The 109,182-nt window shown below is 36.6% G+C and overlaps 2 protein-coding genes across 2 annotated transcripts; both read right to left on the bottom strand.

Annotated features, from left to right (window-relative positions):
• Positions 1-14,215: 14,215 nt before the first annotated feature.
• On the bottom strand, positions 14,216-48,636 carry LOC100889133 (neurogenic locus notch homolog protein 1). The gene is made up of 25 exons (XM_030972285.1): positions 48,269-48,636; positions 44,194-44,360; positions 42,994-43,144; positions 40,885-41,039; positions 40,229-40,379; positions 39,741-39,837; positions 39,154-39,281; positions 36,526-36,692; positions 35,748-35,898; positions 33,635-33,789; positions 32,979-33,129; positions 32,054-32,150; positions 31,466-31,593; positions 29,718-29,884; positions 28,938-29,088; positions 26,696-26,850; positions 26,041-26,191; positions 25,553-25,649; positions 24,515-24,642; positions 19,445-19,611; positions 18,667-18,817; positions 16,549-16,703; positions 15,893-16,043; positions 15,405-15,501; positions 14,216-14,491 (listed from the first exon to the last, which is right to left on the bottom strand). The coding sequence occupies exons 1-25, from the start codon at positions 48,302-48,304 to the stop codon at positions 14,346-14,348; spliced, it is 3,450 nt and encodes a 1,149-aa protein (XP_030828145.1). The 5' UTR covers positions 48,305-48,636; the 3' UTR covers positions 14,216-14,345.
• An 8,396-nt stretch (positions 48,637-57,032) lies between these two features.
• LOC581820 (atrial natriuretic peptide receptor 1-like) lies at positions 57,033-104,703 on the bottom strand. The gene is made up of 22 exons (XM_011681471.2): positions 104,031-104,703; positions 78,229-78,374; positions 77,374-77,529; positions 75,622-75,757; positions 74,917-75,011; positions 72,802-72,952; positions 72,184-72,268; positions 71,631-71,742; positions 69,804-69,869; positions 69,263-69,340; positions 68,143-68,247; positions 67,774-67,845; positions 67,047-67,209; positions 66,196-66,345; positions 64,919-65,087; positions 64,287-64,436; positions 63,614-63,737; positions 62,275-62,343; positions 61,443-61,617; positions 59,719-59,817; positions 58,654-58,745; positions 57,033-57,717 (listed from the first exon to the last, which is right to left on the bottom strand). The coding sequence occupies exons 1-22, from the start codon at positions 104,680-104,682 to the stop codon at positions 57,631-57,633; spliced, it is 3,132 nt and encodes a 1,043-aa protein (XP_011679773.2). The 5' UTR covers positions 104,683-104,703; the 3' UTR covers positions 57,033-57,630.
• Between the last annotated feature and the right edge of the window lie 4,479 nt (positions 104,704-109,182).

The following is a 109,182-nucleotide window of genomic DNA, read 5'->3' as shown; positions in this document are numbered from 1 at the left end:
GTAGGTTAAAATGCAGCTTGTTTTGTTTTGTTTTGTTTTGTTAGGCTTTCTTGTGTCTGTCTGTTTGTTTTCTTTTTTGCTACTACTTAAAGAGCAATGGAAGGGAAGTAGATGCGTGAACATAGTGAAACAAATATTGATTTCAAAATAGTTGACGCCGAAGTGAATACAGCAAAAAAAATTGATACAGAACTTCTTTTTAAATCTGATGATTTTGAGATGAAGCAACGCGGTAATGCAATTCAGGGTTTCTCGCATTATTATGAAACTAAATTGAAAAGGAAATCTCACGATGTCCATTTTTTCATTCGCAGTTAATGCACAAACATCGACTTTCAAGGGACTGTTATTAAGATTTCACAGGTAATATTCAGTACACACGTTTGTAAACGAATCATATTTTAGATTATGACAAAGCTGCCCTCAAATACCCTCGAGACCGTACTGTCCACTCGATTATGTGCCTTATTGCAAAATCGTTATAATCTTAAATATAGCATTTGAGAAAATTGTAAAGTTCATATTTAGACTCAGGCTCAGATTAAAAAATATTCTACTGCCTTCGTTGATTAAAACAAACTTACAAAGTTAACCTCTGCTGTCATGAGAATATGAATTGCACATCACAAAATACACGTACACCAACCAATAAACAACCATAGGATTGCACGATTACACAAAATACAGTGGAAACCAATATAAGGGAATGGAGAGAGCTAGAGATCGAGTATACAATGGTTGAATGATTACCAGAGGAAAGCAGACGAGAGAAAGCGTGAAAGCAGAGTTTGGGATAATTAAATGAAATTTCCGGCACATCATCACTACAAATTGACAAACAAAACTTCTGGCAGAGCAATGGACCATTTCTATTTAAATTTAAATTATGTACGACATTGGGTCAATGCTTTTTTTAATAGCAAAATTCTTCGACTCTCGCTTGAATTAACAACATTTAAATGACCAGGATGAATTGATGAACACTATTTTCCGCCCAGTCAAATAAGAGATAGGCCTAGTAACATTTTTATTTTGTAATTTAATGTAAATGGGTGTAGGCATCAGACACGTCAGAGATCAGAAGAAAACATTAACCTACATAAGTTGCATAAGCCATTAGCTGCCGCACCAGGTTGAACTATAATATGGAAATAATAATTTTATTTTTATGACACTGACATCAGAACATGACGATAGTGAAGGCTGGTAGATTTGCCTCTCAGCTTAAATGAAATGAATATTATTTAACTCGTCTCCTCATGTATGATTTGTCAGAATTGAGCGTAACATTTTGGGGGTTAAATATTTTTTTTAAAATTATTTTATTTATTGAAACAATTTGCAAACATGAAAATAACATGTTCGTATAGACAAAGAAAGTAAAATACAGTGTACTACTCCTAGTTAACTCATCAACAAAAATACTTAACAAGATATCTGCCATTTCTTATTATGAAGATCGAGACGTTTTTTCTCCAGTGCAATTAAACGTTACATATTTTCTAAATGTTTGAGAGCTCGTAGAAAAGAAGGAAATAGTAGAATAACGTTTTGCATTTTACAAGTAAATATAAAATACTTTGCAAAAAGAATAACTGTATTGGCGAAACAGAAATGATTGGTTATAAGAGTACTAAAAAAATATTTCTCATCTGTGAGCAAAACATTTCGTATATTTTTTCTTTTAATCATAAGAATATAATATTCCAAAGTGATCTTACTTTTTCACAATTAAGAAATAAATAAACTAACTTCTGTTCATGATTTTCACAAAAATACACATTGAAGAAGTTCTTAGTCCTATACCTATCTTATAAATGAGATGCAATTTATATATTTACAAATAAAGATGCAATCTATGAAGATGCAATTATAATGCCGCAATTTTTCTATGAATAAGTTTAAAATGGACATTTCTCATCTTATAATCTATATGCTGTTGTAGCTGCTTTTATAATTTTTTATTTAACCATTCAGTTTTAGTGAGTATGAATATGTCGAATTATCTAAACCCTAGAAGAAAAAACGTCTACCTATGGAGGTCTTCTCATAATAATTGGCCAATAGCGACTGGTGTAGTTTGCTTACTAACATTTTCTTCTTAGCTGACATTTTATCAGTCTGGTTCGATGTTGTATACTACCTATCAATCTTGATGGCCGACTTTCCCCTTTCATTTGGATCTCTCTTTCAAAAATGTCAACAAACTACTCTATTCTGTTTGCGAACCGATTAGTTTGTAGGGCGAATGTAATATACCTGCCGGGGTGTGTAATTTTTCCCACTTGAGCTCCGGACCCCAGTATGAACTCATTTGCATACAGCCAATCAGAGCTCATCTTGTCAATGACAAGCTATACGCGTGCTAAAGATTTTACGGATGCGAAATTCGAAACGGTGATGTGAAGCTCTAGTTGCACACACACAGCGCATGATGGGCGTGCATAGGCATAGGCTTGCAAATGTTTCATTTGTGCTCTAGCATGTATATGCATAGCAAATTCATTATAGATCTACACCCCTAATGATATCAGCTAATGTAATTGCTGTGTAAAATTATAAATTAGCAGGAAGTTAAAGTTACTCTATAGCAATCATGTAAGCCTTATCGTCATCGTAGCCACTATATAGGGACTCATTTCTTAATATTTGAGAATGTATTATACATCTAGACTATATACACCTCTAAAAGGCTCTAAAAATATCAGCTTTATTTTGTTACTTCTTTTATTGCAGGAATTCTTACCTGAGAACTATGAACATCACAGCAATTTCTTAAGCTGATATTATTAGAGAATTTTGGAGGTGTAGATCTATACTTTCTCAACCGTCAAGTCTTTAGAAATGAGTCCCTATAATATATAGCGGCTTTGATGACGATAAGGCCTATCATTGATTGCCAGAATAATTTTAAATTCGTGCTAAGTAATAATTTTTTTCAGCAATTACATTAGCTGATATCATTAGAGGTGTAGATCTATAATAAATCTGCTAAAGGTAGACATGCTAGAGCATAACATTTCCAAGCCTAGCTGTGCCATGGCTATGCACGCACACCATGCATGCTGACTTAGGCAAGGGGGATGTTTGTGTGTGTGAGGAGCTTCGCATCATACCCTTTCGCATCTGTAAAATCTTTACAAGCTAGTTATTGAAAAGATGAGATCTAATTGGCTGTATGCAAATGAGTTCATACTGGGGTCCGGAGCTCAAGTGGGAAAAAATTACGCTGCCGGGATTAAGACAAAGTACATTTTTCTTCGAGAGAGAACACTTCAGGATTCGTTACAATTACCAGTATAATGAAAACACCGTAGAACATCTTTGTATGGCTTTCACATCATAGTACATGATTTGCACTTTATTCTAACCATCTTTATTTCACCGACTCGAAGTTCAGCAGCCTGCCATGTACGCTAACGCAATATTAAAGCTATAGCATCAATCAAACAAACAAACCTTTAATATCCATCTATCAACCCCAGATAATGACCTTATCGTAAGACATTTCGTTCTTGATGTTTCATTATCATGATGACGAGCAGTTGACAGGTCTGGAGTATTCATGGAGCGCAGTAAGTTATAAAAAGCAATAGTTCCGTATGTGTCTCATGAATACAGTAGCATTATCATGAAAGACTCTCATCATTGGTAGCAAATACATTTGAATAGTATTAAGTACTGTTGAATATTTGATTGTCTACATTTGAAAGCTTGTCGATATCACGCTTTGGTTCTGATTGTTAATGACCTTGAGGGCTCACATGCCTCTGGGCAACAGTGATTTCACTTTTGCCAACCCTGGCCCATACTAACCATTTCTTTCCTCTTCTCCTTGCTTCTCATGTCCTTCTCTTTCTCTATTATTTCCAAGATAATTGTATTTATTATGTTGACTATGTATAAACTGTGAATTCTGATTTTTATGGCCAAATAAATATTAATTTACAACAAAAATCTATACGTAAATCTTAATGTTCAATTTTGACAAAGACGCCACCCAATAGTCCGAAAAAGTTTATATCAATTTTGCATTTGATCGGAAACGACCAAACATAGTAGTCCATGTCTTGATACAATAATGCTGCTATTGCTTTGCACTCCTTCGGAAAGAAAATGTTACTTTATTAATCATGAATTATGTTTTCTTCCTCAGATTTACCCTAAACCACTGTCTTTGAGAAGCCTTACATGACATGTAATTTTCCGGACATGCACATGACTATTGTACAAAAATCGAATGTCAAACACTGTTTAAAAATGCAAGATCATCAGAACGCTAAAGATTAAAGCAAAAGATTCCGTTGCCAGCGCCTCGAGAGGAATCCGTGAATATGTAACCTTCCTGTATACCATATCACAGCAGTAAGCTGAGTTCTGATTAAATTGTAGATCTACCTGAGATATGAAAACAGTGTATATCTCATTGAAATCATGTCCGAATTGCGTAAGACGTCATTGTAATGTACAACTGACAAAGCTATTGCAATTGCCTAACGTTTACTTTTCGAAAGTTTTTGCGATCGTGCGTGTTATAGTTTAACCTAACTCTATAGAGTTAATAATGATACCATACTGATAGCATGGACTTAATATGGATGGACATTCAACGTGATTCTTTCTTTGATCCAATCATAGTCGCCGCCTTCTGATTATGTGCATCTTAATGAGAACATTCAGCTGTTTTAACAATAACGACTGCGTAAGCATTTTCGGTCATTGACATTGACAAAGGAGCAGTTTCCCTCTCTTGGGTTTTGTTTGGATGATGTGCTCTGTAAGAGTGTGTCTTAAATAAAAGCATCCTCAATGGGGAGCAGCAAAGTTGAAAAGCAGACGATATTGGTGATATGAAATGTATTATTACTGATTCGCAAACTTTCGCACACACCTATGACCTTATAAAACAATTAGAAGGCCATGATCTGTATCAGCCCTGTGCGTTGTAACTCTGGAATATTATGAGGAAATAGGGGGAAACGGGATTTTAAATCACAACCAAAAAATCCAAAAATAACCTCTATCTGGTAATATCAACACGTTTTTCCAAAAAAATGCATGTACAGTACACGGAACAACAATTTCCGATTATAAGCCAGAACTGCACATCTATTTTCCATGATTTAGGCGAGTAATTATCTTCTGCGCATGTAGATAAACATGTATAATCACTATCTTGATTCTGTCCCGGCTTTTTTCCGGCGACCATGATGAGACCAAAGGGAGGAAACATGTACGGAATGTTATTGAGACGACATTGACAGAGACAATCACAATGAATTCGTTAAGAAAACGATGAATGTCCATCCGTAATAGGTCAATGCTGATAGTGAAGGCTAAACCATTCTTAGCATGCTTATTAATAATATTTTGATATATCGTTGAACGCTAAAAGATATCTTATTTTTAAAATCAGACCAATTAGTTGAACAACTAGAATGATACGAAAACAAGGATGGCCACTAAATCGGATGTGAATTTTATGAGATTCTACGGGAACGGAAACGAATTTACAATTGTTTTTAACCCACCTCTTGCAGACGTAATGGCGTTTTCCAGTGCTAATTTCGTGCTCTCAAAGTTTTGCATGATAATCTCTCGATATATAAATCCGATCTCATCAAAACGATTTTTACCAGCTGAAACATGAACACTCTGAAACCCCGTTCCTAACCATAACCAGGCCACAGTAATTTCTCCACTGAAACTGATTAACTAGCGACTCAACTACTCGGCCATATCCATCACTAAGGATCATCGTAGATCTGGTCAACGTCTTGAAGAATCGTTTTTCCGACACTGAAATTGAAGTGGTCAATCCTGACAACACAGGGATGCCCCATACGGCACTCAGTTCTGCAACACCCTTCATCAAATCGCCACATGAGGGTCCAAGAAATGCCGCAACTCGGCCGTCTTTTTGGATATGGGTGTAGTACTCTTCGGCAACAATCGCTCCGGCCAGTCGAGCGTAGTGACATGGAGTGGTGTGGGGGTGGGTGTGAATAGAGAAATTACTATACTCGTGATCATCGACGCGGCGGTTAATCTCCTCGATGGCGATTTCCACTGCAGGGGCGATGTTAGAGGCACTCATTTGAGGAATGACGCCATAAATTGCATGGATTTCAATTTCAGTGGTTTTTGCGAAAGGAAAGAGGAAGGGGGTGATGAAAAGCACAAAGGTACCGAACAGCTGCATATTGTTTTTCTTTTTTAATGCCAAGATTAAGATCGTCTATTTGAAAAATACAGTGGAATCCAATCTAAGGAAATGGATAGAACTAGATGTCGAGTATAGAATGATTGACCAGAGGAAAGAAGACGAGAGAAGGTGTGAAAGTGAAGTTTGGAAGAATTAAGAGAAAATTCCGGCACATCATCACTACAAATTGACAAGAAATAGTAATAACTGGCGGAGAAGTAGACCATTTCTATTTCACTCTAAATTATGTACAATATTGGGTCAATGCAATTTTAATAACAAGAATATTTCGATTCTCGTTTGAATTAACGGCATTTATTTGACCAGGATGTATTGATGAACGCTATTTTCCACCCAGTCATATCAGAGATAGTAAAAGTTTTATTTTGTAATTTAATGTAAATGATTGTAGGCATCAGACACGTCAGAGATCAGGTCGATCAGGAGAAAACATAAACCTACATACGCTGCAGAAGCTATTAGACGCTGCACCAGGTTGAAATATAATATGGAAATAATCCCTAATTTCATGACACCGATTTTAGCACATGAAGATAGTGAAGGCTGGTAGATTTGCTTTTTAAGCTTAAATGAAATTAATATTATTTAACTCATCTCCTCATGTATGATTGTTCAGAATCGAGCGTAACATTTTGGGGGTAAAACAAAAGTATTTTATTTATATTTTGTATTTATTGAATCAATTCTCAAACATAAAAATAACATGTTCGAATAGACAAAGAAAGTAAAATACAGTGTACTACTACTAGTTAACTCATTAACAAAAATTACTTAACAAAATATCTGCCATTTCGTATAATGAAGATCCAGGTGGTTTTTCTTGAAAGTAATTAAACGTTCCATATTTTCTAAATGTTTGACAGCTCGTAGAAAAGAAGTAAATAGTGGAATAACGTTTTATATTTTACAAGTAAATATAAAATACTTTGCAAAAAGAATAACTGTATTGGCGAAACAGAAATAATTGGTTATAAGAGTACTAAAAAAATATTTCTCATCTGTGAACAAAACATTTCGTATATTTTTTCTTTTAATCATAAGAATATAATATTCCAAAGTAATCTTACTTTTTCACAATTAAGAAATAAATAAACTAACTTCTGTTCATGATTTTCACAACAATACACATTGAAGAAGTACTTAGCCCTATACCTATCTTATAAATGAGATGCAATTTATATATTTACAAATAAAGATGCAATCTATGAAGATGCAATTATAATGCCGCAATTTTTCTTTGAATAAGTTTTAAATGGAAATTTCTCATTTTATAATCTATTTGCTTTTGTAGCTGCTTTTATAACTTTTATTTTAATCATTCAGTTTTAGTGAGCATGAATATGTCCAATTATCTAAGCCCTAGAAGAAAAAGGTCTACCTATGGAGCTCTTCTCATAATAATTGGCCAATAGCGACTGGTGTAGTTTGCTTACTAACATTTTCTTCTTAGCTGACATTTTATCAGTCTGGTTCGATGTTGCATACTACCTATCAATCTTGATGGCCGACTTTCCCCTTTCATTTGGATCTCTCTTGCAAAAATGTCAACAAACTACTCTATTCTGTTTGCGAACCGATTAGTTTGTAGTGCGAATGTAATATACTTGCCGGGGTGTGTAATTTTTTTCCCACTTGAGCTCCGGACCCCAGTTGAACTCATTTGCATACAGCCAATCAGAGCTTATCTTGTCAATGACAAGCTATACGCGTGCTAAAGATTTTACGGATGCGAAATTCGAAACGGTGATGTGAAGCTGTAGTTGCACACACCCAGCGCATGGTGGGTGTGCATAGGCATGGGCTTGCAAATGTTTCATTTGTGCTCTAGCATGTATATACATAGCAAATTCATTATAGATCTACACCTCTAATGATATCAGCTAATGAAATTGCTGTGAAAAATTATAAATTAGCACGAAGTTAAAGTTACTCTATAGCAATCAAAGGTAAGCCTTATCGTCATCATAGCCACTATATACGGACTCATTTCTTAATATTTACTGTTGAGAATTTATTATACATCTAGACTATGTACACCTCTAAAAGGCTCTAAAAATATCAGCTTTATTTTGTTAGTTCTTTTATTGCAGGAATTCTTACCTGAGAACTATGAACATCACAGCAATTTCTTAAGCTGATACTATTATCCTTTTAGAGGTGTAGATCTATACTTTCTCAACCGTAACATCTTTAGAAATGAGTCCCTATAATATATAGCGGCTTTGATGACGATAAGGTCTATCATTGATTACCAGAATAATTTTAAATTCGTGCTAAGTAATATTTTTTCACAGCAAATTCATAAGCTGATATTATTATTAAAGGTGTAGATCTATAATAAATTTGCTAGAGGTAGACATGCTAGAGCACAACATTTCAAAGCCTAGCTGTGCCATGGCTATGCACGCACACCATGCAGGCAAGGGGCTGTTTGGTGTGTGAGGAGCTTCGCATCGTACCCTTTCGCATCCGTAAAATCTTTACAAGCTAGTTATTGACAAGATGAGATCTAATTGGCTGTATGCAAATGAGTTCGTACTGGGGTCCGGAGCTCAAGTGGGAAAAAATTACGCTGCCGGGATGAAGACAAAGTACATTTTTCTTCGAGAGAGAACACTTCAGAATTCGTTACAATTACCAGTATACTGAAAACACCCTAGAACATCTTTGTATGGCTTTCGCATTCACTGTACATGATTCACACTTTAATTTAACCATCTTTTTTCGCCAACTCGAAGTTCATCAGCCTGCTATGTACACAAACGCAATAAGCTAGCATCAATCAAACAAACCTTTAATATCAATCTATGAACCTCAAATAATGACCTTATCGTAAGAAATTTCGTTCTTGATGTTTCATTATCATGATGACGAGCAGTTGACAGGAGTATTCATGGAGCGCAGATATAAAAAGCAATAGTTCCGTATGTGTCTCATGAATACAGTAGCATTATCATGAAAGGCTCTCATCATTGGTAGCAAATACATTTGAATAGTATTGAGTACTGTTGAATATTTGATTGTCTGCATTTGAAAGCTTGTCCAGATCACGCTTTGGTTCTGGTTGTTAATGACCTTGAGGGCTCGCATGCCTCTGAGCAACAGTGAAGCATTTCACTTTTGCGAAACCTAGCCCACATGTAACCACTCTTCTCTTTGATTCTCATCTCCTTCTCTTTCTCTATTATTTCTAAGATAATTGTATTTATTATGTTGACTTTGTATATACTATAAATTTTAGATTTTAATGGCAAAATATATAATTTAAAAAAATTAAATCTATCCGTAAATCTTAATGTTCCATTTTTACAAAGACGCCACCAAATAGTTCAATAAAGTTCATATCAATTGCATTTGATCGGTAACGACCAAACGTAGTAGTCTATATGTCTCGATACAATAATGCTGATTTTTTTTCTTCTATTTATCCTCTTTCGAGGGACTTTATTTGTTCATATCATAAAATAACAGCTATTTACAACAGTGTTTAAATACAAAATTCATGCAATTGTAACATATCATACATAGTACAGAACATGAAACTAACGTGACATAATCACTAACTAAAATAATGAAAACATTTTTGTAACTTTTGTAACTTGGTTTGTATCGAATTTCTTTTGATTACATTTCATATTGAGATAGGTGCGAATTTCCACCTTTTAATTCTTTTATCAAATATACAGCATGTTTCCTGTGCTTTTCACTTCCAAAACATTCTCTACTATAGTTTCTATAGATAATAAACTGAGCGAAGTTTAAAATGAGATTGACAAGATTCATTTTTCTTCTCTCTATTTCATGACCTATTAAAAGAATTTCTCCGTTCAAAAAGATTTTAAAATTAAACAAAGTATCAATTAATTTGGATACAATCTTCCAAAAAAGCGAAACCTTCTTGCAAGCCAGGAGAAGGTGGTTAGTTGTGTCTGGAATCTTACATATATCACATAGATTATTATTTGTAATCTTCCATTTACATAAATTGTCTTTACTGGGCAATATTCTATGAAGATATTTAAAATTAAACTGCTTAATTCTGTTGTCATTTATAAAGTAAAATTTATAATGGAGCAACGTTTTCCAGTTAAAGTCATTGGGTAAATCAAAATATGCGTTCCAAAAATAAATGCACGGCAGATCCTGTCTATTTTTTTCTAACATCAAATTATAATAATGTTTGGCTTTCATGACCGCTACATCAATGGAGTCACCTGTTACTATTTCTATTGTACTGGATTCCACTGCAGACAGTGGACTATTTACATATTGTAACCTATTACGTAATTTCTGCAACCAAAAATTCGGAAATGCACTTTTTAACTTTGCCAATTTGAAGGCGGAAAGTAATTCATTTTCTTGAAAATTAATACAAATAGAATGAACTTCTTTCCAGATACCGTTTACTAAGACTTGTTTCACTTTAAAAATATTGTTTCTCATCCAGTTTGGAAAATACAATAACTCATTCATATCTTTAATATTGCTATTATACCAAATCATTTCATTTTCAATATCTGTTACTTTAAACATATCAATATATTTTAATTCAGCCCAAGAACAAAACAGGTCAACATAAAAGTTAGGCAACGGTTTTTTTCTACAAATACGATACATATCACTCTTTTTGCAATTAAAATGCAAACAAAGTGGCAAATCCCCAATTTTCTTGATCCAATATTTAAACAAAATTTTCCAAGCACTTTTTTCATCTCTCAAATATTTATGAATCCATGAAAGACGGAGTGACCGGCATTTTGATTTTAAGTCGATCATTCCCAACCCCCCTTCTACTCCAGGATTGTGACGGATGTTTCGTTTTACCTTTTCTGTTTTAGAATTCCATAAAAATGTGTAAGCCAGTTTATTTATACGTTTAATTATTTTAGAAGGGATGGGAACTGGCAGTATGTACTATCTGAGACATAACTAAATGTTTAATCACAACAACTTTTCCGTACATTGTAAGTTTTCTCATTTTCCATAAATCCAAGGTATTCTTTATTTTCTCTACTTTAATTTCCCAGTTTAAATTTTGAACGTCAAAAGAATTTTTACCTACATAAATACCAAGACATTTTATAGGGTCTTCGGTGAAATGTAAATCTTCAACTTCATCGTCATTTATATTCAGTTTCATAAGATTTGATTTGGTCCAGTTTATTTTTGGTCCCGCATGTGCTCCAAACAGTTCTATTTCTTTCATTATTTCTTTAACAAATTTAACAGATCTAGTAATAATCGTCGTATCGTCTGCATATTCAACGATACGTATATCTTTAAAATCAGCTTGATCTTCATTGAAGTCTGGGACTTGGATTCCCTCTATTTTGGCGTTTTGTTTAATTCTTTTCCCTAAAACCTCTGCAATTATTATAAATAAAAGTGGAGAAAGTGGGCAACCTTGCCTAACGCCTCTTTCTATTGCGAATTTGTCGGATATCCAACCAAAATTTAAGACACGACCATGAGCACCATTATATAACGTTTCAATCCATCTTAAAAACGAATCTTTAAATTTAAGTTCCCGTAACAAGGACAATAAAAAAACATGACCAATGGTATCAAACGCTTTTTTGAAATCTAAGAACATCATAACAACTGGTTTGTTTGCTAAAAGACAATAATCAATAGTATCCTGAATTAGTCTGGTACATTCAGATGCAGAGCGGTTTTTTAAAAAACCAGCCTGATCCTGTGATACAAGTTTATATATAACTTTCTGTAATCGTATTGAAAGAATGCGAGCTGCAAGTTTATAATCAATGTTTAACAGCGAAATAGGTCGCCAATTATCTAAAACATTTTTGTTACCTTTCTTATATAATAGAGTAAGGATAGCTTGACTTTGTGTGCACGACAATTGTTGTTTGTCGTAACCCTCATTCAGACTGTCAATTACCATATGTTTTATATCCCCCCAGAAGCATTTATAAAATTTAACACTGAGTCCATCGCTTCCAGGTGATTTGTTCATCTTCATTGACTACAATGCTTCCCAGCATTCATTCTCTGTGATTTTCCCCTCACATAAATTTGCATCTTCTTCATTCAAAACATTTAAGTTGATATCAGATACGTATTCTTTAAATCCAGCCTCGGAATTATTTCCCTTATAGAGTTTACAATAAAATTCTCGTATACCTGTCAACATTTTCTGTTCATCTTTGATAATTTTTCCGTTACTTTCAAGACAATCTATTTCTTTTTTTTCCCTTTAGCTTTTTCAAGCTGAAGAAAATATCTTGTTGACTTTTCCCCAAATTCAAGCCACCTTGCCCGAGATCTCACAAATGCACCTTTGCACTGATATTCATACCACTTGTCTATCTTTTGTCTCAAACACTTCATTCTATCTATATCATATGCACATGAACCCTCATCTATTTTCTTACACAAGTTATCATATTCACTTTCCATATTAGCAATATATTTCTTTTTTCTTGTATTAACATCAGCTGTATATTTTGTACTAAATTCTTTAATTTTAATTTTACACATTTCCCACCTTAGCTGTTTATCAAATTGACTAAATTCAATATTAACCTTACGAATAATACGTTTAACATTTTCTTTAAACACTTCATCCTTCAGGATAGAATTATTCAGTTTCCAACAACCCTTTCCCTACTCTGTGCTAATATTTTAAGTTTCATGGATACCCCGTCAGATCGCATTTCAATACTGGTTTTATGTCGATTGAATAAATATATGAAAAATGCTCTTTCGACATGAGCCAATAATCTAGTCTTGAGTAAATGTTTAGTGACAGCTGCCTCCACGGAAACTGTTTCCTCTCTGGAAACATTTTTCTCCACACATCTACTTAGTTATTATTTTACCGAAATTTAACAAAATTCTGTTTTGGTAAATATGCATATGAGACTCCACTTGTGTCTAGTTTTTTGTTTTGTACACAATTCCAGTCTCCACCTGCGATCATAACGTCATTTAGTTTTTTAATCTTTTTCACCCATATACATAAAGATGAATAGAAATGTTCTTTCAGTGTGTTTTTTTCTGGAGCATACACATTTATACATGAATACATTCGATCTTGATACGAAAATCTCAGTGCAATAGCCCTACCATCACCTTTGAAATGTTTGTCGATGACCGTAATAGGGAGACCTTCCTTGACTAAGATTGCTACACCTTTGGAATGGTTTGTACCATGATCAAACAAGCAAAGTCCTTTCCATTCTTTAGATACTATATTTTCTACGTTTCTTGACAAAAAAGGTCTCTTGCAAAAACGCTATGTCGCACTTTTGGCGATGGAGCCAAAGGAATATTTTCTTTCGCTTCATCACTTCACGTATCCCTCGCACATTTAACGTAACAAAGTGAACATTGTTATCAATTTTATTTTTTACAGTTTCACAGTTGCTTTGTCCTTCGTTCATGTTGCTTCAGTGTCAATTTTCTGATTTATTTTTTGTAGTCACATTGTACTAGTATTTATTTCTTTTTCTTTGGTGATTTCTTCTTTCGTTTCAGAGGTATTCTTCCTTTAGTGGTCGAGTTTTCAGGGGGAGACTCAGGTGACAGAGATGAGTCATCCCCACCACTTGACTGTTTCTTGCGCGTGCTTGATTTCATCGCGAGTCTTGCTTTGCGGTTTCGCGTAATGGATCGCTCCATCTGATGCGTAGGTGGAAGATGATTCAATGCGTGAGGCCGATCGTGTTCTTCTTGGTGATCGCAGATCCAAGACATCGGCCGAGGCCGAGTCAGCATTGCTATTCTGCGCTGGCTACAATAATGCTGATATTGCTTTGAACACATTCGGAAAGAAAATGTTTGACCCAAAACCACTGTTTCTGTGAAGCCTTACATGACGTGTAATTTTCCGGACATGCACATGACTATTGTACAAAAATCGAATGTCAAACACTATTTAAAAATTATAAAACAATTAGAAGGCCATGATCTGTATCAGCCCTGTGCGTTGTAACTCTGGAATATTATGAGGAAATAGGGGGAAACGGGATTTTAAATCACAACCAAAAAATCCAAAAATAACCTCTATCTGGTAATATCAACATGTTTTTCCAAAAAAAAATGCATGTACAGTACACGAAACAACAATTTCAGATTATAAGCCAGAACTGCACATCTATTTTCCTCGCAGGACCTCGCAGAAACGACCTTGGAAATTCTCAGTACAGGTGCACTGAAAGTCATTGAGTTGATCTTGGCAAGTGCCGCCGTTCTGACATTCTACACTGGTACAGTCGTTATGGTTGTTTTCACACAGAGCACCTGAAATAGAATCATGGGAAACAAGAAATTGGTGAAATGGCAATGCAAAATACATCAACTACTCCTTACAACTCCAATAGTCCTTTCCGTTATTTTTTTTAATGTGGGAACATTACAATGACGTGATCATGCATGTCAGGTTATCAGGGACAATTTAATTTTGAAGTACCTGATGTAATCCGAACATTATTTCCATTCTAAAATTAGGCAATATCATGGGTCAGGCGCTTACGCAAGATTTTTTCAAGAGGAGGGGGGGGGGGGGTTTAAAATTTCGCATCGACTCAGCCAGTCGCTGAATAAGCGAGGGGGGGGAGGTAAAAAATCGCAACGACTCAGCCGGCCGCTGAATAAGCGGGGGCGGGGGGGGGGGGGGGGGGGGGGGGTAAGAGGACACTTTTTTTTTTGGTCTCGAAATTTGAAAATTTGACATTTTGCTCCGTTGGGGGGGGGGGGTACGTCGCCTTTTTTAAGTCAGCCATGGTAATAATTTTTTTTTTTAATTATTATTATTAAAAAAAAAAAAAAAAAAAAACAAAACAAAGGGGGGGGGGGGGTTTGGGGTTGTTTTTAGGGGGGTTTATACACATAAAAATATCAAAGGGGGGGGGGGGTTTAACCCCCTAAACCCCCCCCCCCCCCCCCCCCCCCTGCGTACGCGCCTGTCATGGGTATTGAAATTGCCCCGTGAGTTGATGTCTTGAAATCCTTTCCTTGTGTGATATGAGGAGGATTCGATCGTTGTAGTTTACCTGTAACGGATGTAGAAGCAGTTATACTGCTATCAACATTCTTAAATTGCCCTTTTCCTCATCGTGTTAATACTTTTTGAATAATTTTAGCCCCTCCAGGTTATTCTACTCTTGAAACAATGAAAGTAAGTATAAAAAAAGATAAATAAGATACCACTTACCAAAGGTCCCTGGAATACATTCGCAACGGTAACTGTTTACAAGGTCGATGCATGCACCTCCTTGCTGGCACGGGGATGATGCACATTCAGCTCTGTCCTATAGAAGATATGAAGAGAAAGAAATAGTGAGAGCGAGCGAGAGAGAGGGAGATCATAATATTAAACGAGTTTACCACTTTCATTAATTAACGACAAAAAAAATACTAAAGTTTGAAACATAATGTTTCTGTAGTCATTGTTACCATGTATTTTTCACATTTTTCATATTCGTTTTTATACATATCATACCAATGTTTTTAAAACAAAATATTCATATACCAATATGAATGACGTTTCCTGATAGATACATGTACAATTACAAACGTCATGTATATCCCTGATTAAAAGCAGATTCAAATGTTCATCAACTTGTTGCCATGCCTGATATTGAAACATAGGCTATACATGTAAATTTCGATTCCTAATGATACCAATGATTATTTTCTTACCTCGTCACACTCTATGCCGCCCCAACCTGGTACACAGAGCTTCTTACCCGTGAATTGTTCACAGGTGTATGTAGCACTATCCGCACAGTAGATATGACACCGAGGGCCAAAGTACCCATCCCCACAGTAGACTCTCATTCCTGTCTTCAACCTGTTCAAAAACATAGTATTACGGTTAAAAGTTGGAATTAAACCCGGACATCTGGGACGGCATTGTATTTATTAAAAAGATTAATGTGTTGCCAAAAGCCATATTGTTAAATATATAATGCTTTGTTGATTCAGCATGGAATATATGAATAAAAGCAACCCATGAAGCTGTGCGATGTCGGGGCCCGAACCCACAACCTTCCCATCTCCAATCGAGTGTTCAAACCACTCTATTACAAATCAAATTTTATTAATAGGTCAAAATACTGCATTGTTTAAACTATCACGTGCGGGATTTTACTTTATTTTATAGAAAGCTTTCATCAAATTTATTCTTTTTACATTTTCTTTATAATTCCTATTCATTCATCTCACATCAGCCGTTTCTTCATGCATTGCTCGCATAAGTTGATGGTAATAATCATCCCTTTTGTTCCATTTTTTAATAGAGAGAAACAAAAAATGCAGGAAGAAGGAAGGAGTAATTCGAAAGGAGGACACCTTACTTTCTATCGCCTGTTCCAGACAGATTGGGTTTCCATTGGATGGTGTACGCAAGGTTGGGGTCTGGGTAATAATTGATATTTTTCGTCAAAATATCCACTTCTTGCTCACCCACTACGTCGACGTCCCAGACGCGCACCTTGAATCGAACACCTCCCTGAGATAAACACACATACAACATTGGCATATTATATGTAAATTATCTTTTGATATAAGGCATCCATATGCACATAACTTACGAAGTACACACTCAGGACAGGCTGCATTTAAATCTACCTTACACAAACACAACAAATAACTGTTGGAGATTGAAATTTATTTTCTTTCTTTTTCTGTAATGTAAAAAAGGTCCAGCTGCTTAATCAAACTTCTGCACGGGAAGAAACGGAGGCATAGAAAATGGTCAATGCGGTCAACGGTCCATCCCATCTACGACTGTAAAGTGTATTTGAAAGTCAGATGAAAGTTGTTTTTTTTCAAGATCGCCCTCAAATGAGATGTTTTGCACTTTCGTCTTCATGAAATTATTTGAATGTAATACACCTCGTAAACGTTCGTCGCATCTTTGTTATATAGTTCGTATATTCTACATCATTACGCCTGGCGTTTTGAGCACACTTACACTAATCGAATTAACTAATCCAGGAGATGCAATTTGTGATAAGACCACGGAACACAAATTCTATAATTCAACGTGCATATCATTAACGAGATTGCTTTAGTGTCTTGCAAAATGTACACTTCTACCCAAGATTACTGTCTGTCTTTGTAATAATAATCAAATGACGTTCACAGAGTATACATCACGTGATCATTGAGCTGTAGGCATTGGGCTGGCAAGACATGAGCTCAGTTTACAATTTCATGGCATATGCACATGGAAAATGATGCTGTATCGGGGCATACTTGAGCATAGCGTCCCTTGGGACGATTTCGCAGCATCGATTTCTTTCAAAAATAATGCAAAATATCGACATGAAAAAAACATTACAATTTTGAATAGAGGTTTAGAATTTCCAAAATAAGAGCACATGAGGTCTTTACTTTCATTGCTTCCAATAGATCTTATTTTGACAAAGGAAATTGGCAACAACAAATTTGTTCACGTGACGATGTTATTTGAGGAAAATTACTAACAGTATGTTTATGAAGGTAGGGTTCACATGACTTTTTAAGTACTTCATTACAAAAGCTCCTCAATTACTAGCTCTTTCCGTTCTCTCTCTGTATAAAAAAATGTGACTCATGTTGCATATGATATATTTTTAATCCCCCGTCCTAATTCTGTTTGAAATCAGAAGCTAGCTAGGTGCTGCGTACCCTGCGGACCTAAAGGTTTCTCACTAGCAACAGCACATCAGGTCTGAAAGACGCAGCGTTACATGCTGGGTCTATGTCATTGTCCTGTCGTAAGGTTCTCCTCTCCCCGTTAGCGCCCTTAATCGCTTGCCAACTCTTTTGAATGGCATAGAGGATGGGATTAATGAATTCCTTGTCTAACGAGGAAATTGAATAAAGTTTATAATATTTGTGTCCAAGTAAAATGAATTGCACTATGTTTAAGGTCACTGAGTTAGCAGGTGTCATCTTTTTTTCCTTCATTGCAATGTAATTTGATGAACACTCGTGTTATTACAATAAAGGACAACAAGCTACTTCGTTGTATCCTTTCAGAAACAATACAATAGACATGATTATTCATGGTTGTACATTCGATCCTTTAACATCACTCACAAGTCCAGTAAACCGATGGTCGACAAAACATGTGATCCGTCATCATTTTGCTTGGGCGAAAAATTGTGTCTAAAAGGTATAAGATTATGGTTGGGGTTCCAATTGAGTTTGAGGCTATACGGTTGAGGTTAATGTAATTTGGTATAGTGTTTGATCCAGGGTTGAAGCTAAAATTCAGGAAATTGACCGTGGAACATTGTTGCTGGAGCATATGTCGCACATCCACAAATGTTAGCCATTCTTGATAGAGTCATTTTGTTCTCTCTGTTGCCGGTCTGTTGTCGGTCTGTTGCCGGTCTATTATCGGTCTGTTATTGGTCTGTTGTCGGTCAGGCGTTAGTTTCATCGGAGTGACTGAGATACAGTGATGTATTATTATGACCTACCCATGTATCAGGTATGGAGATAGTCAGTGGATTCGGAAGACTGCTGCCATCTTGCATCAGTAAGGAAGAAGGAAACGTGATTTGATCCGAGTTGTCCACTATCTTCGTTGTATTCGCCGAGAAGAATGAGCACAGTGTCATGTCGACGTCACTGTAATAGATACACATGTACAAACACATATGAGCTTTTTAAGTAATGCCAAATGACACGAGGCGTCATTTCAATTGCATTATAACCTATGATGATTACATACCATAAAGGAGTGGTCTTGCTTACGAAACGCGCACCCCCTCCCTTCCCAACACAATTTTCACGTCCCTTGCCGTCTTCATTTTTTCGCGATTAGGGTTTAGGATGACCGTCCCCATCCCCTAGATTTGCACTCGATTATACATAATTATATTACATTCATTAGGAGACAATGTGATTTTTTTTCTTCTTGATAGGCTAATACTAAGTATAGATATAGTTATGTAACCGGAAGTTACACCCGTTCATAATTATGTAATATTCATGGAGCATCAAAATACTTTCAAAATAGACCCCAGCCACACCAATGAGACTAACATCAGACCGACTACAGACTGAACGAATATTTACATTATCCACAATGGCCCAAACTTGGTCGGTTAGAAATTAGTCTAGAGGTGTGACTGAGATTTCATCAAGATTGTATGGGGGAGAGAATATGGAGAGCCATGACATTGGGCCTCTGAAAGGAGTACACCCTTGCGCTTAATTGCCACAACCATCTCTCTCATTACGCTATGATCTTACCTCCCCTGACGAGAGACGCAGATCTCGAACCTGTTATCACACTTGTCTCTGCATACCCCTGATGCACCGGCATCGCAGCAGTCCCCTCCACTCAGTCGGCTGGTGGGATTATGATAACTCAAGAGTGACAACTGAATCATGGTCACCCCTGCTACCATTGAGAGACTCTGTGAGAGGAGAAATGAGAGAAATGGACATGGCGAACAGAAATCATGAGACTTAATTCTTTGATAAATGAACAATTTTCCAATAAAACAAACATGTTTTCAAGAAAACGAAAGAAAGAGAGATAAAGAGAAACTGTATATATGCGCATGATATTATGCTGAAGTTCAAGAAGCACTGTACGAGAGAGAAAAAAATCTACAGTTTTTTCTTTTTAAATCCCTGATAAATGGTTTATTGATATCGACATAGTAACTTTGGTCATTTCATTTATGATCAAGAATTTTCCCGAAAGAGTGATAACTTTATATAATATTACAGACGTTTTTTTGTTTTAATCCCTGATTTTATACAACGTATTCTTACAGATGGCTCAACGGTGGCTAATAGTTTACCTAAAGGCCGACAAATGAGGCTTTCGCGGTGCGGCTTGTTCTCTGATGATCTGACGATTGACAGCATTTCAGTCGCAATTGTTTGTTTTTTTTTTTTTTTTTTGTTAATACCAGTTTGCGTTTTTTATCAATCTGCGGTACAAATCTATATTGGAAGATAACCGATGATGAATTGACCACATGACTTGTTAACTTTTCGTGGCTGACTCAGGGACAGGGGGTGTGCCTATAACCCCTAGAAAATGCGTATCTGGTATACTCTAGTACAACAACGTAGGCCCTTATTTGTGCCCCTCCCCCCTTTCCGGCAGCACCTTAGATCCCCAAAAGGCACGTGTTTTTTTGTTTTATCCGTATGTCGCAGATTTTACTGAATTTTTCTACCCCTCCCCCAGGAATTCTGGATGAACTTCACTGCGGCATTGTTTTATCTTCAACGTGATGTGTCACATTGTGATGAATCATCTCACCGTCTACCCATGGTCTATATCATGTAAACGTAGACGTGTAAATATTTATTTTCTCCATATTATGTTGAAATATGTTATATTGATGCTATGTTGTAAATATGTTTGTACTCCCATACCCCGAAAGGGGGTCGATAGAGTGAACATTGTTATCAATCTTATTTTTTACAGTTTCACAGTTGCTTTGTCCTTCGTTCATGTTGCTTCAGTGTCAATTTTCTGATTTATTTTTTGTAGTCACATTGTACTAGTATTTATTTCTTTTTCTTTGGTGATTTCTTCTTTCGTTTCAGAGGTATTCTTCCTTTTAATAGTGGTCGAAGTTTTCGGGGGAGACTCAGGTGACAGAGATGAGTCATCCTCACCCCTTGACTGTTGACTGCGCGTGCTTGATTTCATCGCGAGTCTTGCTTTGCGGTTTCGCATAATGGATCGCTCCATCTGATGCGTAGGTGGAAGATGATTCAATGCGTGAGGCCGATCGTGTTCTTCTGGGTGATCGCAGATCCAAGACTTCGGCCGAGGCCGAGTCAGCATTGCTATTCTGCGCTGGCTACAATAATGCTGATATTGCTTTGAACACATTCGGAAAGAAAATGTTTGACCCAAAACCACTGTTTCTGTGAAGCCTTACATGACATGTAGTTTTTCGTAAATGTACATGACTATATTGTACAAAAATCGAATGTCAAACACTGTTTAAAAATGCAAGATCATCAGAACGCTAAAGATTGAAGCAAAAGATTCCGTTGCCAGCGCCTCGAGATGAATCCGTGAATATGTAACCTTCCTGTATACCATATCACAGCAGTAAGCTGAGTTCTGATTAAATTGTAGATCTACCTGAGATATGAAAACAGTTTATATCTCACAGAAATCATGTCCGAATTGCGTAAGACGTCAATGTAATGTGCAACTGACAAAGCTATTGCAATTGCCTAACGTTTACTTTTCGAAATTTTTTGCGATCGTGCGTGTTATAGTTTAACCTAACTCTATAGAGTTAATAATGATACCATACTGATAGCATGGACTTAATATGGATGGACATTCAACGTGATTCTTTCTTTGATCCAATCATAGTCGCCGCCTTCTGATTATGTGCATCTTAATGAGAACATTCAGCTGTTTTAACAATAACGACTGCGTAAGCATTTTCGGTCATTGACATTGACAAAGGAGCAGTTTCCCTCTCTTGGGTTTTGCTTGGATGGTATGCTCTGTAAGAGTGTGTCTTAAATAAAAGCATCCTCAATGGGGAGCAGCAAAGTTGAAAAGCAGACGATATTGGTGATATGAAATGTATTATTACTGATTCGCAAACTTTCGCACACACCTATCTATAATAGTAATACGCTAAGGCTCCGCGGGGGGGCATGACGTCTCCGCCGGCCTTTGTATTCTATTGTTTTTTAATGAGATCGCCGACCGAAGTTGGTGCAGCTATCTCCTCCTGAACCCTCCCCTCGGGGTACCGATGACCGGTGCCGTAGTCCGCGGGAGAGTCTACTCTGTCGAATTGGCTATACTCCGCCCGAGGTCCTCCTCCGTGTCGACGTCCAGGGCGAAAACAGACGCGACATGCATAATGCAGGATATGCGTGACGACAGAGATACCTCATGGATATTCAACATTACATCCGTAGACACACGACCGATGACCATCCACTCACATTAAGTTGCGTATTCAATGCACGATGTACAGGGTCGGATATCCTTTGTAGTAGCTGCACAAGCCACAGAGATACACACGAAGCTTCCCGTCCACGTCCAAACTTAGAGACCTATTTCCATCATTATTGCGATTTTTATATAGTTTTCGTGAATGGAGGTATGAAATCAAAGCTTATTTTGTGATTATGACGGTTATGTATACTACATTTTGATTATCATTTTCTAAAGGAAAGTTTTCACAAGAAAACCATTGGACTGACAGTGCAGTCGCAAGCTGCCTTCAGTCCTCACACATACAGTACACACAGTGCAGTGTAACACCGGCACCGCGCACCGCAGGCGTCCGAGGCCTGCGGCGTCGGTGTTCGAGCTTCCTGGAGTTACGCTGGAGTGTGTGTGAGTTCAGCTGAGCTGAGCTCGAGTCGAAGAGATTTGACACTTTTTTTGAAATTTTTATCTGTTGGTTTGCATCATTATTGCCGCGATTTCAATATAGTTTCGTGAATAGATTTACGAAACCTGAGCTTCGAATTAGTAAAAGTATTACTAATGTCTACGTTTTTAAACGACTGTCTGATTTTCTTGTGAAAATTTTACTTTGAAAAATGATTATCGAAATTCATGGTCAGAAATAATCACAATCTAGGGTCTATTAATTATGTTACAGTTCTTGCATCAAATCAATGCATGAAAACTTAGTTATTGAACTAGAAAAATGTTTTTTTTTTTTTTAAATAGGCAATTATGAAGTAGGAAGCCTGAAACCTTAGCCTACTAAACAAATCTCAACAAAGTGTAGGCCTATCCTTTTATGAATTAATGAAAACGTAGCCCCAGAAAAAAGAGCCCCCGAAAGTTGAAAAAGTAGCCCCCGAAAATTTCCCAAAAATTTGAAATGGAGCCCCCCGAAATGAAAAAAAAATTAATTTTTTGCCTGCGCCCCCCCCCCCTCTAGAATCAGGCGGATTTCCGCGGGTCCTGAGTTGAGTGTATATATATAATATAGGCGTGGGGTCCACGGGTTTCAAGGGGCCATAAACCCCCAAAAGCTCGGGGGTTACGTTCTTCAAAGTTGGGGGGGGGGGGAGAGATCAGATCAGAGGGTTTAGGCGTTTAATTAGGGTCAGATGAGCATATTTTTAATACTTTATTTGTGACACTTGCGGGTCACTAATTGGCGTGGGGTCAATACGTAGAGTTGCGTAGTGTTGTGTACCAACTACGCTGGCCTACGTTACTATATGCTGAGGGACGGAAAGAGGTACGCAAGATGAACGAAAACAATTCAACATGTTTAATTTTTTTCGCGTAGTTTCGGCGTAGAAACTTGACGCAGAAAGTACGCCTTTTTACGCAACACTACGCTACATGACTACGCAACAGTACGCTACCCTACGCCAGATCGTCAAAGCAGTAAAAGCTTTCTACACAGTAAGCAACCATAAGCAAACCTGTACGCCAGCCTACGCATAACATACGCAGGGACTATTTTCCCATTAATACGCAGCCTAATTTCTGCGTAGTCGGTACGCCACACTACGGAACTCTACGCAGTTCCAGTGGCTTAAAGAATAACTACAGGTACAGTTGGATCGTTTTTTTTTTTTTTTTTTATATAAGGCCAAATTAGAAAAAAAACATGTTTAGCGTCCTATTTTTTCGAAAAATGGGAAGGAGGAGGCCCTTTTTTTTTTCTTTCTTTCTTTCAAATGGCCGCTCCGTACATTTTCCCTGACATTCGGGCTATTTTTCAAGATGGCGGCCGACAATTTTTTTTTCTTTTTTTAAATCAGAAATACATTTTAGCAGTGCTTTTCATGTTTTTTTTCTTTCAAAAAAAAAAAAAATAAATAAATAAATAAAAATAGGAGGCGGGGACGCTGTTTTTTTTTCTTTCTTTCAAAAAAAAATAAAATAAAATAAAAAAAATATTAAACAAAATTTCAAAAAAAAAAAAAAAGGAGGCGGCCCCCAAAAAGGAAGCGGGCGGGGACGCTAAACATGTATATTTTTTTAATGGCCTGAATGGCAAATAAAGTTCTTGGTGGTTTTAATTTAGGCAGTCTCTATATATCTATTTACACCCCCCGCCCCCCTCTAGATCGAATCCCGTTGATTTCCGCGGGTCCTGCTAGTGACTTTATAAAACAATTAGAAGGCCATGATCTGTATCAGCCCTGTGCGTTGTAACTCTGGAATATTATGAGGAAATAGGGGGAAACGGGATTTTAAATCACAACCAAAAAATCCAAAAATAACCTCTATCTGGTAATATCAACATGTTTTTCCAAAAAAAATGCATGTACAGTACACGGAACAACAATTTCAGAATATAAGCCAGAACTGCACATCTATTTTCCTCACAGGACCTCGCAGAAACGACCTTGGAAATTCTCAGTACAGGTGCACTGAAAGTCATTGAGTTGATCTTGGCAAGTGCCGCCGTTCTGACATTCTACACTGGTACAGTCGTTATGGTTGTTTTCACACAGAGCACCTGAAATTGAATCATGGGAAACAAGAAATTGGTGAAATGGCAATGCAAAATACATCAACTACTCCTTACAACTCCAATAGTCCTTTCCGTTATTTTTTTTAATGTGGGAACATTACAATGACGTGATCATGCATGTCAGGTTATCAGGGACAATTTAATTTTCAAGTACTTGATGTAATCCGAACATTATTTCCATTCTAAAATTAGGCAATTCATGGGTCAGGCGCGTACGCAGGATTTTTTCAAGGGGGGGGGGGGGGGGGGGAGTTTAACATTTTTAAATCGGGCCGAAAATTTCGCATCGACTCAGCCAGTCGCTGAATAAGCGAGGGGGGGAGGTAAAAAAATGGCAACGACTCAGCCGGCCGCTGAATAAGCGGGGGGGGGGGGGGGGGGGGTAAGAGGACACTTTATTTTTTTTTGGTCTCGAAATTTGAAAATTTGACATTTTGCTCCGTTGGGGGAGGGGGTAGGTCGCCTTTTTTAAGTCAGCCATGGGAATAATTTTTTTTTTAAAATTATTATTATTAACAAAAAAACAAAAAAAACCAAAGGTAAGGGGGGTTTGGGGTTGTTTTTAGGGGGGTTATACACATAAAAAATACCAAGGGGGGGGGTTCAACCCCCCCAAACACCCCCCCTCCCCCCCTGCGTACGCGCCTGTCATGGGTATTGAAATTGCCCCGTGAGTTGATGTCTTGAAATTCTTTCCTTGTGTGATATGAGTAGGATTCGATCGTTGTAGTTTACCTGTAACGGATGTAGAAGCAGTAATACTGCTATCAACATTCTTAAATTGCCCTTTTCCTCATCGTGTTAATAATTTTTGAATAATTTTAGCCCCTCCAGGTTATTCTACTCTTAAAACAATGAAAGTAAATATAAAAAAAGATAAATAAGATCCACTTACCAAAGGTCCCTGGAATACATTCGCAACGGTAACTGTTTACAAGGTCGATGCATGCACCTCCTTGCTGGCACGGGGATGATGCACATTCAGCTATGTCCTATAGAAGATATGAAGAGAAAGAAATAGTGAGAGCGAGCGAGAGAGAGGGAGATCATAATATTAAACGAGTTTACCACTTTCATTAATTAACGACAAAAAAAATACTAAAGTTTGAAACATAATGTTTCTGTAGTCATTGTTACCATGTATTTTTCACATTTTTCATATTCGTTTTTATACATATCATACCAATGTTTTTAAAACAAAATATTCATATACCAATATGAATGACGTTTCCTGATAGATACATGTACAATTACAAACGTCATGTATATCCCTGATTAAAAGCAGATTCAAATGTTCATCAACTTGTTGCCATGTCTGATATTGAAACATAGGCTATACATGTAAATTTCGATTCCTAATGATACCAATGATTATTTTCTTACCTCGTCACACTCTATGCCGCCCCAACCTGGTACACAGAGCTTCTTACCCGTGAATGGTTCACAGGTGTATGTAGCACTATCCGTACAGTAGACATGACACCGAGGGCCATAGGACCCATCCCCACAGTAGACTCTCATTCCTGTCTTCAACCTGTTCAAAAACATAGTATTACGGTTAAAAGTTGGAATTAAACCCGGACATCTGGGACGGCATTGTATTTATTAAAAAGATTAATGTGTTGCCAAAAGCCATATTGTTAAATATATCATGCTTTGTTGATTCAGCATGGAATATATGAATAAAAGCAACCCATGAAGCTGTGCGATGTCGGGGCCCGAACCCACAACCTTCCCATCTCCAATCGAGTGTTCAAACCACTCTATTACAAATCAAATTTTATTAATGGGTCAAAATACTGCATGGTTTAAACTATCATGTGCGGGATTTTACTTTATTTTATAGAAAGCTTTCATCAAATTTATTCTTTTTACATTTTCTTTATAATTCCTATTCATTCATCTCACATCAGCCGTTTCTTCATGCATTGCTCGCATAAGTTGATGGTAATAATCATCCCTATTGTTCCATTTTTAATAGAGAGAAACAAAAAATGCAGAAAGAAGGAAGGAGTAATTCGAAAGGAGGACACCTTACTTTCTATCGCCTGTTCCAGACAGATTGGGTTTCCATTGGACAGTGTACGCAAGGTTGGGGTCTGGGTAAAAATTGATATTTTTCGTCAAAATATCCACTTCTTGCTCACCCACTACGTCGACGTCCCAGACGCGCACCTTGAATCGAACACCTCCCTGAGATAAACACACATACAACATTGGCATATTATATGTAAATTATCTTTTGATATAAGGCATCCATATGCACATAACTTACGAAGTACACACTCAGGACAGGCTGCATTTAAATCTACCTTACACAAACACAACAAATAACTGTTGGAGATTGAAATTTATTTTCTTTCTTTTTCTGTAATTTAAAAAAGGTCCAGCTGCTTAATCAAACTTCTGCACGAGAAGAAACGGAGGCATAGAAAATGGTCAATGCGGTCAACGGTCCATCCCATCTACGACTGTAAAGTGTATTTGAAAGTCAGATGAAAGTTGTTTTTTTTCAAGATCGCCCTCAAATGAGATGTTTTGCACTTTCGTCTTCATGAAATTTATTTGAATGTAATACACCTCGTAAACGTTCGTCGCATGTTTGTTATATAGTTCGTATATTCTACATCATTACGCCTGGCCTTTTGAGCACACTTACACTAATCGAATTAACTAATCCAGGAGATGCAATTTGTGATAAGACCACGGAACACAAATTCTATAATTCAACGTGCATATCATTAACGAGATTGCTTTAGTGTCTTGCAAAATGTACACTTCTACCCAAGATTACTGTCTGTCTTTGTAATAATAATCAAATGACGTTCACAGAGTAGACATAACGTGGTCAATAAGCTGTAGGCATTGGGCTGGCAAGACATGAGCTCAGTTTACAATTTGATGGCATATGCACATGGAAAATGAGGCTGTATCGGGGCATACTTGAGCATAGCGTCCCTTGGGACGATTTCGCAGCATCGATTTCTTTCAAAAATAATGCAAAATATCGACATGAAAAAAACATTACAATTTTGAATAGAGGTTTAGAATTTCCAAAATAAGAGCACATGAGGTCTTTACTTTCATTGCTTCCAATAGATCTTATTTTGACAAAGGAAATTGGCAACAACAAATTTGTTCACGTGACGATGTCATTTGAGGAAAATTACTAACAGTATGTTTATGAAGGTAGGGTTCACATGACTTTTTAAGTACTTTAAGTAGCTCCTCAATTACTAACTCTTTTCGTTCTCTCTCTGTATAAAAAAAATGTGACTCATGTTGCATATGATATATTTTTAATCCCCCGTCCTAATTCTGTTTGAAATCAGAAGCTAGCTAGGTGCTGCGTACCCTGCGGACCTAAAGGTTTCTCACTAGCAACAGCACATCAGGTCTGAAAGATGCAGCGTTACATGCTGGGTCTATGTCATTGTCCTTTCGTAAGGTTCTCCTCTCCCCGTTTGCGCCCTTAATCGCTTGCCAACTCTTTTGAATGGCATAGAGGATGGGATTATTAAATGAATTCCTTGTCTAACGAGGAAATTGAATAAAGTTTATAATATTTGTGTCCAAGTAAAATGAATTGCACTATGTTTAAGGTTAATGTTTTTTGAGTTAGCAGGTGTCATCTTTTTTTTCCTTCATTGCAATGTAATTTAATGAACACTCGTGTTATTACAATAAAGGAAAACAAGCTACTTCGTTGTATCCTTTCAGAAACAATACAATAGACAGGATTATTCATGGTTGTACATTCAATCCTTTAAAATAACTCACAAGTCCAGTAAACCGACTCCAAACCGACCGATGGTCGACAAAACAGGCGATCCGTCATTATTTTGCTTGGGCGAAAAATTGTGTCTAAAAGGTATAAGATTATGGTTGGGGTTCCAATTGAGTTTGAGGCTATACGGTTGGGGTTAATGTAATTTGGTATAGTGTTTGATCCAGGGTTGAAGCTAAAATTCAGGGAAATTGACCGTGGAACATTGTTGTTGGAGCATGTGTCGCTCATCCACAAATGTTAGCCATTCTTGATAGAGTCATTTTGTTCTTTCTGTTGCCGGTCTGTTGTCGGTCTGTTGCCGGTCTGTTGTCGGTCTGTTGTCGACACGAGGCGTCATTTCAATTGCATTATAACCTATGATAATTACATACCATAAAGGAGTGGTCTTGCTTACGAAACGCGCATTATCGGTCTGTTATTGGTCTGTTGTCGGTCAGGCGTTAGTTTCATCGGAGTGACTGAGATACAGTGATGTATTATTATGACCTACCCATGCATCAGGTATGGAGATAGTCAGTGGATTCGGAAGACTGCTGCCATCTTGCATCAGTAAGGAAGAAGGAAACGTGATTTGATCCGAGTTGTCCACTATCTTCGTCGTATTCGCCGAGAAGAAAGAGCACAGTGTCATGTCGACGTCACTGTAATAGATACACATGTACAAACACATATGAGCTTTTTAAGTAATGCCAAATGACACGAGGCGTCATTTCAATTGCATTATAACCTATGATGATTACATACCATAAAGGAGTGGTCTTGCTTACGAAACGCGCACCCCCCCCCTCCCTTCCCAACACAATTTTCACGTCCCTTGCCGTCTTCATTTTTCCACGATTAGGGTTTAGGATGACCGTCCCCATCCCCTAGATTTGCACTCGATTATACATAATTATATTACATTCATTAGGAGACAATGTGATTTTTTCTTCTTGATAGGCTAATACTAAGTATAGATATAGTTATGTAACCGGAAGTTACACCCGTTCATAATTATGTAATATTCATGGAGCATCAAAATACTTTCAAAATAGACCCCAGCCACACCAATGAGACAAACATCAGACCGACTACAGACTGAACGAATATTTACATTATCCACAATGGCCCAAACTTGGTCGGTTAGAAATTAGTCTAGAGGTGTGACTGAGATTTCATCAAGATTGTATGGGGGAGAGAATATGGAGAGCCATGACAATGGGCCTCTGAAAGGAGTACACCCTTGCGCTTAATTGCCACAACCATCTCTCTCATTACGCTATGATCTTACCTCCCCGGACGAGAGACGCAGATCTCGAACCTGTTATCACACTTGTCACTGCATACCTCCGACGCACCGGCATCGCAGCAGTCCCCTCCACTCAGTCGGCTGGCGGGATTATGGTAGCTCAAGAGTGACAACTGAATCATGGTCACCCCTGCTACCATTGAGAGACTCTGTGAGAGGAGAAACGAGAGGATTGGACATTGTGAACTGAAATCATGAGACTTAATTTCTTTGATAATTGAACAATTTCCCCATAAAACAAACATGTTTTCAGAAAAAAACGAAAGAGAGATAAAGATAAACTGTGCATATGCGCATGATATTATGCTGACCTTCAAGAAGCACTGTACGAGAGGAAAAATATCTACAGTTTTTTTCTTTTTAAATCCCTGATAAATGGTCTATTGATATCGACATAGTAACTTTGGTCATTTCATTTATGATCAAGAATTTTCCCGAAAGAGTGATAACTTTATATAATATTACAGACGTTTTTTTTTTGTTTTAATCCCTGATTTTATACAACGTATTCTTACAGATGGCTCAACGGTGGCTAATGGTTTACCTAAAGGCCGACAAATAAGGCTTTCGCGGTGCGGCTTGTTCATTAATGATCTGACGATTGACGGGATGGAAGATGATTCAATGCGTGAGGCCGATCGTGTTCTTCTGGGTGATCGCAGATCCAAGACTTCGGCCGAGGCCGAGTCAGCATTGCTATTCTGCGCTGGCTACAATAATGCTGATATTGCTTTGAACACATTCGGTAAGAAAATGTTTGACCCAAAACCACTGTTTCTGTGAAGCCTTACATGACATGTAGTTTTTCGTTAATGTACATGACTATATTGTACAAAAATCGAATGTCAAACACTGTTTAAAAATGCAAGATCATCAGAACGCTAAAGATTGAAGCAAAAGATTCCGTTGCCAGCGCCTCGAGATGAATCCGTGAATATGTAACCTTCCTGTATACCATATCACAGCAGTAAGCTGAGTTCTGATTAAATTGTAGATCTACCTGAGATATGAAAACAGTGTATATCTCACAGAAATCATGTCCGAATTGCGTAAGACGTCAATGTAATGTACAACTGACAAAGCTATTGCAATTGCCTAACGTTTACTTTTCGAAAGTTTTTGCGATCGTGCGTGTTATAGTTTAACCTAACTCTATAGAGTTAATAATGATACCATACTGATAGCATGGACTTAATATGGATGGACATTCAACGTGATTCTTTCTTTGATCCAATCATAGTCGCCGCCTTCTGATTACGTGCATCTTAATGAGAACATTCAGCTGTTTTAACAATAACGACTGCGTAAGCATTTTCGGTCATTGACATTGACAAAGGAGCAGTTTCCCTCTCTTGGGTTTTGTTTGGATGGTGTGCTCTGTAAGAGTGTGTCTTAAATAAAAGCATCCTCAATGGGGAGCAGCAAAGTTGAAAAGCAGACGATATTGGTGATATGAAATGTATTATTACTGATTCGCAAACTTTCGCACACACCTATGAATTTATAAAACAATTAGAAGGCCATGATCTGTATCAGCCCTGTGCGTTGTAACTCTGGAATATTATGAGGAAATAGGGGGAAACGGGATTTTAAATCACAACCAAAAAATCCAAAAATAACCTCTATCTGGTAATATCAACATGTTTTTCCAAAAAAAATGCATGTACAGTACACGGAACAACAATTTCAGATTATAAGCCAGAACTGCACATCTATTTTCCTCACAGGACCTCGCAGAAACGACCTTGGAAATTCTCAGTACAGGTGCACTGAAAGTCATTGAGTTGATCTTGGCAAGTGCCGCCGTTCTGACATTCTACACTGGTACAGTCGTTATGGTTGTTTTCACACAGAGCACCTGAAATAGAATCATGGGAAACAAGAAATGAGTGAAATGGCAATGCAAAATACATCAACTACTCCTTACAACTCCAATAGTCCTTTCCGTTATTTTTTTTAATGTGGGAACATTACAATGACGTGATCATGCATGTCAGGTTATCAGGGACAATTTAATTTTCAAGTACTTGATGTAATCCGAACATTATTTCCATTCTAAAATTAGGCAATATCATGGGTATTGAAATTGCCCCGTGAGTTGATGTCTTGAAATTCTTTCCTTGTGTGATATGAGTAGGATTCGATCGTTGTAGTTTACCTGTAACGGATGTAGAAGCAGTAATACTGCTATCAACATTCTTAAATTGCCCTTTTCCTCATCGTGTTAATACTTTTTGAATAATTTTAGCCCCTCCAGGTTATTCTACTCTTAAAACAATGAAAGTAAATACAAAAAAGATAAATAAGATACCACTTACCAAAGGTCCCTGGAATACATTCGCAACGGTAACTGTTTACAAGGTTGATGCATGCACCTCCTTGCTGGCACGGGGATGATGCACATTCAGCTATGTCCTATAGAAGATATGAAGAGAAAGAAATAGTGAGAGCGAGCGAGAGAGAGGGAGATCATAATATTAAACGAGTTTACCACTTTCATTAATTAACGACAAAAAAATACTAAAGTTTGAAACATAATGTTTCTGTAGTCATTGTTACCATGTATTTTTCACATTTTTCATATTCGTTTTTATACATATCATACCAATGTTTTTAAAACAAAATATTCATATACCAATATGAATGACGTTTCCTGATAGATACATGTACAATTACAAACGTCATGTATATCCCTGATTAAAAGCAGATTCAAATGTTCATCAACTTGTTGCCATGTCTGATATTGAAACAATACAATACAATACAATAAAGTCATTTATATAGCGCTCTTACGAACTAACTGTTGTTTCACAGCGCTTTACATAAAAAGTTATAGAATCTATTGTTGATCATGGTCAAAGAGGAGAGTTTTTAGACATTTTCGGAAGACATCCAGCGATGGTGCTAATCGAATAAAACGTGGAAGCTCATTCCAGAGTCGTGGAGCACATGCATGAAAAGCATTGTCGCCAGCTTTAGTGTATGTTCGAGGAACGTGCAGCAGGGTGCTGTCAGTACACGAGCGAAGGCCAGGACGAGCAGATTGATAGGGTACTATGAGAGAATTGAGATACACTGGAGCCTTGTTTTGGATGCACTTGTAGACAACCGTCAGGATCTTGAACTCAATGCGTTGCTTGATTGGAAGCCAATGTAGTTCTTTAAGCAACGGGGTGACATGATCGTGCATAGGCTATACATGTAAATTTCGATTCCTAATGATACCAATGATTATTTTCTTACCTCGTCACACTCTATGCCGCCCCAACCTGGTACACAGAGCTTCTTACCCGTGAATTGTTCACAGGTGTATGTAGCACTATCCGCACAGTAGATATGACACCGAGGGCCAAAGTACCCATCCCCACAGTAGACTCTCATTCCTGTCTTCAACCTGTTTAAAAACATAGTATTACGGTTAAAAGTTGGAATTAAACCCGGACATCTGGGACGGCATTGTATTTATTAAAAAGATTAATGTGTTGCCAAAAGCCATATTGTTAAATATATCATGCTTTGTTGATTCAGCATGGAATATATGAATAAAAGCAACCCATAAAGCTGTGCAATGTCGGGGCCCGAACCCACAACCTTCCCATTTCCAATCGAGTGTTCAAACCACTCTATTACAAATCAAATGTTATTAATGGGTCAAAATACTGCATTGTTTAAACTATCACGTGCGGGATTTTACTTTATTTTATAGAAAGCTTTCATCAAATTTATTCTTTTTACATTTTCTTTATAATTCCTATTCATTCATCTCACATCAGCCGTTTCTTGATGCATTGCTCGCATAAGTTGATGGTAATAATCATCCCTTTTGTTCCATTTTTTAATAGAGAGAAACAAAAAATGCAGAAAGAAGGAAGGAGTAATTCGAAAGGAGGACACCTTACTTTCTATCGCCTGTTCCAGACAGATTGGGTTTCCATTGGATGGTGTACGCAAGGTTGGGGTCTGGGTAATAATTGATATTTTTCGTCAAAATATCCACTTCTTGCTCACCCACTACGTCGACGTCCCAGACGCGCACCTTGAATCGAACACCTCCCTGAGATAAACACACATACAACATTGGCATATTATATGTAAATTATCTTTTGATATAAGGCATCCATATGCACATAACTTACGAAGTACACACTCAGGACAGGTTGCATTTAAATCTACCTTACACAAACACAACAAATAACTGTTGGAGATTGAAATTTATTTTCTTTCTTTTTCTGTAATTTAAAAAAGGTCCAGCTGCTTAATCAAACTTCTGCACGAGAAGAAACGGAGGCATAGAAAATGGTCAATGCGGTCAACGGTCCATCCCATCTACGACTGTAAAGTGTATTTGAAAGTCAGATGAAAGTTGTTTTTTTTCAAGATCGCCCTCAAATGAGATGTTTTGCACTTTCGTCTTCATGAAATTTATTTGAATGTAATACACCTCGTAAACGTTCGTCGCATCTTTGTTATATAGTTCGTATATTCTACATCATTACGCCTGGCGTTTTGAGCACACTTACACTAATCGAATTAACTAATCCAGGAGATGCAATTTGTGATAAGACCACGGAACACAAATTCTATAATTCAACGTGCATATCATTAACGAGATTGCTTTAGTGTCTTGCAAAATGTACACTTCTACCCAAGATTACTGTCTGTCTTTGTAATAATAATCAAATGACGTTCGCAGAGTAGACATCACGTGATCATTGAGCTGTAGGCATTGGGCTGGCAAGACATGAGCTCAGTTTACAATTTCACGGCATATACACATGGAAAATGAGGCTGTATCGGGGCATACTTGAGCATAGCGTCCCTTGGGACGATTTCGCAGCATCGATTTCTTTCAAAAATAATGCAAAATATCGACATGAAAAAAACATTACAATTTTGAATAGAGGTTTAGAATTTCCAAAATAAGAGCACATGAGGTCTTTACTTTCATTGCTTCCAATAGATCATATTTTGACAAAGGAAATTGGCAACAACAAATTTGTTCACGTGACGATGTCATTTGAGGAAAATTACTACCAGTATGTTTATGAAGGTAGGGTTCACATGACTTTTTAAGTACTTCATTACAAAAGCTCCTCAATTACTAGCTCTTTCCGTTCTCTCTCTGTATAAAAAAAATGTGACTCATGTTGCATATGATATATTTTTAATCCCCCGTCCTAATTCTGTTTGAAATCAGAAGCTAGCTAGGTGCTGCGTACCCTGCGGACCTAAAGGTTTCTCACTAGCAACAGCACATCAGGTCTGAAAGACGCAGCGTTACATGCTGGGTCTATGTCATTGTCCTTTCGTAAGGTTCTCCTCTCCCCGTTAGCGCCCTTAATCGCTTGCCAACTCTTTTGAATGGCATAGAGGATGGGATTAATGAATTCCTTGTCTAACGAGGAAATTGAATAAAGTTTATAATATTTGTGTCCAAGTAAATGAATTGCACTATGTTTAAGGTCACTGAGTTAGCAGGTGTCATCTTTTTTTTCCTTCATTGCAATGTAATTTAATGAACACTCGTGTTATTACAATAAAGGACAACAAGCTACTTCGTTGTATCCTTTCAGAAACAATACAATAGACATGATTATTCAAGGTTGTACATTCGATCCTTTAACATCACTCACAAGTCCAGTAAACCGACTCCAAACCGACCGATGGTCGACAAAACAGGCGATCCGTCATTATTTTGCTTGGGCGAAAAATTGTGTCTAAAAGGTATAAGATTATGGTTGGGGTTCCAATTGAGTTTGAGGCTATACGGTTGAGGTTAATGTAATTTGGTATAGTGTTTGATCCAGGGTTGAAGCTAAAATTCAGGAAATTGACCGTGGAACATTGGTGCTGGAGCATGTGTCGCACATCCACAAATGTTAGCCATTCTTGATAGAGTCATTTTGTTCTTTTTGTTGCCGGTCTGTTGTCGGTCTGTTATTGGTCTGTGGTCGGTCAGGCGTTAGTTTCATCGGAGTGACTGAGATACAGTGATGTATTATTATGACCTACCCATGTATCAGGTATGGAGATAGTCAGTGGATTCGGAAGACTGCTGCCATCTTGCATCAGTAAGGAAGAAGGGAACGTGATTTGATCCGAGTTGTCCACTATCTTCGTTGTATTCGCCGAGAAGAAGGAGCACAGTGTCATGTCGACGTCACTGTAATAGATACACATGTACAAACACATATGAGCTTTTTAAGTAATGCCAAATGACACGAGGCGTCATTTCAATTGCATTATAACCTATGATGATTACATACCATAAAGGAGTGGTCTTGCTTACGAAACGCGCACCCCCCCTCCCTTCCCAACACATTTTTCACGTCCCTTGCCGTCTTCATTTTTCCGCGATTAGGGTTTAGGATGACCGTTCCCACCCCCTAGATTTGCACTCGATTATACATAATTATATTACATTCATTAGGAGACAATGTGATTTTTTCTTCTTGATAGGCTAATACTAAGTATAGATATAGTTATGTAACCGGAAGTTACACCCGTTCATAATTATGTAATATTCATGGAGCATCAAAATACTTTCAAAATAGACCGCAGCCACACCAATGAGACTAACATCAGACCGACTACAGACTGAACGAATATTTACATTATCCACAATGGCCCAAACTTGGTCGGTTAGAAATTAGTCTAGAGGTGTGACTGAGATTTCATCAAGATTGTATGGGGGAGAGAATATGGAGAGCCATGACAATGGGCCTCTGAAAGGAGTACACCCTTGCGCTTAATTGCCACAACCATCTCTCTCATTACGCTATGATCTTACCTCCCCGGACGAGAGACGCAGATCTCGAACCTGTTATCACACTTGTCTCTGCATACCCCTGATGCACCGGCATCGCAGCAGTCCCCTCCACTCAGTCGGCTGGTGGGATTATGATAACTCAAGAGTGACAACTGAATCATGGTCACCCCTGCTACCATTGAGAGACTCTGTGAGAGGAGAAATGAGAGAAATGGACATGGTGAACAGAAATCATGAGACTTAATTCTTTGATAAATGAACAATTTTCCCATAAAACAAACATGTTTTCAAGAAAACGAAAGAAAGAGAGATAAAGAGAAACTGTATATATGCGCATGATATTATGCTGAAGTTCAAGAAGCACTGTACGAGAGAGAAAAGACTACGGTTTTTTTTTTTAGTTTTTTACTTTTTAAATCCCTAGTAAATGGTCTATTGCTATTGACACAGTAACCATGGTTATATCTTTTGTGGTCAAAGAATTTGCCCGAAAGAGTGATAACTTTATATATTATTACAGACGGTTTTTTTTGTTTTAATCCCTGATTTTATACAACGTATTCTTACAGATGGCTCAACGGTGGCTAATAGTTTACCTAAAGGCCGACAAATGAGGCTTTCGCGGTGCGGCTTGTTCTCTGATGATCAAACGATTGACAGCATTTCAGTCGCAATTGTTTTTTTTTTTTTTTTTTTTGTTGTTAATACCAGTTTGCGTTTTTTATCAATCTGCGGTACAAATCTATATTGGAAGATAACCGATGATGAATTGACCACATGACTTGTTAACTTTTCGTGGCTGACTCAGGGACAGGGGGTGTGCCTATAACCCCTAGAAAATGCGTATCTGGTATACTCTAGTACAACAACGTAGGCCCTTATTTGTGCCCCCTCCCCCCTTTCCGGCAGCACCTTAGATCCCCAAAAGGCACGTGTTTTTTGTTTTATCCGTATGTCGCAGATTTTACTGAATTTTTCTACCCCTCCCCCAGGAATTCTGGATGAACTTCACTGCGGCATTGTTTTATCTTCAACGTGATGTGTCACATTGTGATGAATCGTCTCACCGTCTACCCATGGTCTATATCATGTAAACGTAGACGTGTGAATATTGATTTTCTCCATATGTTGAACTATGTTATATTGATACTATGTTGTAAATATGTTTGGACTCCCATACCCCAAAAGGGGGTCGATAGAGTGAACATTGTTATCAATTAAATTTTTTACAGTTTCACAGTTGCTTTGTCCTTCGTTCATGTTGCTTCAGTGTCGATTTTCTGATTTATTTTTTGTAGTCACATTGTACTAGTATTTATTTCTTTTTCTTTGGTGATTTCTTCTTTCGTTTCAGAGGTATTCTTCCTTTAGTGGTCAAAGTTTTCGAGGGAGACTCAGGTGACAGAGATGAGTCATCCTCACCACTTTCGCTCTGTTGGTCATCGCTGACTGTTTCTTGCGCGTGCTTGATTTCATCGCGAGTCTTGCTTTGCGGTTTCGCGTAATGGATCGCTCCATCTGATGCGTAGGTGGAAGATGATTCAATGCGTGAGGCCGATCGTGTTCTTCTGGGTGATCGCAGATCCAAGACTTCGGCCGAGGCCGAGTCAGCATTGCCATTCTTCGCTGGCTACAATAATGCTGATATTGCTTTGAACACATTCGGAAAGAAAATGTTTGACTCAAAACCACTGTTTTTGTGAAGCCTTACATGACATGTAGTTTTTCGTAAATGTACATGACTATATTGTACAAAAATCGAATGTCAAGCACTGTTTAAAAATGCAAGATCATCAGAACGCTAAAGATTGAAGCAAAAGATTCCGTTGCCAGCGCCTCGAGATGAATCCGTGAATATGTAACCTTCCTGTATACCATATCACAGCAGTAAGCTGACTTCTGATTAAATTGTAGATCTACCTGAGATATGAAAGCAGTTTATATCTCACAGAAATCATGTCCGAATTGCGTAAGACGTCAATGTAATGTACAACTGACAAAGCTATTGCAATTGCCTAACGTTTACTTTTCGAAATTTTTTGCGATCGTGCGTGTTATAGTTTAACCTAACTCTATAGAGTTAATAATGATACCATACTGATAGCATGGACTTAATATGGATGGACATTTAACGTGATTCTTTCTTTGATCCAATCATAGTCGCCGCCTTCTGATTACGTGCATCTTAATGAGAACATTCAGCTGTTTTAACAATAACGACTGCGTAAGCATTTTCGGTCATTGACATTGACAAAGGAGCAGTTTCCCTCTCTTGGGTTTCGTTTGGATGGTGTGCTCTGTAAGAGTGTGTCTTAAATAAAAGCATCCTCAATGGGGAGCAGCAAAGTTGAAAAGCAGACGATATTGGTGATATGAAATGTATTATTACTGATTTGCAAACTTTCGCACACACCTATGACTTTATAAAACAATTAGAAGGCCATGATCTGTATCAGCCCTGTGCGTTGTAACTCTGGAATATTATGAGGAAATAGGGGGAAACGGGATTTTAAATCACAACCAAAAAATCCAAAAATAACCTCTATCTGGTAATATCAACATGTTTTTCCAAAAAAAATGCATGTACAGTACACGGAACAACAATTTCAGATTATAAGCCAGAACTGCACATCTATTTTCCTCACCAACCTCGCAGAAACGACCTTGGAAATTCTCAGTACAGGTGCACTGAAAGTCATTGAGTTGATCTTGGCAAGTGCCGCCGTTCTGACATTCTACACTGGTACAGTTGTTATGGTTGTTTTCACACAGAGTACCTGAAATAGAATCATTGGAAACAAGAAATAGGTGAAATGGCAATGCAAAATACATCAACTACTCCTTACAACTCCGATAGTCCTTTCCATTATTTTTTTAATGTGGGAACATTACAATGACGTGATCATGCATGTCAGGTTATCAGGGACAATTTAATTTTCAAGTATTTGATGTAATCCGAACATTATTTTCATTCTAAAATTAGGCAATATCATGGGTATTGAAATTGCCCCGTGAGTTGATGTCTTGAAATTCTTTCCTTGTGTGATATGAGGAGGATTCGATCGTTGAGGTTTACCTGAACGGATGTAGAAGCAGTAATCCTGCTATCAACATTCTTAAATTGCCCTTTTCCTCATCGTGTTAATACTTTTTGAATAATTTTAGCCCCTCCAGGTTATTCTACTCTTGAAACAATGAAAGTAAATATAAAAAAAGATAAATAAGATACCACTTACCAAAGGTCCCTGGAATACATTCGCAACGGTAACTGTTTACAAGGTCGATGCATGCACCTCCTTGCTGGCACGGGGATGATGCACATTCAGCTATGTCCTATAGAAGATATGAAGAGAAAGAAATAGTGAGAGCGAGCGAGAGAGAGGGAGATCATAATATTAAACGAGTTTACCACTTTCATTAATTAACGACAAAAAAAATACTAAAGTTTGAAACATAATGTTTCTGTAGTCATTGTTACCATGTATTTTTCACATTTTTCATATTCGTTTTTATACATATCATACCAATGTTTTTAAAACAAAATATTCATATACCAATATGAATGACGTTTCCTGATAGATACATGTACAATTACAAACGTCATGTATATCCCTGATTAAAAGCAGATTCAAATGTTCATCAACTTGTTGCCATGTCTGATATTGAAACATAGGCTATACATGTAAATTTCGATTCCTAATGATACCAATGATTATTTTCTTACCTCGTCACACTCTATGCCGCCCCAACCTGGTACACAGAGCTTCTTACCCGTGAATGGTTCACAGGTGTATGTAGCACTATCCGTACAGTAGACATGGCACCGAGGGCCAAAGTACCCATCCCCACAGTAGACTCTCATTCCTGTCTTCAACCTGTTCAAAAACATAGTATTACGGTTAAAAGTTGGAATTAAACCCGGACATCTGGGACGGCATTGTATTTATTAAAAAGATTAATGTGTTGCCAAAAGCCATATTGTTAAATATATAATGCTTTGTTGATTCAGCATGGAATATATGAATAAAAGCAACCCATAAAGCTGTGCGATGTCGGGGCCCGAACCCACAACCTTCCCATCTCCAATCGAGTGTTCAAACCACTCTATTACAAATCAAATGTTATTAATGGGTCAAAATACTGCATGGTTTAAACTATCACGTGCGGGATTTTACTTTATTTTATAGAAAGCTTTCATCAAATTTATTTTTTTAACATTTTCTTTATAATTCCTATTCATTCATCTCACATCAGCCGTTTCTTGATGCATTGCTCGCATAAGTTGATGGTAATAATCATCCCTTTTGTTCCATTTTTTAATAGAGAGAAACAAAAAATGCAGGAAGAAGGAAGGAGTAATTCGAAAGGAGGACACCTTACTTTCCATCGCCTGTTCCAGACAGCGTGGGTCTCCATTGGACAGTGTACGCAAGGTTGGGGTCTGGGTAATAATTGATATTTTTCGTCAAAATATCCACTTCTTGCTCACCCACTACGTCGACGTCCCAGACGCGCACCTTGAATCGAACACCTCCCTGAGATAAACACACATACAACATTGGCATATTATATGTAAATTATCTTTTGATGTAAGGCATCCATATGCACATAACTTACGAAGTACACACTCAGGACAGGCTGCATTTAAACCTACCTTACACAAACACAACAAATAACTGTTGGAGATTGAAATTTATTTTCTTTCTTTTTCTGTAATTTAAAAAAGGTCCAGCTGCTTAATCAAACTTCTGCACGAGAAGAAACGGAGGCATAGAAAATGGTCAATGCGGTCAACGGTCCATCCCATCTACCACTGTAAAGTGTATTTGAAAGTCAGATGAAAGTGTTTTTTTTTCAAGATCGCCCTCAAATGAGATGTTTTGCACTTTCGTCTTCATGAAATTTATTTGAATGTAATACACCTCGTAAACGTTCGTCGCATCTTTGTTATATAGTTCGTATATTCTACATCATTACGCCTGGCCTTTTGAGCACACTTACACTAATCGAATTAACTAATCCAGGAGATGCAATTTGTGATAAGACCACGGAACACAAATTCTATAATTCAACGTGCATATCATTAACGAGATTGCTTTAGTGTCTTGCAAAATGTACACTTCTACCCAAGATTACTGTCTGTCTTTGTAATAATAATCAAATGACGTTCACAGAGTAGACATCACGTGATCATTAAGCTGTAGGCATTGGGCTGGCAAGACATGAGCTCAGTTTACAATTTGATGGCATATGCACATGGAAAATGAGGCTGTATCGGGGCATACTTGAGCATAGCGTCTCTTGGGACGATTTCGCAGCATCGATTTCTTTCAAAAATAATGCAAAATATCGACATGAAAAAAATATTACAATTTTGAATAGAGGTTTAGAATTTCAAAAATAAGAGCACATGAGGTCTTTACTTTCATTGCTTCCAATAGATCATATTTTGACAAAGGAAATTGGCAACAACAAATTTGTTCACGTGACGATGTCATTTGAGGAAAATTACTAACAGTATGTTTATGACGGTAGGGTTCACATGACTTTTCAAGTACTTCATTACAAAAGCTCCTCAATAACAAGCTCTTTCCGTTCTCTCTCTGTATAAAAAAAATATGACTTATGTTGCATATGATATATTTTTAATCCTCCGTCCTAATTCTGTTTGAAATCAGAAGCTAGCTAGGTGCTGCGTACCCTGCGGACCTAAAGGTTTCTCACTAGCAACAGCACATCAGGTCTGAAAGACGCAGCGTTACATGCTGGGTCTATGTCATTGTCCTTTCGTTAGCTTCTCCTCTCCCCGTCAGCGCCCTTAATCGCTTGCCAACTCTTTTGAATGGCATAGAGGATGGGATTAATGAATTCCTTGTCTAACGAGGAAATTGAATAAAGTTTATAATATTTGTGTCCAAGTAAAATGACTTGCACTATGTTTAAGGTCACTGAGTTAGCAGGTGTCATCTTTTTTTCCTTCATTGCAATGTAATTTAATGAACACTCGTGTTATTACAATAAAGGACAAGCTACTTCGTTGTATCCTTTCAGAAACAATACAATAGACATGATTATTCATGGTTGTACATTCGATCCTTTAACATCACTCACAAGTCCAGTAAACCGACTCCAAACCGACTGATGGTCGACAAAACATGTGATCCGTCATCATTTTACTTGGGCGAACAATTACGTTTAAAAGGTATATGGTTACGGTTAGGGTTCCAATCGGGTTTGAGGGTTTACGTTTAGGGTTAGTGTAAGGTATAGTGTTTAGTCCAGGGTTGAAGCTAAACATTCAGTGAATAGGAAATTGACCGCGCAACAATAATTGCTGGAGCATGTGTCGCACATCCACAAAGGTTGGCCATTCTTGATAGATTCTTTTTTTCTGTTGTCGGTCCGGTTATCGGTCTGTTGTCGGTCTGTTGTCGGTCAGGCGTAAGCTTCATCGGAGTGACTGAGATACAGCGATGTATTATGACCTACCCATGCATCAGGTATGGAGATAGTCAATGGATTCGGAAGACTGCTGCCATCTTGCATCAGTAAGGAAGTAGGAAACGTGATTTCATCCGAGTTGTCCACTAGCTTCGTCGTATTCGCCGAGAAGAAAGAGCACAATGTCATGTCGACGTCACTGTAATAGATAAACATGAAAACACAAACACATATGAGATTTGTAAGTAATAGCAAATGACGCAAGGCGACATTTTGATTGCATTATAACCTATGCTTTATTATACACCATAATAAAGGAGTGGTCTTGCTTACGAAACGCGCACCCCCCCCCCCCTTTAAAATGCAATTTTCCCTTCCCCTGCCGTCTCCAATCCTCCACGATTAGGGTTTAGGGTGACCTTCCCCATCCCCACGATTCGCCTTCGATTATTCAAATATTACATTATTTAGGACAATGTGATTTTGTTTTCTTCCTCATAGGCTAGTACTGAGTAGAGACATAGTTAGGTCATTGGAAGTTACACCCGTTCATACTTAAAATTCCTGGAGCACCAAAATATTTCCAAATTTTTCTTCAGCCACACAAATGAGACTGAAATCAGACCGACTACAGACCGAACGAATATTTACATCATCCACAATGGCCCAACCCTGGTCGGGTGCCCTTGACCTCAATATTTTAAAGTGACTATCGTCTCATTTCTTTGGTAATATATTAATTTGCTTGCTGTATTTGCTATTTTAGCTAGTTTTGCTTGTTTCACGTTGTATATCATCTTATGTCAAGGCTTTCTTGCCCACCTATTATTACCGTTACGTCTTTTACCATTACAACCACTTCAACCAAATGTTAGTTTTATTTATGGGAACCTATAATCTACAAGCTGAGCTTTTTAATAGGTTCCTCACATTTCACTCTGTATAACCTTCTTTCATTACAATTAATTTCGACGTCTTTTCAAAGAATTAATTATATAAAGTGACACTTTTAGTATATTTCATATTATGTTCTAATTTTGTCAATTATGTAAATTCTTGTTTTTGTGAAATGTGAAACAAATAAACTTGACTTGACTTGACTAGTTTAGTGGTGTGACTGAGGCATCAAAAAGATTGTATGGGGGAGAAAATATGAAGATCCATGCCAATGGACCTCTGAGAGGAGCACATCCTTGCGCTTAATTGTCACAACCATCTCCCCCATCAATACGCTATGATCATTCTTACCTCCCCGAACGAGAGACGCAAATCTCGAACCTGTTATCACACTTGTCTCTGCATCCCCCTGATGCACCGGCATCGCAGCAGTCCCCTCCACTCAGTCGGCTGGCGGGATTATGATAACTCAAGAGTGACAACTGAATCATGGTCACTCCTGCTACCATTGAGAGACTCTGTGAGAGGAGAAAAGAGAGAAATGGACATGGTAAACAGAAATCATGAGACTTAATTCTTTGATAATTGAACAATTTCCCCATTAAACAAACAAGTTTTCAGGAAAAAACATGAGAAAGAGAGATAAAGAGAAACTGTGCAATACGCTCAACTTCAAGAAGCACTGTGCGAGATATAAAAAAAACTCCAGGTTTTCTTTTTAAATTTGTACTTATTAAATCCCTAATAAATGGTCTATTGCTTTCCACACAGTAACCATGGTCATATATTTTGTGATCAAGGAATTTTCCCGAAAAAGTGATAACTTTATATATTATATTACCGACAATTTTGTTTCTTCAATCCTGATCTTATACAACTTATTCTTACAGATGGCTCAACGGTGGCTAATGGTTTAACTAAAGGCCGACAAATGAGACTTTCGCGGTGCGGCTTGTTCTCTGATGATCTGACGATTGACAGCATTTCAGTCGCAATTGTTTTTGTTTTTGTTTTTGTTTTTTTGTTAATACCAGTTTGCGTTTTTTATCAATCTGCGGTACAAATCTATATTGGAAGATAACCGATGATGAATTGACCACATGACTTGTTAACTTTTCGTGGCTGACTCAGGGACACGGGGTGTGCATATAACCCCTGGCAAATGTGTATGTGGTATACCCTCAGGGGCGTAAATCCCGGGGGGGGGTGGGGGGCTGCATCCCCCTGGCTTGAAGTAGGGGGGAATGGCCTGTACAAACATCCCCCCCCCCCTGATATTACAAAAAAAAGAGAGAAAAAAAAGGAAGAAGAAGATGAAGAAAAAAAATGTGATTGTTTCAATTTTAGCATAATGCATGAGAAATGAGTTATCTTTTTAAATGTATGTATAACTGTATAGCCTACACGTATACAGTATGTCACGATCATTAAGAGTAGTTGCGCGACGTGCGCGAACAAGCACTTCATAAACTTCAGAATAATGTTTCGTTATTTTGCAAGGTATTGTTATATCCCAGACGTAAAGTGCGCCAGCGCGCGAGCGCTTAAAAAGTGCAATCATGTACAGTAGATGCCCGGCTCCCCCCCCCCCCCCACTTAGTGTTATTTAGGGTACGCGTATGCTCGTTCCCTCCTTTTGAAAGCACCCCCCCCCCCCCCCCACCCTATCTCAGGACTGCCAACATTTCTGAATCCCCCTTTCGCCGGCTTTTCGCTGGCTTTTCCTGCCTTGGAGATTCCCCCCTCGAAATCCGGAACACTGCTAAATGTACCACCGCCCCCCCCCCCCAATTTCAGGTGAGCTCTAGTCGATCGAGGGGGACTGGGGGCCAATGCTTTTACTTTTCAAAATGAAATAGTTCTGAATGAGCTTTCAAAGCTAGCAGGAATTTCAAGAATTTGATCCCGGGATTTGATCAATTTTCTCTGATATTCAGAATATTTTATAATCCCCTTTTTACATTTTTCAGGAGTCCAAAGAGAGAGAGAAAAAAAAACACCCCCTTTTTAAAGAAATTAAGAGTCGAGAACGGTACAATGAATCGTCTTCTTTCTCTAATTATTTAATGAAACGTAATTATATCGCCGATCATCCCCCCACTCCTCGGTACGGATTTACGCCCCTGGTGTCAAGTATGCTAAGTAAACAGCCTCCCCACTTCTCAGTATTATATTGATTTGTGTATCAAGGATGGAAATTGAACATGTGTGTAAACTGGTAATATTTGGTTGGGCTTTGTTCATGCGTGATTGCATCATTACATTCCATTGGAATCTTTCAGATTCTGACACCGTAGTAATGATTTGTCTTTCCAGACTTCGGTGATCATTACACTCCATCCTATAGTAGGGCTTTTGGATTTGTTTTGGTCTAGTGGTTAAGTGTTCTTGCAAGCGTAACACACTTACACCTGAATTTATAGGAATAAATTAGGATAACGTAGACTAATTTCATTATAATGAACGAACAGAAACACGGAAATTAACAGTGGAACAGACGCCGACCGTTCTGTTATAATTGTAACGGAGATAATTGGCTGACTATAAATGCGAAGGTGCAATATATCTCAATACAGAGGGTCCTCGGCTCAAAATCAAGTGCGTTCTAAAACATTTTGTATCCAGACACTGATACTTGTTACTTTTTAATCCCAAACGATATTGTCAAAAAGAATCTAAAGATCCCTTTGCTTGCTTTCCTGCAAAAGATTATATTAAGCTAATCACTCAGAATCGCCTGTTGTACATGAATGACGACAAGCTGACTTGTTTTCCCTTATTCAACGTCCTATTCGAGGGAAAGAGATTGTACCACTGTTTTCTAAGTGCTTACTCACTATGATAGCTTTCGTCAACTTAAATGTTCAAACTTAACATCGAGTCTTTCCGTCGCTGCAACTACACTCTACCAGGTCTAACAGTGACCTATACAGTCCCGGCAAAAAAAAAACCTAACTATAAAATGACCTTCATTATAGTATAAGTATCATCATTTTTGAAAACTGATATATCAACTTTGGTAACTATATATATCCTTATTTTAGGTGCACCTTCCATTCACATACCGTCATCCACCCAATTACATCCTCACTTAGCTTGAGGCTTCTTATCTTTGATTGGTGTTTCCTACAATTTCCTAGACACGTCTTCATCGCCTTATTAAGCTATTAAGATATATGTATTTCTAAAAGAAGAGGGGTCATTGACACCGTCGAGTTAATATTGTAATTAGTTCGAGGAAGTTCTATCCATTAAAGAGGTTCTGAAAGGCATAATGAAGAAATAATTTTCGTGGTAAACGGTCCGCAAAGTTCTGAAGACACATTTCTTAATAACCTTTCATTGAACTGAATATACGGAACATTTAAATTCACTCTCTTCCTTTTATTATTTCCCTCCTTTTCTTTCTGTTCCTCTTTAGAATAGACTTTTGGGCTGTATTCAAGTTTGCCATGAAAAAGTAAAAAGAAGTTCAACTCATTTCGTACGATTCAATCTCAAGACCGTGAGGCCCGACCTTGAACATTCCATTCTAAAACTTCCTCTTCTCTCTTCTCATTCTTCTTCTGACTCCCATTCTTTACCTTCTCTTCCTATTTCTCTTTTTTCTTACACATGACACTGTGTCAAAATGATTTTGAGGAACATAAACAATACAAGCTATGCTTTTTATTAAGTTCCTTTTTTTCACATGTAACTTCGAAATTATCTAATGTAAATGCAATACAAACTTATGTTGTGTAAATGTCTTTATTGTTCATGAATATCAATTTTATTAATATGCTATAAGTTTTGTTAATGAATTGTTTTTCATATGAAAATAAAAGAAACTAAACTTAAGTGAAGATATGTGAAGGCTTGTTTCATAGGAAAATTTAAAAAAAATGTTACTGGATTTACATAGACCAGTCTACATTGAGTGCTCTCTACGGCTACCTGAATACATTCTGCCCTGACTGCCCATGTGCGGAGATTCGTTCTTTTCTGGTTTGGTATAAATTCATTTGAATCGTTGGTTTAACTGCCTCTTATTACGGATACAACAATCCTTCCTGGGATGGGTTTGACGAAATATTTTTTTTTCCATCCACAAACTATGACAAGATGAAAGTCATGACGTTTCAACCTTGAGCGTATGGACAAGGAATGAACCCAAGAGAACAAACATCTCCCAGGTTATGAAAATGACAACGTAAACATTTACATAGCACTAACCAAGGAGAAAAAGTTATCACTAGAAATTCTTGACAATGATCGTTATCTAGGTAATGAAAATATGCGCTTCACGGCACGCTACACCTTGTCGTCTCTACAAAGTTACCTTATAAGAACAACACTTCGAGTCCAGTTTGACGAACTTGATCATGAATTTATTAGACATAAATGGTGTTTTTTGCTGCAAAATAAAGAATAATTAATTACTCACCACACAGGACAAGGCTATTCTAAACAAGAGCTCCATATTTCCGTCTTTGTTTGAAGCAGTGAAGACAATGGAGAGAGTATGAATCCAATATTAAAAACCGCAGTGTACTTTGACAGACCTCTCTTCTTCGGTCTGCTAGTGCGCATCAGTAATTAATACCAATGTTCCGTCTCCTTATGATCTCCGAAAAATGCCGAACGTGTGAGTGAGTCGTACGTTCTCCACCTTCTACCGGACGCGTTAGCTAGCACCGACTAATTTGGCACCCTTTGTCTCTTTGCGCTAATACTTCCAGCTCCTCCGGAGGAAAGCACCGTAGTCGTCGATTCAAAAGCACCCGCACACATCGCTCTGATATGAGGAAAAGTCAAGTTCTTGCTAGATATAATTAGTGGGTCTGACGTCATCGCGCATGATGAGCGTGCGTAGAAATGCAATGTAGATACAAAATAATATTGAGCAAAAAAAGCGTCATTGATCCATTGGTTGAGTTGCAACACAGATGTTCCCGTTGCACGCCACAAAATTCAGGAAAAGTTCGTTTGTGGGAGAGTATTTAGGCAGCAGTGAGTTGCCATGGTTACCATGAACGGGTCGTCAAGGAAATAGACTGAACCATCTTTTCACGATGATCATGTGATATTTCCTCCTCGTATTAGTATGGATAAGTTGTAATATCTGTTTCAAATCGTCTCTTATTTTCCCTCTCTCTGTCAAGATTTAGAATTCTTAAAAACAAACCAAGTAATGTAGATTTACTGGAAAATTGAAATGATTCCTTATATACTTTTGCGATTGTTTACAATGTTGATGTAATCGTGCTGATGTGTATACCTTTGTGTATGTTCTACCCATGGATTAAAATAAGATCAATTTCTACATTCATTTAACCATAATATGCAAATTATGATACGTCTATATATGACACACATGAATAGCGTACATGTATAATGTAATGACGGGGAAAAAAGAAGGTATACAAATGTGTTTTTGTTTAATTTTGCTCGAACGCTTTTTCAATACCAAGATAAGCAACGAGTAAACATATTTTAAAGCTTCAAATCATGGCTTTTGCGTTTTGTTTTTAAACGAAATAGCCGTCTTGACTGTCTTTTTCAAATTGTTCGAAATAATCGTCGTTTATTTAACTTGAACAAAATTCTTCCTTCGGATGAATTTTACAACCTGCTTACACTTTCGTTTTACACAGGCCGTTCACTGTATTACAAAGTTTGTCAAACTAAAAAATCATTGATTTTTAGATAGCTTACCTACTCTATTCTATTTTGTTGATAACTGACAAGTACTTCATCTTAAAATTAATTTGTTTTATTATTTATAGATTAGCGTGTCAATCATAGGGCGGAGACGTTTACACTCCCCCCCCCCCCCAAACAAAATATGTCGTTTTATGTCCTTGTTTTAATCTTCATTACTTACCTCACTATAGTACACTAATAATAGAGTGTGCATCTCATTGCAGGAAAACGTGATTAACTACTTCAAATTGTCTAATTAAACATGCCTCTAGAACGTTGTTCCATTGCCATGGTACACTGCAGGCGCGTACGCACGGGGGGGGGGGGTGGGGTTGAACCCCCCTTAAGTATTTGTATGTGTGTATTTTGGAGGAAAACCCCACCCCCCCCCCCTTGGGTAATTTTTTTTTGTCCTCTTACCCCCCCCCCCCCCCCCCCCCCCCCGCTTATTCAGCGGCTGGCTGAGTCGTTGCGATTTTTTTGGGACCAAAAAAAAAAGTGTCCTCTTACCCCCCCCCCGCTTATTCAGGTGCTGGCTGAGTCGTTGCGAAATTTTCGGCCCGATTTTAAAATGTTAAACCGCCCCCCCCCCCCCCTTGAAAAAAATCCTGCGTACGCGCCTGGTACACTGTATCGACACGCCACGTGGCTGTTCGATGCTTTATGAAAGGTTTTAAAAAAGGTTTCGTGACCTCTATGCAATCAAACTTGACGTATGCATGCATGTTCGTTGTTGTCGCTGTTGGTGTTTGATTATCGGTTGTTTTTGTGTTGTTCGTACTTTCCTTGGCAGTGCTAAGGTAAATGCATTTACTTAATAGTCTTACTAAATAATCACATTTGTATATTTTTACTTACTAACGTCTAGTGCAATTGCCCCGAACTTTAAAAAAAAAAAAACTATGAGTATTCAAAACAAAATTATCATAAAAATTTGCTAGCCTAAGGGTTTCCTGCGTTAATCTTGTATAGTTACCGTGACCTTGTCTGGTCTGTCACTAAAGGAAATTGATAAAGCAAAGGCCTGGGTACCCGGGACATTCTCCTCGTTATACCTAGCTGTTTACAGGAAACCCCCAAACTAATCAAACGAACTTCAACTTATGCACTTCTTTCATCAGCAAACATCATAAGAGTACAAATTATCCGATAAAAGGTTCTTTCACGCGACCAAGAACAAGCGTTTTCCATTTTTTCATTTTTTAGTTTCGTTTTTACATACCCCCACCCCTTCAATGTGATTCTACAATCTTACTACCGGAAGTCATAGTATAGCTTGGTTATAAGGCTTGGTTGCGTCTACCTGAATTGAAGGATCTATATTGTTTCCTCTCTTAGTCGTGATTGATGAGCAGATGTAGTAGCATACTAACAAAGGACGGTGTCTTACTACTTCCTACGTTAAAGGGTAGTCTGTCTTTGAAATATATAACTATAATGTGACATAATGTTCTACAGATCAGGTTATTTCAGTTTGGAGCACTGAGCCTATTTCATATTTGACCAAAAAATAGAAGGAATACAAAAGTAATTCAAGAGGGAAAAAAAGTCCTACATCTTTTCTTCTTCTTTTCCCCCCTTTTAATTGTGATTATTTAAACATAACCCGATACTCAATAGACTGCTCTTATTTATAACAGGGAATCTACATTGTACAGCTTAGCTTTTTACTAGATTCCCTCATATTTCACCACATATATTTGTCCAATTTCTAATACCATGCAATTATTGTATTTATATCTCCGTACGTTAATTCGACTGTATTTTTTTACTTTCATTGCCTGATATTATCTTGTTTAAAGCCCATTGAAGGAACAATTCTTGTCATTCTAATTGTGTATTACTTTTGATTTATGTCATGAATGTGAAAGTGAAATATGAACTAAACTAAGAAACTGGAATCATGTTACAAACTTCACCATACTTTATACCAGGCAAGAAATTGGTATCTGGTTAATGTGTGAACGTTGTGCAAATCGTCAGGTCCTTATATTCTGCCTGAAAATAGTTGATGTCGTAATTTATATTCTGTCCAAAAAGAGCAGATAGCCTATGATCATTGTACACCTTGTATCGATTAATTGAAGATGATTTATAAGGCTATTTTCTGATGAAAAAAACAAAAACGTGCGTTGTATTTAGGGCCCAGTCTCTGATTTCTGAATTGTGCTTGTAAATTGGGGCAGACGTGTTATTTCATCGTACAATATCAAAGGACGAAGATATGAATCACAGACTGAGTGATCATCAGGTCTCAACGGCTAATAGTTCAGTTTTTGAAGCAATTGAAACGTTCCGCTGATATCTTCATTTATAAATAGTATCGGAATAAACTTAAAAAGGGAAGAAAATGATACAAATTGACTCATAATAGAATAATTTACAGCACATGTTTTAATACCGACGAACAGCAATAATTAAAGATGTATCTAAAGAAAGGAAGGGGGGTTGGGAGAGAAACAAAGGCAGAGAGATGTGAGAAGAGGAACCATCCTTTAAATCTTTCACAACATGTTCTTTGAAATGTTCATGTTTTTTTTTCTTTCATTAACCCAATTACTTGGAAAGCCATTATTTCTAGCCTCCTTTTGATTACATGAAATGCATTCAAAATGTTCACCTACGAATGACATTTTAAGTGTTTGTCATCTGTCACATTTACATAACATGTTACGAAGTAACTTCACATCAAAGTGCAAGCCATACTTTTGCAGTATATTCAATAACGTTTATAAGTATAGGTCATAAAATATAAGCTACTCAAAACAGCCTATTCGCGTCATCACAAATAATTTGCATAAGCATTTTCTTTTTTATTTAAACAATACAAATTACAATTGATTTATGTTATAAAAAATATTTTGAAGGTCTCAAATTCCCAATTGGGTGTTTTATAGTTTTGATATAAATCGTACATCAATATAGAACGTTTAATGGTGTTGACAAGGGATTTGATTCAAGGAGGCAGTGTCGAAAGAAAAATGAGAGTTGAAATGAAGAACCAAAAATACATCCGGGGTATATCTTAACTGATAGGTATTGTTACAAATATGGTACCTTGATTATTTCCCTTTGCGTAGAAATGTTTCCCATTCTTAGAATTCATAGTTTGGAAGTGAAACAAGAGCATGTAAACTAATACATTCAGCTTTCGAACCATTTTTTTTTTAAATGTCTGTACGAAGGCTTTTGTGTATTACTTCCTCGAAAGGTAGTTTACTGTATCATTAAATGTGAAAGACTCATTCTACATGTATAATGACCACAGTTCTTGGTTCGCAGTTGATGGTAGGGTATACGCACTTACACTGTCTCCTAGAACACCGGACTCCACAGAAATTAGGTTAAAGAGCTGCTATGTGAGTCATTTGGGCATTGTTATCCAAGGGGGCTCTAGAAAATGGGGTATAATTGGAGGAAACTTGGTTTGATAACTCTCACCTTGGCTTAGGGGGTAAACAAAACCACGCCCATTTCGTTTTCATTGGACAAGTGAAATGACTTGTTCATGATTTTCAGTATCTAACTTTCTCACCTATGGAATACCTTCTTCCCTCCTAATGCCTTATGTTTAAAAAAAGTCGTCTTTTTTACCTTAGGTATGCCATATATCCTATGTTGAAGAAAAAAATGACTTCGGCTTGCTTTGACTGAAAAAAATGCAATGTTTTGCTTTGTTTATACATCAACGTGACTACGCACTCAGTTGACCTCCCTTCTCTCGGTGAGGATGTATTGCAATTTATTGTCAACTTCACTTCAAAACTTAACCTAATCAATTGTTTCCTGAAATACCGTTCTGACCTGCGTGTTCCCCTCATCCTTTAGGATGTTTTAATACACACCCGTAGATTCAAAATTTCCTGTTTCGATGGCCAACCGCCTTGATCTTTAAATTATATAAGTAATGACCCATACGGAAAAGTCCCTTGTCATCCGATCGGTATTTCCTTACGTAATTGGTCATCCTAAAATACAGTAGAATACAGTTATGCTATATTAGTATCGATATATCACGTCACTATTCGTCTACCATATTCGATTGTCGAGATAAACAAAGTATGCAATTGTTTTCTTGGATTTACAGGGAATTGAACTTATTTTGTTATCGTACAATTAAAAAAATACTCGATATGATTACCAGCAAACTAACTGAAATAGAGTTATTGTAATGTCTTCTCTTCTATATCAGTCAATCAGTCAATCAGTCACCATGTATTTCTCTCTTTAACTATATAGGCGTTGTGGTGTGCGCCTGTATCCAGCTAAAAGTGGAAATACCAAACTGATTCAGCCGAGGACACAGGTTCGAAACTGAGTCACGCCTTTCGGATGGTCACGTTTAAAGGTTGGTCCCCAGACATAAATGATTATCTGATTGATACACGTCTGTAAAAACACACATACACACACACACTCTCTCTCTCTCTCTCTCTCTCTCTCTCTCTCTCTTCTTTCTCTCTCTCTCTCCCCCTTAGATTGGGTAATGAACCATATTGAACCCTGGTATTCACAATTCAAGCCCCCCCCCCCGAAAAAGAATCAGGAAAAAAATGATTTTACATGTAATATAAAATATAGATACAAAAATGAACAGTAGTAACAAAATTTACAGTTTGTGTTTACTATCGATATCCAGACATGCACGACATGATCGTTCATATAAACTTGTTTCGTGTTTCCATAATAAAACCGTAATGTCAATATAACTTGCAGCATCATTACCTGAGCTATTAGTAGTTGCCCCTGGTAACAACCAGAGCGCATCGTCGGCATGTGCTTAGACAAATCTAGCATGGCCTTGGCATTGAGCACATACAGGAATTAAGCACTTGACTGGCCCTCTTCCGTCTTCCAACTTTATTAGGCAAAGCATGCCGGAAGATAGAGCTATAGTGAGAATTAAAATTGGGCCTGTGAAATATGTAGGATTAATCGAGAGCAGAGTTTGGTCATGGTCCATGGTTTGGTCTTATTTGAAAAGGTGATGGTACTTTCATCTAAAGAATAACGAAGAACGAATTCCCCCCCTAGTCGACATTTTTGATGGTGCTGTCATTATTTATTACTACATTTGCATTTACAATTTATTTTCTTCCTCATAAAATGGCATTTCCTCTCTTCTGCATTATCAAAAGCTTTATCATTATGGTCTTGCAACCGTACGTGCAATGTCATCATCAGCAGCAGCAGCAGCATCATCGTCATCATTATAATCATCATCATCATCATCATCATCATCATCATCATCACCATCGGCAGCAGTAGCATCATCATCGTTATCATCATCAGGCATGCATGCCGTTACCTCTATATTTTATTGTAATGAATAATGCCACGGAACAGCGCTTGTAATTGTGAATATTCTGGGAAAGTGTATTATGCGAGCGTCTTACAATAATGTTCATAAAGTAAGTAACAAAGATGACAAAGTAGTACAAATTAAGGTACCACGTCCATAAAATATATTGATTTATTAAGATATGGTCTTTGAACTATACTCAATAGACAACAGTAGGCCTATATACACATAAAACCAAAAGCGAAGTGTCTCCACAAAGATATTGAAATAGATTAGTGTTGACTGGAAACAAAAGAACTCTTATATGATGGATGTAAAAACCTATTATGTTTCTCATGCCATTCACTAATAACTGAGACGCAAAACGAACCATTAACACGAGCTGCGAAGGGGAATTTTTTTTTTGTGCTCTCAATCAAACTTGTTGAAATTCAATTCTCTAAATGAAACTGTGTTGTTAAGAGTATGTTATTAGGAGTTTTAAAAAAATATTTAACAAGTTTCAATTCTTTTATCCGCTGAATAATTGTCTACCGAATGATTATAATACATTAGATTAAACACAACTCATTAGAGGCAGTGAAACCTCATTAATTTCCGCTTGAGAACATGGATGGGAAACGGGCTACTTTCAGAACTCATGCTTTAATATCGTACTAACACTGCAACATAGGCAATGCTTTGACGATGAAATAAGAGTATTCTTGACTTCATTTCAATCACTTTTAACAAACGTAGCAATATTATGACCCTCTCCTTTTTAATCGTAGCAAATAATCGTGAGAGAAAAAGTATGATATTACTTTCAAAGACACATTTATTTTATCTGCTTATTCAGGTGTACTTTTAGCTGCCAGGAGGGCTGATACACGCATAGCATAATTGCCTACAACCCCGCAGCAATACATTAATCATTTAATGCCTCTTTTCCTTCGATTAATTTTGATGCTTTTCCCCTGCTGTTTCCTTTCAAAGAAAAATTCAAGACAACCTAAAATTGTGAGGCAGCAGTAGCAATCAACAATAGACAGGAAGTTCCAAAGGCTCACCATTTAATTCCCTGCTGCATGATCATGCTCATGGTCATGTTCTGCGAACATTTGGAGATTAATCACCAACTGATCGTGTATCATTCGTCGATCACCTGCCGACCTTTTCTCAACCAAATATCGCTAGGTAATAGTCGATACGCACTGAGGATAAGTCGGAGATCAGGGGGGCGGTTCATGAAACAATTAGTCGGTGGTTTTCACTGACTAATATCATTTTCACCGACAATTCTACTGTCACCGACAATTTTCCAGGCCTCTGATTGGTCAAATTAAGTCAGTGCTGACTAAATTGTCGGTGAAAATGAATAAGTCGGTGATAACCCCAGACTAATTGTTTAATGAAACGCCCCCCTAGCCGAGAATTGTCGCCTACACTACAAAACAAAACAAGAAAACCCTATCCACGACCAGCAAAGGTTTTCGATGCAGTAGCGTAAACCTCCAGCTGACCAAAATGTTCTGGATATCAATCGCCGACCACTGACAACCTTTTAAAGACTGCCAAACACCTTTCTACGACCTCTGACAACTAATTACCCACGAGTGGTAGTCGGGAGTCGGCGACAGGCCGTACCTCTACTATGACCTAGGTTTTACGAATCATTTAGAAAAGTCTAATCTATTTGCTTTGCGTTAAGTGTATGCTAATCAAAGTGCCAACGTATACTAAATACCCCAACAAAATCGCTAGAATAATGAATAATACAATAAAATACATTAAAAATCGTCTAATAATCAAGACATGTGTAGATTGAACAGAAATGTCACAATTAACATATTCCAATCTGAGTCTAAGGCAATCTAACATATAAAAATAGATACTACCTCCTTGAACTTATGAGGTCTAATTCTGATTCAAAGTTATTCATCTTGATGATAAGATTAGATTCTTGGTGCGTTAAATTCATACATTTTTACACATGTATATACAAAATCCAGATAAATATATACATTTTCACAATTCAATACATTTATATTTTATGCAAAATAAATAGAATTGGACATAAGTGTCCATTTATGTACTGTTACAATCATCAAGATATTACCGAACCAAAATCCCAAGAGACTTATTTATTTTGCAGCATTCAAAAAGCATTACGCACACGCGATGTATGAAAGGAAATTGTATTTTTAACCTCAATAGTCTGTAGTCTTTTCAATTGTGTTTATGATAGGTAAATAGTGATACATTATCATAAAAATAAAAAATCGGTGACTGCTACGTTGAACAAAAGTCCCAAGGTTTAGCTCGCTTCGTTATTGTATTATACCGTATGCGGCAAGAAAGACAATATTCAAGATTACATCATGATAGCAACAGTTTTCAAGGCTTTTAAACAATAGCACTTATGATAATGGCTAAATTTTTATTGCACACAGACATATCCATCCTGAGGATGCTAAAAGGGCCCTATAAAATTACTTTTATTATCTTGGCTTTAGCCCAGCTGTACTTAGGCGTTACAATTGCCTATTGACTACACCTGGGTGGAGAGCAACGAATGTATATTAATGTCTCTCCAAATGATATTAGTGCTGCAACGCGAATCGATCAAACGCGGACTATTTATTAATGACTTATATGATGATAAAGCGTCGCGGAATGAAAGGAGGGAGGGCGTATTGCCCTACACCTTGATTTAGCTGGTCCGTGGGTTCGGTAACCTAAACAAAAATTATGAATAATCTATCGAGTTGATAAAATGTTATGAAATGAAGATCCATGGGAAGGAGCTTCGATCATACTGCTCAGACCTCAACTTTAGTAACGGGACAAGCTATGACGCTTGTCGATGCTTCCGCAGTTAACCAATAAGTTTGTTGAGAGCCTTTACCCTGCAATGAGTTGGAAAAGTGATCGAGTGTAAATAATTGCAAGGATTTAAAGAATCAAACACCATTCTATCCATGGTGGCATTGTGGTGTTTAGGGCATAGAAAATGTAGAAACCCCTTGACCACATAAATCATACAGGGCAAAATAGATATAGATATAGAAACAGATGGAGAGGGAGAAAGAGAGATAGAGATATATATAGAGAGAGAGAGAGAGAGAGAGAGAGAGATAGAGAGAGAGAGAGAGAGAGAGAGAGAGAGAGAGAGAGAGAGGGGGGGGAGAAGGAGAGAGAGAGAGAGAGAGAGAGAGAGAGAGAGAGAGAGAGAGACGAAAGAGCGAAAAGGGAGACCAAAAGGCAGAGGAAGATGGATAAAGAGACAGAAGGCCTTCAATTTAAAAGAGACAGACAATGGATTCGTCGAAAATGAAATGACTGATTATCAGTTTGCGTAAAGTGTCAAATCATTTTCATTATGCTAAGGCACTTCACGTCTTACTAAATTTATTATCATCATTCTGTATCATCTTCTCGAACTTAGTTTAAATGAGTTAACCATAAAAGCATGGAACCATTTGCTACTGTAGTATGTTAACGGGATACAATGGTTCCTACGTACAGAGTTTTGAACAAAAACGTTCACTTTTACGAGCGACGAAAGTGTGCTAATTGTGTTTTCAATAAAAACAGGGGCATGTCTTGCAGATAAAATGGTTTCGGTGCGACCATGGGTCATCCATAGCAAAAGTTATCATGTCTAATGCTTCTTCACGGATCTCCAATGGTTATTTTTCAAATTTCTGGTACACTTCATTTAAAATTCTCGTCTATTGCTCAAAACCTTGCCAAAAATGTTCAATAATGTTTGCAAAGGTTCTTTAATATGACATCAGCATTCGTTACATCCCTTTCATGAAAGACAGAAAAACAACTGTTACCTTCAAGACTACCTCACCACGGGGTTCTGTCTCAAAGTTCTTAAAGGTATCGAGCAATTTCTTCGTTGACTCACTGATGTGAACTTTCATTGCTACAAAATATAAAGGGTAAAGAATAGTTACCATAGCAATATAATGCTTTATATCACTAACATACAGCCTAACGCGTCACCTATATATAGTTGAATGATAAACCGCAATTGCACGATAGAATAGAGGAAATATGTTATTGATAAGTCTAACAGACGAATAGTATTGAACTTGAGCGACCGCTACCCTTCCTCCCCGTTGAGTTGTTGATGATTTCAAATATTTATACATCTTTCCTATTTATAATCATTCATTATCCTAATCATTGAAATAATTACAAGTCACGTGTCTTTTTATTACATATTTGGTGTCATCATTATCTCTATCAGCATTCTTATCGTGATTTATTATCAATTTCTTTTAAATTTCATTTCAAATCAACAACAGCAGATACTAGCTCCATCAGCCAACTGTTGATCTTCGTCGATTCATTAACTGCAGTTAATGAGTTAGTGACATGTAGTGGTGTGACCATTGTTACTTATTAAAGGGCAATCCAATCTTTGTAATACGTTCGTTTATATGAAAGCAGAAAAATAAGTTAAATAGAATGGCGAAAGTTTGAAATATATCGGACCAATAATAAGACTGTGACGTAGTCGCGGATAACTCTCCCTTTTCTCTTGGGACACTACAATATAATATGGATAACATATTATTAAAGGTCCTTAAAGAGAAAAGACCCTCCTGGGTCAAACATATTTATCCAAAAGAGGAGAATTTGAGTCAGTTTGTGTGTTAGAACAAATAGGAAAGCTGTCCGCCACTTCATCACAGAGACATTACCGATTTCTCCAATTTGAAGAGCCCATACCTACAATAGTTACGACTTTCAAAAATTCATAACTTGCTCATTTTTTGTCAAATTTCATTCAAACTTTCACCAGTCTACTTCTTTGATTATTTAATGCTTTCCTCTAGTATTTTGTTATCGAGGTTGGATCATGATAATAGGAGACACGATGATGATATCACCTTGTCCTGTAGACTCCATCCGCGATGCTGTATTCACCGTATCTCCGAACAGACAGTACCTCGGCATTCTCAGACCAACCACACCTGCCACGCAAGCACCTAGAATTCAAGGAGATGTGGGATAAGGTTCATTTTTATTCTATTTTATTTTATTTTGTGGGATTTTGAAACACACCTTCTTCTATAAGCTTGTTTAAGTTGTTTTATTTCTTCTTTCGATCAACAAATGTATTTCTTTCTCTTTTTTTTGGCTGCTCGGCCAGTGGGACAAACTATTCTCACCGAAATTATCGAATTGAATTGAATTGAATTGAATTGAATTGAATTGAATTGAATTGAATTTATTGATTCATTTGTCATACAACGGAAATTCTTTTTCCATAGGTTTAACAACAGCATATCATGTAAAAGCAGAATGATATATAACAAAGAAGCGTAAAGAAGTGCACAATGACAAATACATATTATGTTGATTACAAAACAGAAGTAACAAATACAACAGAAGTTTCAAGGAAGTTACAAAAACCAATGTGTGTCAGAAACTAGAACAGGAAAAGGAAATTCATCTAAATAACTCTTTTCAACGCTCTCCTTTAATGTTGGATAAACGGAATTTATGTTTGAGCGCAGCCCCCCCCCCTAACACTATTACCTCACTGTAGTACTATGCATGGTATAACATAGGGTATAAAAGAAAACCTGAATCTCGCCCGGCGAGCTATTGTCTTCCCTCGCCTTAATTCGAGTTTGGAAGCTAATTTCGTCCCCGAGATCACCGTAATATATCTTGTCACCATGTCCTTGTTTCATTAATACCATGAGTACTGCTCATTTTCCTATTTCTTCATCACTTATTCATCCTATTCATCTTTTTTCAAGTCAATTTCATACCACAAAGCTTTCTGCTCCTTTCCATGATTAGAATATCTACACAGTCCATTGCTCTTGATTATTTCGGGTGCGGTTTCGTGAAAGGGATTAATTAATTCTTTACTTACACCATTAAAAGGAAAAGTGAAATTCAATCATTCTTAGTTTCCTTTTTTCCAAATCGCGTCGAATCGAGTTGAAAAAATGTTTCCCTTGACAATTTCGGGTGCGGTTTCTTGAAAGCGATTAATTAATTCTTTAATTCTTTACTTATATCATAAAAGAAAAGTGAGATTCAATCATTCTCAGTTTCCTTTCTTTCAAATCGAGTCGAATCGAGTTGACAAAATTGTTTTCCCTTCTGTGTGTTACAAAGTTCTTGCATCCTGGGCCCCGTCTTATAAAGAGTTGATATTAATCGCAACTATGTACACAAGAGGTAGGAGACTGCAAACTTGCGATTGATTGGAGGACTTGCGATTGATTTGGATCACTCGTAACTCTTTATAAGACGAAGCCTTGGTTGCTACAGCTAGTGGTATTGCTATTCTATGCAAGCTGACGAGGCCATGTTAATTAGGGTGTTCAAAAGAGTTGTAACGCTTTCTTTCCAAGTTCACTTCCCCTCTTCCCTTTAATATCTCGTTATCTCCATTTTCTTTCTTTCTCTTTGTCACCATTTAACTGAATAAGGGCACGTGTCACCGTGTGCTCTCCCCCCCCCCCCCCCCCGTATCCACGCAATTACTAGACCAACGTAACGGTAGTTCTCAGAAATAGACAGACCTGACCTGTACCAATATGATAGAAGACGTTTAAATATGATTCCATAATTCCTTGTGATGTTCTTTTACCTGAGTGAACTCCGACCCTGAGGAGGAGTTTCTCTTCAGGTTTGTGTCTGATTCTGAATTTGTATGCCTCCCTGACAAGAGACAGTGCCATGGAAGCAATCTCCTTGACATGATGAATCCCATTCCTGATCGGTAGACCAGACACAACCATGTATGCATCACCGATCGTCTCCACCTACACAAATAAAGCAATCTTGTCAGACAAGGGGTCACATACATGTGCAATCCTCACAATTCATGTTTCCACGTGCAGATATGAAAAGGTCAAATATTATGCCCTTTCTATAGCTTCCAATGGAGGTGTTTGAAATTGGAGATCATGAACATCGATTTGAAACCCGTGAAATAAATGTTATGTCACATACACCTATTAGGCGGAGCTAGGAAAAGCGCTGCGAGGGCCTCGCCCCTAGACACATTACATTAAAAATTATGGCGGGGACATTTGCCCCATTCCCTCCCACACCCCCCCCCCCCCCTCTCCTCCAAATTAGTGAGTCTGGGAAGACTGACGGTACTAATGTTTTAAGGAGGAGGGAGGGGATCCAATTGCAATTTCAAACATTTAGCCCATCCCCCCCCCCCCCGCGCTCCTCCCCTGCTAACAGCATTGAATCAAGTATCGTATAATTATAAACATCATCATATTAATACCTGTAAACTTATTAGTGACCTGGTCTGTGGTATTTAAAAAAAAATGAAAATGGATTCAGCACAACCCCATACAAATTGTCTTCTTCAGTGGCTGGAGCTTGAAAGAAAAAAACTGTATCAGTAGATGATTCTCTATTTAGTTACAGACAACATGATTTGTAGTATGTGTTTGAATTACCTTATAGACGTCAAAGTTCCCAATTGTGCCATCGAAACATGTGTAGAGATCATTCAACAAGGTCACCACCTAGATGACAAGAAATAAATGAAAATTTCACAGAATCAGTGAATGTTGGAATAAGAAAGCAAGTTTTGCCGAGCGATTATCTAGTCGTACATAATATCTGGGTGTTTGAGACACAGAGTGTGATTTCCAGGAAAACTACAATTCAAAGATTTCAAAGGGATAATAATCAAGGTCAAATATCATCGTCTACTCTGTTTATGATGGTTTCAGCGTGTACCTCCCTTGAGTCAACATTTGCGGAAATTCAAGAGGTCGAGAAAAAATAATAATAGTGCCATTTAGTGACCAAGTGATATCTGAAATATACCTGTCAAGTGTTGTTGTCATCATTCAGCATAATATGAATCTATTTTAACATTTAATTGCCATAACTTTAATCGTACATGTATGAGTTTCTTTGATAATCACGTTCTCTAAAACAACATTTCTTGAAATGTTCTGATTTTCTGTTCTTAAAATGATATTGAAATAATGGCGCATTAGCAAATAACTCTTTTAAAAAAACATGGTGAAAAAAGGAAATATCTATACCTAGCTTTTTTGTTTTACGAAACAACATACTTATACATGTATGTGATAACATAATATAGACCATTCCTATGGCTGTTCCATACTATTAAAACTCTATCCACCGGGGGCTGGTTTTATAGAAAAAGTTTCCTACTTACAATTAGCTGCCAAATTATTGACGGTTTCTGGTATTTACATGGAATTGATCAAGGACCTTTGGGGGAAGGAGTGGAGGGCGCTCTTTATTTTTGCGCTCTGAGCGAGATGTAGAGGTAAGCTCATCAAAATTATTAAAATGCCAAATTATTGACGGTTTTCTGTTATGTACATGTAATTGACCAAAGACCTTCGAGGAAAGAAGTGGAGGGCGCTCTTTATTTTTGCGCTTTGAGCAAGATGTAGCGGTAAGCCTGCATTTACGTCACCGAAATGTGGAATAGCTATCACATTTAATGCTTAAAACCTTTAACTTTTTATTGTGAAACACCTGGGACCTGTTTCACAAAGCCTTTTTTCAATGACAAATGACAAAAATCAGTGACAAATCTGCTGATAAGCAATCAGAAGCAAGGATTTCAATATTTTAAAACAAAAGCTGTCATTTGTCGCCGATGACAAGTTTTGTGAAATGGGGCCTATAGGTGATGAAATGGAGTGTCAAGTTTGACAGACATGAGCGCTATACAAGAACTGACTATTATTATTATAATTATTATTATTTGATTCCATCTTGTACATGTCAGTATTCACAGCCTGTTACCTGTAGTGGTGTGCTATCAGCAGAGATAGATGTAAAGCCTACGATGTCGCTGAAGTAGATAGTCACACTTTCATAGGATTTAGGACTGACCGACGATCCTTGCTTGAGCTGCTCAGCTACAGATCTATGGTACAATTCAGAAGACTGGCTCTTTAAAGAATCGTGACGCAGTGGTCACTTGTTCTCTTTGATCAAATGATTCAAGTGGTACCATTACAACGTTTGATCATCATGCCTTAAATTATCTTAACGAACATGAGCTTCCTCCGTAAAGAAATATCATAATCATAAGCATTGATAATCCAAGCTTGACTAGCATGTGTCACACATTTACACAATCAAATGTCAACACTTGATATTGCGAACAATAAAAAAGTAACATAGTTCAAGTGGAATATATTTTCAGCTTCGTAAAGATCCGATGACACACGTCAAACAAAAAGTATAGGCCTACAGCCTAAAAATCACATTGATAAAAATTATGACACGTAGCGAATCGATATCAAGCGAATCATTCATGAAAACTATAATATTTCTTTTCGAATTTTTTTTTTCTCTCTCTCCTTCTCTCTCTCCTTCTCTCTCTCCTTCTCTCTCTCCTTCCCTCTTTCTCATCTCTCTCTTTTTTTCTCTCTCTCCATCCTTCTTTCATTCTTTTTTCTTTCTTACTTACCTAGGCAGCACTTCATAGAGCAGTGTCTCTGATCTCTTCTTCTCCTCTAAGAACGCTGCCGTTCTCTCCTCCACCAGTGTCTCCAAGTTGGTGGCGTACTGTTCCATGCGACTCAACAAGTTATCAAGGATGTTGCCACCAGATAAATTCCTGAAAGAGATTTATGATGCAAAATATATTTTTTTTGAATCATTTAGTTACATGTGTATTTAAATAATGACTTAGATCAATCTCATCCGATCTAGGCGACAAGCTTCATACTTTTTCATATGCAGTTAATTGGTTCACTAACGCTTCCTAGGGGAGATATTAACGATTGCATCAGTAAGATGGAAAACTGTTCTATTATTTGTTGCCATCATGTAAATCAAGCTTCACTTTACCTCTGTATCCTGCAGTTGTTTCTACTATAAATCAAGGTATTATGGAATACAGTATTCCATCATATAGATGCAAACGATGTCTGTTTTTCCAGAATGTATTGAAAGCGAAATCAAAATCAAAACTTTTGGAAGCATATCTTTACAAAGGCGGTGCCCCAATCAAACATAATATTTGTATCGACATGTCCTTTTTAGTTTGAATTTTTATTAAACAAAATATTTAATAGAATTAGGTCTATTTCGGTTTACTTGTTGATTTTCTTCATGCTTGAGAGTAAATCTGTAGTAGCTGGTCTATTCTCTGGCATTTCTTCCCAGCATGCTTGTATGATGGACCTTATCTCATCGGTGCATAGTTGAGGGTCTATCTCCGGGCGGAAAGGTGGTGAACTCGTCTCTGTCAACTTCTTCACGATTTCTGAAAAATTGAAATCAAGTAGCGATAGGTGCTTTTCCATGAAAATATAAGAGTGAAGGCTGGGAAAACTCCAATGAATGATACATAGATATAAAAGATAAACTCTACGTTGCGTTTTCATAACAACGCGCGGTTAAGGTCGAGAAAAAAACTTTACACCTTTATCAACATGATCAATAACACACATGGAAAATGCTTCACATGTCAAACCTCGGATATGGCTTGAAATAGTTCCAAAAATCAATAATAGACCGGTTTACGAAACATATTCAAATTGTATGCATCATTTTTAGACAAAAGGTTGTTCTTGAGAACACGAAAGCGTGCATGAGGCTTGTCCGGCATAGCAACACGTAATGTATGCAGACTGATTTCCTAGTAGTGTAGTTCATTCATTAATAACTGGTTAATTAATTTCCTCGTTACTGGGCCCGACGAAAGAAACATCCATAAATGTATATGTATTTGTAAACTAGTCTATCAAAGAAGACATATCTTCTTCCATGTTTCCAGGTTCTGCGATCACCCTCTAGGATATTAAGAACTTTTAGATTGAGTGGACGAGAACGGCGTTAACAGTCCACTGATCATGCGTGTCTATGGAAAGCCGTTTTAACATTTATTCCTACTTCTTCATATCAAGAATTACCATTGCTTTACCGAAGCAAATCATTTCTTGATATCAAGAAATACCATTGCTTTACAACAGAAAATCATTTCTTGATATCAAGAATCCAATTCTCGATATCAAGAAATAGGAATAAATGTTAAAACGGCTTGCCATGGACACGCATGATCATTGGACGTTCACGTCGTTCTCGTCCACTCAATAAGTCCTCCGTTTCTAGTTCATATAAATTTTAATGAAAGTGACATCAATTATAAAAACCCGCTTTTTGTAGTACTGAAGCGCATAAATAATGTGTCTAAATGCTCCCGAAGGGCTTTTGGAAATCACTACCCGGCTTTAGCTCTGACAACCGAAGCACTCAGTACATTCAAGGAATAAATCCTACCAGGTATCCGCATACTACACCTGGGTCGATGTGGCAGATATAAATTAATAATTCTAGCCAAAGGGCGTTTAATAGTTATGATAATACAATACCATCGATCTCCATGGAGCTTCTTTCTTCTTCGAAAGGGCGTGCTCTTGTGACGATTTCTTGCATGATGATACCCACACTGTAGATGTCGCCCTTCTGAGTTGGCTGTTGATTGGCTGATCGCAGTGTCTCCGGGGCTTGCCAGAGCATTTCTGTCACCCAAACATAGAGAAATAGTGACGCATTCTCCTGATAAAATTCACTTTATTACGAATTATGAATATGTTTGGCTTTTCTTATTATATCGTTTTGTACACATGTTTTTGAGTAATTCAAAGGAACGATGAATATAAACAGTCTTTCGCCTCATTTAAAGATATTTTTATAAATATTGTCTCAAGGGTCAAACTACGTATATACAGTAGAACATGTTTTTTAGTATTGAAAATGGACGATGAATATCCACGGTTCTTCCCTTTATTTAACGACAATAATTTTCAAATGTATCGTCTCGAGGGACATACTTCGTTATTATAAAAAATTCAGTTATACTAGTAATGATAACAATAGCTACTTTCTGAGTGTGCACAAATCTATCGCAGATTACGCACGGGGCGCCAAGAAAATAATAGTTTTACCCTTATTCCCACTTCCCAGTTCTCAGTTTCCCAAAGACGCGGAAAGCATTCAAAGAATTTCTCAAAATAAGCATTAATGGATTACCATGATCTGGATTGAATGGGGCAAATGCAGACTAATGTCTTGCTAAAGGACAACAGTAAAGGCATATTTTCAAGTGAATAAAGTTTACACTTTGCATAAATTATGAAAATAGGTTAATTAACTAACTCAGTTTCAAAGTTTGCGCTGACCAGTCTCGAGTAAGCTTAAACGGACTGAATTATACACCTACTCTGTTCGTTCTTTGAGGTTTGTCTTTCATTGCTATCGGTGTCTCTGAACTTGGTCAGCCCGTAGTCAGTGAGTTTGAGAACGAATCGGCTGTCGACCACGCAGTTTGAAGATGACAGTCTACTATGCAACATGATCACACTGCTGTGAAGGTAGTGCAGTCCCTGAAGTAATTGTAATTTGTTTTGAAAGTATATCAATGGCCAAGTACTACATTTAAACTGGAAATGTAACTTGCTTTAATGTCACCAATATTCGCCTATGATGGAAGGTCCTGATATATATGTATATCTTAATATTATTTATAAGACTATAATATATTTATATTTATTTCTTCAGATGATCTAAAGAAATAAAATTGAAACGGGTTATAGTGAAGAAGTGAACTTTCAAAGACTTTTGTTTCAATTGTTTTGTTTTAATTATTGTGTTGAGATTATTTACTCTCCAAATAAAAATCAATATAATAAAAATGCAGATAGGTAAATGTGGTTTCACGAGCCTAAGAGGAGCTCTTGATGCCTTATAAAATAAACAATATTAGAATATATCGGTACCATGCTTTACAAGAATTGCGCGCGTTCCTTCTCGTAGTAAAAGGATTCACTAACTTTCAAATCACAATTTATCATAAATTATCATGCAAGTGAGAGAGAGAAGATATGATTCAATATGTCTATCATGCTTTGTTTCTGTTAGTCCATAAATTACTAAGCAGTCATACTTACCCTCATAACGTCAGTGATGAGAGAATTCTTGAACATGTTGTCTAGTTTTAAGGCATCATTTTCAACTATGTCCTGAAAAAAGGAAAAAAAAAGGATTCGGTTAAATACAAAACGTTTGATTTTTTTAAAGAGGCCATTGAAAAAACAAACAAAAAACTTTTTTTTTAAAATTCCAAATGATAGTGATCCCCACATTAAACGTTAGCTATGTGTAATATCAGTCATGTCCCGAAACGAAAGTAAGAAATTAAAATCATATATTATTATCAATAACTTTAAAAAATATATTTATTTCTACACCATAGATATAAACAATTATGACAAATATACTGTTTATAATAAAATGAAAAGATGAATTTTTAGTATTACCTGAAGACTTCCTTTGGGACAGTACTCAGAAATGATAGATATGTTGGGAGCATCTACGCATGCGCCGACGAAACGAACAAGGTTGTTGTGTTCCACTTGACGCATCTGTAAACAAAAATGATAAAGTAGTGTATTTCGATAGAAACCATGAATCAAAGAATGCCAACATATTAATTAAAATAATGATAATTATGCTCATGATCGGAATATTTGAACTTCCATATTTCAAGCTAAATACAAGACAGAGCACCGGTGGGTTAATAATCAGATATACAATACGTTTCCCTTGTATGCTAAAAAAAAAATATCGCTTGCTATTTTTTCAGAATTTCGATAATCATCATAACATTCTTATCTTGGATGATTGCATATAAAACATTGGTGGATAATTCGTGCTTTAAAGAAATCACATTTTGCCGATTTTATGGCTAATGCCAAACGAACAACAACGGCATCACAGGCATTTGAGAAAGGTAACATTCATTTTCCATATGCGTTTAGTCGCATATGAGGTCAAAGCATACATGGCATACATCTATGTTTGCTCGTTGCAAATAAAAGGAGATTGGTCATGTTGGATGTGCTGCTATATTGCAGACATTTTAACCTTTTCTTACGTTTACATAAATGAACAATGAGAACAAAAATGAGAAGAATGATTTAATTTAGTTGAACCAAGTGCACCTCGCAATCTAGTTTCCATTGATTTCAAAGATTAAGAATCACAAAAGAAGATGAATGAGACCTTTGAGTTATGTCCCACTAAAGCACTTTAGCAAATTAAATGAATCGTTGCTATGAATACATAAATCATTGGAAGGAAATTACCGTTCAATCTGAGTTAGGGAATCGCGTAATGTAATAATAATTGCAAAGCTTTCGCTAAAATTACATCGTTTCCAACGACCCAGCATTTTTCTAAGAGAAGATTTTGACAAGATGCTATGAAAACAAAGGTACGTCGACATTGTGTATTGGACGTAAAAGAAATCATAGTCACGAACAGAAAGTCCCTTTGTGACGAGCTACCACATTTAGGTATAGGTTTGTGCATTTTTTTAAATGGAACATAAATACTTTGTCCATGTGAAGCATAATTTATAATTCATGAAGAACTTACATAGTTCAGTTCCTTCAATACATCCCGAGTTAAATCTAGTTTAGTTTTCTCAATCCTTCTGATCACTACCAGTCGACCCTGTTCGGAAGAAGTGGCGGAAATAAATGAAAGGAAGATGATTATTCCATAGAAATCAATCGATTGAATGAATAATTATTGTGGAAGAATAAAAAAGCAATGGCAATTATTTGAAGAAGAAGAAAAAAACGCAGCGTTGTATATACATAGAACTTGGTTTTAAATTGAAATCATCAACATTTTTATTTTTGAATAAAAAGTGGAAAATGATGCTTTAAAGTCCCACTGTATTACTTATAGCTACTTGCTCCCTCTATATTGAAAACTTCCCCAATCGGTGACTGTTGGTCTCCCATGATCCTCTTCTTCTTATGTTAATTGAGAGCTGGGTTGATGAGATAGCCACCTGTCAGTGACCTCTCTGGGTGGTCTAATCCCTTCTAGCCAAACTAGTGCAGACGGCCTTTAAATTATCAAGGTGTCCTCGTCCTAATATATATGACTGGTAATACATGAGATGTACCTTGTAGTTAGCCACAGTGGCGAACATCTGCCTGTGATGTGATGTTCCATGGCCGATTGAAGTCACCTGTTACGAAAATAGAATAAGTATAAGGCAGGCAATACGTATACATAGATAAGAAAAAGACAGAAAAACTGAGCAATGAGCTTTACATTGTATTTCTACACTGAACATGCGATTACTCCGAACCCGGTGCCACTCTACGAGCGAGCGAAACGATCGTAATCCAACCACAAATTTTTTATTTATTCAATTCATTTATTTATTTGTTTATACTTATTTATACACGGTAAACAGTCCAAACAGTGAAAGGACTGGTTTTCATTGGATGCATGTCAGACATTGGAAATAGTTTCATAAACATTGCGAATCTGATAACATAAAATGACAATGATATATAGATTCATGTAGTTAAAATTAGATAAAAAGTTGTGGCATAATCATGAAACAGTATATATCACAATGAAAGCATAAATTTGACTGAGCACCGATAAAACTTAAAACACCAATACTCACAAGATTGAAAAAGAGTTAAAGGTTTAAAAGTTTGAAAGTTTGAAGAAGTCCACAAATTCAAATGTTCAAAGTTTTGTTTAAGTTCAAAAGTTCAAAAGAAGTGTAGAAATACTATATGAATATGATATAACATAATGAATGTAAAGAGATTGAAAAAAAACTTTAAAATGGATATTATAACTATAGATATATTAAGAGGTAAATCAGAACAATAATCAGATTAACTGCAGACCTATACTTATTCCCATTTACCTTCTTTCTTTCTTTCTCTCTCTCTCTCTCTCTATCTCTCTCCTTGTCTTCCCCATGCTCTTTCTATATCCATTCCGCTTTACTTCTCTTGCATTTCTTCTCTTTCTCCCCCTCCACCCTCTCTCTCTCTCTCCTCTCTCTCTCTCTCTTTCTCTCTTCCATACTGAGAAAAATAATCAGATTAACTCTAGTCCAATACGTAATATGAATTATTTGTAGTTTCTTTAGATTTGACATGAGTGTAGAAATGAATATAACCCTGAAAAATGCATAGACATTAAATTGGCCACGTCATGTGCATGACGTTTTTTTTAACATGCGACGTTCTTTTGTTGAAAAAACATTATGCGCGTCGTGCAAACGCAAGTGCAAAGAAAAGGATTTTTGTTTTCGTTTATAATTTCTTTCTCATTACGAGTCTTATCTTGTCAAAAAAATCATTATCAAGGTCTCATGAAAAAACACCACTTTGCAAGTCGAATACAGAAATGAAAGAGACAATAATTTATCATCTATAAATATACCTGCTTTTCTTACTTCTTCTATTGCACTACAAACATGACAAAACCGCTTCTGGTGTATTATTGTATCATTTATTCGCAAGATCGGGTGCAATAAAAGAATTGTTAAGTATATTTTTCAAGTCTTTAGTTTTTTGGGGGGAGGGAAGTTTTCCACTATTCATTTCTGGCTTTTCGCGGTCAAGGTGCATTTCCAGTCTTATCTACTTTAAAAAGTAGCAAAAATCGTTGTCAAGGTCCCATGAGAAAAGAAGAAATTACAAGTCGCATACAGAAATGAAAGAGTTAATAATTTAGCATTCAACGTGCCTGTTGTTTCTTCTTCTGCTTCCATTGCACTAAAGACATGACAGATTTCTACCGGTGTATTATCGTACGATTGGTTGCGAGGTCGCGTGTAATAAAGAATTTTTAAATATTTTAATTTCTTTAATTTGAAGTTTTTAGGTTAGTTTTCCACTATTTATTTCTGGCTTCTCACGGTCAGAGATGCCTTCACAAAAGGGTAGATTTACTTTATATATTTGTATGTACTTACGAAAGAACCAGAAAACTTTGATTGGCCAGACTTGGTTTCTTCAGGAAACACGAGTTCATCCCAAGACAGCTTCCAAGACATACGGAGAAGTTCAGCATCTAGACGTATTTTCCTTTAAAAAATTGCGAAACGAGTTCGTTATTTCCTCTGTTCGTCAAATTCATTAAAGACATCAATTATTATAAATACGTCTTTAGCCTAAACTTTGTATCACAGCCAAAATAAGTATCTTCCTTTTCATTGGGACATTGTTATAGTGACTTCTCTCATTCCTAGTTCAATTAATGTTATTGTTGTTGTTGTTATTGTTGTTGTTGTTGGTAGTAGTTTAATGGCGTGTATTCAGTACTGAATATATACGCCATATCTTCAGTTATATAAGAAAAATCAGTTATCATTAAAAAAGAATTAAAAAAAAATTTGTTAAAAAATATATAATGTATCAGTGGTATTGCTCATTGTATTTCTTAAAATCATCGTTTTATAATTTTAGCACAGTGATAGTCCAGCTTTTCTACTGTTTGTTATGAATCATAAATATATGTTTAGATACCTGTACACGAGGACTAGGATAAGAAATGATAGCAATAGTACTGATGCTGCAGCTATTCCAGAAATGGCAAGAGTCGAAAGCCTCCCTAAGACAAACAAACAAAACATATCGAATTTAACATTTATTACTTATCAAAATAAATCATTTTGCTCTATACTGTACTGCATATATTTCTCTGTTTTCATGAAAGTTTCATCGGCTTTGCAATCGACCTATCGACAAACTATTTCAGAATACAATTAATCAACGTGCCATTCCCGATGAATTAACATCAAAGCCAGTGCGTCCTACATACACGATTCTGATATGTTTGAAATAAAATTATGTTTGATATTTTTTGTGTAGCGTTGAATCGCAGCATTCGATGCAAGAGGCCTTAGCAGCTATGACAATTTTGTTATCTTCAGAATATTGCAGTTTTCTAACAAGTCAGTACAATTTATTAAAAACATCATACTTCTGTTTGTGAGGAAACCGGTAAATATCTTTAATGATTTTTCTGATGATCATATGGTTACACACCTCATTTGCAAACATATTTGGAACGTTAAATTTCTTTCATTGATTAGAATATTCATTATTAATTGGAATGGTATAACTTTAAAATAGAAAACTTACCGTCTGGTTGGCATTCTGGGTTTTCATTATTGAATCCACAGAATGGAGTATCACGAGGAGGACTAGTGGCTCCTCCAGGCCACTTGATTGGTTTACCAGGGACAGGCGTGTACTTCAAACCAGACGATGTCAGGTAAAAATTACCAACCACCTTCAGAAAGAGCAGGATAGCAGTTTTTAAAAAAAAAACAGTTAAGAGACACGAGAGAAATGTTATTATATTTTGACGGCGTGGTCATTGTGTTTCATTTAAATCGCATGCGTAAACAAAAAATAGAAGATTGCCTGCCCTTCATCCTTCGTGTTGTCATTTGCAATTCTTTTCATTCACGTTATTCGTTGCAAGGATTCGCCAACTACTTTAATTATAAGAATTGTTCAAATTTCATTAAAATTATTCATCGTGAGGAATTACTGATTCATCCATATACTCCATTCATTTTGCACAATCATGACTATTGTCGCTGATGATAATGCACGTGGCCTCTGTTTCTTTCTATAGAAAGAAATGAGATTGGGCTTCCGCTATTAAAACTGCTATTTCTTTCGCTTTAACTTTTTAAAATATAAATATATTACATGTATTATATTATCGTAATTGAATTATCCAAATTGAATTATTTGTTCTATATTTAACTTAGATACGTATATGTAATGAATGGTACATTTGATAGTACATTATGAACAGTTAGTACACAACTGGTAGGAAGAAATGAAATGAATATTTACACTATATAATGGCTGCTTGTAACTTTTCATCATGCATATAAATCTTTAAAAGAAAAATCGTTAGTATCTGCTTCACGTTACTGTTAAGTCTAATTTATCTTACAACTAGGCATTTAAAAACAAGATGGCAGTGAGATGAAATATTTACACTATAATAATGGTTGTTGTCATCATGCGTTTCATCATGCATATAAATCTTTAAAAGAAAAATCGTGTGCATCTGCCTCATGTTATATACAGTTATGTCTACTTTTTAGTACCATTAGGCCTATTTGGTAATGAATTATTTTGCAAGGATAGCTGTCCTCTTATTTGATGACCATTCCTGAATGAAATCTTACGAATGGTCAATTCAGGAGATCTTTGAGAATTGGGTTAATACCACTCGGCTTAAATCACTCATCCTCTTGCATTTTCTTGCTATTGTTGTTACTTCCGTATTACCGATTCATGCTTCTTGGTTTGGCATACTAGTCAGAATGTTTACTTCTTAGAAAAATATAAGTGAGATATATATGTACATGTACTAAGATATGAATAAATCTTTCTTCGATATTAAAGGTATTTTTAATAAACGGGGTTTCGTTTCTGTTCCCATCCAGTTCGTGTCACTATTTACGGATGCAAGAAGTAATTTTGATTGAAAATTTACAGATCTAAATTAATTTTTTTTATATATGAAACGATTGTTCACTCTATCCTTGAAAGCAGTTGTCCACGTTGACCTTTTCATGTTGCTAAAATGTCTTCAAGTATCAATAAATTCATGCGGGCAGTAACAAAAGTACTTCGAAATACAATTATTTTCCTTATAACGAAAGCATCTGACATTTGTGGTGAATGAGGCAGGTGGTATATCGGATTTTACATGTACTGATGGGTGAATTGGGAAAAGGTTGTAACGATACAAACTCCTACGACAAGAGTTCCTCGGTAATTTCCTATAAATACACTAAAGGAACTTCTAACTTCAACCTTGGACCCCGCAATAATATAGCTAACGCTAAGCCTAACCCGAAATATTACCTAAAACTCCACTGCAACTCTAACCATAATTCTAGCCATATACTTTGGACGACATAGAGCACGGAGCAATAATTGACTTGTAGTCAGATTAAATGTCGGATCGCCGATTTTAAAAAAATGATCATTCGTGTGGGAGGATTGGATTAATAATGTTTGTTGTATAGTGGCAGCGTCTTTATTTTCCAATGGAGACTTCGGTGGTAAGCGGCTTATAAGCACCGTTTTATTATCATTATTATTATTATTATTATTATTATTATTATTATTATTATTATTATTATTATTATTATTATTATTATTATTATTATTATGTTGGGTTTTTAATCGCCGGAAAATCAATTAAACTCAGATCAAACTAACCTCAAATGTACCGTTCTCAGTATCTGTCATGTCCCAAAGAGAATACTCTGAATCACGGTCACCATTCTCGTTGATTTTCACCTTACCGTATAATCCTAAATCAAACAGTACAGTCATTATCTCACACACAAATTCATCAAACATTCCTACAGGGGAAATTTTGTATCAAGCATACATAGTAAAAAAAAAATGAAGTCCAGCAGAAATAACTATTGAAAGATAAGCCTATCTTTGGTAACGAATGCTCAAAACCTACCTCTTCTTATAGTCAAACATATACACATCATACTTCGATTAATAATATAATCATGCCTGCGTTTTGTCTTTATAGTGTCCTCATTGTCAATGTACACTTTAAAACATATATGTATTTAGATTGTTTAAATTATCATGTATTTTAAATTACTCTGTGTTAAGTGCCCTATGCAACTGATGTACGTATTAAGCATCGTGACAAAATGAAGTAGTATCATAAATCCATGCAGTATAACATGGTACATGTATAAGGCAAAACAAAGTATACACAGGAAATAATGAAGACGATTATCTAATAATAAGTGGCTAAACATGAAGCAATAATTACTAAACCATTTTATCGCAACAAGTGAGGATAAAACAGTCAACCTCGTCCCCCATCCCACACATGAGCACACCCACTTAAGACAAATTAAAGTCTTAAAGTCTAAAGAAACACTAAATACTGACCATCAAATGTTCTGTTCCACATTTTCTTGGTAACAGCATGACCGTCATATACGTCTCCTCCCTCTGCGATAGTTTCATTAATCGCCAGAGAATATAAGATCATGACGTCATAGAACGCAGAGGCCAAGAAGATGTTCTGTATCAAGAAAAGAAAATATTTGGATGAAGAAGGATATGAAATATCCTAGAATTCCGACCTCGGAGCTTACAGGAAGAAAACAAATCACACAACCCTACTAAAGGTAACTGGTTACGCATAATTAATGGTTGATTCATTTCTAAATTAAGTTTCTTTTGACCCATCGTGGTAAAGCAAAGACCGCTTCATTAACCTTTATAAATATTATGTAGAATATCACTTCACTCACATATCCGGGCACTGCGCTAAAGATATTAAATACACTTATTTATTGTACCACTTTGAAGCCTTATATAGATAATAATTTAGCATAATCCTTCTAATATAGTTATCATGTTCCTCTCAATATACTTTATCATATCCCTTCCAATATACTTAAATAATCATGTTCCTTATAATATACTTTATCATATTCCTCCTAATATACTTTATCATATCCCTTCCAATATACTTAAATAATCATTTTCCTTATAATATACTTCATCATATTCCTCCTAATATACTTTATCATATTCCTCCTAATATACTATATCATATCCCTTCAAATATACTTAAATAATCATATTCCTCCCAATATACTTTATCATATCCCTTCCAATATACTTCAATAATCATATTCCTCCCAATATACTTTATCATATCCCGTCAAATATACTTAAATAATCGTGTTCCTTATAATATACTTTATCATGTTCCTCCCAATATACTTTATCATATCCCTTCCAATATACTTAAAAAATCATATTTCTCCCAATATACTTTATCATATTCCTCCTAATATGTCCCTCCAAACAGGAACAGTGTTATAGTGTTATATAGCAATTTCCCTGCTCCAAACATAATTTAATTACGACTTCACACTAAAATCTATAAATTAATTTTTATTTTAGTGCTTTACCGTTTCTATAATCAGTGACCTAAAAATTCTTTTTTATTTCGCTTGCTTAAATTTTAATAACTAGAAAGTAGATATTCTTGAAGAGGTTCAATGGGGAACTGCTTGTGCTATTTCATGAATCGTTCCAACTTCCTTGCATGGCAGAAGTTGGAATACTTTAGGGATGCTATTTTTCTTCTTAATATAAGAAATTTTCAGAAATCTGAAATTAAAGCTAGCGCGGTTTAATACATCGCATGACTGCTTCTATAAATGTAATACGGTAGAAGGGTGATCACAATTATTGAAGAGATGCAGCTGAACATTTTTTTTATTATAAATCAATTTTGGTATGTGCGATTTATCAAATAATTTTGATGCAGACCGAAATGCTACTGCTTGTAAATAATGATCTTTTGAAATTTCACAATATTGTATGATCTCTTTATGTTAGACTTGTACAGAAATGGGTTATGGGTTCACTTTATTTTCCCCTATGACTAAAAGAGAGCAATATAGATGGACAATAATTCTCTCAAGATAGCAGACGCCTCAATGCCAAAGATAACACCATGATAAAGAATAACTTTTGATAACAACTCCGATTTTAGCTGTTCATATTTTCACACCTTTTCGATACGGACAGAACTAATGTAGCCTAGATAGCATGTAATCGATGTATCAATCTAAAATGCTTGTTGAGATGTGAATAATCTTGTTTATTAGCTTCACTTACCGAACCAGCACCTGAATCAGTGATGTTGAAATCTCTCTTTTGCCTTTCCCTGACATTTTCTTCAAACTCTCGGTAAGCTTCTGATGTAGGTTCAAAGACACGGATCGTCATCAAAGCTTGATAGGCGACCTTGGCCTCTTCATCGCGATTATCACCCTGATCAGCTCAAAGAATGGGATCACGAATAAGAGGAAATAAGCGGAAATAGATGGGAAGTACAGAAGACAGTGAGACAGAGATGAAAGTAAGGAAAGCAAATAAGAAGAATTATAAAATTGAGAGTTGGAGAACGATAATTAAAGTGGAGAGAGGGGGAAAGGGGGAATGTGATTTAGGAGAGAGAAAGGGGTGAAAAGAAAAGGAGACGGAAGATTTAAAAAAAATGAGAAACAGAAATGAGCTACGATTTCTCTACACAAACTACAGAGTTTATACCTTGTAAACATGATTTTTCTCTAGAAGTAGTTACGGATCTGATGAATGATAGGCGATATCATATTGTAGCCTTCATAATGAAAGCGCTTAAAATGAAGGTCACAATAATGATACCGCCTGCTATTTATTATTCAGTCGATTTCATTTTTCTAAAAAAGAAATCAGTGTTTGATCTACGGTAGATGTCAAAATGCTAGAATAGTTTTAAATGAAGGCTGAATGGAATTTAAGAGCGTTTCCATCAAATAATTGTGAATTGTGCTGAATTAAGATAATGACAAGACGTAACTAATTGAAGCTCAACTAAATGTGTCATTGATAGCTACACGTAGCGCATAGATACAAATATTCAAATACCGTCTTAGATTATTATGGTTGACTTACAGAGGCGAGTTGATATGAATACTAAAGATCACTTACACGCTCCCATGAGTCGTCCCCAAACAACTGCTCATCTCGAAACGGAATGATGTTGATGAAGGCATAGTCGCCATTGATAAGATCTAAATCATAGGCATGAAGCATGATCTCACGTAAGGTATCGCCATCCACAGCCATGAAGATAACTACACGTGAGCAGAAGATGCGTATATAGAGGGTATACGTGATGGCATGGGCGAGTTCGGTCGATGAGAACGAAATGGAAAGAAAAGAAAAAGTAGAGTGAGAATTTAAAAATCAAAACTTGACATTACTTTAAGTAATAATCAATTTTTTACTCAAAATTGTATGATTGGCAATGTTTTATTATAATACTAAAACGAAATAAATGGTAGTATTTTGTTCGTGTACCCACATAAGAGTTGGAAACGTTTCCAAACCTCTATCTCTCTCTCTCTCTCTCTCTCTCTCTCTCTGTTTCTTTTATCTTAGTTTATTCCTCTATCCTTGTTGTTGAACGCCAAACAGGGTAGCAGCAACTTCCGTAATGGGGAGGGGGATTACGACTAGGTCAGCAGGACTTGTCAGGACATGATAGAAAACAAATGAAATCAAATTTCTTACTTCTCCCCACTTTAGAGGCATTGAGAAGTGCTAGGAAATTGTCAGAAATTGCCCTCATTGAGAAATCGTGGTAGTCAAACTCTATTCTGTCAAGTTCCCTCGTTGCTGCTTCTTCAATGAGCGACCAGTAGTTTATACCCCCATCCCAAATCACTGATGCCACACCCCATCCGAAATGCCGCAAGACCTCCACAATCGCATAAGCGTATCCACTGGCAATTATTTGAGTGGTTCGAGTTAAGGTGCTGTAGATGGTCTCGTGTTCAAGATCTCTGCTAGACGATAGACCCGATAAGACTGGAATGTCCCAGGCAGCAGCCAATTCGGCCACGCTGTACATTTGATTACTGCACGGTGGACCCATGATTGCAGCCAGAGGGCGTTTGAAATATGTCTCGGCAAAGATGGCGCCGGCTTGACGCTCACCACCGAAACACCTGATCGTAACATCCTCGAGAGTTAGCGAAATATTGACATATTCCCCCTCTGTAACTCTGCGACGAATCTCTTCAACGGCTATATCTATAGCTGGAGCATTATACCGATAGCTCATTAGTCCATAAGTCCCGTGGATCATTAGAAGATGTAAATCGGTACCTGATGAAAAACCAGCAGTGGTTATACCATTGATAAGTACAATGATTATTACAGAAAAAAGAGAAGTGAAGATCAGCATTTTCTCCATTGCTTTGAAGGTTTATTTCAGCTATAGAATTTAGCATTTCCCTTCAAATTCGCCCATATGGAGCCATTTAATCTGTACACATGGTAGCAAGTCTTTTGGCAAACTATTTGGTAAAAGTGTTCCAATTTGTCTTTGCAGGAAATGATAAGAAGAAGAAGTGAAACATTTTGTCCGCTTACTGAGTTTGGATGCTTCATGTATGCTGATCTTATCCGTAATTGTACAAACGCAGACTGTTAACATGATCAGATTATGTTTACCCCATACTTCAGTCGTAGGCCCCTGATTGGTTCAGTCTTTACGGTTCATTTCGATTTTGTCCAATCCGTCTTATTTCAAATTAAAGTTACTCCGTTTTCTATGTGAGTGGGCGTGTGTGTGTATGTATGTGTTTGTGCGCGTGTGTGCGTGTGTGTTTCAGATCAAAGCAATACTAGGAGGAGCATGGACTTCCAACTAGCACGTGCCGAGAAGCGCTCTGAAAAAACTCTTTGATCATTAAACAATCTTACAAGCGAAACGGTAATTAGATGATTGGTATTGGGTGTAAGGTAACTTCATGGACCAGACATAAACTTCACGTAGCTCGAGGAAAGAGACCGTGTGCAGACGGAGGCATGTACTCTGAAAGCGCAGTGGGGTTCGTGCTCACTTTTCTGTTTTTGTGGTACTGTTTTCTTTTTTTTTCTCGATGCATTTCGTCTTGTTCTGCGACGTTTGTCATCCAATTTGCTAAGTGATTATATACGTCTTTAAAATGCTTACCCATCCTAAGCCTCTGTATAACAAATTTACTCGAACGCTAGGATAGAAAATATGTATGTGGTATGACAAAAAGGGTCCAGTTTATTTAATTTGAACTTTTCTATGTATTGGGCTCTGAGTGCTTCCAAATAACATTTGATTTTATCAATGAATTGTAAAAGTAAATCCGCCTAATGCTCCGCGACTTAATTACAAATATTATGTTGAATGGTAGGTTAAAATGCAGTTTGTTTTGTTTTGTTTTGTTAGGCTTTCTTGTGTCTGTCTGTTTGTTTTCTTTTTTGCTACTACTTAAAGAGCAATGGAAGGGAGGTAGATGTGTGAAGATAGTGAAACAAATATTGATTTCAAAATAGTTGACGCCGAAGTGAATACAGCAAAAAAAAATTGATACAGAACTTCTTTTTAAATCTGATGATTTTGAGATGAAGCAACGCGGTAATGCAATTGAAATGGAAATCTCACGATGTCCATTTTTTCATTTGCAGTTAATGCACAAACATCGACTTTCAAGGGACTGTTATTAAGATTTCATTGGTAATATTCAGTACACACGTTTGTATACGAATCATATTTTAGATTATGACAAAGCTGCCCTCAAATACCCTCGAGACCGTACTGTCCACTCGATTATGTGCCTTATTGCAAAATCGTTATAATCTTATATATAGCATTTGAGAAAATTGTAAAGTTCATATTTAGACTCAGGCTCAGATTAAAAAATATTCTACTGCCTTCGTTGATTAAAACAAACTTACAAAGTTAACCTCTGCTGTCATGAGAATATGAATTGCACATCACAAAATACACGTACACCAACCAATAAACAACCATTGGATTGCACGATTACACAAAATACAGTGGAAACCAATATAAGGGAATGGAGAGAGCTAGAGATCGAGTATACAATGGTTGAATGATTACCAGAGGAAAGCAGACGAGAGAAAGCGTGAAAGCAGAGTTTGGAAGAATTAAATGAAATTTCCGGCACATCATCACTACAAATTGACAAACAAAACTTCTGGCAGAGCAATGGACCATTTCTATTTAAATTTAAATTATGTACGACATTGGGTCAATGCTTTTTTTAATAGCAAAATTCTTCGACTCTCGCTTGAATTAACAACATTTAAATGACCAGGATGAATTGATGAACACTATTTTCCGCCCAGTCAAATAAGAGATAGGCCTAGTAACATTTTTATTTTGTAATTTAATGTAAATGAGTGTAGGCATCAGACACGTCAGAGATCAGAAGAAAACATTAACCTACATAAGTTGCATAAGCCATTAGCTGCCGCACCAGGTTGAAATATAATATGGAAATAATAATTTTATTTTTATGACACTGACATCAGAACATGATGATAGTGAAGGCTGGTAGATTTGCCTCTCAGTTTAAATGAAATGAATATTATTTAACTCATCTCCTCATGTATGATTTGTCAGAATTGAGCGTAACATTTTGGGGGTAAAAAAGTTTTTTTTAATTATTTTATTTATTGAAACAATTTGCAAACATGAAAATAACATGTTCGTATAGACAAAGAAAGTAACATACAGTGTACTACTCCTAGTTAACTCATCAACAAAAATACTTAACAAGATATCTGCCATTTCTTATTATGAAGATCGAGACGTTTTTTCTCCAGTGCAATTAAACGTTACATATTTTTCTAAATGTTTTAGAGCTCGTAGAAAAGAAGGAAATAGTAGAATAACGTTTTGCATTTTACAAGTAAATATAAAATACTTTGCAAAAAGAATAACTGTATTGGCGAAACAGAAATGATTGGTTATAAGAGTACTAAAAAAATATTTCTCATCTGTGAACAAAACATGTCGTATATTTTTTCTTTTAATCATAAGAGTATAATATTCCAAATTGATCTTACTTTTTCACAATTAAGAAATAAATAAACTAACTTCTGTTCATGATTTTCACAAAAATACACATTGAAGAAGTACTTAGCCCTATACCTATCTTATAAATGAGATGCAATTTATATATTTACAAATAAAGATGCAATCTATGAAGATGCAATTATAATGCCGCAATTTTTCTATGAATAAGTTTTAAATGGAAATTTCTCATTTTATAATCTATATGCTGTTGTAGCTGCTTTTATAATTTTTTATTTAACCATTTAGTTTTAGTGAGTATGAATATGTCGAATTATCTAAACCCTAGAAGAAAAAACGTCTACCTATGGAGGTCTTCTCATAATAATTGCCCAATAGCGACTGGTGTAGTTTGCTTACTAACATTTTCTTCTTAGCTGACATTTTGTCAGTCTGGTTCGATGTTGTATATTACCTATCAATCTTGATGGCCGACTTTCCCCTTTCATTTGGATCTCTCTTGCAAAAATGTCAACAAACTACTCCATTCTGTTTGCGAACCGATTAGTTTGTAGTGCGAATGTAATATACCTGCCGGGGTGTGTAATTTTTTCCCACTTGAGCTCCGGACCCCAGTATGAACTCATTTGCATACAGCCAATCAGAGCTCATCTTGTCAATGACAAGCTATACGCGTGCTAAAGATTTTACGGATGCGAAATTCGAAACGGTGATGTGAAGCTCTAGTTGCACACACACAGCGCATGATGGGTGTGCATAGGCATAGGCTTGCAAATGTTTCATTTGTGCTCTAGCATGTATATGCATAGCAAATTCATTATAGATCTACACCCCTAATGATATCAGCTAATGTAATTGCTGTGTAAAATTATAAATTAGCAGGAAGTTAAAGTTACTCTATAGCAATCATGTAAGCCTTATCGTCATCGTAGCCACTATATAGGGACTCATTTCTTAATATTTACGGTTGAGAATGTATTATACATCTAGACTATATACACCTCTAAAAGGCTCTAAAAATATCAGCTTTATTTTGTTACTTAGGAATTCTTACCTGAGAACTATGAACATCACAGCAATTTCTTAAGCTGATATTATTAGAGAATTTTGGAGGTGTAGATCTATACTTTCTCAACCGTCAAGTCTTTAGAAATGAGTCCCTATAATATATAGCGGCTTTGATGACGATAAGGCCTATCATTGATTGCCAGAATAATTTTAAATTCGTGCTAAGTAATAATTTTGTTCAGCAATTACATTAGCTGATATCATTAGAGGTGTAGATCTATAATAAATCTGCTAAAGGTAGACATGCTAGAGCATAACATTTCCAAGCCTAGCTGTGCCATGGCTATGCACGCACACCATGCATGCTGACTTAGGCAAGGGGATGTTTGTGTGTGTGAGGAGCTTCGCATCATACCCTTTCGCATCTGTAAAATCTTTACAAGCTAGTTATTAAAAAGATGAGATCTAATTGGCTGTATGCAAATGAGTTCATACTGGGGTCCGGAGCTCAAGTGGGAAAAAATTACGCTGCCGGGATGAAGACAAAGAACATTTTTCTTCGAGAGAGAACACTTCAGGATTCGTTACAATTACCAGTATAATGAAAACACCGTAGAACATATTTGTATGGCTTTCACATCATAGTACATGATTTGCACTTTATTCTAACCATCTTTATTTCGCCGACTCGAAGTTCAGCAGCCTGCCATGTACGCTAACGCAATATTAAAGCTATAGCATCAATCAAACAAACCTTTAATATCCATCTATCAACCCCAGATAATGACCTTATCGTAAGACATTTCGTTCTTGATGTTTCATTATCATGATGACGAGCAGTTGACAGGTCTGGAGTATTCATGGAGCGCAGTAAGTTATAAAAAGCAATAGTTTCGTGTGTCTCATGAATACAGTACCATTACCATGAAAAGCTCTCATCATTGGTAGCAAATACATTTGAATAGTATTGAGTACTATTGAATATTTGATTGTCTACATTTGAAAGCTTGTCGAGATCACGCTTTGGTTCTGGTTGTTAATGACCTTGAGGGCTCACATGCCTCTGGGCAACAGTGAAGCAAATTCACTTTTGCCAACCCTGGCCCATACTAACCATTTCTTTCCTCTTCTCCTTGCTTCTCATATCCTTCTCTTTCTCTATTATTTCCAAGATAATTGTATTTATTATGTTGACTATGTATAAACTGTGAATTCTGATTTTTATGGCCAAATAAATATTAATTTAAAACAAAAATCTATACGTAAATCTTAATGTTCAATTTTGACAAAGAAGCCACCCAATAGTCCGAAAAAGTTTATATCAATTTTGCATTTGATCGGAAAGACCAAACATAGTAGTCCATGTCTTGATACAATAATGCTGCTATTGCTTTGCACTCCTTCGGAAAGAAAATGTTACTTTATTAATCATGAATTTTGTTTTCTTCCTCAGATTTACCCTAAACAACTGTCTCTGTGAAGCCTTACATGACATGTAATTTTCCGGACATGCACATGACCATTGTACAAAAATCGAATGTCAAACACTGTTTAAAAGTGCAAGATCATCAGAACGCTGAAGATTAAAGCAAAAGATTCCGTTGCCAGCGCCTCGAGAGGAATCCGTGAATATGTAACCTTCCTGTATACCATATCACAGCAGTAAGCTGAGTTCTGATTAAATTGTAGATCTACCTGAGATATGAAAACAGTGTATATCTCATTGAAATCATGTCCGAATTGCGTAAGACGTCATTGTAATGTACAATTGACAAAGCTATTGCAATTGCCTAACGTTTACTTTTCGAAAGCTTTTGCGATCGTGCGTGTTATAGTTTAACCTAACTCTATAGAGTTAATAATTTTGATTTTTTTGATTTGATTTATTTATTTTCCACTCAAATATCCACAAATTAAATGACATATATAAACCATACAGTAATACAATATATAATAGAACAAATGAATTATACAAGTAACGAAAAACTGACAAGTATGTTCGTAATCAAATAAGTTTACAAAGTACATTTATGTTTGAGAATTAAACAACATATTTTAAATTGCTTGATTTAACTGAGAGGGGAAAAAAGGGAATCTCAGAAAAGCTATGCTTGTTGAGCGAGATTCCCAGTATAAATTAAATAATGGACCATCATCAACGTGCATCAAATTCTACACATGTCCGCTCCCAGAGAGACCAGAGACGCACGAGCCCACTCGCCCGCGCCAGATCCCCGGGTCCCCCCCGCCAAGGCCCATTCAGCGTACAACAGTCTGCCGTTGCCAGGTCGAGCAAGCTCAAGGTCTGTCCGACCTAGCAACGAGCAACATAAAATATTGCGCACCGAACAGGCCCCGACAAAAGAAACACAAAGATCCGGCATAGGCAGCCGAACCCGCGCGTCCGGAGACTCTCCGGGAACAACACGCGAAAACCGGACACACGCCTAAGATGGTCCAATAGTATTTTGTACAAGCGTATAATGAACGATAGAAAAATAAAATAGATGACAATAAAAGAAAAGAAAAGAAAAGAAAAAAAAGAAGCATGTGATGAAACACAAAAAAGGATGAGAAGGATGGGAAGGTAAGAGTAGTGCCACGTAATAGGTAGTCTATTTGTATTTCTTTAGAGAGGAAAGAAAGAAATTCACTGGGAGGGGTCGGAAGGCAATAGTAAGAAGGCCAGATAAAAAAAGAAAGCACTTCCGTGCTTAGTGATAGATTTGCGTACTAAAGTTTGTTTGTGCATAACTAATTTATTGTGCGCAGGTTAACGACTTAGGGTTGTATTGCTGGAGCTGAGTGTGACTTCAACAAAGTGAACTTAAGGTATTTCTTGAAGCAAAATATACTTGAGTGTTGTTGTAGGGAGGCATCAAGCGTATTCCAGTACATTGGTCCAGTATATACAATTGTTTTTTGTGAGAAGACTGTTCGGGTTAAAGGAAGATGATATTGGTTACGACGTCTGGTAGGGTATGTGTGTATATGTGCATTAGTTGTAAATAATTTTGTAAGAGCGCTGGGGACTTGTTTGGATGTTAGTTGAAACATGAATGTTCCTAGGTGGAATGAAAATAAGTCGTGTATGTTAAGGATTTTGTTTTCAACAAATAAATGTTCCGTATGGGAAAAGAATGTTTCATTATTTATTATTCTCACTACTCGTTTTTGTAATAAGAAAATTCTGTTTGTATGGATTTTTCGTGCGTTTCCCCACGCAAGAATACCGTAATTTAAATAGGGAAGAATGAGGGTAGAGTAGAGGGTCAATAAAATACGGGAAGGCAGGCAAAACTTTAGTTTGTTGATCACCCCTATGTTTCGAGATAAAATTTTACACATATTATCAATATGTTTTTTCCATGTTAATTTGTTATCTATGGATAACCCGAGGAATTTCGTGCAATCAACACAAACTAATTTTGTATTATTAAAAAGGATATCGCCAGGTAATTGGGTAATTGTGTTACTAAAAAGCATGAAATTAGTTTTCCCTACATTAAGTGATAATTTATTTGCTTGGATCCAGTCGTTCACATGATGTAATTCTTTATTTATAGTATCTAAGAGAGTGTGAGGGTCACGATGTGAGTAGAAAATGTTAGAGTCATCGGCAAAAAGGATAAAGGATAAGATATCAGAGGAATTTTTGAAATCATTTATGTATATAAGGAAAAGAAGGGGACCAAGGAGAGAACCTTGAGGGACCCCACACTGTAACGCTTTTGAGGTTGATACAGAATTATCAATGGAAACAAACTGAGTTCGGTTTGAAAGGTAGTTCCTGAACCACTCCAAGGCCCTGCCTCGTACACCGTAGTGTGATAGCTTGTAGAGAAGTATTTCATGATTGACCGTGTCGAAGGCCTTGGAGAGGTCCAGGAAGATTCCAACTGTATGGGAGAAATTATCTATTGCTTTAGCGACTTTGTCTATAAATAAGAGCATAGCATGTGTTGTCGTATGTTTTTTACGAAAACCAAATTGTGAATTACTAAACAGATCACAGTCGTCAAAGAATTTTAACACACGGGTATAGACAATCTTTTCCATTATTTTTGAAAAGGGGGTTAATAAAGATATTGGTCTATAATTACCTTGTTCTCGTTTATCACCTTTTTTAAAAACTGGAACAACTTTAGCTATTTTCATTTTTGAAGGGAAAGTGCCACAAACTAGTGATAAATTAAATATATATGTTAAAGGTTTGGCAATGTGTTCACTTACATGTCTTAAAAGACTATTTGATATACCATCATATCCAGCACTTTTTTTGTTTTTAAGGTTATTAATTATATCCAATACTTCTGTCTCTTGCACTGGAACTAAGAATATAGATTGTGGGTTAGGGTCCTTTAAGAAGGAATGAAAAGGTCTCCTTGAATTGGGAATTTTACTGGCAAGGTTTGGGCCAATGTTTGTAAAGTAATTGTTCAGATTTTCCGCAATTTCTAAAGGATCTTGAGTAACAGAGACACCAGTGTTAATTTCTTGGACTGGAGATTTGATGTTATTTTTGTTTAGAGCAGTGTTTATCAGTTTCCATGTGTTAGTCATGTCTTTTTTGTGGACTTCAAATTGATTAAAGAAGTATTCTTTTTTGGCAAGACGGAGAGTGGTTGTTAAAGTGTTCCTATAATTGATGTATTTTTGTTTGTTGTGATCCGTTGGAGTTGCTTTATATTTATAGAAGAGTCGATTTTTCCGATTTATACAGCGTAAAAGGAGCATAGTAATCCATGGAGCGTGCGGGATTTTTTTGTAGCTAGCACGTGCTGAGCGACTTTGTAAAGGGATATCTCTGTCATAACAATGAGTGAATATGCGAAGAAATAATTCAAAAGCCTCATTTACATCACTTTTATTTAATACGTCTAGCCAATCCATCAAACTTAGACTGTGCTTGAGCCTGTTCATATTATCTTCGGAGTGTTTGCGAAAATGTGTGCTTTGATTGTGTGAAGAATTCGTGGTGTCTAAAATGGGTAGGAAAGAAAAAACAGGAAAATGGTCGCTGATATCAGCTATTATGATACCAGAACAAGAGTTCATTGATATATTTGAGTAGATGTTATCGATGAGTGAGGCAGAAGAGTCAGTAACACGTGTAGGTTTGTTAATGAGAGGCAGGAATGATTGCGTTAACATTGTGTCGAGAAAATTTTGGCATTGCGGATTATGGTCTGCATTCAGCAGGTTTATATTAAAATCTCCCAAAATAAAACAATTTTTATTTTGAAGTTTTTTGGAAGAAAGTACAGTATTCAAGGATGTTACAAATTCTTCGTAATTTGAGTTGGGAGGTCTGTAAACAACTCCAGCAATAATGTTCTTTTTTTTGGGTAATTTAATTTCAATAAAGACGGACTCGAGAGCATCTGTCATATAATTAAATTGCGGAATTATATCAAAGTTAAAATGATTGGAGATATACATCGCTACACCTCCGCCAATCTTATTTCGTCTGTTTTGATTAATTAGTTTATATTCATGTATGTTATAATAGGAGTGAGGGTCATTACGCAACCATGTCTCTGTTAAGCCTATCACTGAAAATGGAGAATGCTGGGTATTTACAAGTTGGTGTAGCTGGTCAAAATTTTTACTTAAGCTTCTGATATTAACATTCAGTATCGAAAACTCATTTTCTTTCGTACATCTGATAGTATTAAATTGATTGACAGTAAAATATTTCGACGAGGATAATTTGGTAACAGAGTCATTTGGATCAATATGAAACAAGTACTCCGGTGAATTATTATTGAGTTTATCGGCATTTTTAGTTTCGAATTCTTCAGAACTTCTCGTAGGCGGATCGTCTGTATAAATACGGGGGAGGTTAAAACCTGGATTTGTGTTTGAACTGGTAACGTTAATGAGGAAGTCGTCATTCTGCACAAAATAAAAGGGTAGCATGCTCATATCAGCCATGGATATAGATTGAAGTCAGGTATTGTTTGTCGGCACGATTAAAGTATATTATGCGGTGAATGGCAATTTGGTGCGTGGCTCTTGCACAAAAAGTAATGGGAAAAGATGAATGGAAGAAGAAAAATGTGATGAACATGGAAGAAAACACAGATTTACAACAAAAACGAAAAGGAGAAAGTAGATAACAGAGGTAAAAAATATACAAATGGTGGAGATAATGATACCATACTGATAGCATGGACTTAATATGGATGGACTTTCAACGTGATTCTTTCTTTGATCCAATCATAGTCGCCGCCTTCTGATTATGTGCATCTTAATGAGAACATTCAGCTGTTTTAACAATAACGACTGCGTAAGCATTTTCGGTCATTGACATTGACAAAGGAGCAGTTTCCCTCTCTTGGGTTTTGTTTGGATGATGTGCTCTGTAAGAGTGTGTCTTAAATATAAGCATCCTTAATGGGGAGCAGCAAAGTTGAAAAGCAGACGATATTGGTGATATGAAATGTATTATTACTGATTCGCAAACTTTCGCACACACCTATGACCTTATAAAACAATTAGAAGGCCATGATCTGTATCAGCCCTGTGCGTTGTAACTCTGGAATATTATGAGGAAATAGGGGGAAACGGGATTTTAAATCACAACCAAAAAATCCAAAAATAACCTCTATCTGGTAATATCAACATGTTTTTTTTTTTTTAATGCATGTACAGTACACGGAACAACAATTTCCGATTATAAGCCAGTACTGCACATCTATTTTCCATGATTTAGGCGAGTAATTATCTTCTGTGCATGTAGATTAACATGTATAATCACTATCTTGATTTTGTCCCGGCTTTTTGCCGGCGACCATGCTGAGACCAAAGGGAGGAAACATGTACGGAATGTTATTGAGACGACATTGACAGAGACAATCACAATGAATTCGTTAAGAAAACGATGAATGTCTATCCGTAATAGGTCCATGCTGATAGTGAAGGCTAAACCATTCTTAGTATTCTTATTAATAATATTTTGATATATCGTTGAACGCTAAAAGATATCTTATTTTTAAAATCAGACCAATTAGTTGAACAACTAGAATGATACGAAAACAAGGATGATGTGAATTTTATGAGATTCTACGGGAACGCAAACAAATTTACAATTGTTTTTAACCCACCTCTTGCAGACGTAATGGCGATTTCCAGTGCTAATTTCGTGCTCTCAAAGTTTTGCATGATAATCTCTCGATATATAACTCCGATCTCATCAAAACGATTTTTACCAGCTGAAACATGAACACTCTGAAACCCCGTTCCTAACCATAACCAGGCTACAGTTCTCCACTGAAACTGATTAACTAGCGACTCAACTACTCGGCCATATCCATCACTAAGGATCATCGTACATCTGGTCAACGTCTTGAAGAATCGTTTTTCCGACACTGAAATTGAAGTGGTCAATCCTGACAACACAGGGATGCCCCATACGGCACTCAGTTCTGCAACACCCTTCATCAAATCGCCACATGAGGGTCCAAGAAATGCCGCAACTCGGTCGTCTTTTTGGATATGGGTGTAGTACTCTTCGGCAGCGATCGCTCCGGCCAGTCGAGCGTAGTGACATGGAGTGGTGTGGGGGTGGGTGTGAATAGAGAAATTACTATACTCGTGATCATCGACGCGGCGGTTAATCTCCTCGATGGCGATTTCCACTGCAGGGGCGATGTTAGAGGCACTCATTTGAGGAATGACGCCATAAATTGCATGGATTTCAATTTCAGTGGTTTTTGCGAAAGGAAAGAGGAAGGGGGTGATGAAGAGCACAAAAGTACCGAACAGCTGCATATTGTTTTTCTTTTTTAATGCCAAGATTAAGATCGTCTATTTGAAAAATACAGTGGAATCCAATCTAAGGAAATGGATAGAACTAGATGTCGAGTATAGAATGATTGACCAGAGGAAAGAAGACGAGAGAAGGTGTGAAAGTGAAGTTTGGAAGAATTAAGAGAAAATTCCGGCACATCATCACTACAAATTGACAAGAAATGGTAATAACTGGCCGAGAAGTAGACCATTTCTATTTCACTCTAAATTATGTACAATATTGGGTCAATGCAATTTTAATAACAAGAATATTTCGATTCTCGTTTGAATTACCGACATTTATTTGACCAGGATGTATTGATGAACGCTATTTTCCACCCAGTCATATCAGAGATAGTAAAAATTTTATTTTGTAATTTAATGTAAATAATGTGGGCATCAGACACGTCAGAGATCAGGTCGATCAGGAGAAAACATAAACCTACATACGCTGCAGAAGCCCCCAACAGGAAAAATTCCTCTGTAGGGCCATGCATTATGGTTCAAGGCATGGCCACACAGAGGAATTTTTCCTGTAGGCGGCCGGGGAAAAATGCAATGAATTTTTGACAATTTATTGCATTTTCTTCGTTTTGGGGGATTTGTGGAAGGGGCCGCGTACCCTAGCAAACACTGCGTACAGTCATGATTCAGGGGCTAAGCAATGGACTCGTTACTGTGAGGCCCCAGGATAAAAATCGTGCTGATCAGCTATATTATATAGTGCCCTTTTGTGAGGCATTAATCCTCATTACTGTCAATTATGATTTAAGGACGTAGGTTCCCTAGCTGATTAGCATAGTAGCACACATATGATATAGCAGTCACGCAAAACAAACACTCGCAAATTAATATTCAATAAAATCTGAGAATGTATGCCATTATCTAGATCTATTAGAAATAAATAATTTTTAAAAATCCTTCCCTAAACTGGGGTAAAAATAAATATTCCACCATTATGACCAACAGTGTACTATTAAACTCATTAACAAAAATTACTTAACAAAATATCTGCCACTTCGTATAATGAAGATCCAGATGGTTTTTCTTGAAAGTAATTATACGTTCCATATTTTCTAAATGTTTGAAAGCTCGTAGAAAAGAAGTAAATAGTGGAATAACGTTTTATTTTTTACAAGTAAATATAAATTATTTTGCAAAAATAATAACTGTATTTACGAAACAGAAATGATTGGTTATACGAGTATAAAACAAATATTCCTTATCTGTGAACTAAACATTTCTTCTATTTTTCTTTTAATCATAAGAATATAACATTCCAAGTGATCGTACTCTTTCACAATTAAGAAGTAAATGAACTAACGTCTGTTCATGATTTTCACAAAAAAATACCCATTGAAGAAGTACTTTTTAAATAGGCCTATACCTATCTTATAAAGATGCAATTTATAAATTTCCAAATAAAGATGCAATTTATGAAGATGCAATTATAATGTTGTAATTTTTCTTTGAATAAGTTTAAATTGGAAATTTCTCATTTTATAATCTATATGCTGTTCTTGCTGCTTTTATAACTTTTTATTTAACCATTCAGTTTTAGTGAGCATGAATATGTCCAATTATCTCAACACTAGAAGAAGAAAAAACGTCTACCTATGCAGCTCTTCTCATAATAATTGCCCAATAGTGACTGGTGTAGTTTGCTTACTAACCTTTTCTTCTCAGCTGACATTTCGTCTGTCTTGTGAGTTCGATGATGCACACTATCTATCAATCGTGAGGGTCGACTATTCCCTTTCATTTGGCTCTCTCTTGCAAAAATGTCAACAAACTACTCTATTCTGTTTGCGAACCGATTAGTTTGTGGTGCGAATGTAATATACCTGCCGGGATGAAGACAAAGTACATTTTTCTTCAAGAGAGAACACTTCAGAATTCGTTACGATTACCAGTGTACTGAAAACACCGTAGAACATCTTTGGAAGGCTTTCACATCATAGTACATGATTCACACTTTATTTCTACCATCTTTTTTCGCCAACTCGAAGTTCATTAGCCTGCTATGTACAAAAACGCAATAACCTAACATCAATCAAACAAACAAACCTTTAATATCCATCTATCAACCTCAGATAATGACCTTATCGTAAGACATTTCGTTCTTGATGTTTCATTATCATGATGACGAGCAGTTGACAGGAGTATTCATGGAGCGCAGATATAAAAAGCAATAGTTCCGTATGTGTCTCATTAATACAGTAGCATTATCATGAAAGTCTCTAATCATTGGTAGCAAATACATTTTCACTTTTGCGAACCCTGGCCCATACTAATACTTACTAACCATTTCTTTCCTCTTCTCCTTGCTTCTCATTTCCTTCTCTTTCTCTATTATTTCCAAGGTAATTGTATATATTATGTTAACTTTGTATGTACTGTGAATTTCTGGTTTTATGGCTAAATAAGTAATTCATAAAAAAGTAATCTATACGTAAATCTTAATGTTCCATTTTGACAATTGCATTTGATCGGAAACGACCAAACGTAGTAGTCTATATGTATCGATACACTAATGCTGCTATTGTTTTGCACTCCTTCGGAAAGAAAATGTTACTTTATTGATCATTAATTTTGTTTTCTTCCTCAGATTTACCAAAAACCACTATTTCTGTGAAGCCTTACATGACATGTAATTTTCCGGACATGCACATGACTATTGTACAAAAATTAAATGTCAAACACTGTTTAAAAATGCAAGCTCATCATGACGCTAGAGATTGAAGCAAAAGATTCCGCTGCCACCGTCTCGAGAGTAATCTGTGAACACGTAACCTTCCTGTATACCATTTCACAGCAGTAAGCAGTAAGATCTACCTGAGATATGAAAACAATGTATATCTCATAGCAATCACGTCTGGACGGCGCAAGACGTCATTGTAATGTATGACTGACAAAGCTATTGCAATTGTCTAACGTTTTTGGGGTGAAAGTTTTTGCGATCGTGCGTGTTTTAGTTTAACCTAGAGTTAATAACGATACTGAAAGTGAGGGCTGAACCATTCAAAGTATTCTTATTAATAATATATTTATATATATCATTGAACGCTAAATGAGATCTTATTTTCTAATTTTAAATCAGGCTCATAAGTTTATTAAGTGATTCTACGGGAACGCAAACGAATTTACATTTTTTTTTTAACCCACCTCTTGCAGACGTAATAGCGTTTTCCAATGCTAACTTCGTGCTCTCAAAGTTTTGCGTGAGAATCTCTCGATATATAACTCCGATCTCATCTAAACGATTTTTAACAGCAGAAACATAACTCCTCACATAACCTGTTCCACTCCATAACCAGGCCACCGTTCTCCACTGGAACTGACTTACTAGCGACTCAGCTACTAGGCCAAATCCATCACTAAGGATCATCGTCGATCTGGTCAACGTCTTGAAAAATCGTTTTTCCGACACTGATATTGAACCGGTCAATCCCGACAACACAGGGATGCCCCATACGGCACTCAGTTCTGCAACACCCCTCATCAAATCGCTACATGAGGGTCCAAGAAATGCCGCAACTCGATCGTCTTTTTGGATGTGGGTGTAGTACTCTTCGGCAGCGATCGCCGCGGCCAGTCGAGCGTAGTGACATGGAGTGGTGTGGGGATGGGTGTGAATAGAGAAATTACTATACTCGTGATCATTGACGCGGCGGTCGATCTCCTCGATGGCGAGTTCCACTGCAGGGGCGATGTTAGAGGCACTCATTTGAGGAATGACGCCATAAGTTGCATGGATTTCAATTTCAGTGGTTTTTGCGAAAGGAAAGGGAAAGGAGGTGATGAAGAGCAGAAAAGTACCAAACAGCTGCATATTTCTTTTTAATGCCAAAATTATGCTCGTCCATTGAAGAAAAACGTAGCAAGCTAAAAATAGAAATAACTGTTTCATCAGTTTCTGAATGGTTCATTTGATAACCCGTCCAATGAACTACTGGAAGACCGATCGTCATTTGCCAAACATGCGACACATTATTCAGCTAGTACTCACGGTATAGCTATGTTATGCAGGCAAGTTAAATAGGTACCTCTTATAAAGGCAACATAATTACAAAATTACAAAATTACAAAATTTGTTTTTGTTGTTTTTTGTTCAAATTGAGTGCAGTGACGGTTGGGCTAAAGTGAAGTCCTCTGAGACGTCGCGTTACCGAATAAATACATATTTGTCGAACCTCCCATCAAAAGCCCTTACCAAGGTCAAGGGGGGAAAAAGTCCATCGGGCTATGAAATTGTATCGTCATAGAAACAGGTATTCTTAATTTTACCTTCAAAGGATTATACTCTTGACAAATTCCACTTGATGGAAATAAGCAAAGTAGTGAAAAGTCGCATCTATTTCTCGTTAGAGGCACTTTAAGTTCAAGCATTAAAGGAAATATAAGTCCCTGTTCGATACAACCCATTTCTTTTAATTTATATACGTTAGGTTGCTTGTTGGCTAAATGCGTTCGAGACGTCCCAAGAAATTCAGCTTTCGTGATAAATTCAATAAAGGCTCTACTCAAACTATTTCATAATGCGGTTATTCGCACATTATCAAAAAAAAAGTAATAGTAACAAGGAGCGCACAGAAGCTCTACCACACCTTCTTTTTGTTTATTGTGTGAACTTTTGTCCTTCCTCCGGTACCCTCTTAGTAAATTTTTAATTATTGCTAGTTCGAAATACAATGATCTATTGTAGAAGGTTTCCAATAAAATAAGGAGGTCTTGATTGCGGCATTTGGAAGTATTATTCAAATTACACATGTTGTCATTTAAAAGTATCAAATCCGCGTGAAGGTTCTGATTATTGTAATATATGTATATATATATATATATATATATATATAAGAAAGCAAGATTCAAAAGGAAGATTAAAACTCCGTAAGAGCATTATTTTACGAGGATCAAACAGAATCGACCACGTAATAATGATGCAAAAAAATACACTTAAGCCTACACATCAACTGAATTTCTAAGTTCAATTTAAAACCCGTTTCTGTGTGACTCTTGTAGAAAATTAACGTTCAGAGAAAGAAGCAATCTTCCATATCTAAATAAAGTTACGACACAGGTACGGCAACTGTTATTCGGTGTATATAGGCATGGCTTATTGCTGATTCGGAATAACGATTCTCTTTTATATGAATAGTATCGTATATATATATATATATATAATAATTTTGAATACGTTCCTTTCTGCTAATTTCATTGATGGTCACATTTATAATCTGTTTTCTTCTCTCCTCCGTCTATCGCTCTAAACATGATTTCCACACCTCTTTACTACCGACATCTCCATTATCGTACGCTTTCTTAAAGGTAATGCAAAGTTTTGGTATGGGGTCATGAATTTGGTTCCAATGAACACATTGGAAGCATATGCGATTCTGTCAGTGATTGAAACCGATGTCGCTGTTGAAACCGAGTCTAAAGTTATGAAATTGTAAATAAAAAAAACTCTTTATGCTGTATAGCTCCCTCTAAAGGTCAAGATATTAATTAAGCTATAAAACAATGTTTCTTAACTAAAATCGACCGATTAGCTATTCCCGTTTGGAAATTATACATCACAACTACATATTCTGAGATTTTCATGGTCGCAGCTACCATTTTAGGGCCGTAGACGCTATTTTAAATTTATCAAAATTTACCGGGAGCACCGGTAAATTGTTATATTCAATTTTTCTCGAAAGCAGAAGTGTTTTATAGGCTACATTTTTTAGTGCTTATAACACATCCACAGGGACATCCAAATATATCAAAATTGTAAAGAATCATTATCCACCCAATTTTCAAAATTTCCCAAAACTTTGTATTACCTTTAAGATCTTGCAAGAGCGCATCTTTTTGGACTATAGTTATCTATTAAAACTGATTATGATACAAACTTACCAGCATATCATTATGGATTCATTATAATTTATTGCGTCAGAGAACAGCTTAAAACTGCTAGATATTTTGTAATTTCTACGCAGAGGTGATGGAACATTTTGAAAGTCACAAAACGTTCAAATTTAGCACTTCTGAAATTTGCCTCTTTTACAACAAGCGGATTCCCATTTTATAGCCACTCTGAACTGCACCAGAGTACATGTCCCGTCAAGGTGATAACATCTGCATCTTAAATGACTAAACAAAACAAAATAGCCCACTGAGGAGTCTCACTTTCACTTCTCACTCATCCCTTACATTTTAAAATACCTTCATGCGTCTTTTAAAATTTAACTTATGTCAATTGAGCAGGTTAAGATTTTTTTTTTCGCAGGTAACATATACTTACGTCACGAATGTAATCACTTGAATAATCAAGGACAGATGTCGGTATCACCTATTTAGTAATGAAATGAAAACAGATAAATAACAGACGTGCTTATCATTTAAAACAAAATATTACTTGTTTTTAACTGTGTTTTTCTAATTGGAAGGCTCACGAGAGCATCGTTGTTGACCTACCTCTCGAAGCTGAGATAGTGTCTTCCAATGCGAGTTTCGTGCTCTCAACGTTTAATAAGATGATTTCCCTATATGTGACTCCTATCTCATCAAAACGACTTTTAACAGCTGCAACATGACTACCCTGATAACCTCTTCCTCTCCATAACCACGCCACTGTTCTCCACTGGAACTGATTCACGAGCGACTCAACTACTCGGCCAAAGCCATCACTCAGGATCATCGTAGATCTGGTCAACGTCGTGAAGAATCGTTTTTCCGACACTGAAATTGAACCGGTCAATCCCGACAGCACAGGGACGCCCCACACGGCACTCAGTTCTGCAACACCCCTCATCAAATCGCTACACGAGGGTCCCAGAAATGCCGCAACTCGGCCATCGCTGCTGTAGTAATTTTCGGCGGCAATGGCGCTAGCTGTCAGACTGACGAAACAACGGCTAAGGTGAGGATGTATAGTAATAGAAAAATTATTGTATTCGTGATCATCGACGCGGCGGTCGATCTCTTCGATGGCGAGCTCCACTGCAGGGGCGATGTTAGAGGCACTCATTTGAGGAATGACACCATAAATGGCATGTATGCAAAGATTATCACTTTGTCCAACCGATAAAAGACAAACAACGTATAACATTGCAAACAGAAACATTTCCTTTTGGTTATGAGTAGACTTTACGATGAAAACATCAAGCATGACCGGAAAATTGTATGCACCTACTTTATTCCTGACTTATGAAAGGTAGAATTAAAGTATGACTATCATGACCAAGGTGGCCGTAAGTTTTATACTGGCGGACAATGCCAATACTTTTAATTGCACGCCTCGAATCTAGCACACGCACTCAGCGATGGAATTTCGCAAGTAACTCAGCGGAAGATTGAGTCCAACAACACCTTGCCATTTTTAATATGAGTGAAGAGAATCCTTTTTTCAAGCCATGGAGATTTCGATGAACGCTTCTGTAACAAAGAGGAGGTTAAAGTCGTTTAAATAACAGCCCTTCAAATCCGCACAAACGTTAAAAACTGATGGATGTCGTGATTCAAGTTTATATTCAAGATTATATTTTCTGTAATGAAATCCTGTTCGGTGATTAGTAAACATAGCATCATGTGACCAAACATAACATTGCTATGATGTTACCGATAAGAAAAATGTGCTATACCGTCATAGATATGCGATCGATCAAGATCAATGTGCTATCGGTATTAATGTTATCATTATTATTGTTATGAAGGTTGGTTTGAAAAATGTAAAATAAATATATCATGCGCTATTTCAATCCACTAGTGAAATTATGAATTCCTCGGCGACAGAAATAGCACTTTTTTCTTCGGGGCTATATATGCACTCGGAAAATAGTGCTATTCCTGCCACCTCGATCCATGATTTCAACTAGAGCCTCCCAGTGCATGGTATATTAGTATAGCTTCTAGCTTAGTACAAAAGCGGTAGCATAACTTATTTTAGATGAATGGAACTCAAACAAAATAAAACAACCTTTGGGGGTGTTGTTTATCTGTGTGTGTGTTTATTTATAATGGTTTAAATTTTAAGTCAAAATGAAAGGATGTTATAGTTCACCCTGGTCATACTGGTAATGACAGTATTGACAATAGTGTTATTATCATAGTTATATGGAACATCATTATTCATCGAAGAGCTGCTAGTAGATAAGAAGAACCCCTCGCGAAAGTGACCCGGAAAACTACGTCGCGGACAAATACTCGCTAGGACGATTGCCCTTTAAAAACTACCTAAGACATGTACCACTGGACAACTATGTAATGCCAACTATCCCGCTTAGACGGTTTTGTTTAACCATTTAGTTTCCCGCTAAAACCTAAGATGCGTACGACTATTAAAGGTCGACGGGTTGCTGAATTTTGACAACCGTAAAAAGTTGCGACCACCGACGATCAATTTGCAAGTATTTTAATGGGCGATCAGTTGCCGATCGGTCGTAGAGAGATGTCGATTGGTTCCTGAATGTCGTAAGAGAATTGTCCGATCATCACATATTTTCGTATACTAGCAGCCTTTTCACACACAGCTAAAATTCTATAAACATGACTAGTATAAACGTGTTTCGAACGTGTTTAAACTAATCACGAGCCTTTCACACACAGAAATTTCGGTGCGATCGTTAATTGTTTCGTGATTAACTACTGCTCGTAAAATGCGCAGTAGTGCCATTGCGCATTGAAGGTCATGTCATGTCAATCAAAGCGCACGCTCCATCCAGTTTAAACACGTTTAAACAAGAATTTCCTTTCACACACAAAATGTCAAGCTCTCTAGATACGAACTTCGTATCTGCAGCCTGCTTTTAGGGGCGTATGGATCGCGACTTCGTATCTATCCCAACATCGTATAAACGATGTTCACACTGGGAAATTTTGTCTATAAACATGTTTAAAATTTTACGATGATTCTAATCATCACTAGATACGATGAATTTTAGCTGTGTGTGTGCCACCGCTCGTGAACATGTATTTGAATTGTTTGCATTTGTTCGGCGATTCATCGGCAAAGATAAACAACTTTTCGGAGATCAATGTATGATGACAAGCTTTAAAATGACTGGTATAAATCATTGACGAAAACACGCATAGGAATGTTGAATTTCTTGTCCATTAGTAGCCAAATTATGTGTGTTTATGTATATTTTGTGATGCTTCTTAGCATTTTTTATAAGATACAACTAGGTTGTAAGGTCATGATGATTTGATCAATGGAAGACATATAGAACAGTGATAGGAAAAATGCGTACAAATAACAGAAAGAGAGGGCAGTAGATAATTGAAAGCGAGTGAAATCGAGAGTACAGTATGAAAGCGGATGTGGAAGTCATTTTATTGCGTTTTTTATTTTTCGATTGGTTGCCTTGCAAGAACAAAGGGTAATATGTCATTTATCTACATTGGGTCTATATGCAATTACATAAACTCGTTAATAGATAATACGGGAAATGTTTCACAGCAATGATGCTGTGCCATGTTTCTTTTGAAAATTGTATCTTGACATGTTCTCTCTCCTTTTTTGTTAATTCATAAAACCAAATCTCGAGGGCAATATCATTCAAAGTAGCATACGTAGCATGGATAGATGATTATATCGCAATTTATTAATATTATAAATTGAATTAACGTTTTTTCACTGAACAAGGTAGCCGCAGCAGCAGAAAAAGAACAAAGAATAACAGAAGCTATGTAGATCAATAAACAAGAAAAGCAATTGATTTTAATACCTTCTTATTTTTCCGGTCTTTCCTTTCATTGAAAATAAGGAATTTATGAGGCAGCAGTAGAAGCAACAAAAGAATCAGTCGGCGATCAGTCTGAGAAATATGGCCTTCCTTGGAACAAACTAGAAAAACTCTTCCACAAACAGTTAAAGCCTACGTCGGTTGCTGACTATTGACAACCACAACAAGCTGCGACCATCGACAACCAATTTGCATTTATTATAGTGAGCGACCGGCTGCCGATCGGTTGTAGGGCAGTTGTCGAATAGTTGTCGAATTTCGCACTGGCAAAATTGTTCGATCATCAAAGATTTCCGTAAACTAGTTTACTACCGCTCGTGAAATTGTTGGCTAACAGTAGACAGTTGTTTGGCGATTGATCCTCTATATTAAAGGAGAACTAACCCCAAAGAATAAATGTAGGGATTCTGAAAACGGGACGAATTCCTGCCTTTTGATGTACAATAAATTTTACGAACGTATACAAGAGATATATATATATAAATGAAGATGTCTTGGTATGATGTAATGCCTTTAAGCATGACAGGGGCGCAGCCATTTCCTTGAAAATGTGACGTACCAGTTGGAGTTGTACATGTATCATGCAACAAGCTTTGATTGGAAAGATTTTAAAATTCAATAACAAAACCTTTACTTTTCAATGAGGAAAAATCATAGCCGAGAAGGTAAAAATTACATTTGGTGAAAAATATATAATAGGGTAACAAGTTTGGGGCGGGTAGTTTGTTCTAAATATGTATTGAATCTTTTTGGGGCTTTTTTTAAAATGACCGAGTTCAAGGTAGATGAAGTATATAGCTCAATGTTGATGAAGATTCATGTAGATCATACTCATTTTATCAAAATAATAATCGGTACACTTATGACCTTGACAAAATATTGGCTATTTTAAAAAAAAAGTTCAGCCATCCATCAACAAACTACCCTCATACGATCTTTCCTCCGCCTTGGCCTGACAAAATGATCAATGCCGGAGAGTGCGACTTTGAGATTACATCCGGGTTCAAAAATTAATGGAACCGGGTGGGATTTCATATTTTTCCGCGCTCGGATTTCATCAAAGCAATCCATTATTAGAATACTATAATGAGTCCTTTAGATTTTTTAATGTTTTATATATATAACAATCTATGTTTGTTAATATGTAGGTCAATGAAAGCATTATGTTTTTAATGTTTCTTTTCATTTCATTTATTTATTCAGTATTGTATACATAATGAAAATCAATATACATTGAAAGGTAACTGAATAGATATAAACTTTTTTAAACAGAATGGACCAAGCCTCCAAGATAAGCGAAGTAAATGGTTGCCTTGTGAACTGAATTGAATTTTGAATTGATCTTATTTTCACCAAACATGAAATAAATGTGCACAAAATGATACATGTACAATTAATAAATTGGAGGGGTAACAAAAGTATAAATACTTATCTAGGTTATCCTCTTAAATTAAATACAAGCAGACAAGAGACATACTATATATTATAGGGGGTTCCTGGTGATACATGTACAGCAAGAGTAGAAAGATGGGCAGAGACTGAAGAGACTGAAGAGTGATTGAGTGTGTATGGGTGTATGTGTGTGTTTGAGAGAGAGAGAGAGAGAGGGGGGAAGACAGAAGAGACTGAAGAGTGATTGAGTGTGTATGGGTGTATGTGTGTGTTTGAGACAGAGGGACAGAGAGAGAGAGAGAGAGAGAGACAGATATAGACCTTTAACAAAAACGAGCCCCACTTCCTTCAGTACATAAGGGTCATTAATGTGAATTTAGGTTGCCTGAACATTTGCATCAATGCCTTCGTTTTGCAATCGTTCTGGTTGTGACAATGTCTAAGCAGCTGATTTCTGGGAAACAGGGCTACCTTTCGCACTGATATACCATACATGTGTATTAGAACTTCGACTTTTTACTGTCTCAACTCAACTCTTACCTAAATTTGCCCATTTTTCGGACCTTTTACTTTAGCTTTCATATATATAAAATCTGCACCGCCACGGAAAAAGTTTGAAAACACTTGCTATAATAAACAACCGGTCAGAAATCTCTTACGACGTTCGGCAAGCGTTAGAATGAGGGGGGGGGGGGTTGATTCGATTCTAAAAAGAATTTTTTAGAGTTTGAATTTCTTGTCCTTTTTGAGAAAAATGTATTTGTTAGACGCGGTGTGATTTCATTGATATTTTAATTATCTGATGATTCTGAACTTTTATTTCAAAAGTGAATAACTAGGTTGTGTTAAAGCAGAATGTTATGATTCGATTGGGTTAATAATATAAACTAGAAATATGATAGCGAAGCTGTGTGCAAATATCAGGGAGAAGGCAGTATACAATGGGAAAGGAAGGGAAACGACGAGTATGTTATGAAAGGGGAAGGTAAAAATCTGTTTCACAAATAAGAATAGAAGTCATCGTATTGTGTTGTTACTTATTTTTCAAGTGGCTTTCTTAAAAGGAGTGAAACGTGATCATACGGCATCCGGGCTAGAACCACATATTAATTAGATTATGATAAATTATGATGATGAACCAAATCGTAAGCAATAATTTTGTTAACATAACCATGACATATCTGGAAAATCTATAACAAAATCAAATCTTGAGAGTATTATGAAGCGGAGGGACTTTTTCCATATACGATACAGTGGCATATGTAACGCGTAGTCAATGAAATGTAGCAGACTATATCAAACATCTATATAGACTGGCGTTTGGTCTTTTTACCGTGCTGCTGAACAGTATAAAACAGCATATGTATAGATATGATATTTTTTAACAGTCGGAACAAAGAATATTGATATTTCCTCATTTTTTTCTCTTTTCTTTCAATTAAAAATTACCAAACAAAACTGAATTTATGAGGCAGCAGTAGAAAAACAATTGAATTCAGAGTTTCCAAATTTAAATTCTGCTGATTGTCTGTTTTCTGCGAACCTTTGGAGAATAATCGGCGACTGATCGTTTATCATTCGTTGATTATCTGCTGACCTTTCTCAACCAAATATCACACGATAATAGTCGACATGAACTTGGATCGGGCATCAGTCGGCAATCAGTCTGAGAAGTGTCGTCTACCTTTGGAAACAAAACCAACAAATCTTTCCTCGAACAGTTTGATCGGCAAAAGGTTTTCGATGCAGCAGAGTAAACCTCCAGCCGACCAAAATGCTCCAGAGACCAATCTGACAACCTTTTAAAGACTGATGTTATTTCAAATCATTATTCAGTACATATGTCATGTTAAACATGTGCCCGTTCCATACTCACACTTCCACGAAGGTTGATATCAACGAATATCAAACATTTATTGGACAACAGTAAATTACAAAAAATTAGGATACAGGTATCTTTCTTTGTAAAGGGGCAATCTTACCTCTGGAATCTTGGATCGCTTTGTCCAAAGCCATCCAAGAAGGATGAAAATTTGTTATTTTCAAACGGTAAAAAGAGAAATTGTTTTTCACCAGTTTAGGCATCAACTCCTCAATACCATCTGTTATTGCTCCCCAGTAACCATACTCGTTCATCTGTATCAAGGAGCACACTTTCCATCCAAAGAAGCCCATAAGCTCCTCGAAGCACTTTGCATACTGCTCTACCAAAAGCGATGTTCTTGTAAGAGTACTGTATCGTTTCTTGTCCCCTAGATCAAAACCAGGTGCTCCACCAGTGATCAAAGGAAGGTTCCAGGCGGCTGCCAAGTCGGCCAAGCTCAAAATGGACTTAATACAACCTGGTCCAATAAACGCAGCCACCTTGCGGGTATGGTAAGCGTTAGCAGCAATGGCTGGACTGACAACGGGATATTTGGCGTAGCAAGAGAAGCGATTATACCGAGTGTACTTAATCGTTATGTTATGAACCCTTCCATTATGGACAAGTTCCTCTATTTTGAGTATAGCAAGGTCAATTGAAGGTACGATTGAATTTTCCTGATAGTCACTCAATACCCCTTCCAGAACGAGTTCTATTCCAATAACAAGCGGAACGCAACAAACTCCCCAAATTACAACCAATCTCATCATTGACCTGTATTTTGAATCTGTCAGATGATACTTTTAAAATGGCATGAGCGCTCGACTACACGGTTTCAAGATACCAGCATTTAGAGCTTATGGTTACTAATCCTTGGAAAGTCATCACTTAATAAAAACGAACGCATTCGGAAGATGCAATTACGTGAGTTAAGCATAGCGGACTAACGTATGACATCAATGTAATCAAGACGCAGATGGGGGTATTACATCAGACTTGGTATGGCGATACGTCAGCTTCTCTATAGAATACTGTAGTATACTAAGGGGGGAAGCAGGTTTTTGAGACGTGGAATTTTGTAAAAGGTTGTTAGGTATCATTTTGTTCAGGACACCTCCCTGCACAGCTTCTCGGCGGACTACCTTGAAAATAATGTTATGCTGCTGGGAAAAATGGCCGCAATGTATAACTACTATTGGAAGATTTTGGGAGATTACTTTTTACAACAAAACCTCATTCTACCATGCGTAACCCGTCTTATCTACCCCACATGCATACACACATAATTATAGTCAAACGAACACACAAAACCCACCTGTATACATCCCTATTCTCCATTACACTCACATCCAACCCCGGCCACTCCCTCTTCCCAACCCAGTATCAAAGTACGCGAGGGAAGGAAAAGTAATACTAATGATAGTAATTATAATAATAATAATACTAATAATAATAATGTGGATAATAATGATAATAATGATAATAATGATAATAATGATAATAATGATAATAATGATAATAATGATAATGATGATAATATCAATAATCCTAGTAATAATGTCGTGTAGTTTATCTTATGAGTCAATGTTCTTTGTGAAATTATCCCATTTTTGGAAATGAGAAATGGGTATTTTGGCGCAATTCAACTATTGGGAATTATGGTTTTTAAAATCCCATTCTTGCTCAAAATTGTTGTACAAGTTATCCCCTTACATATTGAATCTGTTATCGATCTGTAGGAAATTTAGTTCTCTTTCATATGACACCTAACACATAGTAAAATGAAGTTCCGTAAAAATAAAATCCCCCAAAATCGTTGAACAGTACTTATACATGGCGGTCATTTTGTTTCTTTTCAGCAGCATATTCTCTAGTTAGTTCACCTAGAAATTGTGCAGGGAGGTCCCCTAGTCACGTTGATACCGAATGGTTAAACACAAAATAAAGTGAGACAAATTTGGCATAGGCCTACTATTGTATTTTGTTTTAGTATTCCGAAAGAAGCTTATCATGATAATTATAGTGTAGGAAATTCTTAAAGATTTTGTTATAATATCGAAATAGGATTGTAATGATAATTCTCCGATCAATTTATTCCCTTTTTCACTACTTTTTCTATCAAAAGTATAATGGATAGTACACTTGAATACTAACATATAATATTTTTAATTATTACTCCGATTCTGTAAAAGACAATTTTACAATGTAAGTTCCTTAGTTATTCTGTTCTGAAGTTTTTAGTCGTTAATTTTTACCTGATCATCACGGAAGTGTAAAAGTGTATAATGCTATTACTTTAATGAATATACTTCAGCAAGCTACCCTACTCCCTTCCATTTTCTTAATCTAAGAAACACAAGATAGCGAAAAAAAAAATTGCTCATGGGATATGTTTTCATTGTACTTGGTCTTACTGTACGTGCTGTTTACAGGCACGATACAAATTACCCCGTGTTTTTCTTTCGTAACATATTTTCTACGTTACGTCATAAAAAACATATACCGCAAGTTGTCTTCTTTTCTTTAGTTATCCTATCATAAAGTGTAATTCCGTTTTATAACAAGATATGAATACAGTGTATCTTCTTATATCTTTTAATCCTCTTATATCAAAGTACTTTCTTCCTTATATACTTAGAATAAACAAGTTACACCGCTGATATTCAGCTTCTCCCTTGAGAATTCAAATTGATGCTTGCAAGGTCATTACCAGAACTCGTGTTCATTAAGGACAACTATTGGATAAAGCGTTATTTGAAAATGTGTGGGCGAGACGATTTTTTGCCTGTGTACTGTGAATTGAAAAACTGTGTGGGTTTTTTCGATCGTTGGTTTGGGTGCGTGTGTGCGTGTGTGCGTGTGTGCGTGTGCGTGCGTGTATGAGCGGAGATATGAGTCACTGGTGCCATTTACTGTTTGTTGATTGGCCATTAACAAAATGTTTTACGATACTAATCACGATAATTATAATGATAATAGCTGATAACCACAATAATAATGGTACAAAGTAATATCAGTTATAACAACAATAATATCATGTTAAAAAGTACTCGTAAAACTTAGTATATACATGTACCTGTCCTTTCCATTGCATGCTGATAATTGAATTGATCATATGGATTTCATTTTAAAATATTCAAATTTCTAAATTTATCAAAGAGAAGCAGCCACCCCCCCCCCCCCTCCATCCGTGTGTTACGTTTCTTGCTCGATGTAATATAATGTCATGTTATTCTCATATCAAATCTATTAATGACTGTATACGAAGAAAGGACTTTGTCCCTAAACATATATAGATACTGTTGTATAAAGCCCTGATACAGCCACATATATGGCATCGAGGTTTGGGGTAGTACTTATAAATCACACTTGAATTGTATATTTATACTCAAAAGATGGTTGTACGTGCTATAACTTTCAAGCCACATCGTTCTCATACTAATGCACTGTTTCATGACCTCAAATTGTTGAATCTTTTTAAATTGCATAAATTATCTATTTGTACTTCAGTTTGTGTTTGATTTGATAAACGAACGACTACCTCATTCCTTAAAACATTATTGCAGTATGATACAACATGAATATTCCACAAGACAAAAAACGGGTCGACAAGTAATTTTTGGAATATGCTTCCTACGGATCTAAGAATTGAGAGATCAAGAACCTCTTTTCGTAAAAAACTTACAAAATTACTCTTGGGTGAAATCCGCGAATTATAACCTTGTAATTATATACCGTAGATGTATGTAGCAACCAGTCTCGTTTTTTTTATTGTAATATTATACACAAATCTTATTTATAGGATTTGGAAACACATTGTGTATTTTTCAATGAATTTTATTTCAGGTTTTAGATAACAAGAGTCAGACTCGACTAGCGCATGTGCTATTTTTTACTCTATTTTACCATCGATCATAAACTCAATGTTAAAGGTAAAGACCAGTAATGGTCATGCGATTGCATTGTGAAAGAAACGTTGTGGAATCGATCAGAAAAGGTTGATCATCTAGCATCTAGCATCTGCAAGGTTCTGGAATCATCAAAATGATAAGAAATTTGGCCCATTCTTCGTAAAGTTACAAGCACTATACACAGAAAGATGTATATGGGACTACCCTATCTCTCTCACACGACCATGAGAGAGATAAATTTACCAAATATATGAATTAGTAGGCGGTTTCCCGGCAAATTTTTTATCATCATGTATTAGTCAAAACATATTCTTTCACATGATTGGTAATGAGAGCTTCCATTTCATTTTTTGAAATTGGGGCGTTACCAATACTGGTCTTTACCTTTAATAGTCATTTATTGTTTTACTTGACACTAAAATTACTTCAAACTATTTTTTAATATTTTTATAATGTACATGTAGCCTATATCGCTGTAGAACATGTATTTTTATAATTCATGTCATGTATTTATGTTATATTGACATTGTCATTGTACATTTATATATATCTTTTGATTCAATGTTTCAATGGTGGTGAATAAATAAATAAATTCAATTCAATTCAATTTAAAAAGATCTTTATAGAAAAAAATTATCTTGATAAATGAGTTCATAAATGTTGATAAAATATTTAGTACTGCTTAATTTGTTTCTTTTCATTTTCTTATTTTGTGAAAGATATGTGATGATGGTGGCGATTATGATGATGTAGGCACTCTGTAATCATAATGCTGTATGACTGAGGTGTGATGATGTTGATGCAGTCTTATTTATTATTGAGTAATTGGTGTCCGACATCGTATTTTTTCATAGATCTGGCAGCAGTGAGATAGATTTGATCATCTTTCCTAGTGAGGGAGAAGGAGGAAACATAATAAGAGGGTAAGCAGGGCAAAAGTATATGCGGTAAAAAAAAGATCTACAATAGAGAGGGGGGGCAAGTTAAATGAAAAATAAGTTGGTGCCAAAATGACAAGTCAACCTCGCTTTTCGTAAGGACCGCTATTCATAATTTGAGAAAAGTGTCATTATTCATATGCCCATGGATCGTTTTTAACATGACATTATTGTTGTTAGTACTAATATTATCATTTTAGTACTTATCAGCTATTATCATTATAATTATCGTTATTATCATTGTAAAATATGTTGTTGATTGCCAATCAACAAACAGTAAATGGCATATTTTGTAAGTCATTGCTCATGAATAAACATTGACCCTCCATTATCGTTCAAATTGGACAAATCATAATGCACCCTATGTAAAACCTATGGAATAAACTTTTGCACTATGCACTTCGCGGGTGCATATTCTTTA

The sequence above is a fragment of the Strongylocentrotus purpuratus genome, unplaced genomic scaffold, assembly GCF_000002235.5.
Source record: "Strongylocentrotus purpuratus isolate Spur 01 unplaced genomic scaffold, Spur_5.0 spur5_scaffold_6, whole genome shotgun sequence".
NCBI classification, from domain to species: domain Eukaryota; kingdom Metazoa; phylum Echinodermata; class Echinoidea; order Camarodonta; family Strongylocentrotidae; genus Strongylocentrotus; species Strongylocentrotus purpuratus.
This window is presented reverse-complemented; position numbering and strand designations above follow the sequence as displayed.

Bases quoted from the DNA above. Each gene is read 5' to 3' on its own strand.
- LOC581820 (XM_011681471.2), bottom strand. From the start codon at position 104,682: ATGATGAGATTGGTTGTAATTTGGGGAGTTTGTTGCGTTCCGCTTGTT. The intron at 69,870-71,630 runs GTAAGTACATAC...TTTTCGTAACAG, and splicing joins CAAAGTTTTCTGGTTCTTTC to GTGACTTCAATCGGCCATGG. The intron at 69,341-69,803 runs GTACATCTCATG...TCTTCCGAACAG, and splicing joins CCACTGTGGCTAACTACAAG to GGTCGACTGGTAGTGATCAG.
- LOC100889133 (XM_030972285.1), bottom strand. From the start codon at position 48,304: ATGGAGCTCTTGTTTAGAATAGCCTTGTCCTGTGTG. The intron at 41,040-42,993 runs GTAGGTCATAAT...TGTTTATCTCAG, and splicing joins TCTCCATACCTGATGCATGG to GGAGGTGTTCGATTCAAGGT. The intron at 14,492-15,404 runs GTAAGTGGTATC...ATTCTATTTCAG, and splicing joins ATGTATTCCAGGGACCTTTG to GTGCTCTGTGTGAAAACAAC.